At 46.7% G+C, this 121,832-nt stretch overlaps 1 long non-coding RNA gene across 4 annotated transcripts; it reads left to right on the top strand.

Moving 5' to 3' along the window:
* Positions 1–1,555: 1,555 nt before the first annotated feature.
* On the top strand, positions 1,556–66,781 carry LOC311521576. 4 transcript variants are annotated; one of them, XR_014711920.1, is made up of 6 exons: positions 1,556–1,628; positions 4,435–4,535; positions 6,979–8,855; positions 62,860–63,042; positions 64,731–65,297; positions 66,222–66,774. It is a non-coding gene; the product is annotated as an uncharacterized lncRNA (long non-coding RNA). The 4 variants fall into 4 exon arrangements; XR_014711917.1 differs by lacking the exon at positions 6,979–8,855 and having other exon boundaries at positions 62,860–65,297; positions 66,222–66,781; XR_014711918.1 differs by lacking the exons at positions 1,556–1,628; positions 4,435–4,535; positions 6,979–8,855 and adding an exon at positions 33,368–33,627 and having other exon boundaries at positions 62,860–65,297; positions 66,222–66,780.
* The last annotated feature ends 55,051 nt before the right edge of the window (positions 66,782–121,832 follow it).

Genomic DNA, 121,832 nt, shown 5'->3' with positions numbered 1-121,832 from the left:
GTCTCATTACCATTGCACCCAGAACCTCCCAACAAGCCCCTGTGCATCTAGATCGCCTCCCACACCCAGACTGCCTCACACAGAACCCTCTCAACCCACACGTGGATCCCCCCACACTAAGCCTCTCCACACTTGGATCCTGCCAGGCTGAGCCTGCCTGCCCATACCTGGTGCACCTGGCACGGAGGGCCAAGGCCCTGGGGTGTTTCTGCGCAGGCTTGGTCCTTGTGCTGTGTATGGGTTGGGTGCAGCCTTACTGCTGAGCCATATCCTGGGGGCCGGGGAAGCTGCAAAATGATCTTCTACCCCTGTGCAGCCAGTGGCCTGTGGTCCACAATGCCGTGCTGGAGCCTCCATATTTATTTGACAAATAAAATTTGCAGAATTTTAAAATATTGGGCACAGAATTTTTAATTTTTTGGCACAGAAAGCCCTCAGGAGTAATCAGAGCACCAAAAAGCTGTCAAATGGGAATGTCTTTGTCAGGGTCAATCCAGACTGGACCTGATCTGGTGACTCAGATGTAAAAAGCTCCATAATTAATTCCCCAGCCCTACTAAGCCACCCAGTCTCTCCTCTTTGAGTGTTTGTGTTCATTTAGGAAGTTAGTTCGGACAATGTCAATATGGATCTTGTGCTGCCATTTATCCAGTGTCTACAGTTCCTGCTGGAAATCAGTGGAAAGTGAAACTAAGAGAGAAACAGCTGCAATGACAGGAGAAGACAGAGTTTTGTGGCTGGCTTTTGGTTGCATTGCCACCACTGCTGTGGCTACACTTCTATTTTTAGATCACTAGCGCAATCCACTAGCTCCGTCAATCAGAGCTAGTGCAGGGATATCTATCAAAACTGGAAATTCCACCTCGCGCTCCAGCATAGACATACCCTACAGCTTGATTCCTGTTTAAAGGGTAGGTTTGATATAATGCTGTGCTACTGCCCTACTCGGACATCCCTGGAAATGTCGTCTCTCCAGCCAAATTTCCCAGGTTATGCTATCACCAAGCTCTTTGTCCTGCTTCTTGCCCTCAGACATCATATGCGGAGCAGGTCCATCTCAAAGAGAATAAGAAGGTTATAATGTGTCAGTAAGGACCAGTTAAAAGAACCTAATAATAATCAATAGCAATAATAATTAATTCTTTGCACTTCACTAGTGCCTTCCATTTTAGAATCAGAAAGCATTTTACAAACATTAGTTAATTAAACCTAATCTCCCCCATGATATAAGTGTCACAATCCCCATTATATAGATGAAAAAATTGGGATATAGAGAAGGGAATCCTATAGGGCCTAGAAATGTCAGAGTGGCTCCTACGCCACTCCTCCTCATGGACCCAAGTGCAGAGGGAGTGTGATAAATGTAGCTCCCTTTTATGGACACCCAGCCAGCCAGTAGCTATAAAATCCCTCTTAGTAGCTGTTCTCTAATTGCTCTACCTGTAAAGGGTTAAAAAGTCTCACTGCTATGCATATGTAAAAGGAAGTGACTGGGCACCTGGCCAAAAGAGCCAATGGGAAGACTAGAACTTTTAAAACTTGAAACAAGACTCTCCTTTTTTATGTCTGTGGTTGTTCTCCCGGAGAGAGGGGACGGGACAAAGCAATGCTGTAAGAGCTTGGACCAGGTATGAAAAAACCATCAATATCATACCTAGAAACTACTCATTTAAAACCCCCTGATATGTAAGGAGATCAGGAAATGTCTAGGAAGACGTGATTAGGTTATCTCTTTTATTTCTTTATGGCTTGTGGATTCCTCCGTGCTAACCCCAGGTGCTTTTGTTTTGCTTGTAACCTTTAAGCTGGATCTTAAGAAAGCTATTTTTAGTGCTTAATCCTTGTAATTGCTCTTTAAAATCTAGCAATAGCCTGAATTCCCAGATGTATTTTCTTTCCTTTTTTTTATTAATAGAATTTACCTTCTTTAAGAACAGAATTGGATTTTTTTGTGTCTAAGAGGTTTGTGCACATGTTGTTTAATTAGCTGGTGGCAACAGCTGATTTCCTTTTTTTTCTTTCTTTGCTCTTCCCCGGAGAGGGGGTGAAAGGGCTTGAGGGTACCCCACAGGAAGGAATTGCCTGGTGCGCCTTTCTGGGCTCTCAAGGGGGTTTTGCGTTTGGCTGGTGGCAGCATTTACCAATTCAGGGTCAGAGAGAAGCTGTAACCTTGGGAGTTTAATACAAGCCTGGAGTGGCAAGTATTAATTTTTAGAATCCTTGCAGGCCCCCACCTCCTGCACTCAAAGCACCAGAGTGGGGAATCAGCCTTGACAGGGAGTGACTAGGGACAAAGAGGTGTGGTCAAGGCATCCCTGTGGCATAGTGATCCCTGGCTTATAGCACAGCCCATTATGGGCTGTGATCAGCTGGACACACATTAGACCTGAGGCTGCTCTAACTTATGTTGGGGACCAGACTGGCCCCCAGATCAGTGGAACATAAAGGCAGGTTAAAGCCACTTTGGTCTACACAACTACCTGGTTGTACTATCCAAGCCATAAAATTTAAAGAAAAGAAGAAAGGAGGGAATAGCAGGGCTGTGTACAAATACTTGAGAGGAAACAGTATAGGTAAGAATTTACATGAAAAATATCCAAAATGCTAACTAATTTCAATTTACCCACTGCTGGAATGCTGCCATTCCTGGGGTGGGATATGGCAGCTGTTTAACAGCACATAGCAACAATTCACTGTTGTTTAGAATAGGAAGCTATCCAGTTGAAACTGCAGAGGAAATTTTGGAAGAGTTGCTGGGCACGTACACCCCATCACCCTTTGGGGCAGGTAGAAGGGAGTTATAGCCCTGTGGCTGAGTCCAGACACCACCCTTAGTCTCAGGGTAATATGGCTTAATGGCTGGAGCCAATAAGCCGGTCCTCCTATGCAGGGATGCATGGCCTAGTGCCAAGAGTCCATATGACTGTCCTCCCTCACAGGGCCATATGGCCTAGTGGCCAGAGTCTATATGGCTGCCCTCCCTTGCAGGGCTGCATGGCCGAGGTGCCAGAGTCAATATGGCTGTCCTCTTTCATAGGACTGTGGGACCTAATGGCCAGCGGGGAAGTGGGCCACCACCCAGGAGTGGGTGGCAGCTGGGGTAGGGGTCCCAACCAAAGGCCTGATAGCGACGAATGTGTTTGCTACTCGGTCAGTAGAGATCCATCCAAAACATGCTGCCTTTGTCCTGGTTCTACAACCACACCAATGTCTGATTCCTCTTGTGGCGTTGCTGTGCACAAGCCTCCTGGGTCTCTGGGATCGTTAGCTTGCAAGCTCCCGACAACTCCATCACTTCTTGGGCTTCCATGGGCAGCTGGATATCCGCCTGGGTGTCCGTGCACTTGGCCTCCATGATATGGGGTTCCAGCAGCTTTTGGAAGGGAGCCTGCAATGTGTGTCCTCTCTCTTCAGCAGTCAGCCTCAACTGAGCTGGGCTGCTCCCTTTTATGCTGAGGCTCCAGTTCGAGCATACCTAGGAGTGGCTTCCTCTAACCACAATATGGGGTTAACCCCTTTGTCTGCAGGGCAAGTACACCCCGTTACAGGAAGGTAAACTGTAAATACCCAAATTGGAACTTATTCAAGACACCCAAGCTTAACTCCCCATTTTTTAAATGAACAATTTCAAGGAACCTTTAAAAACCATGAGTATTCAGGTATTCCATAGCTTTTTACAACATTAGCAACAGTACTAATAATATTAATAATAAATAAATACTTATACTGTGTGCAAAGAGAGTCTAATTACCTTTGTTTGCAAGAGAAATAGTTGAAATACTTGTATAATGTAATTTATATATTATCTTTTGTCGTGGGGATCTTAAAGCATATCACAGACAGCAGCACTGAAATGCACATGAACCAGACATGTCACATGCTCTTTTGTTAATAATGTAATTTTAGAGATCATCTGTACAACTCATAACTAGAAAAATGTGATGTAACACATTTGGTCTCATTAATTGAGGTACTGTTCTGTGTATTCCTCACCTAGAAACCACAGCAACTGGTACATTATAAATGCCCAGGCATATTGAATAATTAAATTAAGCAATACTTACCACTAACAGCATATTGCACCTTTCATGTGAGGATATCAAAGTGCTTCTCAAAGGTCAGCAGTAATAATTAATGATAATACATCAATAATGCTTTGCAGTTATTTAGCAACTTACGTTTTTAAAGAGATGTATAACTATCCACTCATTGAATCCCACAATCTTTCTGGGAGGGTAGTCAGTATCATCATCCTCATTGTAAAGATGGGGAAAACAGAAAATTTACACAGCTCCACACAATTAGTCAGTGGAAGGCAGGAATAAAACCTAAGCTTCTTGAGTCTCCGTCCCAGAGCTAACCACTAGAAAACACTGTCTTCTCCACTGTGCTGCTGGAGGCATCATAGTCTCCTAATTCACACTTCTGTTGCAGGTACCTGGCCACTTACTTCGGTTGCCAGGCGTCTGGTTTTCAACCAGAATGTCCGGTCAAAAAGGGACCCTGGCAGCGCTGAGCGGGCCACTAAAAGTCTGGTAAGTGGTATGGTGGGGCTAAGGCAGGCTCCCTGCCTGCCTTGGCTGTGTGCAGCTCCCGGAAGCAGCCAGCATGTCCCTGAAGCCCCTAGGATCAGGGCAGTCAGGGAGGCTCTGCAGCTCCATTGGCCGGGAACCGTGTCCAATGGGAGCTGCTGCCTGCAAGCACGGGCATCGCACAGAGCCCCCTGAGCTCTCCACTTAGGAACCGGACATGCCATCCGCTTCCAGGAGCCGCCTGAGGTAAGTGCTACCCAGCCAAAGCCCTCACCCCAAGCCCCCTCCTGCACCCCAAACCCCTGCCCCAGCTTGGAACCCCCACCCAAACCCAAACTCCCTCCTGGAGCCCTCATCCCACGTCCCCTCCTGGACCTCAACCCCCTGCCCCAGTCCTGAGCCCCCTCCTGCACCCCAAACTCCACATCCCTGGCCCCACCCTAGAGCCCACACCCCCAGCCTGAGCCTGCACCCTCTCCCACACCCCTACCCCCATCCCAGTTCTGAGCCCCCTCCTGCACCCAGACTTCCTCCTGGAGCCTTCACCCTGCATCCCAACCCTCTGCCCCAGCCCTGAGCCCCCTCCCAGAGCCCATACCCTTTGCCCCCTCCCGCACTCCAAACCCATTGGCCCCAGCCCGGAGCCCCCTCTTGCTCCCTGAATCCCTCATTTCTGGTCCCACCCCGGAGCATGAACCGCCTCCCGCACCCCAACCCTCTGCCCCCGCCTGGTGAAAGTGAGTGAGGATGGGGGAGAGTGAGCGACGGAGGGAGGGGTGATGGAGTGAGCAGGGGGTGGGGCCTTGGGGAAGGGGAGGGAAAGGGGCAGGGCCTCAGGTCAGGGGCAGGACAGGGGCAGGGCAAGGGTGTTTGGGTTTGTGTGATTAGAAAGTTGGCGACCCTACTGCCTACTGGTATGGGGCAGTCTCCAGGTTGCTTCTTTAAGGAGGAAAACAGTGGAATCCTCACTTCTGGTTAAGTCTGCCAGGATAGGAAGGCTGATCTTGTTTGTGCTTTGGAATTAGAAGAGGATGGCAGCCTTCCAGTCTTAGGTGCTGGGAGTGGGAATCTAAAATAATGTTTCTGCCAACCAGGTTTCTGCTCATGGGCCTATCTCTAGTTGAGCACTTTCCCAGCTACCTCAATTAGTACTTTCTCTTTCTTCAACCTAGAAGGCTCACTTTGAAGTGTGAGAGGTAATAGATTAATGGAGCATCTTCTAACATCATCCTATCTCCTCTACCCTTTAGACTGGTCCCTTGCTTTACTCTTAATGCTATATCACGCTTTGCCCTAGTTCTCTCTAGATATACCCATTGCAGCACCAGCATCTAGTATTGCCCATTCCCTAGCCCTAACCAGTGCACCATTTCACCCCACCTTTTTCCTGTTCCGACCCTCTGTGTCAACTAGCCCTGTTGCAGGCCCTGCCTGAGCTTGCCTATTAGCCCACAGATCCCTGCACAGATTGGGCATCAGACTTCCACTCATTTACACTGGTGTATATGTATTGGTTCCAGTGGAGTTACTGTGGATTTACACCAGTGTGAGCACAGAATTGAACCCATAGAGTCTAGGTACTAGATATTGCTTAGAATACAGTGAAAATGACATCCCCACAGGTGCTAAGAAGTTCCACCAGGCATGGATGAGCTTCCTGGGGCTGTGCTGTAGGGGCTGTCTTTCCCTGTGGCTCTACAATGCTTAGTATGCTGGTGCAGTAAGCAACAAATTTATAATGAAACTTTTCTTTCTCTTTCTCACCTTCCTATGGGGAGAGGGAGGCCTCATCAGCTTCCTGAGGATCTTACCCATTTCTCCCTTCTCACTGAGTAGCCACCATCCCGAGATCTATTTTATTTGTTTTTTATTTTAATAAGTAAAAAAAAAACATCCTGAAACTAAAATTTGGAATGGCTCAAACCGCCTAGCTTATGCACAAGGCAAGTCTATGTAGCAATGTGTCCTTATCATGTTGCCCTCATCCTCCCTCCCTTGTTTCTGCATCCATTTCTTATGTCTTGTCTTAGAGTGTAAGTTCCTCAGGCCAATGAATGTCTCTTACTATGTATGTGTTTGTACAGTGACTAAGACATAGGGCCCTTATCTGATTAGGGTCTCTGATCGCTACTGTAGTACATATAAGAATAAGAATTGTACTTGGAACTGAGGTGCAGCCTATGTCTTCATCACTACTGGTCCACACAGAAGACTTAATACTCCTGGACTAACAAAACTTACCCCTAATGGAATCTCCATCATAATTTTCTGCAGAACCTGGATGTTGGTTGGGGCGTTCTCTTACAAGTACTGACAAGGCCTAACCCTCTTAGGTTGAGAGAGCTGACCAGTTTATGGCCTGCAATAATACAACTGCAGGTAGGAAAGAGTACGTGTAATAAATCCTTAGCTCCCCAGGCTGATAAGTTCTGTCTGAATTGCCCAGGAGATGTGCCCGGCCCTGGAGATGGAGCAGAGGAAGGAGTAAATACTATTGGCCACTCTCTACTGCCTACTCTGATAGATGCTCAGAGTGGAACTGAGGATGAGCTCTAGCAGGAGCTTTGTCCAGTCTTCTCCTAGTGGAAGGTGAATCACCTAAACTTTCACAGAGCCTCTGTGAATGATGAGAATCTGAAGGGGACCTCAGAAGAAAAGGTGGGGATGCCCAGGACACTTTTCCAGCATTCCTTGTTTATCCTGATGGCTTCCTTTCCACTCCATTATTTACTAGAGGTTTGGAAGAATGAAAGAAACTGCTCTGGTCTATTACTAGGGCCCTGAATCTGTTATCACTTATACTGATGTAAAATTAGGTTAATTTTTGCCCTAAATGCTACATCACTTGAAGAAAAGGAATGATCTAATGCTTTGAACAGAGGCCTGGGAGCCACAGGCTCCTGGGAGCTAAAAGTAGCACTAACACTGATTCACTGTATAACCTTGGGTAAGTCATTTTACCTCCTCTCATAGTGTCTCTGTCTTAGTGTACACATCTGTAAAATGGAGATAATTAGTACAGTTTTCAAAATTGTGAAAGTCAGAGATCTCCAAAATGTGGGGCGCCCCGCCCAGGGGAGCATGGAGGAACGTCCAGGAGGCTCAGTGGGGTTCAGGCCAGCCCCCACAGGGGCAGGGAGGGAGCACCATCTGGCCCCCCACCCCCACCCCCAGTCATGTTCCTGGCTCCTGGCGCCACATCTGGCCTCGGCCCTGTTCCCAGCCTTGCGCCAGCCCCCAGTAGGGTTGCCAACTTTCTAATAGCACAAAACCTGCCCCTGCTGTGACGGTGCCCCCCATAAGGCTTTATGGAGATATGCTTTTGAATGTATATATGACAAACATATTCTAGTTATATGCTATATATGCCATGTAACATATCTATGTAAAGGTTATGATCTATTGAATCTATTAATCCTATTTGTAGGCATATGTCATTTTTGTATTAAAAGTTATGAATATTGGCTGTGTACTGGCTTGATTTTGAAGTGACCTTTGTAAAACATTTGGTCAGCTTCTTGAGAAAGGAATGTGCAAATCAAGAAGCACTTAAAGTACAGTGGATCTTGGAATGCTCCAATCCACATAAGAAGTCTACTTGAGGATGTTCAAGGCAGCATGTGACCCATGGCTGCTACCTGGTAAGAAACTGTGAGTCATGCATGGACATGTGACTTGCGCAGGTGACTCCAGAACATCATCTTGGAGCTGGACTTTGCATAGGAAAGAGGAGGGGGCTCTCCATCCACAAGAGAAAGTCTATTTAAGCCCATGGGAGACCCCCTCCATTTTGTCTTCAGCTGGCTAAAGAGAGAGCCTCTCTACCCCCAAGAAAGAAACTGGAACAAAGGGCAATAACTACACGGGTTGTGAGTGATTGCTGGACCCGAACTAGAAGGAGATCAGTCTGTAAAAGGAAGCTTGAAGGGTTAATGTCTAGCTATTCCACCTGGAAGCAGGCGGGGCACACCCTGACTGTTTCCTAGAAGCAATGCACACATTGCTCTATCCAAGGACAAGGGCTAGATATGAACCCTGAGAACTTGATTGTTTGGACAGCAACTGTGGGAGGTTTCTTTAGCCTGGGCTCAAGGCCTGAGAACCAGGATTGTAGTAGATAGAGGATGGTAACTAAGCATATGAATCAATGTCATACATTCCTTTGTGTAGCAGTGTGTAATGCTTAGGGGGAGAAATATAATAAAAGGAGAAGGTGGAAGGCAGGGGGGGCAGAACAGCCCATCTCCGCTGACCAGCCTGTTTGCTTGCATAAAGCTGTGTTCTGTCTCATCACTGAACCGCAACAGAAGCTTACTGGAACTGGTGAGGTTTTGTCTGTATTCAGTGTTATTAGACATAGACTTGTGGGTTTTATTTTATTTTGCTTGGTAATTCACTTTGTTCTGTCTATTACTACTTGGAATTTCTACTTTTCTACTTGGAATTTTTACTACTTTCTGTATTTAATAAAATCACTTTTTACTTTTAATTAACCCAGAGTATGTATAAATACTTGTGTGTGGGGGGCAAACAGCTGTGCATATCTCTCTATCAGTGTTATAGAGGGCGAACAATTTATGAGTTTCCCCTGTATATGCTTTGTACAGGGTAAAATGGATTTATTCAGGGTTTGGACCCCATTGGGAGTTGGGCATCTGAGTGTCAAGGACAGGAACACTTCTTAAGCTGCTTTCAGTTAAGCCTACAGCTGTTAGGGGACGTGGTTCAGACCTGGGTCTGGGTTTGCAGCAGGCTAGCAGGTCTGGCTCAAACCAGGCAGGGCACTGAAGTCCTAAGCTGACTGGGCAGGAAAGCAGGGGTAGAAGTAGTCTTGGCACATCAGGTGGCAGTCCCAAAGGGGGTTTCTGTGATCCAACCCGTCACAGTGGCGTAGTCGGCAGGATCTGTGTACAGCTGATTGCTCTGAGGTACTGGTAGTGATTTTAAGTGTGTTTTAAGTGTGGTGGCTGGAAAACAGACAAAGTGGTTGCTGGTTTGTTATTTTCTGTTTGCTCGTTTCAGGCAGGAAAGCAGGGGCAGAAGTAGTCTTGGCACATCAGGTGGCAGCTCCCAAGGGCGTTTCTATGATCCAACCCATCACAGTGGCGTAGTTGGCTGCCTCATCCCTTCTCTGAGGCCCCACTCCCCACTCCCTCCATCCCCCGTCCCTCTGTTGCTCTTTCTCCCCCACCCTCACTCACTTTCACTGGGCTAGGGCAGGGGGTTGGGGTGTGGGAAGGGGTGAGGGCTGAAGCTGGGGGTACGGGCTCTGGGGTGGGGTCAGAAATGAGGGGTTCAGGGTGCAGGAGTGGGCTCAGGGCTGGGGCAAGAGATTGAGGTGCACAAGCAGGTGCGGGCTCTGTCTGGGAGTGTGGGCTCTGGGGTGGGGCTGAGGATGAGGTGTTTGGGGTACAGGAGGGGACTCCTGGCTGGGGCCAAGGGGTTTGGAGTGCGGGAGGGGGCTCAGGGCTAGGGCAGGGGGTTGGAGTGTGGGAGGGAGTGCAGGGTGCAGGCTCCAGGAGGGAGTTAGAGTGTGGAAAGGGGTTCTGACCTGGAGCAGAGGGTTGGGGTGCATTTGGGGTTGGGGGGTCTGGGAGGGAGTTAGAGTGCAGGAGGGGATTCCCACCTGGGGCAGGGGCTGGGTGCAGGTGGGGTTTTGGGCTCTGGCTGGGTAGTGCTTACCCCAGGCGGTTCCCAGTCAGTAGCACTGCAAGACTAAGGCAATCTCCCTGCCTGCCCTGGCTTCGCACTGCTCCCAGAAGTGGCCGGCATGTCCGACCCTAGGCGGAGACACAGCCAGGCGGCTTTGTGTGGTGCAGGCTGCCTGTGCCCCCAGGAACTGCCCACACAGTTCCCATTGGCCGCGGTTCCCATGCCATGGGGAGCTGGCGCTGAAGGGGGGGGCAGTACACGGAGCTTCCCTGATGGCCCCTGCGCCTAGAGGCCAGACATGCCGGGGAGCTGCGCAGAGTCAAGGCAGGCAGGGAGCCTGCCTTAGCCCCACTGCACCACCGACCAGACTATTAACAACCCGGTCAGCGGTACTGACTGGAGCAGCCAGGGTCCCTTTTCGACTGGGCATTCTGGTCGAAAACCAGATGCCTGGCAACCCTAGACCCCAGCCTCGGCCACTGCTATGTTCTCGGTCTGAGGCCAAGGCTGGGGGCAAGACCAGGAGAGGAGCCGCATCTGCCCGCGAGCCCATCTACCGACCCCTACCGTAGCCCAGCTGCGGCTCTGCTCCCTCCCCCACGCCCAGCCTCAGCCCCTGGCTGCAGCTAAGCCCCCAGACCTACCCCCAGCTGCGGCCCCCTTACTCTCTCCTTTTCCCCCCACTCTCCCTGGAGCCGCAGCCCTGCTCCTGGCCCTGGTTCCGAGGGGTGGGGTGGGGAGTACAGACAGGTGTAAGGGGGTGCTGCGACACTAAATAGTTTGGGGACTGCTGGTGTAAGTGATTTAGAAATCTGAATCAATGGGATTTAGACATGCATCCATCCTCCACGCAAAGTGACAGTATGTTCTATCCCAACATCGAATGGAACTTTCCCTTCAATTGCTCTTCCCAACTGCTGGGCACCAGAACAGGGGAAAAGTCTCTGCTCTTTCTCAATGCTCCCCCTTCTAGCACCCAGGCTGGTGCAGGAGAAGGAAGAAACAGCCTAACTTGAATACAGAGGGGCATGGAATGGGAAAAGGAGCCAGGGGAAGAGAATTGGGTTAGGAGCCAGATGGAAGGGGGGTTAGGAACAGCAGCCAGGAGGGGGAAATAGGGGCAGGAACAGAGAGGGGCAGAAGACCAGAGGGAGGGATAGGAAAAGGGAAGGGAGAGAGGCAGGAACAGATGGAGGAGCTCGAAAGGATGGACCGGAGCCAGGGGGATAGTAGTAGGGGAGGGTACAGGGGTAGGAGCTGAGGATGGGGTTGAGGATAGGAGCAGAAGGGGAGAGGCTGAGGGGGCCAACATAGGAGGATCTATAATTGCAAGAGTATTCATTGACCCACAAAACCTGGAACTGAACCCATTATTCCTAAGTCTCACCATTCCTTTGCTGGGAGCAAATAGCTGTGAAATCCACTGGCAATGGGTGTGTCTCCATCCCTTTTCAGTGGCAGGTCCACACAGAAATAACAGCCTTCTAGTACTACCAGTTACTCCACAAACTCAAGTGCTAGAGGATTGTGCTGTGAATCTAAAGGTCCCAACCCTGCTGATGACCTATGGGGGAATTAATATGGTTCCACATGATGATATTTTTTGTTTTTCTTTTTTAAGTTTTTAAAAAACAGGAAATTACATCCAAAAAACTATGTTTAAGAATGTTAAGGTTGCAAAGTCAAGGACTTAAAAGTCAGAAAATGCCAGAAATAAGATTGCCCTTGCAACTTTAATTTGAGCCCGTTGTACCTATGCATCATGATACAGTCTTTAATTACATGGTCATATATAATTTTTCCACACTCTTGCCTCATTCAGTGCACAGAATGGACTGTACTTTGGGAGTGTACCAGGATTATGTAATGAATGAGGGTGTTATTTGTAGTATCTCTGCCTCGTTTGTTGTAAAAGTTGGAAGGTGTAGAAATTGGAAGATGTGTAGTGTATGAAGCAGGGAGCTGCAGAAAGGATGGACAGTTGAATCCCACCCTGGAACTCGAGTCTGTTCCTGCCTCTCCCACGGAGTTCCAGTGTGAGGTGGCGGAAGTCACATAAACCAGAATTTTGAGAGATGTGAGTTCCTCTTCATTTTGGCCACCTGTGTGTTCCCCTTTATTTTGGGTACCCAACTTGAGACACCTGGGGTACAATTTGAAGAAGTGCTAAGCACTCACAGCTGCGGACTGAGGTCAGTGGAAGTTCTGCTCTGAATTTGTAAAGTACTGTGACAAATCAAGTCTTGAGATTCACAGATTGGGCACCCTAAATTAGCTGATACTTTTGTCAAATTTGGCTTTTATTTCTGTATCACAGTTGCATATGTGTAAAATGGGGATAATACTACTACCTCACTTCACAGGAGTGTTGTGAAGGTAAATTCATTAATGTTTGTAAAGAACTAAGATATTATGATGGAAGTGCCATAGAAAAGCCCATGAGGAAATTAATAATTCTGTTTTCAATGAAGGGTTTGGATGGTGTACAGTAAATAATGCATGGCGCCACACAGTGAATAATGAAAATAAAAAGAAACATTGACTAGCTACTCATTCGTTGTGTACCATCTATCTTATGCCCTGAATGAGACAGTGGTCCTGTGAAAAAAATATGTGATCATGTAATTAAAGACTGTAGTGTAATACATACACATTTCTGGCATTTCCCAACTTTTGAGACTTGACTTTGCAACTTTAATGCTTTTTAACTTTTTTTTTATGTAATATTTATAAAGCATGTAGAAGAATAACTGTATTATTACTGCCAATTGGTATTTCCAGCCATATTAGAAACCTCCTCTCCCTTGTACACAGCACGACATAACACAAACACACTGACTAAGCTAGTACTGATGGGAGCTATGCGCTAGGGCCCTTAAAATGTACAGAATCTCTACCTCTCCTAGTGTTATTTTCTATAGTTATGTCTCATCAAACATTGGACATTATGTCATGCTGTTTTGTGGTCCACATAGTGTCATCCTCATAGATCATTCTTAATCAGCCCTGGACAGAGCCCTGACGGAAGAGCAGTGCTCACTTCCACCACGGTTAGAAACAGATGCTGAGAGTCATGTCTGTTTATTGGGTTTAAGTGGAATTTCCTATTTCAATATATTTGACTGGGATAAACTGTAGGGAATAATTGGACATTAGTGCTCAGATTAGGGACCTGATAGATGGGACCTTATAGATTGTTTCCTTCCCTAGGGGCATGTCTACATTACAAACTTTTGCCAACACAAGTTACACCAGCATAAAGTTAGTATATTGTTAGTATATTGCCACAGTTAGTATATTGCTTGTGTGCATGCATACTTGTCTCCTTACATCAGTTCTGCAAGTACTCACCAGGAATACGTTTCAATGCATAGTGCAGTGCACCCTGGGTAAGTATTCCAGTGTACAATTTGCCACCATCCAGCACACTGTCTTTTGGGAAGTTTTGGCAATGCATGCTGGGGCAGAAACGAGGTGACTAGGACTGCGAGGACAAGTTTCCATCATGCTGCTTTCTCCACCCAATAATGCCATCTCTATCCCATAATTTTTGCATCTATTTTGAAAATTCCACAAACCCGCACGGGATGCCATCTCTGACAGAAGCATGGAGCCGCATAGCTCTACACTATTGTCATGAGTGTTGCAAGCACAGGATGCATGATCCTCTGGTATTTGCAGAGCTGTAAGAAGAGCCACAGGGAACATGATGATTTCCTGGATGGCAGATTTCTGTGGGACATAGTGAGAACCAATTTCAGATTGTTGGTAGCATTCACAGAGCAGCTGCAAACAGTAGAGTGCCATTTCTGGGCCCAAGAAGTGAGCATTGATTGGTGGGATTGCATCGTAGTGCAGGCTTGGGATGACAAGCAGTGGCTGCAGAACTTTCAGATGCGGAAGGCCACATTCCTGGATCTGTGTGCCAAGCTCGCCCCATTCCTCCAGCACAGGGACACGAGAATTAGAGCCATACTGACAGTGGAGAAGTGAGTGGTGATCACACTGTGGAAACTTGCAATGCCGGTCAGTGAGAGATCATTTTGGAGTTGGCATATCCACTATGGGGGACTTTCTCATGCAAGTGTGAAGGGCTATTAATTCTCTCCTGCTGTGCAGGACTGTGACTCTTGGCAATGTGCAGGACATAATGGATGGATTTGCAGCACTGGGGTTCTCGAACTGTTGTGGAGTGATAGACAGCACACATATCCCTACTTCGGCACCAGACTACCTTGCCACAGAGTACATCAACAGAAAGGGCTACTTTTCTGTGGTTATGCAAGCACCGATGGCTCACTGGGGATGCATCACCAACATCAATGTTGGCTGGTTCAGGAAGATACCTGACACTCACATCTTTAAGGACACAGGACTGTTCAGAAAGCTACAAGCAGGTACTTTCTTTCCTAGCTGGCAGATTACCATTGGTGATGTTGAAATGCCAATAGTGATCCCAAGGGACCCAGCCTACCCCTTACTCACCTTGCTCCTGACATCGTACACCAGCCACCTCAACAGCACCAAGAAAAGATTCAGCTACTGTCTCAACAGGTGCAGAATGACCGTTGAATGTGTTTTTAGTAGATTGAAGGGGCACTAGTGTTGTTTACTCACAAGATTGGACCTCAGAAAAATGTGACAATGGTTATAATTGTCTGCTGTGTCTTCCGTAATAAAGTAAAGTAAAATATAGTAAAGAGGGAAAAGTTGCTGCTGGGGTGAAGCTGGAATGGCTGTCTGCTATCAGAAGAGCTCAACACACAGCTATACAGCTCAGGGAAGCTTTGAAAGAGCAGTTTAACAGTGTGCTACAGTAATGCATTGTGGTGTACTGTGCTCTACCTGGTCCTGCAGTTTGGGAGACTGTTAGGAAATGTGTGGTGCTTGGTGCACATCTATGAATATAACACTAACAATGCACCTATTAATTTTGTGGTGCTCGTTGTACATTTATGATTACTACACTGTGTTTGTCACTGATTTTGTGATTTGGATCACAGTGTACAAAACAAGTAAGTGTGTGCTTTCACTACCACCAAGCATTCTACAGCATATGCTGGGAACTAATAAAGATGAATTATTTTCCAAACAATAGAATCTTCCCCCAAAATATCCCCCCAAGCCCTACACCCCCTTTTCTGGGGAAGGCTTGATAAGAATCCTCACCAATTGGTACAGGTGAACACAGACCCAAACCCTTGGATCTTAAGAACAATGAAAAATCAATCAGGTTCTTAAAAGAAGAATTTTAATGAAAGAAAAGGTAAAAGAATCACCTCTGTAAAATCAGGATGGTAAATAACTTACAGGGTAATCAGATTCAAAACATAGAGAATCCCTCTGGGCAAAACCTTAAGTTACAAAAAGACACAAAAATAAGAATATACATTCCATCCAGCGCAGCTTATTTTGCCAGCCATTAAAAAAAGAAAATCTAATGCATTTTCTAGCTAGGTTACTTACTAACTTAATAGGAGTTGGAAGGCTTGCATTTCTGATCTGTTCCTGGTAAAAGCATCACACAGACAGACAGAACTCTTTGTTGTCGTCCCTCCCTCCAGATTTGAAAGTATTTTGTCCCCTCATTGGTCATTTTGGGTCAGGTGCCAACGAGGTTACCTTAGCTTCTTAACTCTTTACAGGTGAAAGGGTTTTGCCTCTGACCACTGTATACAGAAAGGTGGTTACCCTTCCCTTTATATTTATGACAGTTAAAAACAAATACATTAAACCTTAATAAATTTATGCAACAGAGATTAAAGAAGGGGAAGGAACATTCATGTCCATTTTAGCTACACACTCACTGACCTGTGAGAGCCACAGTTGATGTATGTGAAGCTCTGGTTGTCCTTTATGTTCCCCAGTGTGGAGTGGTAGGGGTAGGGATGCAGTCCCTGATGCCAGTGTGGAGAGCCGGGGTGTAGGGAGGTGCTATATTGGAGTTCTCTCTGGATTGCAAAAGGAGGCAAGCTCAGGATTGTTGAACCTGTAGGTCCACAAGAGGCTGTGGCATCTGTGTTTGCTGCCAGAGAAGCCCCATTATGTCTTGGTGCAGCTCCCTCTCCTTGTCCTGCAGGAGTCCTGGTCCTTTCTCCTGTCTGCTCTTTCCTTCTCCATACAGTCTACAATATTCATCCTCCAGGGCCTCTGTTCAAGGTCTGATGCAGCGCTGGCTTTCAGGATCTCATTGAACATGTCATCCCGAGTCCTCTTTTTTCTTCTCCTTATCTAGCTCAGGTGTTCCGTTAGTGTGGAGGGAGAAGCCCTCAAGCCACAATCAGCAGCTGCAGATAAAACACACAGAGGTACCATTGTCAGTATAGTCAAAACAGGCAGCAAAAGTTAAGATTCAGAGTTCCCTTCCCTTGCTCACCTAAAGTTTTAAACAAGACATGTTTATTGCCACTTGTCTTTTGGAGTCCTTGTACACAGCATGACTCAGAGCAGCCACCATGGATTGTATGGCCCACTAGGGGTGAGGGAAATGAGGAGGGAATTGCTCAGTTGCATGAAACTGTGAGTATAGGGCAATGACACTGAATACTGACACCATTTTCCACAGACAGTGGGAATTTTAGCTGTTAGCTCACTCCTAAGGGTTACGAAGGCACAGAGAGTACAGCTGCTGCTGGTATCCCACCCGTATGCTGCTAGCCTGTTTACTGCAATTATGCTAGCCGAAGTTATCACAGACTGACATGGGAAAGTGTCCTACCACGGATGAAGAATTAAGGCTGCAGAGTACCCCATGAAAGTTTAATTGAGATCTCTCAGGAAGATTCAAGGGACATCCCTGTGTATATAAACAAACTTCTTTGCATGCTCCCCACCCCCCAGCCTAACTCTACACGTGAATGAAATCAGATAACAACACTATCTCCCTTTGTTGTATTGCTACCTCTTCGAGTATGAGTAAATTAATGAAAAGTTGATCGCAGAATCATGCTAAGTTGGGGGCGCCCATTCAATAGGAAATAAATTTACACACTTCCTGTAGGTTCCTTCCCCTCCATCTCCTTCCCCTCCATCTGGCTTGCCCATGCTCGACGGCCAAGACTGATTGGACTGCAGTGTAGTCTCAAACAATTCTGGCTCGCACCATAGCTGGACCCTCTGTTTGCATGTCCCCCATTCTCCTCCTCTACCTCCTCCTCATCCTCTCTGTTCATACCAGAGGCCTATGACATGGGCTCCTTGGCGGTATCCTCAGTGGTGTGCAGGGTAGTGATGGGGTCTCTGCCAAGTATGGCATGAAGCTCTTTGTAAAAGCAGCAGGTCTGCAGCTCGGCACCAGATCAACTGTTGGAGTCCCTGGCCTTCTGATATGCTTGCCACATGTCCTTTGCCTTCAAGTGACACTACTGTTGATCCCTGTTGTACCACCTCTCCTGCTTCCCCTGCAGAATCTGCTCATAGGTGTCTATATTTCTACAGCTAGTCCATAGCTCTGCTTGCACAGCCTCTTCTCCCCGCAAGCCCAGCAGATCCAAAATCTCCTGTGTGCTCCAGGCTGGAGTGCATCTAGAGCAGGGGCAGGCAAATTATGGCCAGGGGGCCACATCCGGACCTACAGATGTTTTAATCCAGTCCTCGAGCTCCTGCTGGGGAGTGGGGTCTGGGACTTGCCCCGCTGTGGCATTCTAGCCAGGGAGAGGGGTTGCAGGTTTGCCCCACTCCATGCGTGCCGTGGCTCCACATGGCTCCCGGAAGCAGCGGCATGTCCTCCCTCCAGCTCCTACATGTAGGGGAAGCCAGGGGGCTCCACACACTGCCCCCCCTCCAAGTGCGGCCCCCACAGCTCCCATTGGCTGGGAACCGCAGCCAATGGGAGCTGCAGGGGTGGCACCTGTGGATGGGGCAGCACACAGACCTGCCTGGCCGCGCCTCCGCGTAGGAGCCAGAGGGACAACATGCTGCTGCTTCTGGGAGCTGCTTGAGGTAAGCACTGCCCGGACCCTACACCCCAGACTCCCTCCTGTGTCCCAACCTCCTGCCCCAGCCCTGATCCCCCTCCCGCCCTCCAAACCCCTCGGTCCCAGCCAGGAGCACCCTCCTGCACCCCCAACCCCTCATCTCCAGACCCACCCTAGAGCCTGCGACCCCAGCTGGAGCCCTCACCCCCCAACTCCCTGCCCAAGCCCAGAGACCCCTCCCACACCTTGAACTCCTCATTTCTGGCTCCACTTCAGAGCCCGCACCCCCAGCCAGAGCCCTCACCCCCTCCCATGCCCTAACCCCCAATTTTGTGAGCATTCATGGCCTGCCATACAATTTCCATACCCAGATGTGGCCCTTGGGCCAAAAAGTTTGCCCACCCCGATCTAGAGCGTGTAGCCAGCACGGTCAGCTGGGAAGTTGCACATCATAATGGAGAGTTGCTAGGTGCGCTTGCCAAAATGGACAATCAGGAAAAGGGATTTCAAAAATTCATGGCATTGTAAAGAGTGGAGGGGCTTCTGGTCTCCATGACCTCTGGACAGTAGAGTTCACAATGATGACCAGAGCGATCAGTGTTGAGCATTGTGGGACAGCTGAGGGAGGATTGGTAGGGTTGACATAGGCAATGCAGTGTCTACATTAAAGTTTTCTTGCCTTCAGTACATCAATCATGGCTTAATTCAGCTTGGGGAGGTGGTGATACTATGTCAGCATAATAAAGAGCTTACATTGATGGGAGACAAACTTAAGTGTAGATAATGCACAATTAGGACAATGCAAGGTGGCTTGCATTGATGTAACATTTTAGTGTAGACCAGGGCTAGGTCTCTGATTCCTTGAAACAGCTGATCTGTGGGTGATGTGGTGACAGCAGGCAAAGAGTTATTTTGGGGCAGGTTCTTTTTCATTCATGTTGTTTCCCTCTTTCTGTAGCTGTGTAGCAATTACAGTCCCTGGCAGTGGGGAAGCCAAGGGGGATGGGGAAGGAACTGTATTAGAGACAGAGGATTCATCATGACTGTTTGTCCTCTCCATGACTGCAACACCAGCTTGCGGGAGTGGGGGAGGGAAGAGGAGTGGAGCCTCAGGCTCATTCACAGCTGACCCATGGTTATTTTTAGCTCTGGAATGCTCCTCCCAAGACCCTCGGGGTTTATTTCTCTTCTCTTGGCAAATCGCACTTTGTGAGCTCCTCAGCAGAGGCATTGGAGGGCACTGGAAAAAGTCAAAACCAAGATAGACCCCAGAGAGAGGGGCATTTGGAGGGTCAGTGCATGCCTGGGATAAGGGCAGGAGCACCTCATACGAGCTCCACTCACTCATCAATTGAGGCGATCCAGCTCACCAGGATAAGGTGGTAGGATCTAATTTGAAGGAAAGAGGAAAGGATGGGAATGCAGAGGAAAGGAGAAGAGAGAGAGAGAAGAATGAAGCCAGAGAAGAAAGGGAAGGAAGGGATGTGGAAGAGAAGGAGCTGTGTGGGGAGGTAGATGGGGTGAGGGAAAAAGTGAAGGAGGGTGGGATGAGTGTGACTGAGAAAAAGGAGAACTAGGAATGGCAGTTTGCTCTCCAAATCCTCAGGAAGGCTTATTTGGCACTGACATGGCTTGTCAGGCTCCTCCTCAGCTGGAGAGCTCCTGAAATACCCAAGTCAGTCCCACGAAATAGAAGCATTATAAGAGGAGGGTTTGGGTTTGTCCACTAAGAGAATGGGACTTTTTTCCTTCTCCTCAGAGTGGGAGTCAGCCCCAGCAGAAGTGGGTAGCAGGCCTAGATTCAGTGAGGTGAGAGTACTCAGCTGAGATGGGGTTAATATTCCCCTAGGAAAGGAACCAAGCAGTTCTTAGTTTTTAGGAAGAGAGTCCACTCCAGTCAACCCCTCTAGAAAGCCTTTCCCTGCCCCTGCTGGAGAACTCCTTGTGACCCAGCCCAGCACCTGCCTGGCAAAGCCCCAGGAGAAGTCTCAGATTGAAGTCGTAGTATCTGGAGTTCTAGTAAATGTCAGAAGCCAGATTCCTGGAGCTTTATGACAATATTAATGTAAGATCTAAAACACAGGCAGCCTCTGGTGCCTGTGAAAAGTGAAGCAGTTATTGTTTAGGAAATTAAAGATAGTAATAAATGCTCAAGTGCTTAACTGTGGAGTCCCCAAATGTGTGGGAGCTCCAAGTGCTTCAGCTGGCTGTACCTGCATGCTCCAGTGTTGCTTTCTTCCTCTCTGTTTACTTCACTGGGAACAATTCATATAGTATTTGAGCTACACAAACATTAATGAATTTATCCTCATAATTCCTGTGTGAATTAGGAATGTATGATTATCCTTATTACACACACGGGGCATAGGCGCCAACTCCGTGGGTGCTCCAGGGCTGGAGCACCCACGGGGAAAAACTGGTGGGTGCTCTGCACCCACAAGCAGCTCCCCGCCCTGCCCCAGCTCACCTCCACCTCCACTCCGCCTCCACCTCCTCTCCTAAGCGTGCTGCATGCCCCCTCCTCCCCACTCCCCCCCAGCATGCCCGCTTTCGCCCTCTTCCCCCAGGATGACCAGACAGCAAGTGTGAAAAATTAGGACAGGGTGTCGGGGGTAATAGGAGCTTGTATAAGAAAAAGACCCCCAAATAGGGACTGTCCCTATAAAATTGGGACATCTGGTCACCCTAGGGTGGAGGGGGGAAGAGGGGAAATGCGGTGCACTCAGGGGAGGAGGCAGGGCCGGGGCGAGGATTTGGGGAGGGGTCCAATAAAGGCAGGGAGGGGGTGAAGTTGGGGAGAGGACTTTGTGGAAGGGATTGGAATGGGGGCGGGGCAGGGGTGGAGTTGGGGCGGGGCCGGGGCGGGGGGGCGCAAGCATCCACTGGTGCCATGAGAAGTTGGCACCTATGACATGGGGAACTGTTCCTGGGAAATGCATTAATAACCTTTCCCCAAGTATTGTAAATCTGAAGATAAAATATGCTCTGATTTCCCTTCTCTTATCAGGGACCTGGCAAGGAGCTTGCCTGCTCCAGCACTTGGGCTGCTGCACTGGTGGTCATAGCTGGGCTGAATGCCATGCCGATGTGAGAGCAGAAATAACCTACTCAAAATAACATGGCTCCCCCCTCTCTGCCTCTCACTCTCTCTCTCTTTATAGTAGTTTCTCCTTAGCTTTCAAAACTCCCAGCTGTTTCTGCTTGTTTAAGGCAAGGGAGGCTTGTTGCCTGGATACCAGTCCCTTTGATGAGCAGTTCAGTCCCCAGGAACTCACACTGCAGCCAACACCCTCCCCCCTCAATTTTGCAGTATTGTTGCTGAGTGTGAAAGATGGAAGCCAAGCACATTTTGGTGCTCGTAGGGCTTTAAAATGCAAAAAAGGGAAAGTAATAGATGGTAAAATGCCCTGAATGGCAATGCTCCTTCTCTCAAAAGAATAACCAGCTGTAGTGATCGTAGAGACAGAAGCGGCCAGGAGAAAGGAGATCATCCTGGCCCTCTGCTGGGGGGGCCAAAGCAGGATGCAATTCCTAAACATATCAAATACTAAATTGATAAAAACTGATCCTGTGCTTGAGTGGAGCCAAGAGGCCAATTCAGAAATCTGCATTACAGGAAGCAAACTGAGATGCAAACTGATTGCCATATCCTGGCAGGGGGAACCATGAGTGTGTTTGCTCTACCACTGATATAGGCACTGCCCTCAGTACAACTTCACATGTAGGGTCAGAATTGGGAGGGAACAAGATGATGATTCCCTTTCACCCAAGCTTTCTGTGCTGCTTCACCATTACGCAGTTGCTTGGCTCCGATGCAGTTAACTCTGGCTGGTGATGCTAGAACAATCAGCTAACTTGGCAGCGTTGCAAAGAGGAACAGATCTGAGAGGGCCTATAAATGTCTGAGGGTGTAAACTCTAATGAGGGAGAGGAAATGATCAGGTTGTTCAAAGGGGGTTTAACTAGTAAGGCAGATTAAAAGAGACAAAGACATACTCAGGGTGAATATCAGAAAAAGTGTCCTGATCATGAGCTTTCTTTTTATTTAAATACAAAAGAACACACGAATCCCAGTTCAAAACACCTGGTGATTACTTAAAACAAAAATTTGTACAAAGAATACTACTCATCAGCATAGCTGACACAAATTGCTGTTAAATTAATCAGTCAAAAATTCCTAACAACCCAATATACCTTAAAGTCCCATCACATCCTATCCTCTGCCCTCTTCCAGGTTTCTTGTACCTTCCTCTGAAGCATCTGATACTGGTCACTGTCAGAGATGGGTAACGAACTGATCAGATTCAGTGGCAATTCTTAAGTTCCATAAGCCTAGCAAACAGATACTCTTTGCAGCATGCCATGAAGTTCAAGAGATTAAGGCTATTTCAGAACAAGAAGAGAGCAAATTCCTAAACTGAGAATCCCTAACAGATTGCCCTATTAGCAGCAGCCTCTCCTGTTCTGACTGGGCTTCAGCTCATGTGCCTCTGCTGATCACAGCTATGCAATACCTCACCAATTTCTCAATTACACGTCTCGGACCATTCATGGCTCTGTAGGTCAGAACAAACAGTGTAAACTCCACCAAGAAACCAATGGGAACTCATTTTAGATCCCCAAGCACTGGTGTCTCATGATGAGAAATCACAGTTAACACGAAGGCTATTGCATACTGCTGTAGCTTCAGTTTTGAAATAGATTAAAAGTAGATCCCCTCGTGGAGCTCATCACAGTGGGTTTAAAGTGACAAAATGCATGAATGACAGTAGTAAGGTCCTCATCTGAGAGAAAAGTTTGTGAGCTCCTGATCATGTACAGATGGAAAAATACAGTGCTGGTGACTGCTGCCCTATGATCATCTAAAAGCAATTCAGACTCTAACAGCACCCCTATGATGCAAACTCAGATGACCAATGGTGGACAGACATCTGCAGTCAAAGGAGCTGATAATTACCTTTGCCATCTTCTTTGGCTGCTTCCCTCAACCTACCATCAGTACCTCAGTCTGAATTGAGCTTTAGTCAGTTAACAATTATGCATACCTGAATCTCAGCCAGATATTGGGTAAGGCATTCAACTGCATCAGTCAGGTTGTACAAGATAAAGAGGTAGAGCAATTACCTACAACTACCCTTTAGGATCTTTCTGAGATGTGGCTGTGGAAGTTTCTCAAGAAAAAGAGGGGAATCCCCATTGCTTGGATTAAAAAGGGGGATACAGAGCAAACAGGGGAGTTTAAAAAGCAATCCCCTTAAAACTGAATTGGGTGAAGCACAGCAATATATGAAGAAGGGGGCTATTCCACAAAGGTCTTTGGGCTGGGGACAGGATAGATGAGATATCTTACCATAATAGGGATTTTCCCTTTCTAGACTTTATGAAATTTGGATCAATATAACAGGGACAGATTTTGCTGGAGATTTTCCCAGTTATGTCCCTTCTGCTCCACTTCAGTCTGTACTAGACATTCACTCAAATCAAGAGACCAGACATGTATCTTGTGAGTTGTGGTGTGAGTGGAGAAGGAGGGAAAAGTCTAATCACAGGTTCTTTTAAAAAAATTCTCTCATTCCCATTTCAAAGAGAGAGGGAAAGAGAGAGAAAGAGAGAGTGAATCATTTAACATATATTTTAGCTGCATGAGGACTGACATAAGTGTGCAAAATAGGAAGGAATCACATGAATAATGCAGAGCAGGGCTCTTTGCAACAGGAAGATTGTTACTGTGTCCTCTGCTCCCAGCTTCCCAATGCAAAATGAAGTGTAGATGGAGGGAATATGAAAGGTCTGTGTGGTCATTTCATGCAGATAAGGTATTAAGAATCCATCCCATATCGCAAATCATCACCTTCCTCACCTTCCTGCCTCTATGCAAGATTAATTCCTATGCCAGCGCTAAGACGAGCACAGAGACAAAGGGAACATGGATTGTGCTTCACTGATTCTGAGGCCTCTGGGTGCATGAGAAGGACTGCCCTAAGTTTTGCCTCAGCTGCCCCTCTAAGATACTGCAGAAGTACAGAATCATTGGGAATAGGTCTGCTCTGGCTACCCCTTGACATACACCCCCTACTCAGCACACTGCAGAATGCTACATTCACCAGGACCTTCTGTGGGAAGCCATGCACAACCAGAATTGACACTCCAGGAGAGGGTCTTTTGCATTAAGGATATTTCTGGAAGGACTTATACCTGCACTACACTGCTCCACTGATGCAAAGAGACCACAGGTCACAGATGAATTCCCCCCATCTATCTAGAGGATTGAATAATAGAAGTGTAGGCCTGGAAGAGACCTCAAGAAGTCATCAAGTCCAGCCTGTGTACAAGTCAGGACCAAGTAAACCTAGATCATTCATGACAGGAATTTGTCCAGCCTATTCTGAAAAACCTCCAATGGTGGGGATTCTACAATCTCCCTGGGAAGCCATTCCAGAGCTTAACTACACTTATAGTTAGTAAGTTTTTCCTAATACCTAACTTAATTCTCCCTTGCTGAAGATTAAACCTATTACTTCTTGTCTGACCTTCAGTGGACATGGAGAACAATTCATCACTGTCTTCTATATAACAGTTCTTAATATATTTGAAGACTGTTATCAGGTCCTCCCTAGTCTTCTTTTCTCAAGGCTAAACATGCTCAGTTTTTTTAACCTTTCCTCATAGGTTAGGTTTTCTAAACCTTGTATTATTTTTGTTGCTCTCCTCTGGACTACCTCCAACTTGTCCACAACATTCCTAAGTGTGGTGCCTAGAATTGGACACAGTACTCCAGCTGAAATCTCACCCGTGCTGAGTAGAGTGGGATAATTATCTCCTGGGTCTTACATACCACACTCCTGTTAATACACCCCAAGAATATTATTAGCCTTTTTCACAACTGCATCACATTGTTGATCATATTCAGTTGATGATCCACTGTAACACCCAGATCCTTTTCAGCAGTACTACCACCGAGGCAGTTATTCCCCATTTTGTAGTTGTGCATTTGATTTTTCCTTCCTGAGTGAAGTACTTGGCACTATCTTTATTGAATTTCATATTGTTGATTTCAGTACAAATCTCCAATCTGTCAAAGTTGTTTTAAATTCTGATCCTGTCCCCCAAAGTGCTTGGTGGGGGACCCTGAACCTATTGTGTCTCTGAGGAGTTCAGTAGCAGCAGAGCTCCCACAGTCATCCAGAAGTGCTGAAAAATTCCCAAAGTCATTTGAGGGAAGATCTTGACTTACCCAGTGACATTATCTCTCTCTCTCTCTCAAATCTAGTGCTATATTAGGACAGTGAAAGATATGATCCCTCATTAAACAGGTTTACAGAGGTGACTGAGATTGGAGGACGAGAACTAGGATGTGAAGGCTTCCAGATGAAAGTGAGGAGCTTACATAGAGAGCCAAGGATGGGCATCTTACAGAAGGGCTCTGGGACTGGTACAGGAAGGGGAGGGGGAGTAAGGCTAGGACAGACTGGGATGTGAGGAAAGAAAGCATGGGAAAGAGTAGGGCTAACCTTTGGATCTGAAGGGAGGAAGAGAAATGGAAAGATGGAAAGAGACTGGGGCTCTGTGGAAAGGAATGTGGAAAACCCAAGAGGACTCTAAATAGAAAGAAACTTGTTACTGAATCATATCCATGGTAGAATAGCCCTTCATACGCATCCTGTCTATCCAGCCAACCTGACAAGATATAAAAAGGCAGACTGCGAAAGCCCTGTTTCATGTAGAGACACGTACAATTTTAAATACAGGAGCATTAAAAGCAGCCGCTATGAAGAAGCAATGACGCTGCTGCAATGTGGTGATGGAAATAAACCTGCCTACTGCTGTGAGGACTGAAAAGGCACAGTGGCTGCATTCCACCTCGTAAATCTCCTGCCTATCAAAAATGTGCACTGTAACCCCTCACCAACCAATAAGGCATCAGACCTTGGCCTAAAACAGCATCCCTCTGTTTCCCCCTTGTTCTTACTGCATTTTCGCATAGTGCGCAGCAAAAGGCAAGGAACAGCTTGGCAGGAGGCCAGTAGGGACTGTAAGATTTCAATGTATTGCATTTTCTGTAGCATTAGTAAAGTGCCCTGCATTTACGTTTATCTAATATCTTTTCACCTTGAAATGGGAGCTGCAGATGCTGGGATAGTTAGACTGAAAGGTCTGTCTAGTGGCACTGCAAGCCTTTCCTTATGTGCTGCTGAAATTTTACCAGCTGACTTCCCACAGCAATACCCCTTCATAATTCCGAGTGCTGATCCTTCCACTTGTCACAGCAACAGAATACAGCAAAACTATTTGTCCTTCTCTAGTGTTAGGGGGACAGCAGCGTAAAGAGTATCGAGGTCTGTGTCTGGTTCCCTGTGCACCCCTCTGAAAGGTACCCCTTGTGTTATTGGTTCCCATATATCACACCCACTAGTTACAATACTTTCTCTAGTATAATACTTGTTTAGTTATAATGTTCTTACCAGTATAGCACCCTCTCAAGGTGCTCACTGGTGAGGCAGCTGTTAGTGGATAGAGAACAGATTTGGGAGTTAGAACTTCTGGGCCCTATTTCTGACTGCGACACTTGCTTGCTGAGTGACTTTAAGCATGTCATGTTTTAACCTCTCTGTGCTTCAGTTACCTCATCAGTAAAATGGTGATAATAATGACCTACCTCCCAGAGGGCCTCTGAGACGTATTTAGGTAATGTTTATAAAATGTTAAGTATTAATAGGAGTGCAAGGAGAGTTCAGGCTCTGTGCTTCTTTCAGTCCTTGGACTTGCTGCAATGAGGTGGCTAATTATGTTGGTATTTTTTTATGATCTGTTCTGCGATATGTCCTCTAGGACTTGTACTGAAACCCACTGTGATGGGTTGGCTCACAGAAATCCCCTTTGGGACTGCCACCTGATGTGCTGAGACTACCTCTGAGCCTGTTTTCTCTGCCAGCTTGGGACTTCAGAACCCTGCCTGGTTGTGCCAGACACACAAGCCTGCTACAAACACAGACCCAGGTCTGAACCACATCCCCCAAAAGCTGCAGGCTTAACTGAAAACAGCTTAAGAAGTGTTCCTGTCCTTGACACTCAGATGCCCAACTCCCAGTGGGGCCCAAACCCTGAGTAAATCTGTTTTACCCTGTACAAAGCTTATACAGGGTAAACTCATAAATTGTTCGCCCTCTATAACACTGATAGAGAGATATGCACAGCTGTTTGCCCCCGACACACAAGTATTAATACATACTCTGGGTTAATAAGTAAAAAGTGATTTTATTAAATACAGAAAGTAGGATTTAAGTGTTTCCAAGTAGTAATAGACAGAACAAAGTGAATTACCAAGCAAAATAAAATAAAACACCCAAGTCTAAGCCTAATACAGTAAGAAAGTAATTACAGATGAACTCTCACCCTCAGAGATGTTCCAGAAAGCTTCTTTTACAGACTAGTCTCCTTCTAGTCTGGGTCCAGCAATCACTCACACCCCTTTAGTTACTGTCCTTTTTTCCAGTTTCTTTCAGGTATCCTTTGGGGATGGAGAGGCTACCTCTTGAGCCAGCTGAAGACAAAATGGAGGGGTCTCCCCGGACTTTATATAGTGGGTGGAAACTATATCTTGTGGGTGGAAACCCCTCCCTCCCACTGTGTAGAATCCCAGCTACAAGATGGAATCTTGGAGTCACATGGGCAAGTCACATGTCCATGCATGACTCAGTTCTCTACAGGGATGTTCTGAGGAAAGCTCAGATATGGATTGGCATCTATGAAGGTCCATTGTTCACCAAGTACCTCCATTTACTTGAATAACCTCTTCACACTATGTTGATCAAATCTGCCTTAGATGCTTTCTACAGCAAACACTTTAAATACAAACATAGAGCCAAAGCTCATAACGTCAGATATAAAAATGATACATGCATACGAATAGGATGAACACATGCAGTAGAACATAACCTTTGAAAAGATATGTTAAATGGCATATCTAGCATATTATCTGGAAGATAATTCCAGTTATGTCATATTTACATTCATAAGCATATTTCTATAAAGCATTATGAGGTGCAACATCACACCCACCAGCTCATGTCACATAGACCCCCACATGGCCATCAAATAGAAGTCACTTTCAGTCACTGATAACCTGAGCTACAGTTAAACCAGTAACTTAAATGTGAAAGACTCCATATCCCACTCTCCCCTGCACCTGAACTAACCAGTTACAGGAAGCTTGACTTTCAATAGGTGATCACAGAAAAGGTCTCATGCTTCCCTGTTGGACTTTCACCTCTCTTATGAGAGGGATCCTTTGGGGGTATATATAGGATAACTGTAATTAGTGTCCTTTTGAGAGAAAGCAATAACAAGCTTCAGGTCTGGAACAGTAGCTCAGAAATGCAGAAGGATCAGCCACATCCTTCGAGAATGCATGGTGCTGTGATGAAAGAATTATGCCAGCTATAGATCTTGTGGGGAAGCTGCTCAGAAGCTGCTATTACCAGCAGGAGAGTGAGTTTGTGTGTGTGTGGGGGGGGCAACTTGATTATCATACACATTGTAAGGAGAGTGATCACTTTAGATAAGCTATTACCAGCAGGAGAGTGGGGTGGGAGGAGGTATTTTTTCATGCTTTGTGTGTATATAATAAGATCTTCTAAACTTTCCACAGTATGCATCCGATGAAGTGAGCTGTAGCTCACGAAAGTTATGCTCAAATAAATTGGTTAGTCTCTAAGGTGCCACAAGTACTCCTTTTCTTTTTGTGAATACAGACTAACACGGCTGTTACTCTGAAACCTCTCAGATAAAGTAAGTCAAGCTGTACTGGGGCCTCTCCACATAAAGGGAGAGCCATATTGAGTCAACTTCTTCTAAAGGAAGATGGGCCATGTCAAGTCCAACCAATCATCCACATGAAACTTCTCCGTAATTATTCCTCACCAATAAAGGAAAGCAAACTGCACTGAGTTCACCCCCAGAAATGAAGGTGGGCCATATTGAGTTGGCCCCTATCCATGTAAATGGAGGTGAGGTCCATTGATTCCACCTCCCATAACTAAAGGAAAGCTATTACATTCCTCCTCCCAACATAAATGGTGGCAAGGTATATTGATTCCACCCTCCATAAATGAAAGGTGAGCTTTATTGGATTTTCTCCAAAATAATTTCCTTGTATGTGCCTCAGTTTCCCTGTCTGTATAAAAAAGATAATAATCCTCACACAGCTGCTAGAGGTTGGTGTGGCTTCATTCACAAATGCCTGCAGTGTGCTATCTTGGTGTTGTCTTGCTATGATGAAGTCCCGTAAGTCCTGGGAATGCCAGTGGAAGTGGTTAGAGGGCTGGTGCTTATTGCCCAATCTACTGTAGGCCAGGACAGTTTCAGGAATAAGTTGAATGATATGCTCTGTGTTTTAGGCGGGATGGGCCTATATGCTGCCACTAAGCCATCTGCCAGAAGCTTCCTGGGAGCCCATCATGATCCCCTTTCCTCTCTCATTTCTCCTACTCTCTCCCTCTCCCTCCACTAACAGCACATTGGGTTTAACTGAAGAGAAAGCTGCCAAAGGCACCCCACCTCAAAGTCATGCACTGGTGCAGGAATTGGAATGTCTGGATTGTGACTGCTTTCATATAAAACAACTGGGAGGCAAGTGCACATCTGTAAAGGGAATTGCTGAAAGCCTGCTGCCCATCTTTGTATGGAGTTGATTGCAGTCCTCTGCAGCCCAGATAGTCAGTGAATGAGCAAAATGGGGCTCCTCTAAGATGGAGCTGCACCAATCATACCATGTGATGTGCTTCTGTTGGCAGTAGCTGCCAGAGAGAAGAAGGGCAGAAGGGGAATCAAATAACTGGAGTAGAGAACATACCAAATTTAGCACACTCTGACCTCATGCTGCCTTGAGTGCTCCCTGCCATAACCCCTGCCCCTCTTGAGGGAGGCAGAGAGGAGCTAGAGACCACTCCCAAAAACAGGAACCTGAGTGGGAGTAGAGAACAAAGGGGGCAGGACAGAGGCGAGGCTAAGGGTTGACTGCTCATGTCAGATTTTCAGATGCCCTGACTGAGTTCCCATGCACCCAGACATATGCGGCTTATCTAGTCTTGGCATAAATAGGACTAACTCAGCAGGTGAAATGGGAGTTGCCTTTGACTATCCACCCGACCTTCGTTCAGGGCATGCCCAGGGTCACATGAGGCAGAGCATGTATAGCCTTCTTGGTCCCAAACCCCATTCTCCAAGCAACCGCCGAAGATGAAACATTCCTAAAAACATATATTTTATTTATTTTTACAAAACATCAGTGGGACCAACAGAGATTCCTCTGCCAAAATAAAAATTAAGGAAAAATTACAGATTGTACAGTCTAACACACATGAGTCTCCCTTTCAAAATTCCCTTTATTCTGGGTTGCCTGGGGGCCTGCACCCCCCCAGAAGAATATATACAGCCTCCAGAGTGTTGAAAAGCATAGGACAGAAAAGGGACATCAGTGAGGAAACAAATATAGGTTCCCCACTTCTAGTTCCCCACCCAAAATATCCCCAAGGAAATATATTGACTTCCCCATAGTACTCCATCACTGAGTAGTCATTCCCTGTTACCCCTGATGAATAGTATAATCTCTGGGGAATCCACTGGAAAAGGTAGAAGAGGGCGGAGATTCACTGGGCCTCATGAAGGGGCCTGGTGGTCTGTCATCCTGTCAACTCCACTCCAAGTGATGGCTCCTAGAGAGAAAAACAAAGAGCAAATAAACATTTAAACACTGGAATGCGTTACCTAGGGAGGTGGTGGAATCTCCTTCCTTAGAAGTTTTTAAGGTCAGGCTTGACAAAGCCCTGGCTGGGATGATTTAGTTGGGGATTGGTTCTGCTTTGAGCAGGGGGTTGGACTAGATGACCTCCTGAGGTCCCTTCCAACCCTGATATTCTATGATGGTATGATTCTGACAATGGCCACAACACCAACAGGTTATACACAAGTCAAAAAAGTATGGAACATCAAAACAAGAATTTCAATAAACACAGAACAAATAATGCAGTCATAGTCAAACCTTCATCTCAAGCACTGCCACTCAAAGGCAATATGCCTCTGGGCACCATGCCCAGTTGTGGTCAGGCAGGGATTCTGGGGGATACTCCTAGCTTGTTTCCATGCTGTCCTCCTGTGTGAGGGTATAGCAAGCTTGGGCCTGGCATAGCCACTACCCCACATAGTATATATGCAGCTACTCCTGCAGGACAGAGCCATATGAGGCGGACAATGTGGAAAATCAAACAGATAAATGGAAGCACATTTACTCTATGGCTCTTTGTCATTATGTAACTAAAGTAAGGAGGAGAGCATCCTAGTTATACATGGTTATACAATCTTTGGCCTTGTCTTCACTAGGAAAAAGGTGTATTTTAAGATGTGCTAGCTGACATGCTACTGCAGGGGTGGGCAAACTACGGCCTGGGGGACACATCTGGCCCATCAGACATTTTAATGTGGCTCTAGAGCTTCCGCTGGTGAGCGGGGTCCAGAGCTTGCCCCGCTCAATGTATGCCGTGGCTCCAAGTGGCTCCTAGAAGCAGCGGCATGTCCCCACTCCGGCTCCTATGTGTAGGGGCAGCCAGGAGGCTCCACACACTGTCCCCGCCCCAAGTGCTGGCCCTGCAGCTCCCATAGGATGGGAACCACGGCAGCACGCAGAGCCACCTGTCTGTGCCTCCGCATAGGAGCCAGAGCAGGAACATTCTGCTGTTTCTGGGAGCTGGTTGAAGTAAATGCTGCCCAGACCCTGCACCCCAGACCCCCTCCCGTGCCCCAACCCCCTGCCCCAGCCCTGATTCCCCCTCTTGCCCTCCCAACCCCTCGGTCCCAGTCTGGAGCACCCTTCTGCACCCCAACTCCTCATCCCCAGCCCCACCCCAGAACCTGTACCCCCAGCCAGAGCCCTCCCCCCCCATACCCAAACCTCGTGCCCCAGCCCAGAGCCCCCTCCCACACCCTGTACTCCTCATTCTGGCCCCACCCCAGAGCCCACACCCACAGACAGAGCCCTCACCCCCTCACGCACCCAACCCCCAATTTCATGAGCATGGCTTGCCATACAATTTCCATACCCAGATGTGGTCCTCAGGCCAAAAAGTTTGCTCACCCCTGTGCTACTGTGTTAAAATCCCAGTGTATACAAGGCAAGGCATAGTTTTAAATGTGCTAGCTGGTCCAGGTAAACTCTAGCCTCTTGCTAGATGGCCAGCTTGTAACTGGTCTTTCCAAAGAAATTGGTGTGCCCACAACGCACTGAAAATTCCTTTACAACCCTGAGCAGCCAAACCCAAGTATCCAATTTCTCTACTATGTACCCATTTCACCAGCTTTCAAAATCCCTCTGAGAAAGGATTTAGTTTGGGTTTTGTATTGAATTTATACAGTGTGCCTCATGTCCTCCCCAGGAGAGTCAGACAAGGTTTGCTCCACACAGCACCAGAGATGCAAATCTCATTCCTGTTTCAGTGCAGCCTTTCAAAGGGGCACTAGCGCCGGCACTAGCGCCGTTTCCATGGCAGCCACACATATGAGTCAGCTGTAGTTGCCATGGAAACAGGAGGAAATGACTGAGAACCAGGAGAACTAGTCCCAGAGGAAAAAACATGTTAACAAAAAATAAATTAAATAAAAAATCCTGCTCTGAAATTCTGAGGTCTCAGAAAGAAGGGAACAAAACAGAGGTGGATGCAATCACTCTCCCATCATACTGTTTGCTTTCTTGTTTACCTTCTTGGGAGTCAAGGGCAAAGGAGCAAGTACTATCCTGGTGATTACTATGAGGTGAGCTTCTTGAGGTCCTTGGCCTGGTCTGCTGACCCTGTTGGGATGATCTGCACTAATTAATATCTAGCATGGAGCCACAGACCAACACTGGCACTTCAGATCTCTCTTCCCTCCACATTGTCCGTGCCCTTGAGTTGGGGCTGCTCCCAAAGTTTGAAAGTTGTCTTTGGAGAACCCAAGCTTCATCAAAGGGTACAGTGTCCGCTATTAAACAGGAGGCAGCATGCACTGTCTGGGACGGTCAAGGTCTTAGTCTGGGAAACTCACGTAACTGCTGGAAATGTTCCAGAATCATAGACGTTAAAGACAGAAAAATCCTACTAGACTACCAAGGGGCCAGGGGAGGATTATTCCCTACAGTCTTTTCTCCAAGGGTGTGTCCAGCCATGTTTGAAATGTACAAAGGAGTTCACAGCTATCTCACTGTCAGGGCATTTTGCTGGAATTTATTGGTAACTTACATTCTTCTTGGAGTGCTTGCACATATCCATTCCAGTGTAGGTGTGTGCTCGCCCCGAGCACAGCCGACGGAAAGTTTTCCCTCCATCTGGTCGGCTCTGGTGCCTCCTGGAGTCGCACACTCATAGCACTGGTATAAAGGGTCCTGCTGACCCACAGCCCCCTTAGTTCCTTCTTGCCAACCAGCTTCGACAGAGGGACAGGAGGAAGGGTGTTGGAATGGACAAGTGCAACAAATCTCAAAGAACAACAGTTACAGAAAGGTTAGTAACCGTTTTTTCTTTCTTCAAGTCCTTGCACATGTCCATTCCAATGTAGGTGATTCTCAAGCAGCTGTGCAGGTGGAGGGTTCGGAGTTTATTGCCATGCTGATTGCAACACCACTCGGCCAAATCCAGAGCTGACCCAACAGATACCAACAGATACCACTGAGAGAAAACTTTTCAGGGGCTGTGCTCAAAGTGAGCGCACACCTACATTGGAATAGACATGTGCAACACGTTGTCAAGAACAACAGTTATGGAAAAGTTAGTAACAGGGTTTTTTTCAGTGTTAAAATTTATTATTATTAATTATTATTATTATTATTATTTCCATACCCCGATGTGGTCCTCGGGCCAAAAAGTTTGCCCACCCCGTGCTACTGTGTTAAAATCCCAGTGTATACAAGGCAAGGCATAGTTTTAAATATTATTATTATTAATAATAATAATAATCAGACAAAGAAAGAAATGATTAAAATAGAAAAAGGAAGGGTACTGGAGGGTGAGACGAGGGAAGGTAAATCCAGCCTCCATCTAGTGAAAGAAGCATTCTGAGGTTTCTTTAGATTGAGAATGAAATAGGGAAGAGCACAGGGTCTGAGGTGGAGAGTGACTGCTGAGGGGAGAACAGATGGAGGGAGAGCAAGCATGGGAAGTGAGGTTGCAGAGGTATGGGAGAGGAGATGGAGACAGGGGCAGAGCTAAGGCGATGGGGGAGTACCAGCAGAGTAGATAGTAGGTGGGGCAGAGAGTGTGGGATTAAATGAAATGCGATAGGAAAGGGGAAAGGAGATGGAAGTGAAAGAGCAGAGCACAGGAGTCAAAGTGGGGAATAACTGGTGAGTGGAAATGAGAGGGAGGCTGGGTCAGTTTTGGCACCAATGTGGGAAATGACAGGAAGGGAGAGAAGAGGGGAGATGGAGGCAGGGACAGTATTACAGGAGCAAGGTGGAGAGAAGAGAGGGGAGATGGAATCTGGGGAGAGCACTGGGGCAGGGGCTATGTTTGATTTTCTTAAATATTTCATATGTCACCAGAGTTCCATGACTTTTCTAAAATCAATGGGTGATATATGTTTGTTAGCTAATTCCCTAAACACCCTAAAGAGCAAATCATTCAGCCCAGTGTACTGGTATGCTTACATTTTCCAAGTATTTCTCTCCCTGCTCTTTATCAATAGTTAATAGTGTAAAATCTTCCTTATGTTCTAATTGTCCAACCATTTTTTCATTGTTTTCTTATGGAAGACAGATTTCGAAAATTAACTCAGTATCTCAGGAGTCATTAATTTCATCCGTCTCCTCATTTTGTGATCTCAAGTCCTAACTTTCTGTTTCAGGCTCCCTCTCATTCTGACTGTAAATAAGAGAACTGATCCTTTAGTCTTTACATACATGTAATTTCTATTGAAGTTGATGGGAGTGTATGTGCAAAAGGACTGCAGGATTGGGCCAGAAGACTCTCATTTAAGGGGATAATAAACTGCTCACATTTACTGAGGAGCAGAAAGAAAAAAATCTTTATTTAAAATGTAAATCTCTTCCTGCTGAGGAGAGAACCCAAAAGTCAGCCTTCAGGATATAAATATTTATGCTTTTTGCACGAACAACAGACTTAACATTTCCAATTAATTTTTGATGTTTCAATTTCTCTGGCTGCTGCCGCTTTCACTCACAATATAGGAAAGAAATATGGATAAGGGGCCCGCTTGATTTGCCTAAGCTCAGATCCCTACCATACTTCCACAGTCAGTAAGCTGAAATCATTCCTTGAAACGTTTATTTATTAGTGTTTAACTTATTTTTCTTTGTCTTTTTTATTTCCTGTATTTTGTGTGAAGCGAATCTGGTAAAAGTTGTCAGACTAATGCCCAAATACAGAAAATCTCACACGACAGATAGCATCCAGGCAGCAGCAGTGCAAGTTTTCTCAAATGTGCACACACCCTGCCCTGACAATATTATTTCAGCCCTACCCTGGAAGGACCCCTCTGAAGATGAGAAAAAAGTTCAGTCTCTGTGACTCATTTGGCCTTTGGCCTCTCTGCTGGGACTGCCAACAAGGGGGCCAGTTAGCGCCAAATGTGATGGGTTTTATGATATGGACACCAATTAAGTAGAAACTAGATTGAGACCCAGCAAATTTATTTCACATGGGCCAGTGAACAACTTTCAGTCACTACTGGTCTGGACTGGAACATGCTGACTGTGAGATTAAAGGCAGCAGCCATCCTGTATTCATTCACAGATATCAGAGCTTTTATTTTTTTTTGTTTTGTTTTTTCCTGAACAAAGGCATTCCAGCCAGGACACGAGGATTATCACCAATTCTTTTTGAAAAGCACTGTATGAGGCAGCATTGTGTACTGGTTAGAGCAGGGGTCTGCTTGTCAGAAGACCTGTGTTCTCTTCCCAAATCTGCCACTGACTCACTGGATGAGCTTGGCTTTGGAGGTCTGTCTGTAAAATGGGGATGATACATATCTACTTTTGTAAAAGGCTTTTAAGTCCTCAGATGACAGGTCCTATATAAGTGCAAATCATTAATTATTATCTACCTCCTACTCCTTAATTTCACCTGAGCAGACACCAGAGCTTTGCAGAACAGACTTTTGAAGATCTCCTCTGAAGGATGCAGGTCCAACAGTAAAGCACACCTGCTGTGCTCCGGCTGTATTGCAGCATCAGCACTGGGAAGATGCCCAGTCCAATTCTGGGACTTGAGCCCTCTGACCTCAGAGATATATATTTGAGATATATTTAGCTGATTTTGGAATATTTTAAATCAATTGTAAAATAAAATCTGGACTGAGATTGGTCTATAGAGATGAATAGTTAGGAATAGCAATGAAGAGGCCTTCTTCCTGCAGGGGGACTGACAAAGGCTGATGATTCTAAGCACAGCTGGTTGGGAATTTTTTGACAAAATGGTTTTTTTTCTGTCAGAAAATGCAGAATCATTGGAACCAAAACTGCTTGTGGGAAAGGGTCAGTTTTGATGAGTTTCTCGTTTCGGAAAAAAATTGGAAAAATTCACTTTGAAATTGTCACAAGGTCCCATTTGAAAAGTTTTGTTTTTTTGTTTGAAATGACTTTTCATTTTGAAATGTAAGTTCAATATAGTATTTTTTGTTAAACAAAAAAGGTCTGCATTGAAACAAAGCGATTTCATTAACCTAAACTGAATTTTTTTCAGCTTGTTGGTAAATTAACATTTTTGAGAGTTTGACTTTTTTTCCAGATTCAGGATAGAAAAACACTTCAAATTCTTGAAAAACATTTTTGGGACAGGAAAACCATTTCCTGGCCAGCTTTATTTTTGAGCAACCTCTGTAGTATCTGCTGGCCTTTCTTTGACTTCTTTCCTTCATCACTTCTCTACAATCTTGTTTTTTATTGATGTCTCTCATTTAATCCTAATAATGATAATCTCCCATTTCTACAGCTCCTTTCTCAAAGGCGATAGGTGTGGAGCTGAGGAAGCAGGAAAATAAAACTTACTAGAGCTGGTAAATTTAACTTTGGAATTGGCTGGATGCAGACAAGACCAAAGGACTCTAGATCAGAAAACATTCAGTGGAGAAGTAGCAGTTAATGGGAGACAGGGGAAGGCAGGTGTGCAGGAGGCAGATGTTGACAGGTAACTGTTCCCATACTCCCTTTCTTGTGGGATACTCCTGCTTAGCCTCCTATCCTGACCACGGGCCAGCACCCACTGTGGGTTTGGCTCAACTTTTCACCATTTCCTGATACTTTGTGAGGACCCAGAAACTGGGTGGGAGGTTGAATCAAGCCAGCAGATGCTCTTTCATATGCTCCTGTCTCCCTAGGTGGCTCTGGCAGAGAATCATAGAATCATAGAATATCAGGGTTGGAAGGGACCTCAGGAGGTCATCTAGTCCAACCCCCTGCTCAAAAGCAGGACCCACCCCCAATTAAATCATCCCAGCCAGGGCTTTGTCAAGCCTGACCTTAAAAACTTCTAAGGAAGGAGATTCCACCACCTCCCTAGGCAACGCATTCCAGTGTTTCACCACCCTCCTAGTGAAAAAGTTTTTCCTAATATCCAACCTAAACCTCCCCCACTGCAACTTGAGACCATTACTCCTTGTCCTGTCCTCTTCCACCACCGAGAATAGTCTAGAACCATCCTCTCTGGAATCACCTCTCAGGTAGTTGAAAGCAGCTATCAAATCCCCCCTCATTCTTCTCTTCCGCAGACTAAACAATCCCAGTTCCCTCAGCCTCTCCTCATAAGTCATGTGTTCCAGACCCCCAATCATTTTTGTTGCCCTTTGCTGGACTCTTTCCAATTTATCCACAAGCTTCTTGTAGTGTGGGGCCCAAAACTGGACACAGTACTCCAGATGAGGCCTCACCAATGTCGAATAGAGGGGGACGATCACGTCCCTCGATCTGCTGGCAATGCCCCTACTTATACACCCCAAAATGCCATTGGCCTTCTTGGCAACAAGGGCACACTGTTGACTCATATCCAGCTTCTCGTCCACTGTCACCCCTAGGTCCTTTTCCGCAGAACTGCTGCCTAGCCATTCGGTCCCTAGTCCCTTTCCTCTCTCCGAGGTTGTCTACACTACCAGCTAGGGGTGTGATTCCCAACTCACATACACATATTTGTGCTAGCTTGGTGAGAAGTAGCGCAAGTATAAATAGGGTAATTGCGGTAGCATGGGCAGCAGCAGCTGCGGCATGGTTTAACTGTGCTGAGTACAAATCCACCTGACCCCTGTTGGTATGAACTTGCCTCCATGGCTTAGCCATGCCTCCACAGCTGCTGTAAATGCTACCGCCACTACACTACTGCTTATAATCATGCTAGCTCACTTCAAGCAAACATAAATATATGTATGCGAGCTAGGAATTCATACCCCTAGATCATAATGTAGACATAGCCTAAGGAGACAGGACTTGCCTGAGAGCTGAACAGCTTGCCTGTGATGTGGCTGCTCACCGAGCTTGTGTGTGAGGTCGGCCTTGCTTTTCACCTTCCTGAAGGGTTGAATTGCTCTCCAAAGGCAGCTCTCACATGTACTGTTGCTATGGAAACAGGATCTGCTCTAAAACCATCCATGCTGCAGTGCAGGGACTGAGGTTCTGTGATACCAGAAGCTTGTTAGGTGTATATCCCACATAGATCTGTGTCTGATGCCTTGCTTATCCGGGCTGCTGTTTGCCCACATTCACTGTACTCTGTGTTACTTTTCTCTTCTCTCCCTGGATTCCTCACCTGGATACCTTCTTCTCTTCATCTCTGCTGTGCTGACTAGGAAAAAAATATTAAATCTCCTATAGAGTATTAAAGGTAATCCCTATTATGCAACTCCTAAGAATATGAAGCAAGAGACTATCCTTGTTCCACTGGATGGAGCACAGCATGGAAATGGGAGTTGGGGAAGGACACAAAGGGAATGGTGAGGCTACCATTGTTGGCAGAGTGAAGAGGATGGTGGGGGGATATGGTAAGAAACAAGATCAGAGATGCAGGTCACGGTGGAGTTATGCAGAGCCTTGAAGAAGAGGTCAAGAATTCTCAGCTGGTGAGCAAGTGGAGAGATGCAAAGATGCAGTAGGTGTAAACATAGTGCCTGAAGGTAAAAGGAACTTAGACACTGAATATAAAGGCTACTCAGGACCAGGCGTGGTGTGCAGTTGTGGTGTTAAAACCATCATTGCCTGTGCCTTGCATGGTGACATCAGCTGGCTGTTTCACCCCTGTGATTGCCTTGATTCTGCAGTGAGACCATGAAGATGGGTCCCACCTGTTTGCCTTTGTCCCATATGACAAATAATTGCATTGTGAAATTGAACCAATAGACCAAGATGATACCTGCCCCTGACTCAGGCACTCTCCACTTTTTGTGGCCCCTTAGGGGCAAGGGCAGCTATGCAGACAAAGCCAGCTCTGTGCTGCTGTGGCCTTGGCCTGGTTAGTGAGGGAGAGGTACGCTATTTCACAGGTGAAGAATAGCAAGGGAAAACTAGCTGGTGGAGAAGAGGGAGGGAGGAAAGAGAGAAACAGTGGAGCAGTGTAAATAAAGATTGAGAGAAGAGGAAGAAGTAACAAGAAAGAAAAAGTGAAAAGAGACAGGGAAAGAAAGGGATAGATAACAAGACAGAAAATATCATAATGACACTATCATAATGCCACTATATAAATCCATGGTATGCCCACACCTTGAATACTGCATGCTGTTCAGGTCACCACATCTCAAAAGAAATATATTAGAACTAGAAAAGTTACAGAGAAGTGCAACAAAAATGATTAGGGAAATGAAACAGCTTGCATATGAGGAGAGATTAAAAAGACTTAGACTCTTCAGCTTGGAAAAGAAATGACTAAGGGATATATGATAGAGGTCTATACAATCATGAATGATGTGGGGAAAGTGAATAAGGAAGTGTTATTTATCCCTTCACATAACGCAAGAACCAGGGATTAGCCAATGAAATTAATAGGCAGCAGGTTTTGGACAAAAGGAAGTACTGTATTTCTTCACACTAGGCACATTCAGCTTGTGGAACTCGTTGCCAGGGGATGTCGTGAAGGCCAAAAATATGATGGGATACTATGATTTTGGCAATTCATTGATCTTTAAATATTCATGGTAAATAGGCCCAATGGCCTGTGATGGGATGTTAGATGGGGTGAGATCTGAGTTACTACAGAGAATTCTTTCCTGGGTATCTGGCTGGTGAACCTTGCCCATATGCTCAGGGTTCAGCTGATTGCCATATTTGGGGTCAGGAAGGAATTTTCCTCCAGGGAAGATTGGAAGAGGCCCTGGAGCCTTCCTCTGTAGCATGGGGCACGGGTCACTTGCTGGAGGGTTCTCTGCACCTTGAAGTCTTTAAACCATGATTTGAGGACTTCAATGGCTCAGACATAGGTGGGAGGTTTATTGCAGGACTGGGTGGGTGAGATTCTGTGACCTGTATTGTGCAGTAGGTCAGACTAGATGATTATAATGCTCCCTTCTGTCCTCAATATCTATGAATCTATGAATCTAGTATAACTGGGTTCAAAAAAGAATTAGATAAGTTCATAGAGGATAAGTCCATCAATGACTATTAGCCAAGATGGTCTGGGAAACAACCCCATGCACTGGATGTCCCTAAGCCTCTGATTGCCAGAACCTGGAACTGGACGACAGGGGATGGCTCACTCGATAAATTGCCCCATTCTCTTCGTTCCCTCTGAAGCATCTGGCACTGGCCACTGTTGGAAGACAGGATACTGGGCTATATGGACCTCTGGTCTGAGCCAGTATGGCTGTACTTATGGTGCTGGATAAGAATTACTGGAATGGATTCTGAGCTGGGCTTTCTGAGTGCTGACAAATCTTGTTTTTTACTGATGTCTCTCATTTAATCCTAACAATGATAATCTCCCATTTCTACAGCTCCTTTCTCAAAGGGGATAGGTGTGGAGCTGAGGAAGCAGGAAAATAAAACTTACTAGAGCTGTTAAATTTAACTTTGGAATTGGCTGGATGCAGACAAAACGAAATGACTCTAGATCAGAAAACATTCAGTGGAGAAGCAGCAGTTAAATGGTTTAGCAATATGGCTTTACGCTATGTTTGTACTTGCCAGATTCTGTGCTTATCTAAAAGCCAATGGAGCCTTCCACAGACTTCTCTGATTTACATCACTTGCCACAGCTCTTTATGAAATTGTCTCTCAGCCTACAAAGGCTGGAGCATAGCATCACATTTACTTCCATGTGGTTGTTGGCAGCTTTGTTCAGGAGAATATACTTTTCTTTTACATTCTTTGCCTGTTGCTTTTTCCATGGAATAACTGTTTTGGTTAGACTATTGCTCAGATTGACATTAGAAGACTGATGTTCATACTTGTTTGTGATTGTATGCATTATAGACTGGAGAACTGATGTCCTTCCTCTGTTGGGTCTGCACACAGTAGGGTTGCCAGGCGTTCGGTTTTTGAGCAGAACGCCCAGTCTAAAAGGGACCCTAGCGGCTGCAGCAGGTACTGCCAACTAGGCCATTAAAAGTCCAGTTGGTGGCGCAGCAAGGGCCCGGGGCTAAGGCAGGCTCCCTGCCTGCCCTAGCTCTGCGCAGCTCCCAGAAGCAGCTGGCAGGTCCCAGTGGCCCCTAGACGCATGGGCAACCAGGAAGGCTCCGCACGCTGCCCCCGCCCCTAGTGCCAGCTCTGCAGTTCCTATTGGCTGGGAACCACGACCAATGGGAGCTAACGGGGCAGTGCCTGCAGGTGTGAGGGCAGTGCGTGGAGCCACCCTGGCCGCCCATGCACCTAGGGGCTGCAGGGTCCTGGCGACTGCTTCCTGGGTGCCACAGTAAGCACCGTCGGGACCCCGCACCCCAAACCCGCTCCTGCACCCCAACCTCCTATCCCAGCCCAGAATCCCGTCCTGCACCCAAATTCCCTCCTGGAGTCCACCCCACCCCCCACTGCAACCCCCTACCCCAGCCCAGAGCCCCCTTCTGCACCCAAAGCCCCTCAACCCCGACCCCACCCCAGAGCCCACACCTCCAACACCCCCACACCTCAACCCCCTGCTCCAGCCTGGAGCCCCCTCCCGCACTCCAAACCCCTCATCCCCAGCCCCACCCCAAAGCCTGCACCCCCAGCCAGAGTCCTCACCCCCCTCCTGCACCCTAACCCCCTGCCCCAGCCCGGAGCCCTCTCCCGCATCCTGAACCCCTCATTTCTGGCCCCACCCAGAGCCCACACACCTAGCCCGGAGCCCATACCCGCTCCCCCCGCACCCCAACCCCTTGCCTCAATCTGGAGCCCTCTCCCGCACCCCAAATCCCTCATCCCCGGCCCCACCCCAGAGCCTGCATCCCCAGCCAGAGCCCTCCCACCCCCTGCACTCCAACCCCCTGCCCCAGCCCGGTGAAAGTGAGTGATGGTGGGGGAGAGCGAGTGATGGAGGGAGGGGGGATGGAGTGAGTGGAGGTGGGTTCTCAGAGAAGGGGTGGGCCAGGGGCGGGGCCTCTGGAAAAAGCAGGGGCGAGGCAGGGGTATTTGATTTTATGCAATTAGAAAGTTGGCAACCATAGCACACGCATTTCTCACATCCTGGGAGATGGGCTTCTCTGTGTTATCCCACCATATTCTCCCCAGTAGCTGAGCTTGGCCACACACTAGATGAATACTTCTCTTGCTTTGTGAGGAAGAGGAACTATTTCTTTGTCAGTAAAAAGAAAAGGAGTACGTGTGGCACCTTTGAGACTTAACAGATTTATTTGAGCATAAGCTTTTGTGAGCTACAGCTCACTTTGTCAGTGACACTCCTGGCTAAATTCCTAGAAAGTGGCATTTTAATAAGTGACAGCAATTTTGAACTGATACCATCTTCAAGGCCTCTGTGTGGTTAGGTGTGAAAGTATGTTAAAGGATATTTTAGGGGGGCTGCTCCATTTTTGGCACAGATTTGACCCCAGAGATTCCTTCCAGGAATCTTCTAAGAAAGATGTAGGGTGCTGGTGCATCATGTCATGCCCCTTGCAGATATGCTCATGATGCATTTGATTACATCATCTTTCCAAGTAATAAGACTATGTTTCAGAAGACTGGGGAGGTGTCCCTTTGGATTTGCACATTAACTGGCTAGACACATCGTGGATGACTCTCTGGAGTTATACTGAAATTTCTGAGATCCATCCTACATTTCTCAGCATTACCATGTGGCCTGTTGCTTCACTAGTGTATGTCAGACAGGCACAGTGATTCAGCAATAAGATATCCTTCTTTACAGAAGCAGTGCATCTCTTGACTTGATGCTAGATTAGAGGAATACATGTACTTTAATTTATTTGCTTGCAGGGCAGACCATATATGGTTATCCTCAGCTTGAGGACCATGTGGTCCTAATCCTACCTCTGACTGTTCACCATATACACAATATTTTGCCCGACTTTCCTACTTCCTTTTTGTGTGGAAAGCATGTCTGTCGGTGTGGTGGACAGCTTTTTTTTGTCCCTTCATGATTGGCAGAAATTCTTTTATTTCCTTAAACCTTCTAGTCTGATTGGATTCCTTCTCACCTACCTATCTGCCTTCCCTGAAGAATTGATAAGTGAACATTTGCAATAACTTATTTTATAATCATTCTATCATACTTCTATTTATTTCTTGCATATTTTATGCCAAGAGGTTAAGAAGCTCTTAGTTTCCCATTCATTAAGAAAATGAAGGAAAATGTCTTAGAGGGCACAGGGACACTTGCTGTTAGTTTATACATAAGACACACCTGCTGGTGTCTCAATGGATTGAAAATACCAGCTTGAAAGCTGGGAGTTTGTTTCTGTCTCACAAAAGGGCCTGACCCAACTCTCATTGATATCGTTGGAAAGGCTGTCACAGATTTAATTGGGAATTGGATCAGGCTGTAGAATTACAAAACTCAAAAGTATGAATCTAGCAATATAATTTAAAAGAAGCAGAATTGTAAGTGGGTGATTTTTCATTATTAACTCATAAACTAAGCCAAATTGGACCGAGCAGTACTTAGCAGAGAAACCTCCAAGAAAAATCCACAGATCTGAAGGCAGAGATGATGGTAATTCAGTAAGTGGAGTTCTTCCCTCTTCTTTCGTATAGTTTTAATGGGCTGTTTGTTGCAGGAAGTGGTGTCAGTTACTCTGTGGAGGACACAGTGAACCGTTACCCATAATTCAGATGTTTTATTAAGTGCAAAAAATGTGCTTAATTATTTTATTTTATTTCTTTGGTGGTTTCTCTGCTTCTTGGTTCCAGCCGGAACAGGAAATACTGAGCTTCCACAAGAAAGACTGCTCTTATGAAATCTCAGAGGCAGGTTAAAGCAGAAAGCACCAGAAATCCCATGAGAATAAACTCTCTTTGTCTCCAGTCTCCCCCATGAAAATCTCAGTGTCATGGTGGGCTAAAGACAAAGAAGAGGTGGGTGGGAGAAAATGACTCAGGAACTTCAGTACAGTCATGGCTCAGGTCTTGCAGCCAATGTTCATCTTTGACAGATGCAGCAAGAAATCAGGTTGAAGAGAAGCTGTCAAGCAAACAAGCAAATTAACTAGACAAACAAACTGGTTGATAAAGTAGAGCTGGGAATCTGCAGCTAACAAACACATCTCTGTCCCTGCATCTGCTTCTCCTGAGCAGAATGGGAGTCAATTACCCACCTTCCAACAATCTATTGATCGAGCTGCTGCCACGTATTGAATCTCAGGCGCTGTCTGCTCTGTGTGTGGCTCTTTGATTTTCTCTCCCTCTGTAGCAGCACATGGATAGAAGCCAGATGAGCTGGCACAGTACTATCGATCAATATGCTTCCCTCTTCCTTCTCCTCCGCCTCCTTTCCCCCTCTGGTCACCATGGCAACCACCGCTACTGCAGTGCTGTTTACCTGGCCCCATTTGTTCTCCTTTCCAATATCTTTCCCTTCCCCCAGTTACTGTCACCTTGGCATGCTATTGGCAAAGTGCTCACTGGTTGTGAGAGATGAGTTTTCATGATTTCTAGGGACAATGCAGTGTTTTTATAACAAATCCTTGGCCAATAGGTACTTTGGTCACCAGCTGAATCACACACACACCACTGTGGAAAACCCAGATTCTGCCATTGCAAAAATACAGGTCTCTGCCAATTGATCTAATGGAGACATTAAGATATAGTAGTATTAAGGCTTGTAGACTCTGTTTATATATCCCCCTAACAGTGGAGATAGTTCCATACAATGGAGCAAGTCTGAATTTCCATCCAGCACAAGCCCTATGTGATACGTTCATATTATAGAAGAGTTCCCAACTTCTTGATGTTCTGCATCCCATTTCCTAGATTCCTCAAATTCCAGACACCTTTTTCACTTCCCCTTATCTTCTCTCCACAACAGGAAGTAAATCCATCTGCCATCACCTTCCTTATGCTGCTTCCACCTCTCCAGAACAGCCTCTCTGTCCCTAAATAGGGTGACCATCTATGTTTCAAGAAAACAAAGGATGTTTTATTCATGGTAGAAAAGCATACATCTTACGTTGTAGGATGTGCTGCTGAAATACAGGACAAAATGCCTTTTGTATGGACACAGGATGTGGGATATTAGGAACTAAGTAAAGGACATCTCCTAAAATACAGTACAGGTGTTCACCCTCCACTAAATAACTCCCTGACTCTCTTTTAATCCTAATTTTTCACCATACTTTCATATTCCTGACTCTCTCTACAGTAAAGCTACGAAAACATATTCCATGAGGTTCCTAGATTCCTTTATAATTCAGTACCATGATTCATAAAAGATCACTTGCAGTTGTCAGGCACAGATTTTCTCCCTTGAAGCAGAAAGCTGCAAGATAAACTGTGGAATTTGCTACTGCACTATATTATTGAGGCAAATATTAAGTTTTATAGAAGAAAGCCATTTATATGAAAGAGAATAGCATTTGCAATGATGATAGCTACAAAAAAGTTTCAACCCACAAGTTTCAGAGCAGAAGCTAATGGAGGGCTAGGAAAGAATCCTATCCCTTGCCCTCACCCTCCCCATCACTGAATATTGCACAGTGCGCTATATTATAGAGTTCATATGCCTTCCTCTGAAGAATTTGGCATTGAGCACTGTTGGAAACAAAAAGAAAAGGAGTACTTGTGGCACCTTAGAGACTAACCAATTTATTTGAGCATGAGCTTTCGTGAGTAGCTCGCTGTAGCTCACGAAAGCTCATGCTCAAATAAATTGGTTAGTCTCTAAGGTGCCACAAGTACTCCTTTTCTTTTTGCAAAGACAGACTAACACGGCTGTTACTCTGAAACCCGTTGGAAACAAGTTACCAGACCAGATGGGTCATTGGTCTATTTTTGTATAGCAGATGTGATACTAGACTGGATGAACCAAAGGACTGCTTTGGAAAGAGAAATTATTTGTACCTATTATGCATAAAGTGGACAAGTGAATAAAAGGGGATGGGAGGATGGTCAACTGTCTCTGAAGCATCCCGTATTGACCACTACCAGAGGTGAGATACTGGATTATTTGTAGTGATGGTCTAATCCAGTATGGCACAGGTGAGGTATTAGGTGAGAAGGTGCCATGGTCTGAACTGGTGTGGCAGGAGGCATGATACTATTATTAGTTATAAATTAATTAGATGGCTTTCATGCCCACAATGCACTCAGCACTTTCCAGACAGAGAAGGATAGAGTCCCTGCCCTCAAGAGCATAACAGCTGAAAGCCAAACTCAAAGAAAGGGTCAGGGAAAGGAATACAACATACAAACAGAGGGATCATAGTGAGAAGAAACACATGGCTTAGAAGTTACATTTTTTAAAGCTCCCCCTTTACAATCTCTCTTCACAATTCAGCCTTCTTGTCTTTCTCCCACACCAATTCTCAGCTTCAATTCCAGTGTTGCTAAAGCCCTCTCCTAACATTTAACCTCTTCCCTCCACAAAATTGAGTAAATAAATGAAATATATAAGAAGATAATTTAGTCAGCTAATTTTGCAAAGATGATGAAGAAAAAAGTGGGTCTCCTGCAGGAGTTGATGAAAAAATGTTGTCCTTGTGGACCATGCATTCCATATATTCCATGCATAAGAGGGAGCATGGAAGAAGGTGTGGAGACTTTTGTGGGAGAAGCAGACAATTCAGACAATGAGTCTGACATTGTCGGCAGAGCAAAAGGGACAGAGAGGCGACACAATAAGAGATAAGGGTAAGCAGAATTATGCAGATGACTTTGAAGATGATCACAAGAGCCTTAGATGTGATGTGGTGGAGAAGGTAGACCCAGAAGAGGAATTCTAAGAAAGGAGTGACATAAAATGATGAGCAAGAAAGATAATCTTAGCAACTTCATTTTGTATAAATTGCAGCAGGAGATATGGGTATCAGGCCAAAGAAGGGGACGTCACACTAATAAAGATGAGGAATGCTGATGGCCTGGGTGAGATATTTATAGAGAAAAGGTCAAATCTTAGTAATATTGAGGAGGACAAAATGGCAATATTTGCCTCCTGCCTGGCTGTGTGGAGCAAGAGAGAGGAAAGAGTTGAAGATGACCCCAGGTTATAGGTCAGTGTGACAGGGAAGATCCTGGAGGAGTCAACTGTAACAAGAATGGACCAAGTGGGGTGGGTTTGTAAAGAAAGATTAGGAACTTAGCCATGTTAAATTTTAGTTAGTGTTGAGATAGCCAAGAGGAAGTATTTGAGATACCTGATTAGACAGAGCAATAGTCTGATCTGGCAAATCCTACCTATTTCATGAACGACTCTGTTGGTGTTTCAATTATTACCCATTTATTTTGTATCATATTGTATGGTACCCATTCAGTCAGGCCTAGAGCAGCTCTGGTTAGATTGTAATTGGCTGGGGAAGAGTCTGAAGTACTTTGGTATGAACAATGATAGAATCATATCATGTGCATGATGTTCATTCCTGTTGAAGCCAGAGGATTTTTGGGTGTTGGTCCTATGGCACATACAGATATTCCTGTATCTTTGCATGAATATACACTCTCCTGTGCACTTTCACTCTTGCACATGCAGACATATTCCTGTGTCCCCTATGCCTGTGCATGTACAAATTCTCTTGTGCACACACACGTATGCATTGCAGATACAGCCCTGTAAACTGTGTCAGTGCAGATCTGACCAAACCATTAATCCATTCTATTGTATTGCACTTCTCTGGAGTTCTCGGGTCACAGGTTTGTGGTTTTTAACCAGGCTTATTTCCTCTACTCCTCCAACTTCCCTCGAGCTGCAGGCCAAAGTACTGCCATCATGCTGAATCTGCAACATCACAGTATTTCCATGGTAACATGCCCTGATGTCACAAACACTGCACTATCAGCTCAGCTTGATCTCCCCCAGAATTTGACAAAATGCAGGGCTCCTGTTAGAGGTGTTATGGAGCCAATACCCTGATTTTAGTTTTTAAAATGTTCTGTCTCATTATAGTTTGTTTGTGTGTTGGTTAGCATATGTTGAAACCCTCCCCCAAAGGTCATCGCTTTTCATGTGTGCATCTGGTCATTCATTTCCTCAGCTCGGTTCCTTGCCCAGTTATCTCTTCTCACAGTAGCCTCTGCCGTACCAAGTCAGTAAAACCCAGTCTTTCCTGTGAACACTGGGGAATGCTGCCAGCCTGCCTGCCCCATGGGAGTAAAGCTGAATCCAAATCCACCTCTTTTAGGCATCCAGCTACAATGCATGCAGCAGCCAGCTCCAGAGCCTTGCACTGCACCAGCCAGCTCCCGCCACCCCCAGCTGTGTCCCATACACAAAGCTGGATAAATTTTTTATAGATTCTTTTCCTATAATTTTTTACCCCAGAGCCGATGTATTAGCTGGGTTTTGTCAGGACATAGCCTGTCAGCCTCAGCCCCATCTCAGGGGTGGGGTGCATACGGGGGGATGATGGCTCCCACTGGGCTCCCCAGACAGGGAAATGCGCGTCTCTCCTCATACAACATGAGCTGTAATTTCCGGCAGACATTTGAGGTCCCTGACATCTGCATAATGTGTGCCAGTCTCCTAGCAACCGGCAACAGCTGTCTGGCATTTCCAAGATTAAACTGTAACTATACACGGTCATTGCCAGGGAACGAGGAAGAGAAACGGCCCCTCCTGGCTCTTTTTAAGTCATTTATGTTTTACTCATTTCCTGCTCCGAGTAATGAGGCCAGAGATTGGGGGTTGGTGCTGCTGTTTCTGAGAAGGCAGATTGCTACACACACATACGTTATTGTTTCTCGGTGAATTTTTAGTGCTCATGAAAAGGAGGAGATAACAGAGGACCCAAACTTCCTGGCAAAGCTCTGCCAAAAAAAAGCCAATCCAGACTGGTAGTACCCGCTGTTATTCCAGTTCTGCCCTTCTCTTATCCTCAGCTCTGCCAATGCATCTCAGTCTTTACCTGCACTACCTCCTGCTATTCTTGTGATGGGATCCCCCGGACTGTTGGTACACCTTAATGCTGAACCGCAGAATCCTTTGCTATTCCAGTGCTGGGTTCCTCACACAGTTCTGTGATGCATCACAATCCTGACCTGTAACTACTAAACCCCCAATCTGTCTTCTATCTCTACTCCAGAATTATGCTTAATTGGATGATGAGGTTGGGTGATATAAACAAATTTCCCTCAGGAGAAATCAACTTGAGACCATCCAGACTCATTGCATTAGTGACCTAAATCTGATTAAATGTGAATGCAGTCACTCAAGACCACATTTCCACACCCTTTGTTCGGTAAAAATAAATAAATCCTCTAGTGATGTTATAATATGTCCCCAGCTCATCCTTAAACCCAGCAATCTGTCTTCTTCACAATGATGTATCAGGGACACTGGCCTCCCAGACTTACTGCCGTCTCTGCCCCCACATCCATCACTTTTGAACTCTGCCATCTGGATCACAGGGGATGACTTTTGTTTTTCCCAGTGCGTGCTTCACCCCCGCTCAGCCCCGAGGCCCTGTTCCCACTTGGCCTCTTCCCCTGAGGTCCCGCCCTTGCCCCGCTTCTTTTAGCCTCCTCCCCCAAGGCCCCTCTGCCTCCCGCTCACTCCTCTTCACCCCCTCTCCCCACCTCCCGCCAGCCGCCCGCTGATCAGTGGCCAGCCCTGGGCCCGCCAAACAGCTGATCTGTAGCCAACCCCAGGGCTCATGGAACAGCTGAGCACCCCCTATTTTTGTGTGTGTGTGTGCGTGCTTGAGCCCCGGAGCACCAATGGAGTCAGGGCCTATGATCTGGATTCTTCATTATAATTTACTAACAGGATTCTGTGTTACTTTTAGTTTGTTTTTAAATAAAAAGGGAGAGGGAATAACTGTCTGGCTACAAACAGTTCCTTTCAGTCTCTCTCTAATGCCAAGGCCAGCTGGATCCAGAAATTCCTCTACTGTGCCAGCAAGACAGCATTGACCCAAACAAGGAAGCCAGAACTTGGGCTAGAGTCCTTGCCAGGGATCAGCAAGCGGCCAGAGAGACCATGCTGCTGAGTCATCACTGCTTCAGTTACTACAAGCCTTTTCTGGGGACGGGACTGTTGCTAAGGTTCCTGGGAGTTGACTGATTGCTCCTTCTATAGTCATGTAACACACGCACAAATCAGAGGAATAAGAAATGCCATCCGCTGGGCCCAGCTCAGACCAAGAACACAGCCTGCTGGCCATGAGCAGGCAGTCTCTTTGACTGCGTTGATCCGCAGGCAAGGCACTCATTTAAGGCCCCATGTATGTATTTCAGGATGCAGTTTGCAAGTCTTATGTTGTCTCTCCCCTGTATCTAGCTTTTCTTGTCACCCACTCGTTAAGATGTTTCTAAAGGTCAATGATCCAATCAATGGCTCTTTAGAATGTTTTCTCCTTAAGATTTTTTCCTTTATTCTCACAAATTCCATCCCTTTATTTTCAGGATCACTGGCGATCACAGGGTCAGAGACATTACGAGATGGGAAAGACCTTAGGTCCTATCTAGTGCATTCCCGGGGCGGGGGAGCAGTGCAGGATTACTCCCTACATAATATAATAAATAAATATAATTAATAAATTAGCTCTTCCGGAGCACTTTCCATTTTTTAAGCCCTACACTGACTTAAACTAATTAATTTATTATATTCTCTAGGGCTTTGTCGAGTCTAGTTTGAAAGGTCTCAAGCAATGGAGCTTCCCTAACTTCCTTTGAGAGACTATTCTACAGTCTCATAGATTTCACAATTATGGAATGTTTCTTTATGTTCAGCATAAATCTTCCTTTGCCAAATTTCATCCCACCACTTCTATTATTCTTGAGTCCCGCTTTAACTGATCTGAACAATTTCTCTCCTTCTTGGGTGTTTATATCCCTCAAATACTGCAGCTGTCCTTGTTCGCTGCTACATAATTGATATTTAACCAAGTAAGATATACTTAGCTCTTCAAGATCTCTCCACATCAGATTTAGATTGTTCGTGCCTTAGGGCATGGGACTTGACTTCTTACTTCTCTGTTCTACACCATGAACATCAGTGACTCCACATAAACAAATAAATACCTATCAATTAATAATAAAATTAATCATTCCAGCTCCTAATCTTTTTGTTCCTCTTCTCTGATTTCCTTGTGGGGCATAGAATTCAGAATCAGACACTGCAAAATGAAGTTTAGGGAGTTTATTAGTTTCCTGTGGATGTGAGATGGATCTGCCAAAACTGAAGCTCTCTCAGGAGATTTAGGCCACAAGGAAGGGACACTATGGGTCAGGCTTTTTTGCTCCTCAGAAAAAGAGGCTTGCATCTGATTAGTTTCTTTTCTCACTAGAGAACAGACATGGTAGCTGGGTTTCCCACAAAGGGCTTTTAAATGTTCGGTATGGACACCACCACCGACAAATCCAATCACATTCAAATCAACAGCAAAACAATTCTCTCTGTACATGAGGTCTGTGATATGGATCAGTTTAGTGAAGGAAGTGATAGAAACCACATTGTGCAAAGCTCTGGAGAATATACATTAGGAGAGACCATCCAGCACTGACTCCCAGGGGGATGGACTAAATAGGATTTTTCCAGTTTAAACTTCTAGGATTCCCTGTGAATCATGGGGAATGGAGAACAACGTACTACAGACACACAGGTTTTCCTAATTACTTACATACGCAAACTTAGAAGCTACATTTGAGTCCTAATTAGGCTCTAAATTATACTGACAATGTGACTACATGTACAGTTATGACCTGGCCCACCCAGCACTCACATGTAGGAGCAAATTAGTGCTCTCTTAAACATAATTTTTCCCTAAAAACCTCTGCCATGACAATGGCTAAATCCTACTCTCTTTGTCAACCAAGAATGCCTCTACACCACCCCAGAAATTTGCTCTTTATGCTGTGAGGAACTGGTAATGTATGGTCAGGGACCACAGATCTCAAACCTGGGCCCATAGGGCTCTTAAGAACTACTAAGCTTCAACCTGCTACCCACTAACAATTGCTAAGGCAGAAGCTGACCCCACAGAGGACTCCAGTCCTGGAACCTGATTGGTAGAATACTGGGGTTTCTGATTGGTTCACAGCTTCTATATAAACCCAGCACAAGACAGGAACAGGAAGTTTTCTATGCAACAGGGATTCACCTTACACTCGGCTGTTTGCATTGTGCTTCCCGCTCCCTTGGCTTGATGTCCTTGTATCCCAAACTGACCTGATTCTGGTTATCGATCTGTGGTTCTGCTCCCCTGCTTCTGATTTCCCGGTAACCTGACCCTGCCTGCCTCCTGATTCTCGGGTTGCCCTATGACCTGTCTCGGTCTCTGACCTCCCAGTATCTGACCTGGCCTGACTCCTGCTTTGACTCTTAGGTCAGGCCACCCATGTCATTTAGGCTCCAGGAGGGGTCCCGATGCTAGCAGAATGGACGTGGCTAACCCTTCAGAAGCCACCACACGCACTCGAGTGGGCCACCCGCCTTCACGCGGCCAACCAAGCCCTGCAGGCCTGTGTCATCCAGCTGATCTCAGAGAACCACCTACTGCAGGAACAAATCATGCAGTTGTGTGCCACAATCCACACACGGCTTATGCAGCCCTATTCCCTGATACAACTGCTGGATTAATTTGATGGTAATTGCCAGCGATTCTGGGGTTTCATAAACCAGTGTTGCCTCCTGTTCATGATGCACCCTCAGTCTTCTACTACTGATTATGCAAAGGTGAGCCTGGCCATCAGCCTGCTCTCTGGGGAAGCATTAAACTGGGCCTCCCCGCTCTTGGAATGCGACAGCCCAGTTGTGTTGAACTGGGACCATATCGGTATTATTTGACAACCCACACCGAACTAACTCGAACAGCAGAGGCTGCCCTAAGGAAGCTCCAACAGGGGCAGGGCACTGTAGCTTCCTATGCTGCGCAATTCTGCCTCACAGCCAATACAGACTGGAATGAGGCAGCACAGGTGGGCCACTTCCGATGGGGCCTCCAAGAAGAAATTAAAGACAAACTAGGCTGGGTACAGATTCCCATGAGCCTGGATACCCTTATGAATCTTGCCATCTGTATAGACAACCTGTCACAGGAGAGAAGAGAGTTAAAAATGGGGTCTGTCAACTCTCCAATCTATGTACTGTGACCTTTTCTCCACTGCTTCTTACTGAGCCAATGCAGGTGGATGTGGGCCGTCAATGGCTCACTCCATAGAAAAAAAGAGACAATGCCAGCGCCATCTCTGTTTCTACTGCTGTGAGTCAGGTCACTCCATCTCTGCCTTTCCTGTATGAACTTCAAGGAACCTGGGAAAAGAGCTCCCTCACACTTTGGTCTTGATGGAACACACCCAGAGTCCTGCCCAAGGGCTCCCCATTTGCCAGTTGCACATACCTGGGGCATCCCTGCAAAATATCATCCTACCAGCCCTCATTGACTTACATGCAGCTGACATCTTCATAGATGCAGCAGCAGCCCAAATCTGACAGATACCTTTGCAATGCAAGGTCATTCCTGATCTTGTAGAGACTCTTGGCAGTTCCCCTTTGTCTTCTGGTCCAGTAACAGAGGAAAAAACTCCCCTGGAGGCTGTGATTTAGGGGTACTGAGAAGTGTTACAATTTGATGTGATCCATTCTCCACACTTTCCCCAATCCTTGGTATCTCTTGGCTGACCCTCCACAACCTGGTCATTTGGTGGCAAGCACAGGAAATCTGTTTTCTGTCTGAGTTTTGTCTCCAGCACTGCTCCAGCATCCAAACCTTGAGAGACTCAGGTGGGACTGACCATCCAGGCAGAACCTTCCATTTCAGTTACAGCCTGAGCTCCCCTTGAAATACCAAGACTATGCTGGTGTTTTAAAAAAGAAGAATGTGGAAACCCTACCTCCGCCTGGGACTATGACTTCACAATAGAGCTGAAGCCCAGAGCCATTTGGACCAGTTTATTCTATGTCAGAACTTGAGCTGGCAGCAGTCGGAGAATACCTCCAGAAGAATTATCCACAAGTCAACCTTGCCAGCTGGCGCACCAGTCCTGTTTGTCAAAAAAAAAGATGGCAGTCTCCAACTCTGCGTGGACTACCACTCATTGAATCAGATAACTATCAGGAATTGTTACCTACTACCCCTGATTCCCAAGCTGCTGGACTGTGTTGGAGCTGGCCATATATTCACCAAGCTGGCCCTCTGTGGGGGCTTACAACCTTGTACAGAGAAGGGGACATGTGGAAGATAGCCTTCTGGACCTTGTACGGGCCACTATGAATATCTGATAATACCTTTCGGGTTGAAGCCCGGCCACCTTCCAACATTTTATAAATTATGTGTTCTGAGACATATTGGACCAGTACATAGTAGTCTACCTGGATGACACATTGATCTTCTCTATCCTGAACAGCATACTGCTCATGTCTGAATCATCCTGGAACACTTGTGGCAGCATGGCCTTTACACTAAGCTCAAGAAGTGTGCCTTTGCTAGGAGTTCTTGGGCTTCACCTTATCCCCAAAAGGAATCCAGATGGACCCAAGTAAGGTCCAAGTTATCCAAGACTGACCAACTCCCCCCACAGTATGTGACCTGCAGTGCTTCTTGGGGTTTGCCAACTTCTACTGATGATTTATCCTGAATTTTTTTAAACAAACAAAGTCACTCACTGCTCTCCTCTGGAAAAATGCCAATTCCATTGGTCTTCCAAGGCCCAGCATGCATTCGATCAACTGAAATTTGCCTTTACTACAGCACCTATATTGACTTACCCCAATGTCACAAAAGCCTTAATCGTAGAAGCTGATGACTCCAACATGGCAGTTGGGGCTGTCCTTTCCCAGTGACTTGGCCCCAAACAAGTGTTACACCCATGTGCTTATGACTCCAGAAAGCTCCCCTGCGGAGCTAGACTATGAAATACTTGACAAGGAACTCCTGATGATTAAAAAAATTCCCTTTGCAAAATGGTGGCACTACCTGGAAGGAGCTCGTCACCCAGTCCAGGTGATCACTGACCACAAAAATCTGGAATATCTATGTAAAGCAAAAGCCTTAAACCAATGGTAGCTTCAGTGGTTCTTACTTTTCCTCATGATCCGACCACCCTGGATCCAAAAATGGCAAGGCAGATACCCTGTTTCTAAGATACGGTACCACCCCACAAGATGCCAGCCAGGAACCAACTCTCATTCTTAAATCCTGTAACTTTGTCACTGCAACTCATCTGGATATACTCAGATTGATGTGCTCCACCTCTGCCTCAGAAATTCTGCCTGATGAACAAACTACTACTGCCAAGCAGCCACATGACTCCCTGAAGGAATCACATACATAAGAGACCATGTCTATGTGCCCCCAGGACCCACAACGGTCACAGTCCTACAACTATGCCATGATTTTCCCCTAGTAGATCACTTGGGGTATTTCAAGACATATTGACTAATAGTCTGTTCCTTTTGGTGTCCCTGGATGCGCCCAATCCAGTTGTTCATTGCCTCCTGTGATGTTTCTGCCTTTGCCAACACCCCATGCCACAAACCCTATGGTCTCCTCCAGCATTTGGATACCCCATCTCAACCCTGGGTGGCCATCACTGTAGACTTTAGTATAGAATTACCAGAGTCTGACAAATTTACAAGTTTTAATGGTAGTAGACTACTTTACCAAAATGGGCCACTTCTTCCCTTGCAAAGGCCTCCCCTCCACTGAAGAGACAGTCCATTTTTGGATTAGCAACCTGACCTTCCAGGGCACATCACCTCGGTTCGGGGGTTGCAGTTCATGGCCTGGATCTGGCACAAGGCCCTGCACCTGCTGGGAGTCTGCACATGTCTGTCTTCTGCGTACCATCACCAGTCCAATGGCCAGACGGAAAGGGCTAACCAGATTCCCAAGGAGTATCTGCGATGCTACATTAATCATCACCAGGATGATTGGTCCTCACTTCTCTGTTACATAGAGTTTGCCTACAACAACGCAGATCATGCATCTATGGGTCAGAGTCCCTTTTTTATCAATTAGGTGAACCACCCCGGATTCCATCCACAAGTACCTGCATCCTTTGCCCAACTCAGCTGCCTCAGACCTGGTGCAGTGGATATGTCAGGCCCAGGAAGAAGTAAAGAAGCACCTGGAAAAGGCAAAAGTGGAGTATAAGCAGCATGCGGGCCAGCAAGGATCCACCTATTCAGTAGGACAAAAAGTATGGCTCTGCATGGAGCACCTCCACATAGACAGGCCTACCTGCAAGCTGGACTTTCTGTTTCTTGGCCCTTTTAAGATATTACGATAGGTAAATCCAGTTACTTTTGAACTCCAACTTCTCTGCTCTCTAAAGATGCACCTGGTGTTTCATGTATCACTTTTGAAACCCTACACAGAAAACCTTTTCCCTTACTGGACCCAGCCACCTCCCCCTACAGTACAAGTACAGGGCCATAAGGAATGTATAGTTCATGAGATCCTGGACTCCAAACATAAACGTGACAGGCTATGGTATCTTGTGGATTGGGAGGAATATGGTCCTAAGGAATACATCTGGAAGCTTGTGGAAAATGTACACGCTCCCACATTTGTGTGGGCATTCCATAAAAATCACCCCAAAAAGCTTGGTCACACACTGCCTGGAGGGCACCCCTTCGAAAGGGGTGATGTCAGGACTGCACATCTCAAACTCCGGTCTACAAGACTTTGGCCAACCTGCTAACAGTTGCTAGGGCAGAACCTGAACCCTGACAGATTACTCCAGTCCTGGAACCTGATTGGCAGAATGCTAGGGTTTCTGATTGATCCACAGCTTCTATATAAACCTAACACAAGACAGGAAGAGGAAGTTGCCTATGCAACAGGGATTCACCTTGCACTTGACTGTGTGCATTGTGCTTCCTGCTTCTGCTCCCATTGCTTGACATCCTGGTATCCTGGCCTGGCTTAACTCTGGTAATCAATCTGTGGTTCTGTTCTCAAGTTTGCCTCCTGCTTCTGATCTCCTGGTAACCTGACCCTGCCTGCCTCCCGACACTTGACTCTTGGGTTGGACTCCTTGTTTGGCCACTAGGTCACACAGCATGTATGTCCCAGTAGTGACACAGCACAGGTCACTGACATCCAAGATGACCTTTGCAGAGAGCAGAAAAACTACCCACTGAATTTCATCCCTTCCCCTCCCCTCCAGATTTCAGTGTATTCATGAAGTAAGACAGCTTAGAAGTGTTGTAAGAAGATAGTCATCACTTGTGATTCAGGACCATGTCACAGCAGCTGATAAAAGATGCCTGGGAGCGCCCAGGGCTGCTGCTGAAAGAAACTGTTACCACCACCTTTGAAGAGGGAAACCTACAATCCACCCTAAACCATGCCATAATTCAGCCAATTCTGAAGAAGCTAGACCGATCTCTAGACCTATCAGATCTTACAAATAACCACTTGGTGTCAACCTTCCTATATATAAGCAAAATAACAGAGAAACAAATGAAGAACTGCTTCCAAACACAGCTATCCATTACCAAAAACCTGGACACTCCTCAGTAGAATAAGTGCACAAAGTTAAGGATGTGCTTAAGTGTTTTGGGGAATTGTGGACTTAGAGAGGTACTTCTACTCTAAGTTCCAATTAAATAACTATTTCTTGGGGTAGTTTCATTTTACATAGCCCCAGCCAGTATAATTAATATTTATTAGTTATATTACAGAGCTTTCCAGAGGCCTGAGTCAGAATTGGGGTGTATTGTACTAGGCACTGTACAAATGTATATGGAAAGATAGTCCTTCCCCCAAAGAGGTTATAACCTAAGAAACAGAGAAATCAACTAGGTTACATAATTAGTCAATCTAATTTAGAATGACTTTAGGACAGGGAACATGACTTCGTCTATGACTTGTACAGCACCAAGCACAATAATGACACTAAATAAAGAAGTAATAGTTCTGCAGAGGCAGATGAAGGTTGGCGAGGAAGCTAGTAGGGCATAGCTGCACCTGCTGCTGCCAAGTTTCCTATCACAGTCAGTCTGGGAGGCAGAGGTGTGATGCTTGCCCTTCATGTGTGCTTTCCAGATTCCTGTCATCTAAAGTTGCAGCCGCTTAGCCATCACTTTGAGTGGCATGTGTCATAGGGATAGTGGAGATAAAACTTAAGTGTGTGCACTGGAGCTTGCAATAACACAGCAGCAGCAATATCTGAAAAAACTGCATCCCAGAATCAAAATAATATGGAGATGAATCAATTTCAAATGGCCATTCAGTGTCTTGACTTTCCAAATCAGAGTCTTTCCAAATCAGAAGTCACAACTGCCATAATCGGGTACAACAAAATATAAAAGAAGCAGAAGAAATCCATCTTGTCTCGCTTTCTGTCTCTCTTGCACACACACAGATAGTCATCTCACACAGAGAGAGAAGCAGATATATGCAGATTGCATAGATACAGGGGTACGGTATATCTGTACACAGAGACACATGCACTGAAATATTTACCCATAGTTGCATGTGAACAGAGAAATACTAATACATACATGCACCGATGCATGACTCATTCACGCACAGAGACACATAAGTACATACATACACAGACTCATATTCATTCACACATGTACAGTCTCTCTCTCAGCACTGACACCTACATAAATACACAGATCCTTACAGACACAAACACATCAATGCTAAGACACTCATAAACACACACAAAGAGATACTCACACACATATAGTTACTTTGAAGCCTTTTGCAAATTTCCGGCTTGCAGTTCTATTTTTCTCTCCTTGTTTCCTAAGAACCCAGCTGAAACTTCATGGCTGCAGCTGTCACTAACTCATATTCCCAGGGAGTCGGGTGAGGGACACAAGTCCTAGCTGTCAAGGAGCAGCACGCCAGGGGCTTTGCTGTTTTGACAACCTCTTTCCAACTCAGACTGTGCACAGTCACAGGTACTGGGACTTTCAGGGCTTTTACTAGGGGTGGAGGTTTTGGGCAGGTGGAAGTTGTGCTTTCTACAGCCAAAGAAGTAGATATTTATATTAAAGTATGAAAAATCTGAATCCCAAATAACTAGGGTGTCTAAAGTGAGGCTCCAAAATCCATATTTATGCCTCTAAATAGAAGTAGCTTCATTTTCAAAGTGCCGAACACCCACAGCTACCATTGGCTTAGGGAGAACTACAAAAGGTTATTAATCTACCTGTAATATGATGGGGATCATTATTTGCTGACTCCAATGGCTACTGTAAACATGGTCAGAAAATTTACTCTATAAAAATGCTCCTGTGTTCCCGTCTTACTCAACACACAGTAACTGTTCCATGTGTGTCTCCAAGTCACACTTGCTGACTTTACTGACCCAAACAACTGCTAACTCTGAAGTAAGGTGTTGAGTCCTATATATCCGCCTTCTCATGATTTTCACTGGGATCGATGTCAGGCTAACCAGCCTAGTATTTCCGTTCATTCCATTTGCCCTTTTTAAATATTGGCACAACATTTCATTTTTTCCAATTCCCTGAAACTTCCCAGTGTTCCAAGTTTTGTTAAAAATCAACATTAGTGATTCAGATTGCTCCCTGGTCCATTCTTTTAATACTCGTGGGTGCAAGCTGTTCTGCTGATAAATACCCACCATTCCTGAAAGTACCCATGGTAAATAAACATTTTTACTCAAATGATTAGGCCATGTTGGCTCCAAATATGTCATTATCTGTGCTCCTCATAATTTGCATCCCAGCACCTGCTGATTTTATCCCATAAATTATCTCAAACACACTAAAAATTATCCTAACGTGTCTATCGCCAGACACCTTAGGGTACATCTACACTGCAAAGAAATACCTGCAGCATCGAATCTCAGAGCCTTGGTCAATTGACTTGGTTTCGGACTGCATGGATAAAAATAGCCAAGACCCATCCCTCTTTCCGGCTTTCAGAGCCTGGGCTCCAGCTCAAGCGGGAATGTTTAGCCTCACAGTCTGAGCTCTGCAAGCCCAAGTCACTTGAATCAGGCTTTGACACTTAGCACCCTGAATTTTTCTTTGCAGTGTAGACATACCCCTAGTGACTGGACATCGTTTATAATCATTTAGAGACAGAGTCTGTAGCCCTTGCTCATGTGAATGAGAAGACTCTGCAGCTCCTGACTTCATTGGGACTACTCAAGTGATTAAGGGCTGCAGGCCCTTTATCATCATTCACTGCATATCCCCATATCACTGTTAAGTTTTCACATCATGACCCCTACAACAGATCAGTACATTAAAGGGGACACTGAAGTAATTAGTTCAAATTCCAAGTATAGTTAAAAAGAACAGGGCGAGGAACAAGAATGGGGAAGTCTTACAAAATAGAAAGGTTTACATGAATTAGAATGTCAATAACAACACATTCTTATTTTGGATTTAAACTTCCCTCTGGCATATTGGAAACCCAAACCCAGTAGCCATAGACTAGTGCTTGAGAAACACAAAGGGGAACTGATCATTATGGTTTCACTGTCGTAGGATGAGTGAAATGCAAAGGGTAATCAAAGAACATAAATTGTAAAAAGGAAATTAGATTTGAAATATTCTTTCAGTTTTAATAATCTTGAGTGTTAGTGACACAGGGAAGGATTTTTTAAAAAATGTGATTATTTGGTTGATAGTGTGGTTAGATGGAAACTCAATTTTGGCAATAATAAAATAAAAAACAAAAGACAATAGCTACCATTTTTGTGACTCCCACTCAAAAACTATACCCAATTTTCTTTCCACTTTCTCGTGGTTTTGGAGCAACAACTAACTAACAAGAATACTGCCCAAATTCCTGTTGACATGATTGAAGAGATAGGTGTCCAGAACAAGGAAGTAAACAAAAAGAAAGCCATGCTGACCTCTGCTGTATCAGAAACACTAGTGGGGAAATGGCGCCTTTCAGTGGAACTTGAGTGAGAAGGCCCATGTTCCCTGCAGGGACTGTAATTGACAAGACATCAGGGGCTCAGGAAACACAGAGTCAGGCTGGAAGCAAGTAGCCATGTGGCTGGAGCAATCCACAGAGTTTAATAAAGTTCCACTGGTTAACCTGCATTCAGCATCACTCTGCAAATGGAACACTTTCCTGCTTTAGCTGTTGTCCCCATTACAAACTCCATAGCCTGCCACAACATGTCTTCTCATAGCAGCATCCCATCATGTGGCAGGAGACAAGCACAACAGGTGGCCATGCTGTCCAACTGAACTTTACTCTCATTGTCTCCCCTCATAGGTAAGAAATAGGAAGGGATGGAAACACCCCAAACTGCCATTTCCCACCTCAACATGTTAGCCCTTAATCGTCATTAGGGTTTGCAAACAAAAGTCTCTCCAAGTGGCTGCCCTGCTGTTGAAGCCAGAGTGTCACCCAGTTGGTGTAAGCACTGAAGAATATTCTCTGTGAGCATCCCAATGAATAGTTGAACTACCTGACATGCATTCCTGGTGATTTGCAAGCTGATGGAATCATTTCTAACGCTAAATGACTTGCCCAAGGTCCCTTAGGCAGAGTGTTGCCAACTCTCATGATATTATTGCAAGTCATGCAATTTTGGTGTTATTCTTAAAGCCCCACCTCCTGGAGGCATGGTCTTGAGACTTACCAACATGAGGCCAGTTAGTGACAGATATGATGGAGACTTTCACAATGTGGATTCTTGTTTAGTAAGAATTAGACTGAGAGTGAGCAGTTCATTTCATACAGGCCACCAGGTGGAAACAACTTATGAGCACTGCTAACCTGCAACTTCAAGTCGAAAGGTTCCATCCACATCCTGTGGTGAGGGCTTCCTGGTTAGCTGTGTTGTCACAATTTCCCACTTGCTTGCTTTGGGGTGGAAAGTCCTGCTTGCCCAACAAGGACCAACCCATTCAGGTTCTCTTTTGATCCATTTTGGGATGCAGGACTGACACATGGATATGATATGACACTTCTGTGAGCCACCTAGTTTACATGGATGGAATCACACTGCCAGTATAAAGGATAATTAAACAAACCTGTTAGTTGCCAGTTGACCCTATGCCTGATCTGGCTAGATCCATTAGTTTTTGGTCTAGATTCTTTAGTTATTGTCCTTTTCTCATGCTCCTAATGTCTCATTCTTTCCTTCTACTGTCCCATGTATCTGTATCACTTGTCTCTTGTTTTATACTTAGATTGTGAGCTCCTTGGGGGTGGGACTGTCATTTTGTTCTGTGTTTGTTCAGCACAGTGGGGCCCTGTGTCTGGGGCTCCTTGGTACTACAGTATTAGAAATAATAAATAATAATCATACTGCTTTGTTTTTTGACCTCTAGGCTTCCCCAGGATATGCTACAAAAGCTGTAAGATGCCTCAGATGCCAGTGCAGGAACAAGAAAAAAGGAGGACTAAGCTGGTCACCTGGGAGGTCTCTACCCCCAGCTGAGCTCTTCTGTTGCCCCAGGATGAGGCAGGGACTGGTATATCAAGAAACTGCATAGGATATTTTTCCTGCAGAGGTATGACATCATGCCTGGCAGCCTCCCAAGGCACCGTATCCAATTATCTGAGTCATCAACAAAGATAAATTGTCAAGGGATTGTCTCTGAATTTGGCCCCAGTAAATACAAGAGCAGAAAAGGCAAAGAGAAATGGCTGACTGCAGTAGGGTGACCAGATGTCCTGATTTTATAGGGACAGTCCTGATATTTGGGCTTTGTCTTGTATAGGCACCTATTACCACCCCACCCCTTGTCCCGATTTTTTCACACTTGCTATCTGGTCACCCTAGACAGCAGAGTGGGGGTACACATACACACAGAGAGAACACAAGAATTAGAAGGAATGCAGGAAATCCAGATACATGCAGATACCGGGAAAAACACTGATTTGCTCACTTTCACACGTACATGCTTTTGCCCACACAATCTCACACATGTATATTCGCACTCCTACATGTGTATGCTCACAAACACCTATTTTCACATAGCGCACATAAAAAATATATATACTCTATCATATGCACACACAAATACACTATAGCAGACATGCACAAACGTACACCCACATAAATGCAAACTGAAATCACACACCTAGATGCATATAACACAGCACCAACACAAACATGTATGCACCCAAGCTCAATGATGATACTATCTGTATAACAGCTGCTTAATCACATAGTAGCTGTTCTTGTTTACAACATAATGAGGAACCAGAAACATTGGCCCAAATTATTCCCTCTGCCTTCAGTGTCAGAGGAGACAAAACCCTATGGAATTGAGACAGGGGTATCATTCCACACAGTAAACCTCCTGTGGGCATGGGGATCTCTGTGTAAGGAGGAGAGAATGAGTACAGGAGAGAGGCGGGCTGCAGCGAATAAGCACGGCGACCTTACCAGCCCTCTGTGGATTTTATAGCAGAGATATTACTGATTGAATCACTATGGTGATTAACTTTGGTGCACTACCCTCATCCTACAGAATCTCCTGTGAGGGGAGTCCAGGGGTATCAGCCAGTAGGACAGAGGCAGTGCTGAGGCACAGCAACTCTGCATAGACATCGATGGTCTTTGGCAAATCCCCTAAAACTATGATACGGGGTGGGGGAGGGGAAACCTCCTGCCTCTTCCAGGTGTTTATATGAGAGCAAAGTCCCTACTCCAGTAGAACAACACAGAGGAAACCCTGCAAAGGGAGTTTCATAGAGTTCCCAATCCTCCACATAAGGATTGATCTGGCTATTGGATAATGGCAGGTCTATTGCTTTTTTGTATGCAGTGTAAACAAATCTTCATTAGAGACCAGACTGAGACCCTTCTCTCTTATGACTCAGCCTGGATTTTAACCTGGATCTCGACTGCATTTACTTTGCCCTGATCTACAGTACGGGGTTAGGTCGAATTTAGCGGCGTTAGGTCAATTTTAAAATGAATGCGTCTACACAACCTACCCCGTCCATTGACCAAAAGGGCTCTTAAAATCAACTTCTGTACTCCTCCCCGGCGAGGGGAGTAGCGTTAAAATTGATGTTGCTGGGTCAAATTTGGGGTAGTGCAGACGCAAGTCGATGGTATTGGCCTCTGGGAGCTATCCCAGAGTGCTCCAATGTGACCGCTCTGGACAGCACTTTGAACTCCGATGCACTAGCTAGGTACACAGGAAAAGCCCCAGGAAATTTTGAATTTAATTTTCTGTTTGATCAGCGTGGCAAGCTCAGCAGCACAGGTGACCATGCAGCCCCCCCCCAGAATCCGAAATGAGCTCCAGCATGGACCGAAAGGGAGACACTGGATCTGATTGCTGTATGGGGAGAAGAACCTGTGCAGGCCAAACTCTGATCAAAAAGAAGAAATGCTCATATATATGCCAAAATTGCACAGGGCATGGTGGAGAGAGGCTACAACAGGGACACACAGCAGTGCCGCGTGAAAGTTAAGGAGCTGAGGCAAGCCTACCAAAAGACAAAGGAGGCAAATGGTCGCTCCGGATCAGAGCCCCATACATGCTGCTTCTATGATCAGCTGCATGGCATTCTAGGGGGGGACCCTACCACTACCCCACCACTGTCCTTCAACACCTGCAAGAGGGAATCTCACGCAACAGGGAGGAGGATTTTGTGGATGAGGAAGAGGAGGAGGAGAAGGAGGAGAATGTGCAGCAGGCAAGCTGTGAATCCATTCTCCCCAGCAGCCAGGACCTTTTCATCACCCTGGAGCCAGGACCCTCCCAAGGCGGGATCCCCGACCCTGAAGCCGGAGAAGGCAGCTCTGGTGAGTGCACATTTGTAACTACAGTAACTACAGTACAGGGTTTAAAAGCAATAGTGTTTAATGTTTGATTTGCCCTGAAGAATTGGGATGCATGCGGGGCTAGTACAGCTACTGGAAAAGTCAGTTAACGTGTCTGGGGATGGGCAGGAATCCTCCAGGGACATCTCCATGAAGTTCTCCTGGAGGTACTCTGAAACTCTTTGCAGAAGGTTTCTGGGGAGGGCTGCCTTATTTTGTCCTCCACGGTAGGACACTTTACTATGCCAAGCCAGTAGCAAGTAGTCTGGAATCATTACAGCACAAAGCATGGCAGCGAATGGTCCTGGGTTGTGGTCGTATTCAAGCAACATTCGGTCTTTATCTTTCTGTGTTAGCCTCAGGAGAGTGATATCATTCATGGTCATCTGGTTGAAATAGGGAAATTTTTGTAAGGGAACAGTAAAAGGACTCCATTCATGCTGGGTTGTTTGCGCTTGGCTAAAAGGCATCATCCTGGAGAATAGCCACGCGGCGGGGGGAGGGTGAAGGGATCATTCCAGAGAATAGCCATGCAGTGCGGTGGGGGGAGGTGTGTGCTGCATATCCACCCGAAAACTGCAGCCCCTCCAGTGAAACCCAACCGGCATTGCTTGCTATGGGAAAGGATGGCGCTGCAGTTTGAAACCATTCCCACATATTATGAAGGCGGAAGAAGCCAACCCTGCATACCAAAATGGCTGCCTGGAAACTGAATTCTGTTGCCCAGCCGTTTGTGATGTGTCACCATACCGGCAGGCACTCAATATAAAAGGCAAAATGTGACCTTGTACCTAAAACACATGTGCTATGCACTGTGAATTGCTTGATTCACTGTGAAAGAATCTCCCTTTTGTTTTCAGAAATGTATCATCTTAAATTTTACTCTCCCTTTTTATCTCCCCACAGGTGCAGATGTTTCTATGCTTCCCCTATCATCTCCGACCCTGAGGTTATCGCAGATTAGAAGTCGAAAAAAAAAACGCACTCACGATGACATGTTTTCCGAGCTCATGCAGTCCTGCCGCACTGATAGGGCACGGCTTAATGCATGGAGGCATTCAGTGGCAGAGGCCAGGAAAGCATTAAGTGAGCACAAAGAGCAGAGGCAGGAGGCGATGCTGAGGCTAATGGGGGAGCAAACGGACATGTGAAGCATCTGTTGGAGCTGCAGGAAAGCCAACAAGAGCACAGACCCCCTCTGCATCCATTGTATAACCGCCTGCCCTCCTCCCCAAGTTCCATATCCTCCTCACCCAGACGCCCAAGAACGCGGGGGGGTGGGAGGCTCCGGGCACCCAGCCACTCCACTCCAGAGGATGGCCCAAGCAAAAGAAGGCTGTCATTCAAACAGTTTTGATTTATAGTGTGGCTACAATAAGCAATGTGGCCTTGTCCTTCCCTCCTCCCACACCCCACCCCACCGGGGCTACCTTGTCAGTTATCTGACTTTTTTTTTTAATTAATAAAGAAAGAATGCATGGTTGCAAAACAATAGTTACTTTATTTCCTTTGCCAACTGCGATCGAAGGGGGGAGGATGGTTGGCTTACAGGGAATTAAAATCAACAAAGGGGGTGGGTTTGCAGCAAGAAGAAACACACACAGCTGTCACACTGTAGCCTGGCCAGTCATGAAACTGGTTTTCAAAGACTCTGATGCGCAGCACACCTAGCTGTGCTCTTCTAATCGCCCTAGTATCTGGCTGCTCAAAATCGGCCGCCAGGCGATTTATCTTAACCTCCCACCCCACCATAAACGTCTCCCCCTTACTCTCACAGATATTATGGAGCACACAGCAAGTAGCAATAACAATGGGAATGTTGGTTGCGCTGAGGTCTAACGTAGTCAGCAAACAGTGCCAGTGAGCTTTTAAATGTCCAAAGGCACATGCTACCACCATTCTGCACTTGCTCAGCCTATAGTTGAACTGCTCCTTACTACTGTCCAGGCTGCCTGCGTACGGCTTCATGAGCCATGGGAGCAAGGGGTAGGCTGGGTCCCCAAGGATAACTATTGGCATTTCAACATCCCCAATGGTAATTTTCTGGTCTGGGAAGTAAGTCCCTTCTTGCAACTGCTCGAACAGCCCTGAGTTCCTAAAGTTGCGAGCGTCATGCACTTTTCCTGGACAACCCACGTTGATGTCGGTGAAACGTCCCTTGTGATCCACCAGTGTTTGCAGCACCATTGAGAAGTACCCCTTGTGATTTATGTACTGGTTGGCAAGGTGGTCCAGTGCCAAGATAGGGATATGTGTTCTGTCTATCGCCCCACCACAGTTAGGGAACCCCATTGCAGCAAAGCCATTCACTATGATTTGCACATTTCCCAGAGTCACTACCCTTGATAGCAGAACGTCGGTGATTGCATTGGCTACTTGGATCACAGCAGTCCCCACAGTAGACTTGCCCACTCCAATTTGATTCCCTATTGACCGGTAGAAGTCAGGTGTTGCAAGCTTCCCCAGGGCTATCGCCACTCGCTTCTCAACTGTCAGGACAGCTCTCATCTTGGTATTTCTGTGCTTCAGGGCGGGGGAAAGCAACTCACAAAGTTCAAGGAAAGTGGCCTTATGCATGCAAAAGTTTCACAGTCACTGTGAATCATTCCATACCTGCAACACTACGCGGTCCCACCAGTCTGTGCTTGTTTGCCGGGCCCAGAATTGGCATTCCACTGTATCAACCAGCCCCACTGCCACCATGATATCCCAATTCCCACAGCCCATGCTTTCAGGAACGTCTGTGTCCATGTCCTCATCACAATCGTCCTCGTGCTCGTGTCTCTTAGCCCAGTTCTGCACATACTCCAGGATAATGTGCGAGGTGTTTACAGTGCTCACAACAGCAGCAGTGAGCTGAGCGGCCTCCATGCTTGCTGTGGTATGGCGTCTGAACGGGTAACCCAGGAAAAAAGGTGTGAAACGATTGTCTGCCATTGCTTCCACGGAGGGAGGGAGGGAAGGAGAGGCGACTGACGACATGTACCCAAAACCACCCTTGACAATGCTTTTGCCCCATCAGGCATTGGGAGCTTAACCCAGAATTCCAATGGGCAGGGGAGACTGTGGGAACTATGGGATAGCTACCCACAGTGCACCACTCTGCAAGTCGATGCTAGCCACGGTATTGAGGACACACTCTGCCGACTTAATGCGCTTAGTGGGGACATACACAATCGACTGTATAAAATTGATTTCTAAAAATCAACTTCTGTAAAATTGACCTCATTTTTTAGTGTAGACATACCCTAAGTCTTCCTGCCTCCAGCCTCTGCAGCATCAGTTTTCAAAGGCTGAAAAATAGACACTCTTAGCCCTAGCCATTCCCTGTCCTGGATTATGCTACCTTTGCAGCTGCAATGTGTTCCTTGCCTGGAAGAGCTTGCAAGGAGCACAAGGCTTTTCTGAAGCTGGCATGTGCAACGTTGTTTTCAAAGCCAGGCCTCTGGAGGGTTCCAATAATTACTTCACCAGAATTCATTTATATATCTGAAATTCCCCCAGCACATTGGAGAAATAAAGGCCTGTACTGCCTCATCGGCCAGCACTGAGGTGACAGCTATAAATAATACTATGATATAACGGCCATCATTGGCATAAACAAACAGATGCACACAAAGTCTCTCTGTCTCATACACACATACATACAATTTCACATGCACATATACCATAGACCATTACGTTCACACAAAGAAACAGATATGCACACAGTCACCACAAATAGGAATACAAAGAATTCCACCCCGGCCCCAATTCACCCACATGCGCACACATCTAGCTGCATTCAGACCTGCACTCACAGAATTACATTCCCAGGTCGAAACAGACAGAATCTCACACACACACGCACAAAATTTACAGAGATAGAAACACCCATTCCATAGACAATAGAAATACATACCCACACATAAGCACTGCGCTCACACAAAAGCTATTAAGATGTAGATGTGGCTTCATTAATCTGTGCTGTTTTACAGACCTTATTCCCTGGCTTTCATGGGGTATTTAGATGATAAATGAGGCCATTTTGGAACCTGGCAAAACGCCAAGTTCCTCAGCGTGTACTACAGAATGAAATTATGAAATTTTTATATAATATGTAGACCATGGGAGGGGAGGCATAAGCCGGAGTGGACGTGTGTCTGTGTGTATAAATATCAGCTTCAGTCAGAGCTGCAATGCATGTCCATGCATTGTGTGTGTGTGTGTGTGTGTATCAGCCTCTGAGATCATCTGGGATGCTTGAACTGATTTATCTAACAGGAGGACAGAACACTTGACTCCAGAACTCACTTCCTCCCCAGTCTGGCAAATCCTGAAATTGATAATCTTCAGGGCCTAATACAAAGCTTATGTGGGTAGGTGGATAGATGAGTTTTCTAGTAGTATTGTCAGTATGCATGTCTTTTGCTTTATGTTTGTGAATGTAAGTGCCAAAGAAATTTAAGAGAAAAATCATGATACAAGTACAGTTATCTACACACACATGTGATGGTGCTATCCCAGTGATTAAGTGTAGAGCCACATGATACATTCATTTAACATGTTTGACTTCCTCACCTGCATTCTACCTCCTATAGTTTGGTCACTCCAAAATAATTATTATTAATGAATCTGCACCAGAACTACCTCTAACATTTCAAACCACTGAGTAGCTTTGAACAGGTACTATTTAAAAAAAAAAAAATTAACAGGCCAGAGAAATGCTTCTTTGTTTCCACCTAAATATGGAACTTTCCTCTGAAAGTTATCCTGGCTCAAGGTCCAGATTAGGTAAGATTCAGTCCAGAACCATTAGCAATTTTAAAATCTGATGTCTCAGCTCTGCAGAGCTGGAAACAGGAGCTTTTATCCCATTAGAAAGCAATCAGCCAACCATTGATGATAGCCAAGGAGAGCTGGTTTTGTTTTATGCATTTAATTAATTATTACTTTTTAAAAAACCTTTTCAGATAATCACCTTCAAGATGTGCAGTAACTGACCTATGTAAGTGGCAGTTATCACTGTTCCCATTGTCTGTTCTCCTCCATTCCTCTCATGGAGTTTGTCACACTCACTTGTTGCTTCTTGTTTCAAATTAGACTGTAAGCACTTCTGGGCAGGAACCACCGGGTTTTCCTGTGTGTGTGCAGAGTGCACAGATCCTGATGTGGACACGTGGGTGCTGCTATAATAATACAAATAATAATATAATTAAATCAGAAAATGGAGATTCCCAGTGAGACACAAAGTACATTGCTTCCAACTTAGAATGTACCAATATATTGAACTTCGAAGTCAAGACATGTTTATGTATTGAAAGGCTATTTCAGCTCATTTTTAGATGTTTAAATTCCAAAGATTTTGCAGTTAGGCTCATGATACTGTGACAAAGTTCCTGCTCTACCTTGGTGGGTCTTGCGCTTCTTGGTGAAGTTGCTCGCCTTGGAGCTTCACGGCAGCCCTCAGCTTGACCGTTTTTCTGAACCCACAGTCCAGGTCGACTCCTCCTGTATCTGACTAGGAGTTGGGAGGATTTGTGGGAACCCGGGACCGCCCTCTACTATGGGTTCCAGCCCAGGGCCCTGTGGAATGCAGCTGTCTAGAGTGCCTCCCGGAACAGCTGTGCGACAGCTACAATTCCCTGGGCTACTTCCCCGTGGCCTCCTCCCAACACCTTCTTTATCCTCACCACGGGACCTTCCTCCTGGTGTCTGATAATGCTTGTACACCTCAGTCCTCCAACAGTCCGCGTTCTCACTCTCAGCTCCGAATGCCTCTTGCTCCCAGTTCCTCACACGCACACCACAAGCTGAAGTGAGCTCCTTTTTAAAACCCAGGTGCCCTGATTAGCCTGCCTTAATTGATTCTAGCAGCTTCTTGATTGGCTGCAGGTGTTCTAATCAGCCTGTCTTAATTGTCTCCAGAAGGTTCCTGATTGCTCTGGACCCTTCCCTGTTAAGGAGCCGGAATCGTTCTTCACTCGCTCCTGAGCTATTTGCTTTCCTTTCTTTCCTAAAGCCCCCCGGCCCGGATTTTTCACACTTTTCCTTTTGCTTAGTTTCCCCCCCCGCGTTTGGGCCGGACGCTTTGTTTTTTTGGTTTCGTTTTTTCCCGTTTTTTTGAGCTGCGTCAGTGTGCTGGCCGGTCGCCAGCACCCCCCCCCCCCCCCGATGCCTGCTTTTGGACTTTGCTCCTTGCTTACTTGAAACCCCCGGAGGAGGGGGGGAGGACTGCCAACCTGCTGTCCGGAGAGGGGAGTGGACCCCCCCAGACCCAGCTGTTTTGCTTTTTGCCTGGACTTTTTCCGAGAGCCTTGGGACAGAGCCAACAGCTGTAGCAGACGCCAGAGGCCGGAGAACTCCCGGGCAGCTATGAATCATCGTGGAGAGAGGCCGTAAGACTGAGGGATTTCTTTTGAATTTCTACCCTCGGGGGGGGGAGTTGACTGCATTTCAGCTGCGCCTGCGGCGGCACAGGGGTGTAGCAGGGAGCTACCCCCAGATCCATCGGTGCCCCCAACCCCCCCCACCACTATTACAACTATCACGGCCCCCGCTGCTTCGTCCCTGCTGGCAATCTGCCATCTGCCTTCGGATCCAGCTGTTTGCTTTGGACTTTGCCTTTTGGACCAGGCATAACAACCAACCAAGCGAGACTCTTTGGACACTTGTGGTGGGTTGTCCTTCCCCCACCCCCCCCCCCGGATTGTTTACCCCATAGCCTACCCCTACTACCGGACCCCGATTTTTGCCCCCCCCCCTCCCAGTGTTTCCCTGTCTCTCCCTGCTTACAATGGCAGAGAAGGAGGGACGCAAGGCCCCTCCACCGAAATTGGTTGCCCCTTCCCCATCTACCCTCCTGCCCACCCCTCAAGATTTCCCCACCGCCTCCATTGTTAGAACCCCTGCCACCGCCCCCGCTGGGGCATCGGCAGTGGGAGGCACCGGGGCGATTACTACTGCTGCTCTGGTTCCTGCCCCACTAGATTCTAGGAACCCCCCCCCAGTTAGACGGAAAAATCGAAGCGGGCCAAAAGGGAAGGGCCCCGCTAATGCCGCTGGACCCTCCGTGGCAGAGGCCGCCCCCACCACAGTGGCCTCGTCATCGATTGCGGCACCCCTCCCAGCTGTTCCCTCCACCAGCTCTGCGACCATCCCTCCCCCGGCCCCCAGGACGTATGCCCGGGTGGCGACAGGCCCCCCCTCACCTGCCGCCCCCTCATTTCGCCCTCCCACTGCCTCCGCTGCCATTACTAGTAGTCGGGGCCCTTTTCCCGCCCTGACCAGGAAGCACGGTGTTCGTTGCCTCCTAGTACCCGCCTCGCCCCACGTGGAGGCATACGTGCAGGCGTTGGCGAAAGTGGTAGGACCCATGGCCATTGTGGCGGCCTCCAAGATGTATGGGAAGGTCGTTCTCTTTCTGGCCTCGGAGACTGCCGCCCAGGAGGCGGTGGAGAAGGGCCTAGTGGTGGGGGGGGTGTTTCTCCCCCTGGAACCGCTAGAAGATCTGGGCGTTCGCTTCGTCCTCACCTCCGTTCCTCCCTTTTTACCTAATGTTGCCCTGTTACCTGCTCTTTCTGCCCTGGGGAAGCTTGTTTCTGTTATTAGCCCTCTCCCGTTAGGCTGTAAGGACCCCGCCCTCCGTCACGTTCTATCGTTCCGCCGGCAAGTGCAGATTTTACTGCCGGCGGGGGTGCGTGACGGAGAGGCGCTCGAGGGGTCCTTCCTAGTTCCCTACCAGGGAGCCCGCTATAGGGTCTTTTATTCCACCGGAGAGGCCCGGTGCTACCTCTGCCGCTCGGCAGGGCATGTCCGCAGGGACTGCCCTTTGGCCCGGGGGAGAGGGGCACCTGAGACCCCCGAGACCCGGCGGGATATCGGCCCTGTTGTTGCCGACACCCCTGGCCACCCGGCACCCGACACCACCCCCCCTCCCACCCGATCCACCGCTGCCCCCGTCCGGGCCCAAGAGGCACCCCTCCAACAACGCCCGGGCGACCACGGGAGTCCCACTCTTGCCGTAACCACCTCGGCAGAGCCTATGGAGGGGGGTGTGGCAAAGCTTTTACCGGGTGCAGGAGAGGGCTCGCCCCAAGGAGAACCCCCCGCCCCTAATGCTGCCCTACCGCTACCCCCCCAAACCCCTGAACCTCTGCCTCCGCGCCCCGCTCCGTCCCCTGCTACTCCACCCCCGGACGACGCCATGGAGGGCTGGACTGTAGTCCAGGGGAAGCGAGGCAAGCGGAGGGCTCGAGCTCCGCTGCATTCATCTGACGCGGAAGCCCCCCGGAAGACCAGGAAGGGAGGTACCGACCCTGAGCCTCCCGCCTCGACCACGAGTGAGATCCATTCGCTGGTGTCGGGAGGTGAAGATAGACCAGCATTGGAGGGTGGAATCCCCCCTCCGCGGGGGACCCTCCCCTCCGAAGCCCCGGGGGAAGCCCCTTCTAACCAGATACCACCTGAACTCCCAACGAACCCCGATGTGACCGCCGAGGCGGGCCCTAGCGGAGAGGCCCCTGGGGTGGTGGGAGTCGGCCTCTCCTCTGTGTACGCAGAGATTGAAGCCCTGGATTTGACCCCGGTCACCCAGGGAGGGGATGATTTACTGCCGGCCGGCCTCGATTTGGGCAATCTCACCCCAGGCCCCCTCTCCCCATGCCCTTTCCCCCTGACTGCCTTTCCGGGTGAGCACCCCACGGAAAGTGGTTTACCGCCTGGGGCCATGGCTGCCACGACCACCCCGGAGCCAGTACCTAGCATTCCTCGGAGCCCCCTCCCTTGCCCCTTCACCCCCGACCCTGCTCGGGAGGCGCCTTCTTTTCGCTGTGCGCCTCCTGAAGCCCAGGGCCTTACCTCTGCCCCTGCCCCCACCCCTATTCCGGTTCAGTCTCCCTCCTCCTGCGAGGCTACCGCCGCCCCTGGGGTTATTTCTTTTCCGCCTTTTGCAGATTCCCCCCAGGGAGCAGTCTTTATGTTTTCTAGTTGCGACTCCCCAGGAGTTGCACCTTTCCCCCTGCCATCTCCGTCCGCCCCAAGGCACGAGATGGCGTTAGTAACCCCAGCCTGTCAGACACCCCGTCGGCGGTCCGCACCCTGCCTACCCGCCTTAGCGGACCACGAAGCTGCATCAAAAGCCCCACCAGGGACTGCTCTGGGAGTTGTAACCCTACCCCCCCATGAGCTGCAGCATGCATTACGGGAGTTCTTGAAACGATGCCGTGGTGCCCGCGATAGGGCACAGCTGGCTCTCCAGCAATGGGGGGACTTTGATCGACTCCTTCGGGCCGCGAGAGCCCTTATGAGGGAGGGTAGAGGGCAAGGGAAGGGCGGTGCCGCGGCCTACGAGCGGGCCCGCAGCTTCCGGAAAGAGTTACTTACTCACGGGATGGGACACGGGTTGCTACGTGACCCGCCGGGGGCCATGAGTACCCCCACCCCTGAGAACTCCCCACCCCCCCAGCCCTCCGCATGACACCTCTCATCATTGTAACCCTGAACACCAGGGGCTGTAGGATGGCTCTCCGCAGGTCCCAGGTGCTCTCCTACCTTCGGGAGGGGAGGTACTCTGTGGTTTTCCTGCAGGAGACCCACACGGACCCAACCGCCGAGGATAGGTGGCGGCTGGAATGGGGGGACGGGGTATACTTTAGCCACTGCACGGCTTGGCAAGCTGGAGTGGCGACCCTGTTCTCCCCCACCCTGCGGCCCGAGGTGCTCGGAGTCACTGAGGCCGTGCCGGGCCACTTGTTGCACCTCCGAGTTCGTTTGGAGGGGCTCGTGGTCAATTTTGTTAATATCTATGCCCCGCAAGTGAGCTCACAGCGGCCGCAATTTTACCAGCAGGTGTCCGAATTTCTCGACACCCTGGATTCACACGAGTGCCTGATCCTGGGAGGGGACTTTAACACCACCCTCGAGGAACGGGACCGCTCGGGGGCCGAGCCGAGCCCGGCCGCCGCGACCATTCTTCGAGACATAGTCGACTATCACTCCCTAGTGGACGTCTGGCGTGACCATCACCCAGATGATACTTCCACGTTTACCTTCGTTCGGGTGGAGGCCCGTCGGTCGCACCGCTCTCGGTTAGACCGTATTTATCTATCCCGTCTCCATCTTTCACAGGCCCACTCCTCCACCATTCGGCCGGCCCCTTTTTCCGACCATCATTTGGTTGCCGTCACGGTCTCCCTCCGTGCAGAGGGACCGGGGCCGGCTTACTGGCATTTTAACAACAGCCTGTTGGAGGACGAGAGCTTTGTGATGTCCTTCCGGGAGTTTTGGCTGGCCTGGCGGGAGCAGTGGCGTGCCTTTCCCTCGGTGCGGCGCTGGTGGGATTTAGGGAAGGTGCGCGCCAAGCTCTTCTGCCGCAACTACACTCGGGGCACCAGCCGACGGAGAAATGCGGCGATAGAGCAGTTGGAACGGGAGGTCTTAGAGCTAGAGAGGCGCCTGGCCGCCAGCCCCGGGGACCCGTCCCTCTGCGGAGCGTGCCGGGAGAAGCGGGAGGAACTTCGAGCCCTCGAGGACCACCGGGCCCGAGGTGCCATTGTCCGGTCCCGCATCCGCCTCCTTCAGGAGATGGATCGCGGCTCCCGCTTCTTCTACGCCCTGGAGAAAACGAGGGGGGCCAAAAAACACGTCACCTGCCTTCTAGCGGAAGACGGCACCCCCCTCACGGATCCGGAGGAGATGTGTGGGAGGGCCCGTGACTTCTACGCAAACCTTTTCTCCCCGGATCCGACCGATCCTGGCGCTTGCGGGGTGCTCTGGGAGGAACTCCCCACGGTCAGCGTGGGCGACCGAGACCGGCTAGAGCTGCCTCTCACCCTGGCCGAGTTCTCGGACGCCCTCCGTCGCATGCCCACCAATAAATCTCCGGGCATGGACGGGCTGACCGTGGAGTTTTACTGCGCGTTCTGGGACATCCTTGGCCCAGACCTAGTCACTGTCTGGGCTGAGTCCTTGCAGAGCGGGGCCCTCCCTCTCTCGTGCAGACGAGCGGTGCTCGCCTTGCTGCCGAAGAAGGGGGACCTCCGCGATTTACGAAACTGGCGTCCCCTCTCACTCCTTAGCACGGATTACAAAATCGTAGCGAAAGCAATCTCGCTGCGGCTAGGGTCCGTGATGGCGGACGTGATTCACCCAGACCAGACCTATACTGTCCCGGGTCGCAGCATTTTTGACAACCTCTTTTTAGTCCGAGACCTTTTGGAACTCGGGCGGAGAGACGGTCTGTCATTCGCCCTCCTGTCTCTCGATCAAGAGAAGGCGTTCGATAGGGTAGATCATGGGTACCTCCTGAGCACCCTGCGAGCGTTTGGATTCGGACCTCAGTTTGTGAGTTTTCTCCGGGTGCTGTACGCCTCCGCGGAGTGTCTGGTTAGGCTCAACTGGACCCTGACCGAACCGGTCAGCTTCGGGCGAGGGGTGCGGCAGGGGTGTCCCCTCTCAGGCCAGCTGTACGCTCTGGCGATCGAGCCTTTCCTCTGTCTCCTCCGCAGGAGGTTGACGGGGTTGGTGCTGCGGGAGCCGGAGCTGCGACTGGTCCTGTCGGCGTACGCCGATGACGTCCTCCTCGTGGTCCAGGACCCGGGCGACTTGGCGCGAGTGGAGGCATGCCAAGCCATCTTTTCGGCAGCCTCCTCCGCCCGAGTCAACTGGGTCAAGAGCTCTGGCTTGGCGGTGGGGGGCTGGCGGCAGGTAAGCCCCCTCCCACCCGCGCTTCAGACCATCCGGTGGAGTGCCGGCCCTCTGCTCTATCTCGGCGTTTACCTTTCTGCCACGCACCCTTCTCCGCCGGAGAACTGGCAAAATTTGGAAGGCGGCGTGATTGAGCGGATCAGGAAATGGACGAGGCTACTCCGATGTCTCTCCCTTCGGGGGAGAGCACTGGTGCTTAACCAACTAGTCCTGTCCACGCTCTGGTACCGGCTCAACACCCTAGCCCCGGCCCCGGGTTTCCTGTCCCACCTCCGGAGATTGATTCTGGAGTTCTTTTGGTCAGGATTGCACTGGGCCCCTGTTGGAGTTCTCCACTTGCCCCTGAAGGAAGGAGGGCAGGGCCTGAAGTGTCTGTACACTCAGGTCCGCGTTTTCCGCCTCCAGGCCCTGCAGAGGCTCCTTTATAGTGCAGGTAGTTCGCCGTGGAGCATATTGGCGCATGCCTTTTTACGCCGCTTCCATGGGCTCCGCTATGACCGACAGCTCTTTTATCTTTGTCCGAGAGGTTTTCCGCGAGACCTCTCCGGGCTGCCGGATTTCTACCAGGACCTCCTCCGGGCCTGGAAACTGTTTTCAACGACCAGGTCCGTGGCGGCCATCGTGGGGGCAGATCTCCTCACGGAGCCCCTGCTACACAACCCCCAACTTTGTGTGCAGGCGGCGGAGTCCCGCACGGTGCGCCAGAGGTTGGTCCTGGCGGGAGTTACGAGGGTCGGGGACCTCCTGGACTACGACCGGGGGGACTGGCTGGATCCCCTGACGCTCGCTCGACGCATGGGGCTCTCCAGCCTTCGCACCCCCCGGCGCGTGCTTCAGGAGGTGGAGGCCACCCTGACCCCCGCCGCTCGGGCTTATGTTAGCCGAGCCTTGTGCGAGGGCGCGCCCCGCCCATCCCTTACCCCAGGCCCGCCGGACCTTTCCATCGGGCCCCTACTCTGTCGATCCCAACACACCCCTCATCCTTTCACTGCGAGCCAGCTGCATGAACTGCAACCGGTCGGTTTTCAAGTTGCATCACGGAAATATCTATATACACTCACGCTCCATACCCTTCATGCCCGCACCCTGGTGTCCCGCCCCGATACAAAGTGGCGAGATCTCTTACCACCTTTGGAGGGTGAGCAACCTCGGTGGGCCAGCCTGTACTCCACCTTGGTCCCGAGGCCCGTCGGGGACATCAGTTGGCGGCTCCTTCACGGGGCTGTGAGCACGGGCGTGTTTTTGACACGTTTTACCTCCCTTCCGGAGACTTGCCCTTTTTGCAACGTGAGGGAAACCCTGGCGCACGTCTATTTAGAGTGTGCCAGATTGCAGCCTCTTTTTCGGCTCCTCACAAATATTCTTTTGCGCTTTTGGCTTCATTTTTCTCCCCACCTCTTTATCTATACACTCCCCATCCGTGGCCCCACCAAGTCGCGGGATCTCCTGGTTAGCCTCCTCCTAGCCTTGGCTAAAACAGCCATTTATAAGACCAGAGAGCGGAGGTTGGCTCATGAGGCGTCCTGCGATTGTGAGGCCGTTTTCCGACTCTCAGTACATTCACGTATCCGGGCGGAGTTCCTCTGGGCAGCGTCCACCGACTCCCTTGACACCTTCGAGGAGCGGTGGGCGCTGTCCGGGGTTCTCTGCTCGGTGACCCCGTCCGGTTCCCTCCGTCTGACCCTCTGATTGAGGGAAAGAGCGAGAGCCGCCAGTCACAGCCGTTAGTTGCTGTGAATACCATCATTACTGTCTTCTAGGAGGGGTCCTATAATACATGGGTGTACCCCCCTCCCTCCCAACCACCCACCCCGCAGCCGTGCCCATCTTGTCGGGCACTCTCAGGAGAGGGAGGGTCGGTGACCCTGGGCGCGGCACTAGGTAACTCGAGAGGGTGGAAGACCACGAGTGTCGAGGAAGCCCCCCCGCTCTAGGCCACCAGGTAACTCAGGAGGGTGGAAGACCACGAGTGTCGAGGAAGCCCCCCCGCTCTGGGCCTGGGCTAACCTGAACACCTCTCCCTCCTGAAAGCTGTTGTGTTATACCTTTTGATTGCGTTGTTTTGTTGCTAAGTTTTTTTTTCTTTTATCCTTTTGTATTCTTTGTAACTGTTACAAATAAATTTCCTTTCTGTTTCAAAAAAAAAAAAAAAAAAAAAAAAAAAAAAAAAAAAAAAAACCTTCCCTGTTACCTTACCCAGGGAAAAGGGACCTACTTAGCCTGGGGCTAATATATCTGCCTTCTATTACTCTCCTATAGCCATCTGGCACGACCTTGTCACGATACTAAAGGATCTATGTAGCTTTACAAATAGACAGATGACATGTTTTGAAGCATACGAAAACATTTCTAAAATAGTTTATCTTTAACGTATGTATCAGAGACAGAATACTTGATAATGTATCATGATATAAAGATTTTACCAGCACTTGTCTTGGATGAGCTGAACGACTCATTGACAACGGCAGTGTGTGTGAATGTATTTGTATAATGACCTGCAATTGTCAAAAGCAAAACTTGCAGCATGTGTGTGTGTGTGTAACCCACTGTTCAGTGTATGTTACATACCCCCCCCAATGCCCAATCCACAGAGAACACAAGTTTGTTATAGCCCCAGCAACAGTGCTTGAAGGTTACTCCAACTATTGAGGTTCATATGTTTAGCTTTGGAACATGGTTCAGTCCCTTTTGTTGGCCAAGATGGTGGCTGTTGCATAAGCAGAGCTTTGTCTGGGATTCAAAGGGCCTCAGATACTTGGGGATGAGCTTCCTCTGTCCAGAGGAAGTATGTAACTCATTGGTCAATACGTGTTATGTGTTCCACTCTGTGCACGTCCACAGACGATACTGGTTTGATTATTTTTAAGCACCTGCTTCTTTAGCTCAAGCTATCTAGATTTATGCTTTTTATTCTCAAAAAGAAAATGAGTACTTGTGGCACCTTAGAGACTAACCAATTTATCTGAGCATAAGCTTTCGTGAGCTACAGCTCACTTCATCGGATGCATTCAGAAAATCAGAAAATACGGTGAGGAGATTTATATACACACAGAGCATGAAAAAATGGGTGTTATCATACTGGAGTTCAATCTCCAGTGCAGATCAAGATGATGGCTGTTACATGTGTATACACATAGATACCTATGTATGTAGAGGTTTAGGCCTGGGGTACAGTTATAACCTGTATCTGCATATGCAGAGCCTGCTTTAAGCTTCCCGTGAATATATCAGCATGTGCATTGCCTTAAATTTTTTACAATAATGTTCTTCCCTGGGTTCTAACTGTATCCACACATTCCAGTAAGGAGTGAAATTTCACAGCTGAATGCCCTGAAAATGGTGTCGGTGGAACTATTCTGCTGTTATATCAAAATAGGGTCTGGAGCATCTAACTGGGACTTCAGCTATGAAGTTAGTGGAACAGGGGAAACAATAACAGAGCCATGATTCCCAAAGAACTCTGCCCTGGACCAGCAATGACCAAAACAGGCTCCCCCTCCCCCACTTTTTGGAAAGAGGCTGAGCTAGCAGGGGAGGCTCTTTGTAGAGGGTTTGGGGACTCTCACTGTGTCTAGAATTCTAGTGATCTGTACACATTCTATTTTTGCAGTTTAGATGATGTAAAAACATGCACCAGCATATGGATCTGCAGCATTACCAGAAATGTGGATCATAAAGCTGTGTGTAGATTGTGGAGCTTGAGCAGAACATATATAGATAAGCTTTTTCTTTCTGCTTTGCCTTTCCGCTATACACAATCCTCCCCTTCTCTTTGCCTATGCCTTCCCATCTCCCTCATCTTTTGGATGGTCCTCAGCTGTGCAGAATTCCAGACATGTGGAACTCCGAGAAGAAAGTGTCATTTTTGTGTTAAAGATGCATATTGAATTTGACAAACAATGATTTATGACAGGGCAACCCGCACAGGGTGCACCAAGGAATCTCAGCTCTTCGTCACAGCCTGGGGATCTGTTGCATTCCTGTCTCCTCTCCTCAGTGCCTCTCGCTCTCATTGGAGTTCTGAGCAGATCAGACTTGACAGATGCAGAGAATTTATCTCTTAGCAGAGAGGGAGAAACTAGGCAAGACAAACAATGCAGGCAGAGTGGGGGAGGTTATTGCAAAGAATTTCTCTCTCTGATCTTTGGCTGGATCACTCTTAATATATTAAATTAACTTGAACTATGCAGAAGACCTAGTGCAACAAAGCAGGGCTTTTCCCCAACTTGCAAAGGATCCACTGCCACACCCACCATTTCTTTTAAACAGTTTTATTTCTCAGACATAGGCAAAAGAAACAAAGAAAGTTCTTTGGCTCACCCTGTGCTACAATCCCCAGGGAATTTTCCCTTTTACCTCTCAGGCTCTCCCTGCCCCCTGCCTTCCACAGGGGATACTGGCAGTCCTGCAACCCTTATTTCTTGCAGCTTCCCAGCTCTGACTCACCTAAGTCTCTCTCTATCACTGGGTCTCTTCTTCCTTGCCCAGATGACCCAAATCTGGGTCATCTGATGCAGCATAGGTGCACTAGCCACTGCACCCTAAGCCCAGGCTCTGACTCAGGTTTGAGACCAAATCCCCTTCAGTCCACACACAAATGAGTCCGACTCAGGTCAGTAAGCACTCAGGATGCAGTCCTAGGACCCTCCTAGGGGGGCTGGATCATAGCCCAAGTCACACTATGACTCAGGCCCAAGACCTGTCATTTTGCAGTGTGGATGCAGCTCAAACTGCAGGCCTGAGTCAGAATGTCTGCATAGTGCAGTACAGATTTTCATAAATTACTAGAGACATAATTCAAAGTTAGTCAAGAATGAAGATTATGAGACTGAGAGCTTGTCTATACAAACACTAGTATGTGGCAAGCTGGGGTGTAAATCTACGTCTCACTAGCCTTCTGTGCACTAAGCCTCTGCGTGGACCCAGCTGCCATACATGAAAAGGCACAAAGTGCACTTTGACCTAACCCCACTTTGAAATGGCAGTAGTTTAACTTTGGGAACTTTTAATGCACGGCAGCTGGGTCCACATGGACACTTAGTGCATGAGCGGCTAGTGCAGGGTAGATTGCACCCCAATTTATTGCAAATGAAATGTTCATATAGACAAGACCTAATTTTCCAGAAAGATTTTAAACACCATGTTTCCACCAACAAGGCAAAAGAGAAAAAAAAGAAGCAGTGTGGACTAATGGTTGGAGCAGAGGGCTGAGACTCAGGATTCCTAGATTCTACTCCTAGCTCAACTACTGACTTGCTGTGTAGACTTAGCCAAGTCATTTCCCCTCTCTGTGCCTCAGTTTGTCCTTTTGTAAAAGGATATAATGATACTCATTTTCCAGAAGGTTTTGTGAGGGTGAATTAAATAAAATGCTTTGAATCCTGTGTTGGAAGAAGCTAATAAGGAAAAAGGATTATTATTATTGTAACCCTTCTGCCCGTCAGAGTTGGCAGCAACAAGGGCCGGGTTCAATATCTAGGGGTTCCATTCCAATAACACAATGCAAACCGGCTCGAGCCCCCACCCAGTGACCTGGGACAAATATATACCACCCCCGCTGGGCGCCTCCAAGAGGCAATACTTCCCCTCTCACAAGCACATAGTCTGAGTGTAGCAAAAGCCTTTTAATAACAGAGAGAAACAATGTGGCATTATGTTGGGGAAACACCACCAACAGGATTCATAACACAACCCATGAGCAAAAAAAACCCACCCCAGGCAAATTGGGGCATGCCCTTTTCCCTTTGGTTCTTGAGTCCAGCAACCCCAAATCACCCAAAGTCCCAAAAGTCCAATGCCCCAAAAGTCTCTGTCCCTGGTCAGGGCAGCCCCAGAGTTCAAAAGTTTATCTGCAGAGCTTTACCTCCCAACCTGGGTGGAGATGGGACGGGGGTAAGAGGCACCTTATGTGATCTGAAGCTGACCGCCCCATAGCTGCGCTCCGCTCCACCAGCCGCCCGACAAACTCCTTCGCTCAGCTGCACTCCGCTCCGCCAGCCGCCCCACAAACTCCTTCGCTCAGCTGCGCTCCGCTCCGCCAGCCGCCCCACGAACTGCTCCACAATATATCTTCAGGCTCCCCCACTACTTAACACAACACTCAGTGATTTCAGCTCTTAGGTGAATTCAGCTTCTAGTAGGGGAGCCCCAGTGCTGGTGCATTGTCAGCCCAAAGTGAGCTCAGCAGCCTATAACTAGACTTCTAATGAAATCAAAATTAGCTCTGATATTCCACAGTGGAGAGAGGAGGAAGTGCAATTAGCATGTAAGGCCCTCACCAAGGGGCCCATGCCACCAAGTATTAATACTTGTCCCCAGCCTCTCTCTATTCACACAGTTTTGGAACCCATGACCCTTGCCTAGCGAGTGCTACTTAGTTGATGGTGAATCCCTCCATCATAACAAAAGGCCACGTACAGTTCCAAGCACAGTTCCCATAATCAGGGTAATAACAATTTATTCTTCCTGCCCCAATAACAGAGACACTGGGGATCCCACAGCAGCCAAAGTGACCATTTGGGCAGCTATGGTCTCATTCTAGGCGTGGTGGGTGTGCCTATGCAAATGAGATCGGCCCCTGAAGTTCTTTTCCACAACTTGCCACACCTCACCACCAGATGTCAGGGTGGAGCTCATCCTGACACTGCTTACATTATAAATGGCATCTGGTGCATAGCTCCCTAGAAGTGGGGGGGGGGGCACTGGTGCCCGGACCATGGCCCTGCCCCCTGCTCCACCCCAAGGGTCGCTGCCACTCGGCCTCCTTCCCCAAGGCTCCCCTGCTCACGCCTCTCTGCTCCCATCCCCAAGGGCCTCCCCGCTGCTCGCACCTCTCTCCCCCCTTCCTTGAGGGGCTCTGCTGCCTGTGCCTCTCTACCTATCAGAGGGCGAAGAGGTGTGAGTGGCGGGCTGGGGGAGGACTACGGAGGAAGTGGTGCAGGAGTGTGAGAGGGAGGCGGGGAGGGCTGCGAGGGGAACCGGGGCAGGAAGAGGCACAGCATGGGCAGGACCATGCGGGGAGAGCAAGACACAGGAGTGGGACCATGGGCGCCCTTATGGCGGTGGCGCTCCAAAGGCAGCAGGCCAGCAGTGTACCTCCATGGGCCACTTGGGAGGACTCCCTCCATAGTGTAGCTTGCAGTCAGCACTGAGGGATTGTTGGGCTGTGATGCAGATGCAGCCAGAAAAAGGGACAGCGTAGGCTTTGTGGAGTTAGGAAATTTTGGCTTCTCTAGCGAGGGAACTGAAGGAGGAAGAGAGGCAGAGCTGAGCTACTGCCCATGAGCAGCACACGGTCACTAGGCTCACTCTCCAGAGGCCTCCATTCCCCACATGTAGCCCTACCTCCTACGTCTTCAGCAAGTTGCTAGCCACCCTAGGTCCTCTCTTCCAAGGGGTTTGTTTTTGGATTTTTTGGTCAATTTGATGGATATTAATGTTTAAAAAGGAGCAACTCAATCCTGCCCTTTAGCCTCACCCTGCTCTTTCAGTCTTGCCGGCCTTGGCCCTCCTTTTACCCCAGCTGTGAGAGTGCACCTCACTCTTGTCTGCAACACTCCCACCATTGCAGCACTGGGACTCATATACAACCTGTCAATATACCTCAGGCCTGCCCTGTGGCCTCTAGCCGCACACATCTCAGTTAGTGCTGCCCTACTTGGGCCCTGTAGCTCCTGCCATTCCAGTTCTGTCTCCCCAAAAAACCCTATTGGTGCACCTCAATCTCGCTCTGCAGCACCCGCCACTTGGCCTTCAGCTATAAGCACTCCAAGACCGATAAGCCTGACATACTGCATGGGCTGGTTCATCCAGAAATATGGAGTCCCAAACTTGATAGTCATTTTTAGTGTAAATATCGTGGAGTCCATCTTAGATATGTGAGGCACAGACAGACAGACAGCAAGTGAGCCTTGGGGAGTTTCTGAGGGTACAGACCCAGCATGTACCAAACCCTTGCTGCGGGAACAGCACATGACATGCAAAAGTTGGGAAGGGTCTGGAGGGAGACACTCCTCTGCTGGCAGGAATGCCAGCATGGGAGTGGGCTGTGGAGCACATGGCTCCTGCAGATGGAACCCATTAGCCTGGAATGTCTGTGATGTGGTTTAGAGCAGTGTACACAAGAGCCGTGAATTATCCAGCACTTTTTAAGAAGGGCTGGAGAGGATCGCCTGCCTTCCCCCTGCTTTTTTCCTATCTCTCTCCCTCCTTTCACCTCTTATTGTTCCCCTCCCTTGATTTCCCCATATTATTGAAGTAATTTCTTTATTTCACAGATTAGTAATTGAAGCTATTTCTTCAGCTCCTCCCCCCACCCACAATGTAATCAGTGGAGCAGGGAAATGGCTGGGATCAGAGAGGGGCCTTGTCTAAGCTCAAATATTCCCTCTGAGATAAATTCAGCCCTGGGGTAGGTGGATACAAATCTCATCTGCTCCATAAGTATAGCAATCTACACAGGCACCAATGTCCACATCTGTTCCCTCCTAAGTGGCCCTGCCAGCACATGAGACCCCGATCCTGGCTTTTTTGTCCTACCAGCTGATTCAGGAGGAGAAAATGGGACACCAACACTGAACTGGGACTCCTAGACTAGGCCAGGGGATAGTTTTCCTTTTCTAAAAAGGACTCCAATATTCTACATCAGTGGTCTCTAACCTTTTTGACGCACAAAATCAGGTTTTGAATTTAAGTACAACTAGGATCTACCCTGCCCCTTCCCCGAGGCCCTGCCCCGCTCACTCCATTCCCCCCCCCTCCCCCGTCGCTTGCTCTCCCCCACCTTCGCTCACCTTCACCAGGCTGGGGCAGGGGGTTGGGGATTGGGAGGGGGTGTGAGCTCTGGGCTAGGACTGAGGGGTTTGGAGTGTGGGAGGGGGCTCCAGGCTGAGCCTGGGGCACGGGGTTGGGATGCAGAAGGGAGTGAGGGGCTCAAGCTGTGGGAGGGAGTTTGGGTGCAGGAGGGGGTTCTGGGCTGGGGCAGAATGTTGGGGTGCAGGAGTTGGGGTGGGGTGCAGGCTCCGGGAGGGAATTTGGTTGTAGGAGGGGGCTTAGGGCTGGGGCCGGGGGTTGGGGTCTAGGAGGGCCTATGGGGTGCTGGCTCTGGGAGGTGGATCAGGGATGAGAGTTGGGGTGCAGGTGAGGTGCAGGCTCCTGCCAGGCAGCACTTACCTTGGTTGGCTCCCAGTCAGTGGCTGGGGATGGGGGGCACATGGCTCCACACACTGCTCCTGCCTGCAAGCACCGCCCCCCCAGCTCCCTTTGGCTGGGAACGGGGAACTGCGGCCAATGGGAGCTGCGGGGATGGTGCTTGCAGGCAGGAGCAGTGCGCGGAGACCCCTGCCCCCCCACAGGGGCCACAGGGGCTTACTGGCCACTTCTGGGGGCAGTGTGGGGCCAGGGCAGGCAGGCAGCCTTAGCCCCGCTGAGCCACCAGACTTTTAGCGGCAGGAGATCGCAATCGACTGTCAGAGGCTCCAGGATTGACCAGTTGATCACGATCTAACTGTTGGCGACCACTGTTCTACATTATGGTCTAAAACACAAAAGTGATAATGAAGCAGTCTGTCCCTTATTACTGTAGAATATTGTATTACCTTTCACTTTGTCTAAACACAAAGAGCAGAGTAAGAAGGAGTAATGGGACTAATGGGAGGTTCTTCCACAGAGATTGTGGTGAGATGGAAATCTCCTTAACCTACCAAGTCCCCACAATGTAGCCTTATTGACAACATTGTATGTTACTCCCCATTAGCCACTCCTGTTTCCAGAGAACAAAATCAAAAAATATGTTTATATAAAGTTTTCATCCCAATGATCCCAAAGCACTTTACAAACTATATATCCAGAGATCCCTTTACCCGTTACTGAAAGGATGCTATTTCTGGGGAGGAAGAGGGAACCTGTTGAACGGTGCACATCAACTCTATGCAGCAGTTTAATTCAGGTAGTGAAGGGGAGCACTGTATCCAACTGAAACTATATGGGGAATTAAGGGAAGCAGAAAGGAAATGATTGAACTGGAATTTGGATTGCACATCTGAATTAACACCCCAACTCTTGAAAAGTGCTGTAGGATCTTTAAGGATGGGGAGAGGACCATGGTTTCAGTTCTTATAAAAAAGATGGCACATCCAGCAGTACAGCGCTCCCTAAAACAGGTGCATTGGGTTCAGTACTCACCACTTCACCTCTTCCTGCTGAACCTGGGCCTAGAAGTTCCAATACACGTATCATCCTGGCCTGACCCTGCTTAGCTTGTGAGCTCTGGTGTGATCACAGCCCAAGGCAAGCTGGCTGCAGAGTAGAAGGACTAACTGTATAATTTCCACATCTGTAATGTTTTAAGCAGTTTCTAAATTGTTCCACTTCAGCCAGTCAATGAGGAATATCTCTTTCCTTTCTCCACAGGGGAAGAGAGCTCTAGTACTCTGCAATAAGGGTTTGTGCTTTCCCCCTGGGTCTCTGTTTTTGGGATGGATGTCACCTCGGCAGGACAGTGGATGGGCTATCTGGTAAGCGCCTGCAGCAATACATCGCCCGACGCTGCACAGTTGGGTGGCAAAATGGCTTTTGACAGAATATAATATGAACGACAATACCTCAGAAAGCAGATGTCAGGAGGAATAAGCCCTGGCTAGTAGGATTGGTGCATGGTTTAGACGGCAGCCTAATGTCTCTTCCTAAACACCTCCATGAGGGTGTCTCTGCTAATAGGGCTTCTTTCTGTCAACAGCCCTTCTCAGTTTCTTGCGCAGTAATGAAGCAAAACTGCTTTGGGGAGGAAATACATAGAAGGAAATGGGCAACACTCCAGAGGAGGAGGACCTATCCCAAGAGAAGAGAGAGAGGATTGGACTGCATATAACCAAGAGGGCCATATGGTAACCCAGAAACATAGCTCTTCTAGAAAAAACAGAGCCTAGTCTTTGCTGAGGGCAGTTTGCTCTGTTCGTTCTGTAAATCTCTGGGCTACTGCAGAGGCAAGGGGCCAAAAATAGCCTTGTGTAATTCCAATTTACTCCACTGACTTCAATTAATGTGCCCCCTATACACCAGGGATGAATCTGGGACACATAAAGGACGTGGGTTTAAAAAGGGTCTGAATAATTTCTGATCAGTAATAATATTTGCAGTTCTGCCTGGGAAGATTGTGGCAATCAAATGTGGGTGTTCAGAAACCATTGTGATAAGCACCATATAAAAACTTAGCGAGAGAGAGAAGTTTCATGCTTTTGGGTCTTTTCCCACCACAAGAGTCAAGAAGGAATTCCTCCCCTCCACTCCCCCCCCCAACATACAGCAGTGCATAATTGGCCAGGTGGGTTATTAATTTTTCTCACCATTCTCTGAGGCATTGCTGAGTGGAAACTCTCAGGGGCAGCACTTGGTGGATCAGTATTCTGATCCTGTCTGGTAAATGCTGTGTTCATACATTCATAGATTTTAAGGCCAGAAGGGACCATTATGATCATTTACTCTGACCTGCATAACACAGGCCATGTTCTTAGTTTAGGTGGGACAGGCCCTATTCATCTTCATTTTCAGAAGTAATGGTAAAATACGTTTCCACAGAATCCTAGACTATAGCTATGGAAAAGCCCTGATAGGCTATCTCATGGAGAACTATGCAGGATTGTTCCCTTCAAAGGACATTTTCTAGTACATTTTCTAATCCTACTATAGTAAATAGATCTTACTGAGTTTTTCCTGATATTTAGTCTAAATTTTCGCTTCCTTTGTTTCATTATTCCTAGTTCTGCCTCTTTTTATTATATGCAGTGTTATTGTAACCATGTCGGTCCCAGGATATTAGAGACAAGATGGGTGAAGTAATATCTTTCATTGGATCAACTTCTGTTTGAAAGCTTCTCTCTCTCATCAACAGAAGTTGGTCCAATAAAAGATATTACCTCACACACCTTGTCTCTTTTTATTATGGGAAATAATGAAGTGAATACAAATATTATAAGCCTTTAAAGATACTGCCATCTTAGATGAATTAAAGCTGTCATTTTAGATTCCATTCTTGGATGCAGACTCCAGAGCCCTTCTTGGCATGGCGTTTTTTGTGCACTAACTCTGGGCTTGATAGGGGATGTCTATATAACAAGTATAAGAAGCGAGTCTTGCAGTCGGGTTGACAGACTCTCACTAACAAAGCTTGGACTAGTGCACTAAAAATACCTGTGTAGATGTTGCTTTGACATTCAGGCTCAGGCTCTGAAGCCCACCCTCCTTCATCCACATTGCTATTTTTAGCATGAACTCTGCCAGCACAAGTCTGTCAACCCAAGCTATGAGACTCACTCCTAGCAGCTGTGTAGACATACACTTACTGTTTCCCAGTTCACTATGTCTCACTTCAAGTATCCCTTCATGAGTAAAGTCACTAGTGCCCTGTGTCCATGATGTTCTTCTTCCCTGGACATCTTGGTAAAGCAATGCCTGCCAGTTAAGTTCAATCCTCTGCCTTTAGAATCTGTTCAGAAGCATCCATCACACTCAGGCATTAGGCCTTAAGCCATTTCCACAGCTAGGAAGCTTCTGCCGCCCACTGGGTACATCAGTGCAAGACATACTGTCTCCATAGCAACACAAGGCTTTTTGGTTTTCAGAGGAACAGTTAAAAGGATAGAAATAACACATCTGGAGTTGAAGTATCAGTCCCGCACCCCCTCCTGCAGCCTGGAGGAGCCAACCAGACACAATACCAGGGCTCTGGCAGACTTAAGACTGAATATATCAAAAGATAGAAAGAGAGCAAATAATATATATGATATACTGACTGCTGGGCTAGGAAAGGTTTATTTATTACCATGAGTTTGGGACAACTGCATTATTCACAAGTGTCTTTCCTTGTAAACTCTTTAGATGCTTTCAGCTTATTGTATATATGCCACTTTTGGTACAGAACATTTTATTAGGACTAATTGTTGTACCCCTCTAATTGAAATCCTGACAGCCAAATGCTCTTAGTATCATGAGTTCAACTGCACAGGCTTTTGAGAGAGAGTGAAATGGTATCTAATGCATTTTCTTAAGTTCTTTAAAAAAAAGTCTTTCTAGACATATCATGATGCTAAAGACCAATGTCTGCTACTTCCAGAGTAAGAAGCAAATGTGGTGTTGCATTCTACTGGAAAAAGTGGGAATCCCTCCAGCCCAGTGAGATAAAGCTCCTGTTCCAGGGCCATGAGGTGTCAGACATTAAAACTGTTATTGATACAGGACTGAACATTGCCCATCATGGACCCCAGCCCTCTGCTTCTTTTCCTTCTCTGGATCCTTCATGGCATCTCCCTTCAGCAGCATTCTTACTTGCCTTCTCAGAAGGCAGGAGAGATTTTAATGTTCCATATCCTTCTGATTCTGGCTTCCCCAAGCAGCCATTTTAGCAGACAACTTAAAAAGTGGAGCTCAGCTGCTGGCTGGATGTGTCACTCACAGGAAGAGACAGAGGAATCAGGCTCCCTGCCGCCAGCCTCTAACTTCAGCTGGTGGAATGTGGGAAAAAGCAAACGCCAGCCCCAGCCAAGTTAAACTGGCCTGCAAAAGACTTTCATTCCTGAGGAATTTTTGAATTAAATACTGGCTAGAGCCAGCCAGATTCCTTTGAAAGTGACTATGTCAACTAGTTTTAAATAACAACAGTCTTTCATGCATATGTTTTTATGTTACTTTCCATTGTTGGTTGATTTCCCTTTAGACACTGGGAAATTAAATCTTTTGCTGAACACATTTTTGTTCCTTTTTCTTTCGCAAACAAATACTTTGTTTCCAGTTGAGCTTGAAACAAAATGACTGGAACTGTTAGTGAACTGCTGCTGCACAGCCAGCAGGAGGTGCTCACACCTTGACCTTTTGTAGGTCCTGCAAAAGCGGTGCATTTTTTTTATCCTGTTTGGATCTGAATCCTCCACTGCTCCTGCTGTACTACTGTTTTGTTAATGTAACATAGCGCTCCTGCACTTTGTATTGAATAGGCTAGTCTTATTTGCACTCATCTCCTTTGTGTGGTTATATATTGATCTTGACTCCTTCCTGAGCCACCTTCTAAAAGTGCAACTTCAGAATAATTCTTTTAACTCCTACCGGTGTCATTTGATGGGCCAGGAATGAAAGCTAGTCCCTAACCAGCACTCCTGTATGCGTCACATCTCTTTTTACATGGTGTCAGAAGAACTTTGCATTTTTGGTGAAAATGGAGCAACTGAAGCCACCTGAATTCCTCAGCCTGTAAGAGAACTGGAAAAGGTAGCTGCAGCAATTCCAGATTTTCTTAGAAGGGGTACAGAAGAGAAACTGGAGAGGGTGGAATATTCACTACATGTGACAACCAAATAAAAGATACTTCTCTTATACCCAGCACTCCTATGTGCCACAACTCTGTTACACTGTGGGTTCACTTTCAGTTATTCCCAGAATTGCAGTAAAGCAAGTTAGTAGCCTCAGTCCTTCAGCTGTATCTTTAAGCAAGATGCAAAAGGCTGCATAGTCTCAGAACAGGATGAACCCATTGTCTTTTACACCACCACTGCAATTAATGGCCTTCCTGCACTCAGAGTGGATTTCTTTGAATTAGTGGCACACTAGGGTGTAGCTGAAACATTCTGCAGTACTATATCCTTTGGACATAAGGCAATATGGTCTGTGGGTTAGATCATAGGACTAAAACTCAGGGTTCCTGGGTTATTTTCCATGCTCTGCCACTGATATGATGTATAACCTTGGGTGAGTCACTTCTCCCTGTTCCTCAGTTTCCCCAAGTATAAGAAAGGTATAATAATCCTGAACTTCCAGAGAACTGTAATTCATTAATATTTGTGAAGTGCGTTTGGATTCCTGGAAGGTACTAGTGAAGGACAAAAGACTCCTCCTCATCATGACTGTGTGATATTGGGGGTGGTAATCCTTAAACAGGAAGCAGCTGATATCCAAGGAGCATGTATCGTTTTGTTTTCCTATGCTATTAGGATTCTAAAATAAAGTAATAGGCTTCACTTCACCTGGCCAAATATTCAACTAGTTGACATTTCTGTTTGTCTGTCTGTAATACAATAATCTTTGAAAATCACTTCCAATCAATTCCAAAATTTCATGGAGTATTCTAGGTATCAGTGGGAAGAATCCTATTGATTTTTGGTGACAACCAGAAAAGTCTGATTGGCTGATTTGCCTCTGATGTCCCAATCTCACTGCGGAGTTGAGGCAACAGAGGATGCGGGATGATCGGCTGATTTGCCTTTGATGCCACTAAGGAGCTTCTGGGAGTTGAGGAAGGGGAAATGGGGAATGCGCAGAGCAATGTTTCCCCCAGGAATTGAAATTAGAGGGTTTTTTTCAAATTTACAGGGGGACGGGGGGCCAGGGCCAATGAGGGGTGAGACCATGAGGGTGAAGACTGTATGGCACCATAGTAAAAACTGAAAAATGTTTCATGACCATTTTATTAGATTTTAAAATCATCACACAAATTAAAGTTGGCTACTCAAGCCTTCTATGAAACACTACATCTACATCCTTCTTGGTTTCTCGTTATAATTTTGCATAACTCTGTTAATGCACTTCTTGAATGCAATGCATTCATCTTTGGTGGCTTCTCGTATGTCCGGTACTTCCATTCCTTCAATGATATGCTCATTAGTTCATTCACATGATCTGGCAGAAGGCGACTTCTTTTCAAAACACAAATTTCTATTCAATGATGAAAAACACTTAGTTGTAGCTGTTGTGACTGGGAATAGCAAGAGATGAATTCCTACTTCTTTGCCCAGGAAACATAGCATAAAGATTGGGTCGAACCACTAGTGATGATAAAAAAGAAGTTGAAGTCAAATCTTCATTCATTCATCATATGATATTCCACTCTGTGTTCAAATTCTCTATTCTGTCCTGAGCACATGGCAGCCCCATTGCTGGTAGTGCCTCACTCCACTCAACGTCGGTGTTTTATAGGACAGGGATCTGTAAAAGCTACGTAGAGGTTGAGTAGAATCTAGAAGTCGCTGTTGTAGATTTTTAAGAATCAAGTCTGTGTACTTTTTCAGTTGTCTTAACAAATGCTTCTTGTCCTCTTCACTTAAGGATTCAATATAAATGCCTTCATTAGTCAACTTCTGGACTTGAAGTCTTTGCTTCTTCCAGTACTTTTTCAATGGCTAGCTCTCTGATTGATCCAAATGTAGCTTCTATTGCTGGACAAAGATCTACTATTGTTGTAGCAGATGCCTGGATGGCACTGTTTAATGATGCAAGTGGTTTCAACAGTAGACTTACAAGGGAGAGAATGGCAATAGTCTTCTCTGAATGTAGTATGTGATACAGCATGGCCAGAGGGCATCAGGAGAGTGTTGTTGTTTTTTTTTTTTTGAAGCAGAAAAGAATTTTATTTGTGTAACACTTACAAAGAATCACCAAAGAGGATAAAGCAAAATTATGCAACAAAACAAAAGCAAACAGAAGGTATAACACAGCAGCCTTCAGGAGGGAAAAGTGTTCAGGCTAGCCTGGGCCCAGAGCGGGAGGGCTTCCTCGACACTCATGGTCTTCCACCCTCCTGAGTTACCTGGTGGCCTAGAGCAGTGGGGCTTCCTCGACACTCGTGGTCTTCCACCCCCTCGAGTTACCTAGTGTCACGCCCAGTGTCACGGATTATTCCTCTCCTGAGAGTGCCTGACAAGATGGGCATGGCTGCGGGGTGGGCGGTTTAAGGGTGGGGGGGGTTACACCCACATGTTATAGGACCCCTCCTAGGTGACAGTGATGATGGTATCCAAAGCGGCAATGGCTGGGGCTGGGGTCTCTCACTCTTCCCCTTAATCAAAGGGTCAGACGGAGGGAACAGGATGGGGTCACCGAGCAGAGAACCTCGGACAGCACCCACTGCTCCTCGAAGGCGTCAAGGGAGTCGGTGGACGCTGCCCAGAGGAACTCCGCCCGGATACAGGAATGTACTGAGGATCGGAAAACATCCCTACACCGCAGGACGCTTCATTAGCCAACCTCCCCTCTCTGGTTTTATAAATGGCTGTTTTAGCTAGGGCTAGGAGGAGGTTAACCAGGAGATCTCGCGATTTTGTGGGACCACGGATAGGGAATGTGTAGATAAGCAGGAGAGTGTTAGAAGGGAGCCTTATTCCCTGTAGAGGGAAGAAAGTTTGCTATAAATTAATTAAAGCACCTGAAGCCAATTAAAGCACCTGAAGCCAGTTACATGATAAAAACCCCCTGCTTCAATCAGACAAGAGGAGGAGTTGAAGCAGAGTGGATTGGTGTTGGAGCAGAGAGCGGTTTGGAGGGAAGCAGAGGAGAGTTTGGAGAAGTGCTGCGGTGGGCTAAGAAGACCAAGACCCTAGGTAAAGGGACACCTGGTTTGTGCAGAGGGAGGGCAGGAAGCCCCACAAGCTGAAGGGCAGGAGAGGGAAGTAGCCCAGGGGAAGGAACCGCTAGTTCTAGTGGTTTATCGCTATCCCTAGGGCCCCTGGGCTGGGACCCAGAGTAGAGGGCGGGCCTGGGTCCCTCCCTCTCCACTCCCCTCCTCTAGGACACTAGTGGGGCAGTTAATACCCCAGTTCAGGGGCAAGAAACGGTGCCCTGAACACCCTCCACCCCCCAAAGAAAAGAAAGCGTGAGACCCATCATAGTAGTGCCGGCAATTTGCCACAAGTAGCAAAAGTAATCCACCAGCATCACTACTTAGATCCATCCCATCTTGGTAGATACTTTCCAAAGCCGGTAATAATGGCTGGAGTAATTTTAAGACAAACCAAGAATCGCTCATGAGAAAGCCAGTGGGTTTTTCCCAGGTTGGACTAATTTGAACTTCAGTCCCAGTGTATCTTCTATATTTTCCAAGATATTCAGTCTTTTTGGACTCTTGCTGAAAAGAATATAATGAAGACATTAAATTTATAGCTTTTTAAATGTCTTTTGAAGAGTCTGCAGCTTGTACTAGTGCTAGTTGGAGTAGATGGCCTCTGCAGTGTGTATGGAAGAGACTAGGGTTACACTTTTCTCTGAGCAAAGCTTGTGCTCCACCATGTCTTACAGAGAAGTTTGCAGCTCCATCAAATGCACAAGCAGCCATCTGTTTGGGGTCCAAGTGACAAGGATTTAACTCTCCTAAGATGTGGGTTGTCACAGATGCAGCCAGTCTGTCTTCTATAATTTGAACATCTAGAAATGCATGTACTGGTCTACCACTGACATCAAGATAACATACACAATGACTTAATACTTGATGACCATTTGCATTGGTGTATTCATCAGCCACGTATGCAAATTTTTTGAATGTGGTGAGACAGTTCTTCACTTTTTCAACTGTTGAGTCTTTCACTGTTGCACCACATGTGTCTAGCCAGTCAGTTGAGTTTCTTGTAGAAAGATAGTGAGCATTTGCTGGTCTTGTTCGGAACCAGTGTTCAACTTCAGGATGGACAAGTGACAATGCACTTAACATTGGCCTCCAGTTTGTAGTGTGTGGTATCTCTTGCCTAAATAGAAAGTATGATGCCACAGCCATGTTTGTTCACATGAACTGCGTTGTGTCATAGCCTCATTAACACAAATCGGTGTTGTCCTTGGTCAGTGGAGATTCAGAGTTCAGAGGTGCTTTCACATGAATTCACCTCCCAGGTGGGGGGCAAGAAGGCACCTTGCTCGTTCCTCTAGCTGCTCACTGTTCGCTCCAGCCACTGTTGTTCGTTGTGCCACCGTTCACTCCATCGCTCTGTTGCCAATGGCCCTGCACCATCACCTTCTGCTGCCACCTGCCCCTGTGACCTCTGTGAGTTGGTCTCTTGAGGTTCCACCCAGCTCTCAGTGATTTCAGCTGAGCTCTCAGTGCAGGAACCTCACTGTTAGTGCAGACTGGGCCGTCTCTTGGACAGAAACACTGTCCCACAGCAGGTCTAAGCACTTAGACCTGATTATTAGTGATTTCAGCTGTAGTAGTCACTTAACAGAACAAAAGACTATCTATGGAGCCTAATCAGCTCTTTCTTTAAACCGTGGAGAGGGGCAGGTCAAATAGTACTTGTGATTCAGGCAGACCATCAAGCAAAACACCTGTCCCCACCCTCTCTCTTGATGCCCTCGATCAGCAGAGGCTAAGTACAGTTCTGCCACCCTCTACTCATACAATAAGAATAACGACATTTCTTCCTCCTCCCCTTCCCCCCCCGCCAACGTATTCAAGTGATTTGTAACCCAACCCCAGCCAAAGTCTATCACTTGGGAAACACAGCTTTGTTTGCTGGATGCCTAGGTAGATGAGGTGTGAATGTAAATACAATCCGGTCCTGAAGCCTTTCCCCCCAGCCCCCAGCTCATCACTAGCTGTCAGAGAGAGCTCATTTAGACTTTGCTTACAAATCATAATTTGAAATTATTAGGTTGGCCAACATCACCGAAATGAATACACTGACATGGTCATAAAAACAACAGCTGTATAAGGAAGCTAGTCTATGTTCATACTTTACAAATTTATTATACTTTTTCAGATACACATATTTTATCATACACTTCATGTGCTTTTAAAGTGTATATTAATGTTTCAATTTCAATTCAAATTTCCAAACAATCACTAAATTGGCAACACTGCATGTAACTAGTTCATGAAACTGGGGAGTGTTGGGGAAATTCGGAGGGGGGAGGTAAACACCCCCATGCGGGGGGGTGTAGGGAAATCCCTGGAGCTGAGCCCTTGGAATGGGAGGAGGAGAGGACACAAAATCCCCTGGCATGGGAAGGGAAGAATGAGGAATTCTGGTATGTGGGATGGGGAAAATGGGGTATACAGAGCCCCTGGCATGGGAGGAGTGTTGCGGGGAACACAGGGTTAGGGGGATGGGAAGGTGGGACACAACATTATGGGTAGGAGTACAGCTGCTTGGAAATTTTCCAGCAATATTTTTTCTGTCAGAAAATGCTGACTTATCGAAATGGAAACATTCTGCGGGAAGTGTCATTTTTGACAAAATATTTGCTGGAAACCAGGCAAGCTGCCTGGACAGCCGGCCCACCAACCAACCAGAAGTCCTTGGTGTGTACAATGAGGTTGGCCTTCAGAAGCAATAAAATGTGCAACTCTCTAGTAATACTTGTCACTTACACCTTTTTTCAGTCAGCACTTTCCAGAGGTCCAGTGCTGCTATTGTTCATGATTTAGTGCAAGTCTTATACTATTCGATGTTATGTGAGACTCTCAGCTTTTATTAAAAAAAATAAATAAGTTTCTGGCCTTCCTGGTTGCAGAGAAAAGCTTAAAAATGTGACACCACCCCCAATGGCTCAAAAAACCAAAGGCACATTAAAAACCCGAAAATATATTATTTAAAAACCAATCTCATAATTTTGAGGGGCCTGACTTTTGAATGATTACATTGGCAACACTAAAGACCTATCCCTACCATTTCACAAATGGGGAAACTGAGGTACAAATCTGAAGTAAATTGACCAGGGTCATAAAGTGAGTCAGTAACAGAGCTGGGAGTAGAAAACAGGACTCCTGACTCCCTGACAACTGCCCTATTTACTAGGCCAGGCTGCCTGCAGAGGGACAGAATTATTCTCGAACCAGTAATCTCCAGCTCTGAAACCTTTTGCATGTCTTCCACCCGGATCCCTGGCTTTTGAAAAGGCAGCAATTCTATCCTTTTCCAGGGAGCTACTACTTCTATGACTGGTTGCCCCTACTGAACTCTTCAGACTGGGTCCAACGTATCTTTATTTATTAATTACAGTAGTTCCTGGAGGCCCCAATCAGGATTGTGGGCCTCTTGTGCTAGACACTGCACAAATGGACAGGAAGGCATGATCCCTGCCTTGAAGGATTTACAATCCAATTTAGGACAAGATACCACTGGTGAGAGTAGCAAAGAGTTGGAGGAAGTGGGATTGAAGGTAACAATTATTGGATTATGTATAAAGTTGTGCACAATTAGATAGTTTTGAGTCATTTCAGTATAATTATAAAATACGAATAATTATATAAAATAAATATAGGAAATCCCTACTGCCACCCTGGCTAGTTGTTATCAGTTGGTAATTGATCCCTGATTCCTAGAGGCCCCATGGCAGATGTGGATCTTGAGGAAATCTTTGAAGGAGGAGAGGTTTGTGGTAGCAGGTTCATAGACTAGTCAAGGGAGGGGTTTTCATGCTAAAGAGTGGTGTGGGAGAATGCTTGAAGGCGTCTGTGAGACAGATTGACAAACAGGCAATCAAGAGCAGTATCATTAGCGAGGTGGGGCAGGTGCAGGGGCAATGCACTAAGACAAAACCCTTTCTCTGCATGCTGAGATAGCCAGTTTATATCTCTTCCAGCAGGAAAGTACCTTTAGCTCCTATTATGTTTTCCCTTTTTCTGAGCAGGAGGGACACTTTTTGTGATCATTAGAACATAATACCTTTTGAGTGCAGTAGAGGTGTCCTTAGCAGATGCCATGAGCCATACCTGGGATGCACAGCAAGTGTATCCTGCTCAGAGAAGAGTCCACAGTTAACACCCTGACTTTGGGAAAGTTACATACAACATTTAAAGAGTCCAGAGAAAGGTGAGACTAAAGCACCATGAAATATTTGTAACAAAACCTGAAACTACATGAAATTTGCATTTGATTCAGGGTCTCTTACGTGCTTGAAACTGGGTCAAAATTCCCTGAAAGTTCTCTCTCTTTTGGTGAATTTGGGTCTGATTTAGAGTGTTGCATTAAAATTGTGTGCCTTACATAGTTTCATGTGATTTCAGTAAAATTCCAGAAGGAATTTGACCATTTCACATGAGTTCCAGATCTAAAGAAAATGCTCTCATGGAACCGCTCCACCTGTGAAGAGGACCACTGACATGGGCATAGTTTTGGGGGGCACTTGGGCAAGACACAGAATTTGCCCCCCCCCATGGCTCTGTTGGCCTGAGTGGAGCTGCCCCCCCGAAATTATAGAAGTCAAGCTATATCTATGACCACTTGAATTTTACTAAGTTATAGTTGGAGCCTCAGTTTTACACCTCTAGCAGCGCAGCACCCACTTGTACCACACTGGATGCTTGTGGTTACTATTGACTTAGAGGGAAGAGTATTCCATCCCAAGTCACCCACATTAACTTCAAGCACAGCCTCCCCTTGAGTTTTCAGCACTCTTCTGCCAATGGCACAGGCACACTGAATTGTTCAGACTCCATTTTAACAAGGAGTTGTCAACCCAGGTCACAATAATAGAACAGCCCCAAATTCAACTGCCAGTACTGACAAATAAAAAATGAACTGTCAGTAAAAAAATGCATGTAGGTCAGTAAACTATTCTAGCATTTCTCTGGCATAAATTCCCAGACTCCCTGAGCACTTTCAGTACATAATCTAGATTTACTGCCATTTGGGGGTGGTTGAAATGGTGGATTCTCTAAAGCTTGACATGTCTGATCGTAAGCATGAATTGTTCAAATCCAGAATTACAATTTTCCAGCCTTTGTGAACTCTTTTTACTGCGTGCTCTAGAGATTTACTGAGCTTTTGTAAGTTTGAAGTGTTCTGAAGTAAATTGGAATGCTAGTTAAAAATGTGAAGTCACCAATAAATTACTGTCCTTTTTGGGAGTGCAGAGGAGATCCGGTTGACTTCCTGTCCTGAACCTTTTCCTCAAATGAAAACCAAATCATTTCTTTTTTCAATTAATCTAGCTCTAGAGAATGATGCCAGACTGAAAACCCTGGAGTCTGCAGGCCTGTGTATATATCTAATTCCTGCAAAACAGGGACAGTTCAAGTAGCAGTAGGGCAAGTTTCCCACATGTGCTGTCTCCCAACCAGTGCATTGTTGTTCTCATTCATGCAGATCCCAGCTACTTAGAATACTACAGACACTTGTACATTGGGAACTGGATGGAGACCCTATAACTCATTTCAAGTAGACCAATAATCAGCCATCAAATTTCAGTCACTTCTGCACTAGACAGATTTGAATTGGTGACAAATATAAATGGTTCCAGTTCCATTCTGCCCCTCCCCATGGAACTATTATTGAGATTTAACTAAACTGTTCCATTTTTTCCTCTCACTGTCATAGTCTCTGGGCTTCTATGTTCCAGCTGGGGAATTATCAAAACACTATGAGGGAGGGTTTTTTCATGGTATTTCTGACCTGCAGGAAACTGCAAAGTATCAGAAATCTCAGGAGAAAACCTAGTCTGCTAAGATGTCCTATTCCCAGATAAAAGAGATTTGGAGATGCAACCACTACATTTTAGATGCTTTTCTAGCCTCTGAACCTCTGAATCACCTGGTATTTGGGCCATCATAAGTTTGATCTAATCACATCTCATTTGTTTGTGGATTTCTAATGCTCTTATCATTGTAGGATCTAGGTGAGAGATTGCACCAATGTCTCTTCTAATTTTTGTAGTTCCATTTGCACCATATTCTCTGAAGTCCCTAAGGCATACCGGGGTGGATTCTCTGGTCTCTGTCTGCCAGGTTCACTTTGTATTCCTTATGCAGCATAAAGTGAACTTAAACTGGCTGGAGATTCCCACAGGAGAATTCCTCCTGTGTAGGGGGAATCTCTGCCAGTGTCAAATCTGGCTCAGGTGACGTTGCTGCCTCCTTTATGCTAGCTGTCCCCCACCCTCAGCATAAGGAGAGAGGGGGTTGGGCAGATGGAACTGAAAGCTCCAATACACCTGAACCTCCACTGCCATAAGCTCTATTTCACAGAACTTATGCCAGTAGTGTAAACTAGTAGGTCCACATTTGCACTAATTTCCATCAAAGGCTTCACATCCCAGGAAGTTCCCCACCTACAAGGCAGGTGATGATATTGAGGCCTTCTTAGAAAACTTCAAAAGGGCCTGCCTTGGGTACAGCATCTCTACAGACCAATACGTGGTAGAGCTGGGGCCGCAGTTCAGTGGACCCTTAGCTGAGGTAGCGGCTGAAATGCCTAAAGAACACATGAACAAGTATGAACTGTTTAAAACCAAGGTGAGAGTCAGAATGGGGCTAACACCCGAGCCTTCCTGTTGGTGGTTCAGAGCCCTAAGGTGGAAACCAGACGTGTCATTTACCTGACATGCCTACCACATTGTGAAACACTGGGATGCCTGGATATCAGGAGTGAGTGTTAAATCTCCAGAAGAGGTGCCCTTCCTAATGCAAATGGGGCAGTTCTTAGAGGGTGTTCCTGAGGAAATAGAAAGATACATCCTAGATGGGAAGCCCAAAACTGTAATCGAGGTGGGGGAGATTGGAGCCAAATGGGTGGAGGTGGCAGAAAAGAAAAAAGCTGGTCGCAGTTGGAGCGGATACCAGAAGGGACAACCTCAGACAACACTCTACTACCGGGGGCAGCCCAGGGCCCCAACTACACCCCAAGGAACACTCCAGACACCTTTAGCTAGGGGCCTGCCACACCGTTCTCCAGCAAACCACCTCGCCCCAGTGACCCGTCAGCTGGACGATCTTTTAAATGTAACGAGCCGGGGCATGTAAAGGCCAACTGCCCCAGGAACCCCAACAGATTACAGTTCATTGCACCAGAATCACACCAGAGGTCCTCAGGCCCAGATGCCTCCCAGGTACCCTCGGAGCAGAGGGAAACTGTGAGTGTGGGCGGGAAGAAGGTCACCGCATGGAGGGACACCGGAGCACAAGTGTCGGCTATCCATGCTTCCTTAGTGGACCCCAATTTAATCGACCCAGAGATCCAAGTGACGATTCAACCCTTCAAGTCAAACTCTTTTGACTTGCCTACAGCCAAGTTGCCTGTCCAGTACAAGGGCTGGTGAGGAACATGGACTTTTGCAGTCTATGATGATTATCCCATCCCTCTACTGTTGGGGGAAGACTTGGCCAATCATGTGAAGCTAGCCAAGAGGGTGGGAATGGTCACCTGCAGCCAAGCTAAGCAAGCTGTCACACCTAGCTGTATTCTGGAAACTTCTACCAGTACCCGGTCAGAGGTGATGGAACCGGACCCCATGCCAACATCAGCAACAACAGTAGTGGATCCAGCCCCAGAGACCCAGACAGAGCCAGTCCCAGAACTGGAACTGGCGGAACAAACAGCACCAGAACCAGTGCCTGCACTGAATCCAGTGCCTGCAACCCCAACACCAGAGGGCCCCACTGAACCTGCACCAGCAGCTGCAGATAACCCTACACAAGAGGCTCAGCCAGAGCCTGAACCCCAACATAGTGCACCAGCAGAGAGTAGTTCACAGTCAATGGAAACAGCCCTATCACCTGCATCGCTTCCGGGGGACCAAGCCTACGTCCACAATCCAATGAGGAACTGATGTCTCCAGCATCAAGGGAACAGTTCCAGACCAAACAGGAAGCAGATGAAAGCCTCCAGAGAGCTTGGACGGCGTCATGGAACAACCCACCGCCTCTCAGCTCTTCTAATCAATCCAGATTTGTTGTAGAAAGAGGACTTTTATACAAGGAAACTCTTTCTAGTGGACACCAGGAAGACTGGCATCCTCAGAGGCACTTGGTAGTTCCAACTAAGTATCGGGTAAAGCTCTTGAGCTTAGCCCACGATCATCCTAGTGGCCATGCTGGGGTGAACAGGACCAAAGACCGTTTGGGGAGGTCATTCCACTGGGAGGCAATGGGCAAGGATGTTTCTACCTATGTCCAGTCTTGTGAGGTATGCCAAAGAGTGGGAAAACCCCAAGACCAGATCAAAGCCAAAAGCCTAAGGTGTACCATATTAATTCTCTAAAGCCCTTTTATTCCAGAGAATTAAAGGTTTGTCAGTTTACAGCCCAGGGAGGAGAAGACGCTGAGTGGCCTGCAGGTGTCTACTATGAAGGGAAAAGAGATGGTGGCGTGGAAGAGGTAAACCTCTCCATGACCCTTGGGCGTATGCAGCGACAGCAGATCCAGGAGCTGTGCACTAGCTATGCGCCGATGTTCTCAGCCACCCCAGGACTGACTGAATGGGCATACCACTCCATTGACACAGGTAAAGCTCACCCAATTAAAGCCCAACCTTACCGGATGTCTTCTCCAAGCTAAAACTGCTATAGAACGGGAGATCCAAGATATGCTACAGATGGGGGTAATCCACCCCTCTGGCAGTGCATGGGCATCTCCAGTGGTTCTAGTTCCCAAACCAGATGGGGAGATACGTTTTTGCATGGACTACCGTAAGCTAAATGCTGTAACTCGCCCAGACAACTATCCAATGCCACGCACAGATGAACTATTGGAGAAACTGGGATGGGCCCAGTTCATCTCTACCTTGGACTTAACCAAGGGGTACTGGCAGGTACCGTGAGATGAATCCGCCAAGGAAAGGTCAGGCTTCACCACCCATGTCGGGCTGTATGAATTTAATGTGCTCCCTTTCGGGCTGCGGAATGCACCCGCCACCTTCCAAAGACTTGTAGATGGTCTCCTAGCAGGATTGGGAGAATATGCAGTTGCCTGCCTTGACGATGTGGCCATATTTTCGGATACCTGGGCAGAACACCTGGAACATCTACAAAAAGTCTTCGAGCGCATAAGGGAGGCAGGACTAACTGTTAAGGCTAAGAAGTGTCAAATAGGCCTAAACAGAGTGACTTACCTTGGACACCAGGTGGGTCAAGGAACTATCAACCCTCTACAGGCCAAAGTGGATACTCTCCAAAAGTGGCCTGTCCCAAAGTCAAAGAAGCAGGTCCAATCCTTCTTAGGCTTGGCCAGATATTACAGGCAATTTGTACCGCAATACAGCCAAATCGCCACCCCACTGACAGACCTAACCAAAAAGAAACAGCCAAATGCAGTTCAGTGGACCAAAGAGTGTCAGAAGGCCTTTAACCAGCTTAAAGCGACACTCATGTCTGACCCTGTGCTAAGGGCCCCAGACTTTGACAAACCGTTCCTAGTAACCACAGATGCATCCGTGTGGTGTGGGAGCAGTTTTAATGCAGGAAGGATCGGATCAAGAATTTCATCCTTTCGTGTTTCTCAGCAAGAAGCTGTCTGAGAGGGAAAGCAACTGGTCAGTCAGTGAAAAAGAATGTTATGCCATTGTCTACGCTCTGGAAAGGCTACGCCCATACGTTTGGGGACGGTGTTTCCACCTGCAAACTGACCATGCTGCACTACAGTGGCTTCATACTGCCATGGGAAATAACAAAAAACTTATTCGGTGGAGTTTAGCTCTCCAAGATTTTGATTTCGACATACAACACATTTCAGGAGCTTCTAACAAAGTGGCTGATGCACTCTCCTGTGAAAGTTTCCCAGAATCAACTGGTTAAAATTGTCCTTGAGATGTGGAAAATATTGTTACTCTTTATACACTTGGTAGTATATTTAGAGGTGCATGTGTCTTATTAACTCTGTTTTCTCCTAGAGCTCCAGGAAGAAACCACAGCCAGTGTTTCACCCTATCTGTGATTTGTGTGAAACACTGTGTCATAAATATAAAGGGAAGGGTAATCACCTTTCTGTATACAGAACTATAAAATCCCTCCTGGCCAGAGGAAAAACCCTTTCACCTGTAAAGGGTTAAGAAGCTAGGATAACCTCGCTGGCACCTGACCAAAATGACCAATGAGGAGACAAGTTACTTTCAAAGCTGGCGGGGGAGGGCGGAAAACAAAGGGTCTGTCTGTGTGATGCTTTTGCTGGGAACAGAACAGGAATGGAATATTAGAACTTGTTAGTAAGTAATCTACCTAGAAATGCGTTAGATTTCCTTTTGTTTAAATGGCTGGTAAATAAGCTGTGCTGAATGGAATGTGTATTCCTGTTTTTGTGTCTTTTTGTAACTTAAGGTTTTGCCTAGAGGGATTCTCTATGTTTTGAATCTGATTACCCTATAAGGTATTTACTATCCTGATTTTACAGAGATGATTCTTTCACTTTTTCTTTAATTAAAATTATTTTAAGATCCTGATTGCTTTTTCATTGTTCTTAAGATCCAAGGGTTTGGGTCTGTGTTCACCTATGCAAATTGGTGAGGATTTTTATCAAGCCTTCCCCAGGAAAGGGGGTGTAGGGCTTGGGGGGATATTTTTTTTGGGGGGGGAAGACGTCTCCAAGTGGGCTCTTTTCCTGTTCTTTGTTTAACATGCTTGGTGGTGGCAGCATAGGGTTCAAGGACAAGGCAAAGTTTGTACCTTGGGGAAGTTTTTAACCTAAGCTGGTAAGAATAAGCTTAGGGGGTCTTTCATGCAGATCCCCACATCTGTACCCTAGAATTCAGAGTGGGGAAGGAACCTTGACATACCTGAACCTCCACTGCCGTAAGCTCTATTACAGAACTTATGCCAGTAGTGTAAACTAATAGGTTCCCATTTGCACTAATTTCCATCAAGGACAAGGTGGTCGAGGATCACAGCCTTCACCAGCTCCCTGCAGCCAGTGCTTTTCACTATGTCTTAGTAGAGAATCAGGGCTTTTGTCTTTCTGATTAATCATTTTACAGGATGATCATTGGGGAGATGTCTCCAGGTCCTTGAGCAAATGGCTTTGTAGAGGGGATATCTTTGTAGAGAGGCATCTTGTATTGTCCTCTGAAAGTGGTGAGATGCAAGCTTAGCTTGATCTTCTGTGACAGGAACTTCACAGCTGAAGGTCCTCCACTAAGAACCTCCTGCCCCGGCACCTGAGATTTTTAACTTTGGGGATAGAGAGGAGAGACTGTTGGCTTCCCAGCCTGAATCTTCTGCTCAAATGAAAATCTTGTTCTCTTTTTTTTCTTATAAAGTACATCTTCCCTGCAGAGTTAGCCCAAGCTCTTCCTGTGGTGTTGTCTCTAATCCCCGTCCCGTCTACACACAAAAACCTCTCACCTGACTTTAGCAGTATTCTTAACCTGGGCTAGCTAGCGGCTGGATTAGAGTCTGAGTTCTGCTTTACAGTGAGGATGCAGGACACATTCTTCCACAATTCACTTTGTGCTTACTGCATCACAAAGAACAATGGGATGTGCCCCCAGAAGTCCTAGCAACACGCAAGGTGAGGAAACAGTAACTTGAGTGTGGCTTTGCTGTGTGGCTACACAAACCCAAGCTAGGCTAACATGGGCATTCAGACCCAACTGCTGATCCTCTGATCTCACTCTGCAGTGAAGACGTACCCTTTAGTTAACTGAGCACTGGTGAATGATGCCAGACAGACCATTAAGGGGTGCTCAAACTCTGCCTAGTTTGGGGCTGCCTGTGTAATTTGGCAGGAGCTGAGAAGCAACACCCCAATTTTTATAACTGGGATCGATTCCAGTTGCTCTCATCTTTAATGCAAAGCCTCTCAGCTCAAGTTGAAATACTGCATGCTCTGTAGACTCTTCACAAGCCACTCCTCCATTTTTAAGGTGAAGACACTTGTGGGTCTCATATGATGCACTTTATCCACCCCTGCTTTCCATATCAAAGCAATTGTATAGTAAGTAATACATTAATCATGCCAGGGGCTCATGTTTAAATTACAGCAAGAAATAACAAAATGGGAGTTCCTTTTCACACTTGACTAGGAAATATACGATAGGCAAGAATTCTGTGTTGGCCCTGGAAGATGGACTGGAGAAGTTAATGGGGCTTTTCCATCTCTAACTTTTATGATAGTCGTAGTTAATCCTTTATATAGCACCATAAATTACACAGCACAAATTACATAGCACCATAAATTACACAGCACTGAATTCCACAGCAAGACTCCTAGGATCAGGCCCCTAGCTAAACCACATTCGCTGCTCAGAAGAACTTACAATCTAAATTCTTTGACTTTATGAGTCTATGATAAAACTGACTTCTATGTTGTGTTTGTAGGGGTAGGTAGCAGACCGGGGGAGGGCTGAGATGCAGTTTCCCAACTCCCCCATATCACAGCTGGACTTCTCATCTGTCTCTCCATGGCCTGCTTCTGTATTGCCTGGATGGAGGGTAGGTTTCTTGGGGTTTTGATGCAGTCTGGCTGTATTCCAGCCATCTCCACAGCACTCCCTCCCCTCCCATATGCTCTCCATTAACATAATTCCATCTGCTGAATAAAGAAAGAATAACTCTCCCAGCAGCCCCAGCCCAGAGCCCCTGAGCCAAGGGAGTTCATCAGTCAGACTAGTTTCTCCTGAACTCAGAATAGGCCTCATTAATGGGCCAAGAGGGGGTTTTATTTTGCCTTTCAGCTAGCGGCTGCCCTGAGCCAGGAGTGGAATCAAGTTACTGTGTCTGGGAATCTAGGCTATTCTGTGTGAGCTGCTGACTCAGGAGGTTTCCTAGGATTTTCAAGCAGAGCCCAGTTCTGACAGAGCAAACTGAACCATGGACTTGTCTTGTTTTCTCCTGGCCCTGTGACTGGTATTAAGAAAGATCTGAGGACAGTTGGAATATGCTGGCAATAGAATTGGAGTGAGATTCCTCATCAGGTCGCTTCTTTTGCACAGACAAAAGCCTTTTTAAAAATGTCATATCTATCCTTTGCCCTTTCCTAACCCCTTTCCTTTGAGGATCTCAAAGCAATGTACATTCATAAGTTCCATATCACAGCTTACATCAGTGTCATTCACTCCATTTTGCTAAGGGGGAAACTGAAGATCAGAGAGTGAGACTTGCCCAAAGTCACACAGCAAGTCAGTATCAAAGAATTTAGGAGTTCCTGACTTCTAGTGCTTTACCTTAACCACAAGACATCCTTCTTCCCTGTTGTACAGAGTTGAGGGAGGATCCCTCCTCTACAGAATACTCCTTCTTTGGGCTTCAGGAACCTGGAAACTGTGCACATTATGGTGGGATATGACTAGATGCCAACCTGCTCATGATGATGGCCTCCTTGTTATTGCTATCATCATCTACTAGCCTGACTACTTCAACCTCCACCTTCTCAACACCTGCCTCACATCCCTCCAGTACATTCAAAGTGCAACTAGTAAGATCACCACCCTTGCCCATTGCTCTGACCTCATCTTTAAATCCCTCCACTGTCTGTCTTTCCCATCACATTAAATTAAAGCTCCTCATCTGCTGAAAGCAGAGAGGCAGACCCCACTCCCTCTCTCTAACTTGTGTGGGTGCTGCTCCTTCAGAGTTCCCCCTTCTCTCTGTTTGGTGAAATGAGGACTCTTCTGGCAGGGGACTGTGAAGGTGGAGCAGCATGAGGAGCTGGTGCCTGGATGGGGAGTTTTGGGGCTTTGTATGAGTAGGTGGAGCAGTATCACCACAAGGTGAAGAAGAGGTGTCTCCTAGCTGGGATTCCCCTATCCACTGCCTCCTTTTCACAAGAAGATCTCTCCCTTGGCCTGCTCCTTTATCCCTCTAGGGAGGCAAAGAGAGAAAGAAGGCAAGCTCACCACCTCTGTCTGTCTCCCTGCCAGGGAAAACGGGAGATCTTGCCCTGGCTCTCCTTCCTCTAGCCAGATATCAGAGGAAATAAAATGGCTCTCTCAATTCCACTTTACAATGTGTGTGTAGGTGGATGGGTGGGTGGGTTCTTCGGGGGGAGGGAAGAGAAAGGGAAGGGTGTTGCACACAAGGGATGTTTCTCCTGCACAGCTCTATACCCTGTCCCCTCCAACCTATAGCTGTCTTTAGGAACACACACATATTTAGGAACTCCTCCCCTTTAGGAACCCCTTTAGGAACCCCTCCCCGGTACACACAGATATTGCCCCCTAGTAACACATTAATGCAACTGCCTCCAGTAATACACACATGCACTTAACTCCCATCTTGGACAGCTTCCTTGAGGCACAAAGACACACACACACAGATATGCATACACACATGTACATACTCACAAACACATATATGATGCTACATTAGCACATGTCATCAAGACACATGACAATGGCCACCAAAATTGGAGTGCCCCCCCTCCCATACATGTTTTTCTGGTTTGGAGGGATCTATAGGGAGGAGAGCTAAGGTCTCCTTCTGACACTGCTCCCTTGGGAACTCCTCTTAAGAGCCTGACTGGCTACAAGTTCATGTGGTATTCCCCCCCACAAACATGAAAAAGGCAGTTCTGGGGAATGAGCAGCTACGATTCCCCCCCCCCCCCCCCGCCTCTGTACACCGCAACAACTTCATTGGTAACTTTTACTTCCATTGAAATGCAAACAGAATGCCTTTCCCCTTGCACTGCCCTTTTCCGAATTATGCTCAGGGAGGGGTTGCAGCAATGCTCATTGTAGCCCAGATGATGGAACAGAGACAATGGGGAAGTAAGAGAGGCCATTACTATTAGGAAGTCCAGCTCCATGGTGGTCTGAATCTGCTAAGAAGATTTTCAGGATTCTAAGTTGACAGTGTTCTTTTCTCTTTCTTTCTGAATATATTATATCACCGATTTTAATCTACATATACATCCGTCAGATTTGTAGGGCCCACCATAAACAAGGAGGAACTCCCCCTAGAGATTCTACATCAGCGAAGATAACTAAGACTAATCCCAGGGTTGATGTCTGTGGTTATACTGATAGAGGTAAACAAGAGAAAGTTATATTGGCCTCAGTTCCTCCGGAAATACAGGGGACGTGGGGGCGAGTTGAAAGGGGTTGAAAATGGATGGGCGAGACAAGGGGGGAGGAGCATTTATTCAAGAGAAGAGGCCAGAAGATGTGTAAGGGCAAACAAGCCGTTTTATTTCCCAGCACTAAAGTGGGTGTCCCAAGTTCTGTAAGTGCCTCGTGGAGCTGCTTTTGGTTCCTTCCCCTCTGAACAGCACCAAAATGCTGCAAAGCAAAAAGAAGAGCTTTCCTTTTGCAGATGAGACATTATTTTTTATCTTGTTTCAGGCAAAACCAGCTGTGTTCAAAACCTGTGACTGTAGCAGCCACAACACTGGGGGAAGGGAAATCTGGTCGTCTCGTCCACCCACCCCCCCCGAGCAGTTGTGTCGGAGGTGGACGGGGAGGGCTGCACACTCACATTTCCTTGTTTTGTTTTGGAGCCTCCAATAAGCAGCAGGACTTTAAAAAAAAAACACAATTATTTCTACAGCCTGAAGGAAGGAATTAAAAAAATGGGTTCTGGAAGGGGAACAAGTATGTTCCAAATTACGGAAAAGGAAGTTAAAGGTTCAAGTACGTGAGATCTGACTCCGCCTGTGTCTGTCTCCACCCCCTAGAGAGAAGCTTGCCTTGTGGCTTTTCTACTGCGCAGCAAAACAATGTGACATTGGGAATAGACTTGCCCAGTGATCCATGGGAGCATAGGGGTGGTCCCTCTGCAAAGAAACAGCCCTGCAAAATTCAAGCTTAGCCATCCAACCTCTGCTCTGTCTCACTGGCAGCCCTGGGCCTCACGTGCCCTCTTTGGCTCACAAGCCTGTTACCTGACTGGATTTTAAGGGGTTTAAAAAACCTTTTCTCAGTAGAGTTTGTTTTGAGTTGGGCCTTTTTGGTGTGTGTGTGTGTATTTGTGTAGGAGTTTTCCCTGGACTGTGTCAGGGATGTACTTGTAAGAGTAGAGTGCCCTCTGCCGGCTGTAAATGGAAGGACAGCCAACCAATCCTATCCAGAGCTGCTATGTGAAGCTCCGGGTTGAACAGTATAGAACCTCCTGCACACTCCTAGAGAAAGACAAAGAGATAGACACACCAACACACAGTATACTAGGTGTAAACTTGAAACTACATTCAAAGGACAAAACCCAACAGACAAATATAAAAAAGGTGATCTTAACAGAGGGTTGGTGAGGGGAAATAGAAAGTTACAACAGGGTCATTAGGTGCAACAAATGGACTAAAAGTGTCTGGTGGGGAGAATTAGCTCAGCTCAGTGGTTTGAGCATTGGCCTGCTAAACCCAGGGTTGTGAGTTCAATCCTTGAGGGGGCCATTTGGGATCTGGGACAAAAATTGGGGATTGGTCCTGCTTTGAGCAGAGGGTTGGACTAGATGACCTCCTGAGATCCCTTCCAACTCTGGGATTCTATGATCTTAGATCTGTATTACATATGTAAGGGGTATGGGGAATAAAGAGGAAGAACTGGAAGTATTAGTACATAAGCTAAATTATGACTTCATTGACTTCACAGAGACTTTGTGGGATAAATCTCATGACTAGACGAGTGGCATAGGGGTGTACACTGTGTTCAGGCAAGACAGGCAGAGAAAAAAAGGAGGAGGTGTTGCATTGTGCATCAAGAATATATACTCTGAGGTCCAGAAGGACGTGGGAGGCAGACCAACTGAAAGTCTCTGGGTGAAGATAAAAGGGGAGAAAAACAGGGGTGAGGTCATGGTAGGGGGTCTACTACAGACCACCAGATCAGGAGGTGGAGAAGGATGAGGCATTTCTAGAACAAATAACACAAATATCCAAAACACAAGACCTGGTGGTACTGGGGGACTTTAACTACTCAAACGTCCGCCGGAATAGTAATACATCAAAACACAAAATGTCCAATAATTTCTTGGAATGTATTGGAGACAGCTTTGGTTCAGAAGGTGGAGGAAATAACTGGGGGGGGGAACGACGAGGGAGGGGAGCCATTTTAGACTTGATTCTGACCAACAAGGAGGAATTGGTAGCCAATCTGAAGGTGGAAGGCAATTTTTGTGAAAGTGATCGCGAAATGATAGATTTAATGATTCTAAGGAGAGGAAGGAGTGAGAGCAGGAGAATAAGGACAATGAACTTCAAAAACCAGACTTTAACAAACTCAGAGAACTGGTAGGTAAGGTCCCATGGGAAGAAAATCTAAGGGAAAAAGGAGTTCAGGAGAGCTGGCAGTTTCTCAGAGAGACAATATTAAAGGCGCAATGGCAAACTATCCTGATATGAAGGAAAATTAGTAAGAGGCCAATATGGTTCCACCAGGAACTCTTTAATGACCTGGAAATCAAAGAGGAACCCTATAAAAAATGGAATCATGGACAGATTGCTATGGATGAGTACAAAAGACTAGCATGTCCATGTATGGAAAAAATCAGAATAGCTAAGGCACTAAATCAGTTATGCTTAGCAAGGGACATAGAAAGCAATAAAAATGGTTTTACAAAGAGAAAGATGGAGGAAAATCTAGGTCCTCTACTTAGCGGGGAAGGAGACCTAATAATGGATGATATCAAGAAGGCTGAAGTGTTTAATGTCTGTTTTGCTTCAGTTTTCATAAAAAGGTTGATTGTGACCAGACACTTAATACAATGCTAAGAACAAGGGAGAACACAAGTCAAAATAGGGAAAGAAAATAAGTTAGATATATTCAAGTTGGCAGGGACATATGAAATTCATCCTAGGGTACTTAAAGAACTAGCTGAAGCAATACTGGAACCATTAGAACTCATGGAGGACAGCTGAGGTCCCAGAGGACTAGAGAAGAACAAACATAGCACCTATCTTTAAAAGGGGGAAAAAAGAGGACCCAGGGAATTATAGACCAGTCAGCCTAATGTCAGTTACTGGAAAGACACTGGAACAAATGATTAAACAATCAGTTTGTAAACACCTCAAGGATAATAGGATTATATGGAACACCCAGCATGGATTTGTCATGAACAAATCATGCCAACCAACCTAATTTCCTTCTTTGACAGGGTTACTGGTCTAGTGGATAGGGGGAAAGTTGTAGACATGATATATCTGGATTTTGGTAAGGTTTTTGACACAGTCCCACATGATATTCTCATAAGCAAACTATGGAAGTGTGGTCTGAATGAATTTATTGTAATGTGGGTGCAGAACTGGTTGAAAGACTGTACTCAAAGAGTAGATATCAATGGTTCACTGTTAAGCTGGAAGGCTGTATCTAAGGAGGTCCCACAAGTCTGTCCTGGGTCTAGTCCTATTCAATATTTTCATTACTGTTTTGAATAACACTTTGGGGTGTATGCTAATAAAAATCTGTGGATGACACTAAGCTGGGTGGGGTTGCAAGCACTTTGGAGGAGGATTGGATTGGAATTCAAAACAACCTTGACAAATTGGAGAATCTGTCTAAAATCAACGATATGAAATTCAATAAAGACAAGCACAAAGTACTACACTGAGGAAGGAAAATTAAATGCACAACTACAAAATGGGAAATAACTGGTGAGGCAGTAGTACTGCAGAAAAGGGTCTGGAGACTACAGTGAATCACAAATTGAATAAGAGGCAACAATATAAGGCAGTTGTAAAACAATCTAACATAAGGTGTGTTAACAAGAGTTTCATATGTTAGACATGGAAGGTAATTGTCCCACTCTACTCAGCACTGGTAAGGCCTTAGCTGGAATACTGGGTCCAAGTCTGGGCTCCACACTTCAGGAAAGGTGTGAACAAATTAGAGAAGGTCCAGAGGAAAGCAACAAAAATGATAAAAGGTTTAGAAAACCTAATCTATGAGGAAAGGTTTAAAAAAAACTGGGCATGTTTAGTCTTGAGAAAAGAAGATGAAGTGGGGTCCTGATAACTGTCTTCAAATATGGTAAGAGCGATAATAAAGAGGATGGTGATGAATTGTTCTCCATGTCCACAGAAGGTCGAACAAGAAGCAATGGGTTTAATCTGCAGCAAGGGAGATTTAAATTAGATATGAAAAACTTTATAACTATAAGAATAGTTAAGCACTGGAATAGGCTTCCAAGGGAGGTTGTGGAATCCCCATCATTGGAGGTGTTTAAGAAAGGTTAGACAAACACCTATCAGGGATGTTCTAGACGTGACCTGGACTGGATGATCTCTTGGGTCCCTTCTAGCCTTACATTTCTATGATTCTACATTTGTGGAATGAGTCAAAACTAGGACCTGTGTGAAACAGTTCACAAATTAAAGAGTGTGAACCAGCTAAACAGTTTCATGGAGCTTTGGGTCTTTGATCTTTGTAGAGAATCCTGATTGTCATAAATCTTGTTCTCTATTGGGTAACAACACACATAAGAATTCAGTTGTGAGAAAGAATGCTTATCGTATGTTTTCTTATTGTTAATTTACAAAAAAAAAAAAATTACACCAGAGAGCCCACCAAACTCTCACACTGTACATACACAGTTTTATCTTTCTACAGTTTGTTGTTTTTAGACTAGAAGATCCTAAAAATCATGAGACTCAAAATGTGAACTTTTTTTGGCCAACAATTAGAACTCAGAAACCAATTAAATGATTTTCTTCAAACGCCTCAGAAAAGTCAAGCTTTCCTCAGATGTGCTGAAAATTTGGGCAGATACACTGGGTTTTTTATATAAAACAAATAGGTTGAACTTCCATTTTAAATGCAAAACAGAACACAGCCTTCACTATATTGACCCAATGGCACCACCATAACAACATAGCCTTTGTGGTGATTAAGGGGTTTATGGCAGAGGTGGGCAAACTACAGCCCGGGGGCCGCATCTGACCCTTCAGACGTTTTAATCTGGTCCGAGAGCTCCCTTCAGGAAGCAGGGCCCGGGGCTTGCCCCACTCCAGTGCTCGAGCTGGGGAGCAGGGTCAGAGGCTTGCTCTGCTCCGTGCTTGCCATGGCTCTGCATGGCTCCTGGAAGCAGCGGCATGTCCCCCCTCCAACTCCTATGCATAGGGGCAACCAGGAACCTCCACATGCTGTCCCTGCCCCAAGCACCGCCCCTGCAGCTCCCATAGGCCGGGAACCGTGGCCAATGGGAGCTGCAGGGGCAGTGCCTGTGGCGGGGCAGTGCCTGTGGAAGGGGCAGTGCACAGAGCTGCCTGGCTGTGCCTCTGCTTAGGAGCCAGAGGCGGGACATGCCACTACTTCTGGGAGCTGCTTGAGGTAAGCGGTGCCCGGAGCCTGCACCCCTGACCCCTCCCATGCCCCAACCCCCTGCCCCAGCCCTGATCCCCCTCCTGCCCTCCAAACCCCTCGGTCCCAGTCCGGAGCATCCTCCTGCACCCCCAACCCCTCATCCCCAGCCCCACCTCAGAGCCCACATCCCCAGCTGGAGCCCTCACTCTCCCTGCACCCCACCACTCGCCTCAGCCCGCAGCCCCCTCCTGCACCCTGAACTCCTCATTTCTGGCCCCTCCTCAGAGCCCGCACCCACAGCCAGAGCCCTCACCCCTCCCACACCCCAACCCCCAATTTCATGAGCATTCATGACCTGCCATAGAATTTCCATACCCTGATGTGGCCCTTGGGCCAAAAAGTTTGCCCACATCTGGTTTATGGTAATTCCTGTAAGGGAACTGATCAGAGGATGGACTAGCCCATGTGATACGAACTTATTTCTTCAATAATTCAAAACTTTCTTCCATAGCACTCATTTATGTAGCGATACATTCTCAGACACCACAGGTATATTAGCTATTTCTGCCACAGCTTAGAGAGAAGTCAGAAAATTGTGGTTTCAGTAGGCCAGAACTTTCCCAAATTTGTGCTTTGTCTGAACTTCTCTTTACATTTGTCACCCTGCAGCTAGGGCCTCACTATTTACACATTCATTCACTCGCAAACTTGCCTCTTATTCTCACAGATACACTCATTCACCCTCTCTACAGGTTTTGTCTCTTACATATATGCCCCCTCTAGCTCCCTTTTACACACATTTTCTCTGACATAGCTGTTTCTTTCTTATTGTTTTTCCCAAATTGTCCATTTCATTAAAAAAATGTTTTTGTTGTATTCCGAGGTCTTATTTTATGGCTATTGGCATTCTCGTGTGGATAGTGATGGGGACACAGCCACATTTCTTCTGCTCATATTCACACTGTTTTGTATTCTACCTTTTACCTTTCTTACCTTTGCTTTGTGTTCCCGCACCAGTGGGCTGTTTAATGCTGCAAACCTTTCCGTAATGCTGTTTGCACTGCTGAGGTGGCTCTGTGAAAAAGGACTGAAAGAAAGGAGGACTTTGAATAGGCCAGTCACTGCTCCCCCATTTCACGCCACCTTGCAAGCCAAGCCTGGTCTTTCACACTTAAGGTAGCAAGATCAGCCCCGGGATGACTGGGCTGGGGCCCTTCTAGCTGACACCTAGAAAAGTGTTCCACTTAGAGGAAGGGAGAGTCACTGTGGCAATGCTTTTCAGGGAGGAAAAAGCAAAGGAGATCCACAAGGGGATCTGAGGAGAGGCCTTGGGCAGGAGATTGTCTGCTTCAGAAGGGTCTAGTCTCTAAAAAGAGACCAAGCGACAGGCACAAAGTTCTTGGTGCTAGTATTAGGGCAATTGCTACTGACATTAACTCATCTCTCCCAGTGTATGTCCAGGCTTGAGACAGCCCATGGCATCTTCTGACTTTTGATACTGATGTGACACCTAGTGGCCAAGACAGGAAACTGTCCCTATGTATGTCGTAAAAATTCCTGCAAAACAGATTTCAGAGTATGTTTACCCCTCAAACATAGAAGGTTAGAGTTGGAAGGGACCTCCAGAGGTTATCTAGTCTAACCCCCCCCAATCCCCAATTTTTGCCCTGATCACTAAATGGCCCCCTCAAGGATTGAACTCACAACCCTGGATTTAGAAGGCCCATGCTCAAACCCCCACTGAGCTATCCCTCCTCCCAGCCATGTTAGTCTGTATTCACAAAAAAGTACTTGTGGCACCTTAGAGACTAACAAATTTATTTGAGCATAAGCTTTCGTGAGCTACAACTCACTTCATCAGATAGCTCACGAAAGCTTATGCTCAGACAAATTTGTTAGTCTCTAAGGTGCCACAAGTACTCCTTTTCTTTCTGCAAAACAGAATTACTCAGTTCCACTAACAAGACTGTGTGTCTCAAGGCATCAGGAAGTAAGGGCCTGAAGTTTAAGTCTTCCATTCTGGCTATGATTATTAGTAGTGGTTTAATGTAGCACCCATGATGTCCTAGGTGCTTTCCATCCATACAAGAATAGATGGTTCCTGCCCTAGAAAGCTCACAGTTTCAGGCCTGATTGACAGACAGATTTTGAACTGGTCTAACTGTTTCAGACAGGGGTGGGATTATTTTTTATCAAAATAGCTATGCCAGTACATCCCTGGTGTGGATACAGTTATACTGGTATGAAGGTACAAAGGTGCCTCATACCTGTATAACTTATTTCCCTTCCTGGGGATGGGGTGGGGGTATTGTACTGCTTTAACTATACAGCTATAGTTAAAACAACACAACTTTTGTGTGTAGACAATCCCTAAAGGACAGACAGACATAGACTGAAGTTAGAGATTTTCTCTACAAATCAATAAGCTTCACTTTAGTCACATACATGCCAATGCCAATTGTAAACACTTCCCCTTTTACTACTTCATTGCTCAAAGCCTCACACTCTGTCCTATACATCATAGAGTCCTTGCAGAAAGCAGGATTTAGGTTTTAATTTGTATGGAAAACATTAGATCTTTATTTTCAAATTGTTTGTTTTTTAATTTTTGTAAATCTGTTAAAATTTTTGCAATTGCAAGAAAGTAAAAATAACATTCAGATACTACTTGTTATTTATCAAAACATAATTACCATAAAAGCCAAATCTCATAACAGATTTTAGTAATAAAATGATAATTTTTCCTGGTATTTCATGTAAGCATAATGTACTGCAATCAAGCCAGTGCCTCATTTGTCTTGTTCCGTCATCACGAGTCTCCTTCTTCACTGGTCTCATTTATGCCTACTATTCTGGGGGCTCTTATTAGGCCTTTAGTGAAATTTTTCTAAAAAGGTCTTGATCCTGCAAGTGCTGCTGCTCCACGACACTCATTGATGTCTTTGGAAGCCAGCTCTGAGGCCCAACTTGTTTAACTTTCCTTCTTTATAAATTCTAATGGTTGAAATTTCATTGGGTAAAAGGAGAAACAGACTCGTTTGTACATGTGTTAAGAGAGTACTCAGCCTGGTGCATTTTGAATACTGAAATCACATCTAGTCCTTCTAAGCTTTTGTTTGTTGCGTACCCACATTTTATACACATTAGGCCTGATTCTCCTCTCATCTACACTGAGGTAAATCAGGGAAATTCCATTAAAGTCAGTGTATTTACAGAGGAGTAAAACAAATAAAACAGGTTTAAGTAAGAGGAGAATTGGGCCCATTATGTGTTTATGTGTATATATAAATATATATGTACACACTCACAGAGGGGGCTGGGAGGGAGAGAGGACTGCATAGGTAACATGCATAGTTCTGAAAATTTCATTGTATATGCAGAAATGAAGCTCAAGACATCAGGCTCCTGAATAGCATCATCAGTTGTTTTACATATTTGTTAAACGTCACAAGATAACAACAAACATTTTTCATTAGCATAAACTAAAATGTCCTTCTGGCTCAGAACTCCTGCTTTTGCCACTTCCTTCCTTTGAAATGTATCATAGAATCAGAGATGAATATTACCTAGTTGCTCCCATCTTTCCATTACCCCAATCCTTCACCACCACCCACTCCCTGCTTGGGTAAGAGGGGCAATGTTCCTTACATGTTATTCTCTAGGCTCTGTCTAATCCATCTTTAAAAATCCCAGATTCTGAGACTTCTGTCACTTTCCTCGACAAGACAAGTCTACAGACCAATACAAGGTTTTTCAACTATTTCCCACCTTTGGTCTCCAAACCATCCTCTTATTTTGTCTCCTGTGAGCCCATATCCCAGAATCTAGATGATCTGGTGGTCCTTTCTTGCCTTAAACTCTATGATTCTAATCCTTTGTACTGTTTCAGCCCAAAAGACCAATACATGTTGTATTATTAAGTTCATTGTAGCATACGCCGTGGACAAAAAATAGAGATCTGCTCAAAAGTCAAAATAGGTGTAAAAATTCACAAAGAAATAAGTACAATTATTTCAAGCTTGTTTCAAAGTTTGAACAAAAGTTTAATGTTTTTACAAAAAAAATACAGAGGACTATGGGAAGTGCCATTGACTTTAGGGCCCAATCCCAGTGCCACTGAAGTCAATAGGAGTTTTGCCATGGGGCCAGGACCTGACCCTAAATTAGCAAAGCTTGCATGCAGGTACATATATTTTAGTTTACCCTTTTATGAATATTTTCTCCCTACACGTTTCTGTGGGAACAAGCTGCATATTCAATAAACCCAGTTTCTGCAGCAATTTACATTCAAATGTTGGAGCACAGGTCCATCAATGGCTATTGGCCAAGATGATCAGGGATGCAACCCCATGCTCTGGGTATCCTAAGCCCCTAACCATTATCTTGTTGCATTGGAGAGGCTGGTGTGTCTCAGTGACCCTCAGAACTACATCGTCCAGAGTCTTGTACTTCAGGTAGGGCCACCCTTGCTCTACCAGATCACCACAGGTCTGAGGTGAGGTTCCAGACAAAGCATGGTCCAGACTTTTCAAGACAAGACCATAAGTAACAGTAGATGGTACTACCTGTGACTGTGTACCAGAGTGGACAGCTATACCTGGCTTCCCCTGGGAAGTTCTCTCTGGTGGGCCAGGCAGTTAAGCAGATATGCTCATCTCCCCAGCTTGAAGGTATATGGCAAGAACTGTGTGGACAGCCCAGGCCATCAATTTGGGTGCAGTAGGACCTGATGGCCATCCACTGCATCCAGTTTTGTCTCCAGACATCACAACATTGTCATGCCATTGAATTGAGACAGATCTGGATGAGAGAGTGAGAGTGACTCTCTGCAATTTTCCCTCACTTAAATCCAATTCACGCGCTAGTCATGATATCAACTACTCATCCCCACCTCACATAATGTGGTGATAAGTGAGCAGCAAAGCAGCAGGCATGGATACACTGGAAGCTATAGCTACAGACTTGCACATAGGTGGCTCAGGGCATAGGCTCGCTTTTCACTGGACTGAAGCAACAATGGAGTTTGGCAGCCCCTTGGGTGACCGAGCAGTCCTATTTAGGATCACACTGCTCCCCTCCATAGTATGAGAAAGGGGCTAAAAAAGGTGCCCTAAACATTGTCTGCTTCACCTTAACCCTGCTCAGCATACCATGGCCTATGGGAATTGTGCTATAGTGGTTGAAAACCACACAAAAAGACAAAAAAGACAAAGGTGACACCACTCACCATTGATGCTTGGATTGCGCACACATTAGTGGACTGCATAGTAGCAGATAGACCAGAGAGAAGAACAGCTCTAGTTGGTAGAGAACTGGCCAGATGCAACATCCAGATAGCAGCCCTGAGTGAAACTCACCTAGCTGAAGAAGGACAACTCACTGAAAAAGGAGCCAGATATATCTTTTTCTGGAGTGGCCATAGTAAAGAAGAGCAATGTGAAGCTGGTGTTGGGTTTGCCATCAAAACACAGCTAGTTAGCAAGCTTACACATATTTCATGCTAATGAGACTCCCGCTGTTTGGAAAAAGATGTGCAACTATCATCCTATGTACCCACCATGACGAACCCAGATGTGATCAAGGACAAATTTTACGAAGACCTGGGGTTTCTTATTGCAGAAGCGCCAAAGGCAGACAAGCTCATCATCCTTGGTGACTTCAATGTAGAGTTGGCGCAGATTATCCGGCATGGCCAGGCATTATTGGAAAAAATGGTCTTGAAAAATGCAACAGCAATGTGCTCCTCCTGCTGAGAAAATGTGCTGAACATGACCTCCTCGACACCAATAGTCTTCTGTTTGTCAAACCACAACAAGACATCTTGGATTCATCTATTCTTCAAGCACTGGCATCTCACTGACTGCCTCATCATCAAGAGAAGAGACACACAGGGTGTTTGAGTGACAAAGGCCATGAGAAGTGCTGAATGCTAGATTGATCCCAGGCTCGAAATCTCCAAGCTGAATATTGGGATACATCCTAGTAGGCAACCACAAGGTAAAAAAACAACTAAAAACTTAATGTCTCCAAACTGAAACAGCAGAATGTGAAACAAGCTTTTCCTGAAGAACTGCACAACCAACTTGTAACAATTGATGCAAACTCTAATAACATTTAGAAAAATTGGGCATCTTTTAGAGACTGTATACTCGACTGCATCCAATACCCTCTCTGTTCCATCACACGTAAACATCAGGATTGGTTTGATGAAAACGATACTGACACAGGGAAAATATTGAACGAGAAACATCGGTTCCATAAAGCACTTCAACATCTAAGAAGCCAGCCTTCAACAACATCAAGAGGCCTGTCCAATGCAAACTTAGAAAGATGCAAAACTCATGGCTAAGCAACAAGGCAGATGAGATGCAATCCTACCTAGACAGGAATGACATGAAGAACTTCTATGATGCTCTGAGGGCAATCTACAGGCCACAGTCATCAGGAACATCTCCAATACTGAATGCTGATGGCACCACACTGCTCTCTGATAAATAAAAGATACTGAACTGAAAGTGAGCAGAACACTTTAACCACATCCTCAATCAACAGTCATCTATTAGTGAAGAGGCAAATGATTGACTGCCCCAGATTGATATCAACATATCTCTTGCTGATCCCCCAATGCTGATTGAAACTGTGAAAGCAATTAACCTGCTGTCAAATGGCAAAGCACCTGGAGCAGATGCTATACTAGCTGAAGTCTACAAGGCCAGAGGCTCACACATGGCTCTGAAACTGACTGAATTTTTCCAATCAATGTGGACTCAAGGAACTATATCGCAGGAGTACAAGGATGCATCCATCGTCCACTTGTACAAGCGAAAAGGCAACAGACAATCCTACAACTATTGGGGCATCTCCCTGTTGGCAGTAGCTGGCAAAATTCTTGACAGAATTCTGCTGAATCACCTTATGCAACACATTGAACAAGAGCTCCTGCCTGAGAGTTAGCGTGGCTTCAGAAAAGGACTTGGGACTATAGAAATGGGGTTTGCAGCTTTTCATCTTCAGGAGAAATGCCAGGAACAGAACTCCAACCTGTACATGACTTTCATTGACCTGCCAAAAGCATTTGATACAGTCAGTCAGGAGGGCCTTTGGAAGATCATGGCAAAATTCGGTTGCCCGGATAAATTAATCACAATGGTTCATCAATTCCATGATGGCATTCTTGCTCGCATTGTGGATGACGGTGAGTCATCCGAACCGTTCC

The sequence above is a fragment of the Lepidochelys olivacea genome (assembly GCF_965140295.1).
Source record: "Lepidochelys olivacea isolate rLepOli2 genome assembly, chromosome: 6".
In the NCBI taxonomy this organism is placed as follows: Eukaryota; Metazoa; Chordata; order Testudines; family Cheloniidae; genus Lepidochelys; species Lepidochelys olivacea.
The sequence above is the reverse complement of the archived record's forward strand: the minus strand, read 5'-3'. Positions and strand labels throughout refer to the sequence as shown.